The sequence below is a fragment of the Nerophis lumbriciformis genome, linkage group LG19 (genome assembly GCF_033978685.3).
Source record: "Nerophis lumbriciformis linkage group LG19, RoL_Nlum_v2.1, whole genome shotgun sequence".
NCBI classification, from domain to species: Eukaryota; Metazoa; Chordata; class Actinopteri; order Syngnathiformes; family Syngnathidae; genus Nerophis; species Nerophis lumbriciformis.
The window spans coordinates 14,410,014-14,554,192 of NC_084566.2; the positions used below are offsets into that span (position 1 = coordinate 14,410,014).

Genomic DNA, 144,179 nt, shown 5'->3' on the forward strand with positions numbered 1-144,179 from the left:
TGCCAGTGTTTTTACCATAATAAAATGTGGTCCCATAAAATCATCAACCGTGGATTTTACAGTAAAAGAAAAACACACAAAAAAACTGACAGCTCAGTCAACAGAATTTTACTATAAAAAAACTAAAAATGGTAATTTTTTTTTCAAACCTACACCACCGGTAACATGCTATTTAAACCTCCCTAAATTTTACAGTAAAATCTATTGGTCATTTTTATAGTGTACAATTTGATGGATAACTTGCTTTGAAATCATAAGTTAAGCAGATGTTTAAGTATTTATTTGAATTTTGACCAAAAAAGTTAGATAATATATTTGTTGCAATATTGGACACTATTTTTCCCCACTCAAACTAGATTTAAAAAAAACTAATACCTTTAGTAAGAAAATAAGAAAGAAAAGAAAGAAAATATAAGGTATTTTATTGACACATTATTTCCAGGCTTTTGCGGGCCATATAAAATGATGTGGAGGGCCAGATCTGGCCCACAGGCCTTGAGTTTGACACGTGTGGTCTACACAAATGTGTCAGAGTACATGTGACAACAGGACTAAAATCAAATATGGTGAAGATCCAGTAATTGTTGGTTAGTTCAATGGATGTGCTCGTCGTGGTGGTTTGTTTACATGGACACGTCCTCGCAAGACGCGAAGTTGAATCATGAAATGCAACCTCACCCGAGCAAAAACGATGCATATTTATCCGGGAGAGTCCTGATACCAACTTCCTTGACCTAGCCACACACAAACAAGTTGTAGACCGCCATGCTTTTCCAAGTTTCCGTCTGTTTTGTCGTGTAGAAGGACGTCTGCAGCACAAAGTTGTTCAATAAGTCTGGGGAAACTCCACCGACAAATGATCCTTAATATCACTGGACAAATGTTTTTTTTTTTATAAAGTATAAGGATCTATTCCATTGAGTAGTTAGATTTTTTGCTCGTATTTGCTTTTTGCAGGAAGATCTAGGCCCCTTGCGTACTCAGATAGTTCGAGAGCACTGCTTGCTGCACAGTAACCATGCTGGTTTGATTGACCACCGTTTTTTTCCATTTCCGGGAAGTAGTCATGTGACAAAATACAAGCATTTTAAAGGTCTGCACCTAGTGTACCATAGTTAATGTTATGTGGATTCCTACTGTGCTATGTTTGGACCATAGTCAATGGTCTGTGCATGCATACATATTTAATGGTTTGAGCACCTGTAATGTTCTATATTTAATGTTCTACAAACCTCTAATGTACATTACTTGCATCATATCTAATCTATCCACCTCTTGGACTTATTTATTGGTCTGAGCACCTGTAATCGTCCGTGTTTTGACCATATTGATAGTCTGTGCACCTGTGATTCTTTATATTACGACCATTTTTAATGGTGTGTGCACTGTACCATTCTATATAACAACCACATTGAATGGTCTGCTATAACATACTGTGTTTAATGGTTTGAGCACTTGTAATGTTCTATAGTACGACCAAATGAAATGGTCTGGGCACCAGTAACATTCTACAAAACCCAAAACCAGTGAAGTTGGCTTGTTGTGTAAATGGTAAATAAAAACAGAATACAATGATTTGCAAATCCTTTTCAACTTATATTCAGTTGAATAGACTGCAAAGACAAGATATTTAATGTTTGAGCTGAGAAACTTTGTATTTTTTTTGCGAATAATCATTAAATTAGAGTTTAATGGCCGCAACACTTTGCAAAAAAGTTGTCAGTGGCATTTTCACCACTGTGTTACATGGCCTTTCCTTTGAATAACACTCAGTAAACATTTGGGAACGAAGGAAACCAATTTTTGAAGCTTTTCAGGTGGAATTATTTCCCATTCTTGCTTGATGTACAGCTTTAGTTGTTCAACAGTCCAGGGTCTCCGTTGTGATATTTTAGGCTTCATAATGCGCCACACATTTTCAATGGGAGACAGGGCTGGACTACAGGCAGGCCAGTCTAGTACCCACAATCTTTTACTAAGAAGCCATGTTGTTGTAACATGTGCATAATTTGGCTTGGCATTGTCCTGCTGAAATAAGCATGAACAAGAAGTTGCTTGGTTGGCAACGTATGTTGCTCCAAAACCTGTATGTATCTTTCAGCATTAATGGTGCCTTCACAGATGTGTAAGTTACCCATGTCTTGGGCACTAATACACCCCCATACCATCACAGATGCTGGCTTTTCAACTTTGCGCCTATAACAGTCCGGATGGTTCTTTTCCTCTTTGGTCCAGAGGACACGACGTCCACAGTTTCCAAGAACAATTTGAAATGTGAACTCGTCAGACCACAGAACACTTTTCCACTTTGTATCAGTCCATCTTGGATGAGCTCAAGCCCAGCGAAGCCGGCGGCTTTTCTGGGTGTTGTTGATAAACGGTTTTTGCTTTGCATAGTAGAGTTTTACCTTGCACTTACAGATGTAGCGACCATCTGTAGTTACTGACAGTAGTTTCCTGAAGTGTTCCTGAGCCCATGTGGTGATATCCTTTACACACTGATGTCGGTTTTTGATGCAGTACCGCCTGAGGGATCAAAGGTCACGGGCATTCAAAGTTACGTGCAGGGATTTCTCCAGATTCTCTGAACCTTTTGATGATATTACGGACCGTAGATGGTGAAATCCCTAAATTCCTTGCAATAGCTTGTTGAGAAATGTTGTTCATAAACTGTTCGACAATTTGCTCACGCATTTGTTCACAAAGTGGTGTCCCTCACCCCATCCTTGTTTGTGAATGACTGAGCAGTTCATGGAAGCTGCTTTTATACCCAATCATGGCACCCACCTGTTCCCAATTAGCCTGTTCACCTGTGGGATGTTCCAAATAAGTGTTTGATGAGCATTCCTCAACTTTCTCAGTCTTTTTTGCCCCTTGTGCCAGCTTTTTTTAAACATGTTGCAGGCATCAAATTCCATATGAGCTAATATTTGCAAAAAATAACTAAGTTTCTCAGTTCGAACGTTAAGTATCTTGTTTTTGCAGTTAATTCAATTGAATATATGTTGAAAAGGATTTGCAAATCATTGTATTCAGTTTTTATTTACCATTTACACAACGTGCCAACTTCACTGGTTTTGTGTTTTGTACTATATAATGACCATATTGAATGGTCTGTGCACCTTAAGGACATGTTTAAGTGTCGGAGCACCTGTAACTATACTATAATTAGACCATATTTTATGGTCTGTGAATGTCTAAAGCAGTCGTTCTCAAACGTTTTCACCACGTACCACCTTAGAAAAAACTTGGCTCTCCAAGTGCCACCATTATGACCAACATTAAAATACAGTAGCGTAGTTGGTTTATGTTTTCATTAAAAAAAAAAGGCAGAGGTTTCATTTAACAAGTGAATTTAATGTTTTGGGAACTGTCACATTACACACAGATTGAACAGTAACACTGTTTGAATATAGAAAAATAAAACACTGTACTTTAATCAAGTGATTTTTTTGGCGTACTACTAGATTAAGCCACAGTTTGAGAATCACTAGTCTAGACCATATTTAATGTTCTCTGCACCCAGTGTACTATATTTAGACCATATTTAATGTTCTGCAAACCTATAATGGACTATACCTAGATCATATTTAATGATCTGTCCAACTTTAGACAATATTTAATGGTGTTTGCACCTAATGTACTATATTTAGACCACATTTAATGGTGTGTCCATTTTTAGGCCACATTTAGTAGTCTGTACACCTCTAACTCGCTGTAACACAGGTGTGAAACTCAAGGCCCGGGGGCTAGATCTGGCTTGCGAAAGCCTTGAAATACTATGCGTCAAAAAAGTTATCTTTTCTTATTAAATGTATTTGTTCTATTTTGACATATCTTGCATATCTTTTAAACTATTATCTAACAATGCAACAATGTCATTCGTTTCAAACGTTTTTTAATTAAAAAAAAAAAAGTATGATAACAATAAATATCTGCTTGACTTATGATTTCAAAGCAAGTTATTTGTAAAAATGACAATATATTTTATGGTCAAAAACTGGCAGCTCAGTTGCCAGAATTTTACTGTTAAAAAAAAACCCAATAGTACCGATTTTTCATTTACAGTAATGTGGCTCTAAAACCATCGTAAATTATACGGTGAAATTGTGGCAACTGAGCTGCCAGTTTTTTAATTACTGCAAAAAACTGCAGGTTTTTTTTAGTGTATGTAAAAAATAAAAATAAAAAATTAATCAAATGCATAGGCAATTGTATAATAATATCATGAGGCAAATCCTATACATTTATATTCATAAATTATTATTCACGGTTACAAGCGGCCCTTTGATGGCAGCCATAACTGTGATGTGGCCCTCAGTGAAAACGAGTTTGACACTTCTCCTTTACTGGAGTAGACCGGGGGTCGGCAACCCGCATGAGGCTCTCTAGAGCCGCCCTCGTGGCTCCCAGGAGCTTTTTCAAAAATGTATAAAAATGGAAAATAGGGAAAAAGTGTATTTTTAGTTTTAATATGGTTTCTGTAGGAGGACAAACATGACACAAACCTTCCTAACTGAGCGGTATAGCTCGGTTGGTAGAGTGGCCGTGCCAGCAACTTGAGGGTTGCAGGTTCGATCCCCGCTTCCGCCATCCTAGTCACTGCCGTTGTGTCCTTGGGCAAGACACTTTACCCACCTGCTCCCAGTGCCACCCACACTGGTTTAAATGTAACTTAGATATTGGGTTTCACTATGTAAAAGTGCCTTGAGTCACTAGAGAAAAGCGCTATATAAATATAATTCACTTCACTTCACTTCACAACTGTTCCCACTGTTTATATTAAACATGCTTCACTTACCCGGGTATTTGGCAAGTGCCATTTTGTCTTACTAATTTTGGCGGTCCTTGAACTCACCGTAGTTTGTTTACATGTACAACTTTCTCCGACGCTGCCAGAGAAAGACGTGTTTTATGCCACTCCTTCTTTGTCGCATTTTGTCCACCAAACGTTTTATGCTGTGCGTGAACAAACATGAGCTTTGTTGATGTTATTGACTTGTGTGGAGTGCTAATCAGGCATATTTGGTCACTGCATTACTGCAAGTTAATCAATGTTAACATGCTATTTAGGCTAGCTGTATGTACATATTGCATCATTATGCCTCGTTTGTAGGTAAATTTGAGTTCATTTAATTGTCTTTACTTTCAGTATTGTCTCTGTATATTTTATGTATATTTTCATGTCTCATTACACATTATCTTTATGTAATATTGGCTGCATTTCTGATAGTTGTTTGTTTGCCAAGTTGTTCCAGACCACAGCAAACTGTACCCAGCTTGCAAATATTTTAATAAGTCCATTAGAAGAAAACAGCCTGCAGTTTCCTTTAACTTGGACCGACACATCTATTTCTTTTCCAGGAGTTATCTCACCCTCTGAGAAGCCTCCGTTTTACTAATGTTTTCCAATGTTGTAAAAATGTGTAAAATAAATATTAGATTTAAAAATTTCTGTCAGCGAAGATTAGCGTCAGCCTGCGACACATACAGTAAACATTTTGATAGTAGGCTATTAAAGCTGATATAGACACTTAAGTTGCCTTCGTTACAACACTTAAATAAGGCTTTTAATTTGTAAATTTGGTCCAATATGGCTCTTTCAATATTTTGAGTTGCCGACCCCCGAGTTAGACCATATGAAATGGTCTGGATTTTCACTGTAGTTTTGATTTGAAGCGAGTGTTTTTTAAATGTGAGCACTACATTATCAGGGTTGTTTTGTGCAGACATACACATGTATACATCATGGATTAGGTTATTTGAGTGACGTTCACATTGACGAGGCAGATAGCAGAGCTTCATCCACATTTGTAGACATCCCGATTGTATCACTTGTACCATTTGACATTATGTGCCCTGTGATTGACTTATGACCATTTCAGGGTGTAGTCCACCTTTCGCCTGAAGTCAGCTGGGATAGGCTCGAGCTCCCCACAGGATTAGCGGAATAGGACATTGATGGATGATTGGTTGCATGTGGGATTGGGGGAAGCTTAAAGGCTGAGCCAAAAAGGCTTGTCTTAAAGTCCAAGCACTCCGCTCGCTAATCAAAGCGTCCATGCAGCCAAAGCCCGGCAGTAGTAGTGGCCAAAGAAGGGATGAAAATAGTAGCAGGGCTTCCCAACAGCCACTCACACCAACCAATCCATCATCCGTTGGCTCTTGCTGCAGCCGGCACGCGGACGCCTTGTGGCCAAACAACCGCCTGACCCAGGTCAACCGCAGGGCCACGGTCCCTGCTCGCTGCCGCCGTGCCATTCTATTGGTCGCAAGGTCTGCCAACCGTCAGCAACGGTTCCCCCCAAAGCATTTCATCACCCGCAGGAAGAGAAAAACACCAAAAGCTCAGAGAGAGAAAGAGAGAGAGAGGGGAAAACATTCCAACTGTGTGCTCCGGAGGAAGGAAAATATTGGTCGTGGTACTTACATACTCAGGCTCCGGTTTGATCTCCAGGGAGAAGTTCTGTTGGTCTGTCATGAGTGGTCCCGGAACCTCCATTTTAAAGCTTCTCGTTCTCTTTTGCTGCTCCCGCCGGAGGATTTCGGCCTTGGCGGAATGGAGGAAGGGGTGAAGTGGAGGTCTCAGGGGTGCCACCGGTCTGTGGGTCTTCTGGAAGCCGGTGGAGTTACGCTCCTCATCCACAGTCTCAATCATTTCTGTCCGGAACATGTGGTTTGGTCATTGCGTGGCTTTTTCAGGAACATGCTTGCTGGACATGCACAAATATATACAAAGGGTGGAAAATAGATGCATCTCAAATGTTCTATATTTAGATCATATTAAATGGTCCGTGCACCTCTAATGTACCGTATTTAGATCATATTTAATGATCTGGGCTGCACAGTGGTTGCGTGGTTAGCATGTCAGCCTCTCAGTCTGGGGAGCATAACCCTAATGAGGACAAGCAGTATAGAAAATGGATGAATGTTTTCAACAGTCTGTGTACTGTATTTAGACAATATGGAATGGTCTGCACACCTCTAGACCACATTTACCCTCCAATGCAATGTTGGGTTAGATTTATATAGCGCTTTTCTAGACACTCCAAGCACTTTACAGTGACAACTGGGAACCCATCATTTACTCCACATTCACACGTTGATGGTGGTAAGCTACATTTGAAGCCACAGCTGCCCTGGGGTAGACTGACGGAAACGTGGCCGACAATTTGTGCCTACGGCCTCTCCGACCCCCAGCAGACATTCCTTCACGTTCATACACCAGTGTCATGCCCAAAGACACAACGGCAGTGACTAGGATGGCTGAAGCTGGATTCGTACCATCTGAGCTACGCCGCCCACAAATACTGATCATATATATTGATCTGTGCACCTGAAATGTACTACACTTACACCATATTCAAGGGTCTGTATACCTCTAGACCATGTTTTATGGTCCGCTCTCCTCCAGTGTACTACTTTTAGATCATATTTATTGATCCTTGCACCTCTAACGTACTGGATTTCAACAATTTGAATGGTATGTGCCCCTCTAATCATACATTGTGGTCTCACCTCTGATGTACTACAGTTAGATCATATTTATTAATGTGTGTACCTCTGATGTTCTGTATTTAGACCATATTGAATGATCCATACACCTTTTGACCACATGAATTGATCCGTGCGCCTCAATGACCCGTGCGCCTGTAATGTACATTTAGACCATTTTCAGGGTTCTGCACACCTGTAGACCACATTTAATGGTCTCTGCATCTTTAATGTACTACATTTGGATCATATTTATTGATCTTTGCACCTCTAATTTACTGTATTTCAACAATATTGAATTGTCTTGTGTCCCTAATGACGTGTGTGCCTTTAATATCAGGGCATTTAGACCATAATGAATGGCCTGTACACCGATCCGTGTATCTGTACTCTACTGCAATTAGATCATAGTCTAGGGTCTGTGCCTTTCTAGATCATATATAATGGTCTGTGCACCTCTAATGTGCTATATTTCGGTCACATGTATTGATCTGTGCAACTTGGTCTCTGAAATTCTAGACCATATTGAACGGTCCGTATAATGTACCAGATTTAGATCATATTTATTCTTCCTTGCACCTCTAATGAACTTCATTTACATCATATTGATTCTTCTTTGCGCTTCTAATGGACTACATTTAGATCATATTTATTGATTGATCTGTGCACATGTAGTGTACTGTATTTAGATCACATGTATTAATCCATGTGCCTCAATGATCCTTGCGCCTGTAATGTACTACATTTAGAAAATTTTCAGGGTTCTGCACACCTGTAGACCACATTTAATGGTCCGTGCTCCTTTAATGTACTACATTTGGATCATATTTATTGATCTTTGCACCTCTAATTTACTGTATTTCAACAATATTGAATCGTCTGTGTCCTTGATGACGTGTGTACCTCTAATATCAGGGCATTCAGACCATAATGAATGATACACCGATTTGTGCACCTGTACTGTACTGCATTCAGATCATATATGGTCTGTGCCTTTCTAGATCATATGTAGTGGTCTGCGCACCTCTAATGTGCTATATTTCGGTCTCATGTATTGATTTGTGCTACTTGGTCTCTGAAATTCTAGACCATATTGAACGGTCTGTATAATGTACCAGATTTAAAAGTTAAAGTCCCACTGATAGTCACACACACACAAGGTGTGGTACAATTACTCTCTGTATTTGACCCATCCCCTTTAGATCATATTTATTCTTCCTTGCACCTTTAATGGACTACATTTAGATCATATTGATTTTTCCCTGTTCCTCTAATGGACTACATTTAGATCATATTTATTGATTAATCTGTGCACTTGTACTGTACTGTATTTAGATCACATGTAATGATCCGTGCGCCTGTAATTTAGACCATTTTCAGGGTTCTGCACACCTGTGGACCACATTTAACGGTCCGTGCACTTTTAATGTACTATATTTGGATCATATTTATTGATCTTTGCACCTCTAATTTACTGTATTTCAACAATATTGAATCGTCTGTGTCCTTTATGACGTGTGTACCTCTGTCAGGGCATTTAGACCATAATGAATGGCCTGTACACCAATCCATGCATCTGTACTGTACTGCTTTCAGATTGTAGTCTATGGTCTGTGCCTTTCTAGATCATATGTAATGGTCTGTGCACCTCTTATGTGCTATATTTAGGTCACATGTATTGATTTGTGCAACTCTAATGTGGTATACTCGGTATCTGAAATTCTAGACCATATTGAATGGTCTGTATAACGTACCAGATTTAGATCATATTGATTCTTCCTTGCGCCTCTAATGGACTATGTTTAGATCATATTGATTCTTCCTTGCGCATCTAATGGACTATGTTTAGATCATATTGATTGATTGATAGTCTGTGGTCTGTGCCTTTTCTAGATCATATGTAATGGTCTGTGCTCCTTTGATGTGCTATATTTTGGTCGCATGTATTGATTTGTGCAACTTGGTCTCTGAAATTCTAGACCAGGGGTGTCAAACTCATTTTAGATGGAGAAAAATCTACTCCCAAGTGGGCCTGACTGGTAAAGTCACGGCAAGATAACTTAAAAATAAAGACAACTTCAGATTGTTTTCTTTGTTTAAAAATAGAACAAGCACATCCTGAAAATGTACAAATCATAATGTTGTTGGGTTTTTTTTTACGCTTACATGTTGCGGTTAATAGTATTCTATCTGTCGTTATTTATACTTTATGAATAAATTATGTGATCATGTTCATCAGTCAAGACTATAAAAATGGGAGCCATTACCTCCCTGCTTGGCACTCAGCATCAAGGGTTGGAATTGGGGGTTAAATCACCAAAAATGATTCCCGGGCGCAGCCACCGCTGCTACCCACTGCTCCCCTCACCTACCAGGGGATGATCAAGGGTAATGGGTCAAATGCAGAGAATAATTTCGCCACACCTAGTGTGTGTGAGACAATCATTGGTATTTTAACTTTAACTTTAACTCATTGGTGTTAATTTTCAATCTATCAAGATACAAAGAATAATATCAAAATCAAATTACATGATGTCATTTATGTAGTTTGCTAATTTTCCTCGACTGGTGCACTAACACGTGGTTTATTTATTTACATATGTAGGATCATCTACAAAGATACAAATAATTGCTATTGCGACATTTAGTGTACACATTTGGAACAGCAGTTTCTTTCATTCAAAAATGTCTGCTTATTATTATACTTAAAAATGTAGGCACCAAGGGCCTTATGTTTGACACCCCTGTTCTAGACCATATTGAACGGTCTGTATAATGCAGTGTTTTTCAACCTTTTCTGAGCCAAGGCACATATTTTGCATTGAAAAAATCCGGAGGCACACCACCAGCAGAAATCATTGAAAAACGAAACGCAGTTGACAGTAAAAAGTCGTTGTCGCAATTGTTGGATATGACTTTAAACCATAACCAAGCATGCATCACTATAGCTCTTGTCTCAAAATAGGTGTACTGTCACCACCTGCTTTTTGCTGTTTTAGTTATTGTCTTTGCCTCCTATTCTGATGGCTTTTTCTCTTTTTTTGGTATTTTCCTGTAGCAGTTTCATGTCTTCCTTTGAGCGATATTTCCTGCACCTACAATCAAGGATATTTTAGTTGTTTTTATCCTTCTTTGTGAAGACATTGTTGATTGTCACGTCATATATGGATGTACATTGAGGACGCCCGTCTTTGCATCACACTAAGGCTTTGCTGTCGTCCAGCATTCTGTTTTTGTTTACTTTGTAGCCAGTTCAGTTTTAGTTTCGTTCTGCTTAGCCTTCTCTAAGTTTCAATGCCTTTTCTGAGGGGCACTCACCTTTTGTTTATTTTTGGTTTAAGCATTAGATACCTTTTTACCTGCACTCTGCCTCCCGCTGTTTCCGACATCTACAAAGCAATTAGCTACCTGCTGCCACCTACTGATATGGAAGAGTATTACACGGTTACTCTGCCAAGCTCTAGACAGCACAGAAAGCAAATTACACACAAAGCAAAGCAAACACACAAAGCAATTAGCTAGCTGCTGCCACCTACTGATATGGAAGAGTATTACATGGTTACGAACTCTAGACAACACCGACACTCGACAACACATCATTTGCAGACTATAATTACTGTGTTTGCAAAAAATATTTTTAACCCAAATAGGTGAAGTTAGATAATCTCACTAGTGTGCCGCGGCACAGTGGTTGAAAAACACTGGTATAATGTACCCGATTTAGATGATATTTATTCTTCCTTGCACCATTAATGGACTACATTTAGATCATATTGATTCTTCCCTGCGCCTCTAATGGACTACATTTAGATCATGTTTATTGATTGGTCTGTGCACATGGAATGTACTGTGCTGTATTTAGCTCACCTTTAATGGTCAGTGCTGCACTATATTTCGATCATACGTAATGGCCGGTGCACATCAACACCATATTTACTGGTTTGTGTTTATTTCGATCATATTCAGTGGTCCGCGCACCTCTAATGAATTATATTTAGAAGATATTTGTGAAGACCCTCCTACCTCCAACACTCAATTAGAAGCTTATAAAGGTCCACTATGAGCCATAAAGACAACTCTGTGCTCATTTGTGTGCAGTTCCACAGCCCTCAATGCAGTCTACTGTGTGGATCACGCATGCAAATTCCAGGTGCACACATCACCTATTGCATACCTGGAAGGTCATTGACAGGGGGCGATTGTCTCTCCGCGAGTCTTTTGCTCGTCGTCGTCGTTGTCGTCGTCGTGGCGTTCGCGCAAATCCCGCGTCCCTCCAGCAGAGCCTGCAGCGGTCTCGTCTCGCCGGGCTGATGCTGGCAGGAGAGCCGGGAGCCGCATCTGCCGGTGTATACGCCGCACGGCTGGCCGAAGCTGAGCGCGCACGTCAGGCAGCAGCCGCAGCCCGGCTCGCGAACCTTCTCGGCGCAGTCCTTGGGCAAAGGCTTGCAGGACAGGCGCGCGCCGTCGTCGCAGGGCTCGCACCTGATCACCGGACCCAGCGCACCTGACCCGCGGCTGAACGACGCCAGGACAAAAGTCATGCAAAGTGCGCGGAAGATCGAATCCATGACGGCGTGTAATAATCCTGCGCTGTGGGGACTTCTTCTTCTTCTTCTCTCATTCACGTAAAGCCACCGGACAAAACATGTGAATATATAGACCCTGTGACTTAGTCACTCCCCTCGCACTACTTGTGCTCCACTGATGAATGACCTCCACTCTCACACCACGCCACACTACACTTTATCACCACATTCAACTCGTGTTGTCCCCATACCAATATTTTGGTACCTGTATCAACACTTTTCTGTAAAAAAAAAAAAAAAGGCTTTATTTTAACAAAAAATCTTAGGGTACATTTAAACATATGTTTCTCATTGCATTTTAGTCCTTAAATAAAATAGTGACCATACTATCCCTGGGCGTGGCCACCGCTGCTGCTCACTGCCAGTGTTGGGTTAGTTACTAAAAACAGTTACTTTATTTCAAAAGTAACTCAGTTACTAACTCATTTACTTACACCAAAAAGTAATGCGTTACTGTGAAAAGGAACTATTTAGTTCAGTGGTTCTTAACCTTGTTGGAGGTACCGGACCCCACCAGTTTCATATGCGCATTCACCGAACCTTTCTTTAGTGAAAAATAAAATGTTTATTTTTTTCAAATTCAAGACAAAGTTATATGTTTTAGGTAACACTTTAGTATGGGGAACATATTCTAAGTAACAAAGACTTCATTTAGAGTTATTTGGTTAGGGTTAGAGCAGTGGTTCTTAACCTTGTTGGAGGTACCGAACCCCACCAGTTTCATATGCGCATTCACCAAACCCTTCTTTAGTGAAAATTAAAATGTTTATTTTTTTTTCAAATTCAAGAGAAAGTTATGTTTTTGGTAACACTTTAGTATGGGGAACATATTCTAAGTAACAAAGACTTAATTTAGAGTTATTTGGTTAGGGTTAGGGTTAGAGGGTTAGGGTTATAATAAGGCCATGCCAAATAAGCCATTAATAAGTACTTAATAATGACTAGTTAAGAGCCAATATGTTACTAATTTGCATGTTAATAAGCAACTAATTAATGGTGAATATGTTACCCATACTAAAGTGTTACCTTTTATTACTGGTGCACAGAATGAACCGTGCATGAACATCACCTTGTTCAAAGAACAAAACCAACACAGTGCATGAACTCACAACAAATTACACACCTACAAATCAGTCCGACTTCTGCTGTTGCCTTATCCGTAATACGCCGATAGGGAGAAGTTTTTATTTACACGATGAGTCGGGTGTGTTTTGACCTCCGCCGAACCCCTGAGGCCAACTCACCGAACCCCTAGAGTTTGATCGAACCCAGGTTAAGAACCACTGGGTTAGAGGGTTAGGGTTATAATAAGGCCATGCCCAATAAGGCATTTATAAGTACTTAATAATGACTAGTTACGAGCCAATATGTTACTAATTTGCATGTTAATAAGCAACTAATTAATGGTGAATATGTTACCCATACAAAAGTGTTACCTTTTATTACTGGTGCACAGAATGAACCGTGCATGAACATCACCTTGTTCAAAGAACAAAACCAACACAGTACATAAACTCACAACAAATGACACACCTGCAAATCAGTGTGACTTCTGCTGTTGTCGTATCCATAATACGCCGATAGGGGGAAGTTCTTATTTACACGATGAATCGGGTGTGTCTTGACCTCCGCCGAACCCCTGAGCCCGACTCACCGAACCCCTAGAGTTTGATCGAACCCAGGTTAAGAACCACTGATTTAGTTACTTTTTCTTCTTCTTCTTTTTTTTTTTTAAAGCTCCCATTAATGCCCTTTTAGCCTTCATTTCAGTACTGTTATTGCACTGGAGAATAATACAATCTGTTGATCAACTTGACATGCATTTGCATCACTGAACTCTGCTAAGCAATGTGGTTTACATACAACACACAAAGACAAAGATATGTTTCAAAGGTATGATTTGTTTCAGGCCAGAAAAAATTGACAAAGCTATTTTAAATAGCTGCAACATAAATAAATGATAAATGGGTTGTACTTGTATAGCGCTTTTCTACCTTCAAGGTACTCAAAGCGCTTTGACACTACTTCCACATTTACCCATTCACACACACATTCACACACTGATGGAGGGAGCTGCCATGCAAGGCGCTAACCAGCACCCATCAGGAGCAAGGGTGAAGTGTCTTGCTCAGGACACAACGGACATGACGAGGTTGGTACTAGGTGGGGATTGAACCAGGGACCCTCGGGTCGCGCACGGCCACTCTTCCACTGCGCCACGCCGTCCCATAACATAACATACATACATACATACATACATAACATACATAAGTAACAAACAGCATGATAACAACATAGCCGTAAACCAAGGAAGGCCCACACTACATACACAAAGCCTAACCGTGTGTTTTCTTCTCAAGGAATTCTGAAACAAAATCATGTCTGAAGCCCAGAACACTCTACACATTTCCCCAGTTTTAATTTAGAGAAAAGGGGAGATTGGCCTGGCCCACTAGCATCCCTCTTTATGTTTGTGAACTTTATAGTCCATACATTTAGAGTGATGCGATAATCAAACACTCTAGAAGTCTAGAATGAAAGAGTCTATAGGAGAATTGACAGAGTGTGTGTACCTTCAGTGCTGAATGATGAGCAGAGGCAGAGTTAATCCTTAAGTGGTGGTGGTGGAGGGGAAGTGGCAGCGGAGTCTGTTTCTCTCTTTACTAGCTTCGTCGAAGCATGTTGCTTTTGTAGCTGTTTCAACAGATTTGAATTGCTGTTTTGGGCAGTAGATGGGATCTTTGATCCAAGACACAACTTACATTTGTCACAACTGGGTGAAGTCTTGTCTGGGTTTCGTCTGTTGTCATGTTGTCTTGCCATTTCCTGTTTTATTTTGAAAGGTTAACTCTCCCTCTCGTTTCAGGTCACTTGCCCTTCCTCCTGTTTCACTGGTCTGATGTCTCTCCTGATTGCCTGATTGTTCCCACCTGTGTCACACTCCCTCTTGTGTATAAATGTCTCGTCCTCCTCTTGTCTTGTGCCAGAGTGTCTCGTTACTTCATGTGCGTACCTCCAGCGTTCCCTTGCCATAGCATTGTCCACAGCCACAGCCACGTTTCTTGTATCTTTTTTGGATCCATGGGAGTATTTTGATTTGTAAGTTTTCTCAGGTAAGATTAGCTTCCTAGCATCACCTCCATTGGAGCGGTTTTTGTTATACTTAGTAGTTTTTTGTTCATAGCCCCTTTTTCCCTCCGTAGACGGAGCGTTTTTGAGTTATTGATATTTTTGTTAGTTTAGAGCTCAGGTCAGTTGTGTTTTTATAGCCTGTTTATTTCTCCTGTTTTGGACCCTTTCCCTTGTGCAAATAAATATATTGTCTTAAAATCCTGCATCTGTGTTCAGAGTCCTGTTCTGGTCGTGACAGTACACTCTGGCCAGTATGGACACAGCAGGATCGAAGCAGTGGGCCGCGACCCTTCATGCGCAGGAATCCCGCCTCTCCGCTCATGAGGAGCAGGTGGCAGTCTTGGGCCAGGTAATCCAGGGGATCGCCCGAATCCAAGAGAACTTTCAGACCGCTGTTACCTTCCAGGTGGGCCAACTTGCGGAACAGGTGCAACTTTTGCTCACCCAAATGACCAAGCCTGGTCCCGCACCCCCTGTGCCTGAGCCGCAGCCAGCCCCCATGACTCAGGTACTCCCCACCATTCATAGTGGGGTGGGAGCCCGATTGGCCCCTCCAGAACGCTTTGCGGGCGAACCCGGACAATGCAAAGAATTCATTATAAACTGTGAGATGCATTTGGAGCTCTCGCCCCACGCCTTTCCCACCGATCGTGCTAAGGTGTCTTTTATGATCTCTTATCTGGCGGGGAGAGCAAGGAAATGGGCCATGGCTGAGTGGTCCAGGGGCTCTCACATATGCAGCTCACTCCAAGACTTCACAGAGACTCTCCAAAAGACTTTTGATCCTGTCTCAACTGAGCGCGAAAGGGCCAGAGAGCTAAGTAGGATTTGTCAGGGGAAAGAATCAGCTTCTGATTATGCCATTCGTTTTCGAACACTGGCCGCAGACAGCTGATGGAACACTACAGCACTCTATGACGTCTTCCTCAAGGGGCTGGCCGGCCCGCTTCTGGAGCGACTTCTACCCAGAGACCTACCCGCGAACCTGGACGACCTCATCACCCTCGCCATCAGGACAGACCAACGACTACAGGAGTTCAAGTTTCTCCAAGGAGGCCGTCCGACGGATCCAGACCACCAGCCGCAGTTTTCCCTCACCGCCAGTTCTACTCCAGGTCCTCAACCAACAGTACGGCTTCCCTATTCCCTGCCGGAGAGGGGAGAGGAGCCCATGCAGTTGGGCCGGGCAAGACTCCCTCTGGCAGAGCGCCAACGTCGCCTCAAGGAGGGGCGATGTTTCTATTGTGGGGAGGTGGGGCATCTCGTGGCCGCCTGCCCTTCCAAGTCGACCCAGGTGAGGGATCAGAATCCTGCCTCAAGTGCTACCGTGCGTACCTTGACACCCATTAAGGTAACCAATGACTCTATTAGTGTGGTTATGCATGTTTTAATTGACTCTGGGGCCGATGAGAGCTTGATGGACTGGGGTTTAGCCAAGAAATTGGGAGTAAAAACAAGGGCCATCACACCCCCCCTTAAGGCTAGTGCCCTTAATGGTAGCGCTTTATTCACGATCACCCATGTCACAGAACCCGTAGCCATAGACATTGATAATCACCACGAACTATTGAACTTTTTTTTGTTTCACTCACCAGCACGCACCCTGGTATTGGGACATCCATGGCTCGTTTACCACAACCCCCACATAGACTGGCCCACAGGCAAAATCAGGGGCTGGGGAAGGAACTGCGTGGGGAAGTGTATGAGGGTTAGTGCCCCAGCAAGAACCACCACGAATATAAACTCTGTTTCTTCTCACTTTACCATAGAACCACAGCACCCAGATTTGACGTCAGTACCTCCTTGCTATCACCACCTGAAGGAGGTCTTTAATAAGGTAAAAGCTACATCGCTCCCACCACATCGTCCTTACGATTGTGCTATAGACCTCATTCCCGGATCTACCATCGCCAAGGGGCGCCTATATTCGGTATCAGGTCCCGAAAAACATGCTATGAAAGACTACGTACAATCCTCACTTAAAACGGGACTCATCCGTCCCTCATCGTCACCTGCTGGAGCAGGGTTTTTCTTTGTATCCAAGAAAGACGGCACCCTGCGACCATGTATAGACTATAGTCCCCTCAACGACATAACAATAAAGAATCGGTACCCTCTGCCATTAATGTCATCAGTTTTCGATCAGCTCCAACAGGCCAAAGTTTTTACCAAGCTTGACCTACGCAATGCTTATCACCTCATTCGCATTAGGGAAGGTGATGAGTGGAAAACCGGATTTAACACCCCTAGTGGCCACTACGAATATTTAGTAATGCCTTTTGGTCTCACTAATGCCCCTGCCGTTTTTCAGGCTATGATTAATGATGTGCTGAGAGACTTTTTGGACAATTTTGTTTTCGTCTATCTTGATGACATACTAATTTATTCTGACAATCTGGACATTCACAGACACCATGTCAGCCAGGTTTTGCAACGGCTCCGGGAAAACCACCTGTACGTAAAAGCTGAAAAGTGCAAATTCCATGCCGACACCATCTCCTTCCTGGGCTTCATTGTAGCCCCTGGAAGTGTACAGATGGATCCGGCTAAAGTTAGCGCAGTCGCCAAGTGGCCAACACCTGATAGTCGTAAGAAGGTTCAGCAATTCCTCGGTTTTGCGAACTTCTACAGACGATTTATCAGAGGCTTTAGCGCAATAGCTTCCCCTCTCCATGCTTTGACTTCTCCACAGGTGCGCTTCCACTGGTCTCCGGAGGCAGAGAGGGCGTTCCAGGATCTCAAGCGCCGCTTCACGACTGCACCCATCCTCACGCTACCAGATCCACAACGCCAATTTGTGGTCGAGGTGGACGCGTCGAACGAGGGAGTTGGGGCGGTCTTATCCCAAAGACTGGAGGCAGATGGCAAGACCCACCCCTGTGCTTTTCTGTCTCGCCGGTTGAGCCCTGCAGAACGTAACTATGATGTTGGCAACAGGGAACTTCTGGCGGTCAAGGTAGCGCTGGAAGAGTGGCGACATTGGTTAGAGGGGGCACAACATCCTTTCATAGTTTGGACTGACCACAAGAACTTGGAATATATTCGAAACGCCAAGAGACTGAATTCACGTCAGGCCAGGTGGGCATTGTTTTTCAATCGTTTTAACTTCACGTTGTCTTACAGGCCGGGGTCCCGCAACGTCAAGTCAGACGCTTTGTCACGCCTCTACGACCCCGAGCCTGCTGCCAAGGTACCAGAACCCATTATTCCACTGAACTGTGTGGTTGGAGCGGTCACTTGGCAGATAGAACGAGAGGTAAGGCACGCTAATGGTGAGACTCCTCCACCTAGTGGGTGCCCAGAGAATCGCCTGTTTGTCCCGGTCAGTCTGCGCCCACAGGTGATCCATTGGGCTCACACCTTGCTGCTTACCTGCCATCCGGGGGTCCGGAGAACTATGTTTATGATCTCACAGTGGTTCTGGTGGCCATCCATGGAGGCGGGGGTCCGGGAGTACATCGAGGCGTGTCCGGTCTGCGCTCGTAACAAAACATCCTCTGGGCCACGTGTTGGACTTTTACAGCCGCTGCCTATCCCTTCCAGACCGTGGTCTAACATCTCTATGGACTTCGTCACTGGCCTCCCGGTCTCAAGAGGTAACACCACGGTGCTCACCGTGGTCGATCGATTTTCAAAGATGACACATTTTATTGCCTTGCCAAAGTTGCCCACAGCCAAGGAGACTGCTCAGATATTGATACAACACGATTTTAGAATTCATGGATTTCCCACAGACATTGTATCAGACCGCGGGCCCCAATTCATCTCACGGTTCTGGAAGGAGTTCTGCAAGCTCATCGGGGCTACAGCCAGCCTGACATCAGGATACCACCCGGAGGCAAACGGCCAGACCGAACGCCTCAATCAACAACTGGAAACCGGCCTCCGATGCCTCGTGTCCCAGAACCCAACAACGTAGAGTTCCCACCTGGTCTGGGTGGAATATGCCCATAACTCCTTGCCTACCTCTGCCACTGGTTTCTCCCCCTTCAAGTGTGTCTACGGCTACCAACCGCCAGTGTTCCCAGACTCAGAACCAGAAGTTTCCGTGCCCTCCGCCCACGCCCTGGTGCGCCGATGCCGTCGTATTTGGCTTGCGGCCCGACAAGTGCTCGCTCGCCAAGGAGATCGGGTCAAGAAAGCAGCCGACCGGAAGCGGCGCCCAGCACCTGATTACCGGCCAGGACAGAGAGTATGGCTATCCGCCAAAGACCTGCACCTCAAGGTTCCCTCCAAGAAATTAGCGCCCAGATTCGTGGGTCCCTTCCCCATCACCAAGGTCATCAATCCAGCAGCAGTACGCCTCCGCCTACCCAGGTCGCTCCGCGGCCACCCTACTTTCCATGTCAGCCAAGTCAAGCCTGCCAAAGAAAGCCCCATGGTCCCAGCCACCAAACCCCCCCCCACCGCCGCTGGAAGCTGTAGACGGAGGACTTCTGTACCGGGTCAAGAAACTTTTAGCGGTACGCAAAAGAGGTTGAGGTAGACAGTTCTTGGTGGATTGGGAGGGGTACGGTCCAGAAGAGAGACAGTGGATTCCCCAACGGAACATTGATGACCCCTCCCTGATCCGGGACTTCTATAGACTCCACCCTGAGGTCCCTGGGCCGTCAGGAGTCGGCCCTAGAAGGGGGGGTTCTGTCACACCTGGGTGAAGTCTTGTCTGGGTTTCGTCTATTGTCATGTTGTCTTGCCATTTCCTGTTTTATTTTGAAAGGTTAACTCTCCCTCTCGTTTCAGGTCACTTGCCCTTCCTCCTGTTTCACTGGTCTGATGTCTCTCCTGATTGCCTGATTGTTCCCACCTGTGTCACACTCCCTCATGTGTATAAATGTCTCGTCCTCCTCTTGTCTTGTGCCAGAGTGTCTCGTTACTTCATGTGCGTACCTCCAGCGTTCCCTTGCCATAGCATTGTCCACAGCCACAGCCACGTTTCTTGTATCTTTTTTGGATCCATGGGAGTATTTTGATTTGTAAGTTTTCTCAGGTAAGATTAGCTTCCTAGCATCACCTCCATTGGAGCGGTTTTTGTTATACTTAGTAGTTTTTTGTTCATAGCCCCTTTTTCCCTCCGTAGACGGAGCGTTTTTGAGTTATTGATATTTTTGTTAGTTTAGAGCTCAGGTCAGTTGTGTTTTTATAGCCTGTTTATTTCTCCTGTTTTGGACTCCTTCCCTTGTGCAAATAAATATATTGTCTTAAAATCCTGCATCTGTGTTCAGAGTCCTGTTCTGGTCGTGACAACATTTAACTAAAATGTTATTTTCTTTGTGCTCGACAAAAGAAAAGTAGTGAGAATATCTACATATTCGACAAACTCCACGCAGCTACGCCATTATCAGACACGCCCCCTACCCTCCCTCCCCACACCCACACCCAGACACACACAGAGTGCGTGTCTCTCTCCGGCTTGTGACGGAGGAAGATTCAGAAGGACGACACTGCAACGCTGCAATAAAACACACTCAGATTTTCTGTTTGTAACCGATACTACACAAAAAAAAACGTAAAATAACGCAGTAACGCATCATGTAGTAACGGTAACTGAGTTGCTGAATATAAAAAATAACGCGTTAGATTACTAGTTACCGCCGAAACTAACGGCGTTACAGTAACGCGTTACTTTGTTCGTCCCAACACTGCTCACTGCTCCCCTCACCTCCGAGGGGGTGATCAAGGGTGATTTTTTATTTAGCCTTTATTTAACCAGGTAAAATCCCATTGAGATCAAAAATCTCTTTTCCAAGGGAGACCTGGCCAAGAGGGCAGCAGCAAGGTTACATTAAAAACAGTAAACAACACATAAAACATCAAATTTACGACATTAAAACTTGCTCACATAACACATGTGCATACAGACAAGGTAGACTGCAGTCCTTTCACAGAAGCTTTAAAATCATTCAACGTAACAAGGGTGTGAAGTTGAATATTCCATTGTAGATTATTCCAAGCCTTCGGTGGGTCAAATGCAGAGAATAATTTTGCCGCACCTTGTGTGTGTGTGTGTGACAATCATTGGCACTTTAACTAGACAACTTGTCTTTTAGTAGTAAGTAAGCAAACAAAGGCTCCTAATTAGTCTGCTGACATATGCAGTAACATATTGTGTCATTTATCATTCTAATATTGTGTGAACATTATTAAGGACAAGTGGTAGAAAATTGATTATTAATCTACTTGTTCATTTACTGTTTTTTTTTCCGGGCCGGAGCAGGAGGGGATAGAAAGAGAAAAAAAAAGAAGACAGAGGGGGAAATTGTGGGGACAAGAGGGGGATTAGACAGAGAGACAAAAACAACAACAGCAAACAACAACAACAACAACAGAGCAACATCAGCAAATATGACATGTACAAATATGATGGTAAAAGTAATAGCAAATAAGCAGTTAGCGAAAAATAAAAAATAATACAGAAATGACAATGAGCTAACTACAAATGGATCAATACAAATACCAATAGAAATAGCGCTATTGATAATGAACAATACCAATAATTTACCTTTATTATCAACAATACAGTTGTTTAAATGCAACAATACATATACGTAATGATAACTTGAGATACGAAAGAATGCAGAAAAATGGAGGGGGAGAAAGAGAGGCAACCTACATTAACCTTGTAGATTGTTATAGTCACAATAGGTTAAGCTTTGTCAGTGTGCCATGTGTTACACCCAGTTTACCCTAGGGCAACAACGTTAATATATGTTTGATGAAACGTGATTATGTGCATGAGTGTAAGTATGCATATGTACTTGTATATGTACAGAATGTGTATATGTGTTTGTACAATGAATGTATATGTACAGAATGTGTATATGTGTTTGAACAGTGAATGTATATGTACAGTATGTGTATGTGTATGTTTGTATATTGAATGTGCGTGTGGATGTACGAACATTAGGTAGGTAAATATGTACTGTATTTGTGTATGTATGTGGGAGCGTAGGTACCTATGTACGTATGTGAGCATATGTGAATTTGCATGTACAATACATTCGACTCCCAGAGTGCGTGGGAGCCAGAGCACGGCCCTATCACCCCCGAGAGCCCGACCCACAAACAGGAGGCGTGGTGCCCAGGGAACCAGGGACCACCGCCCCACGCAGCCAAGCCGGCCAGCGACAGGAACCCCAGAGCCCGACCCACCGTACCGCCCACAAGGGCCAGCAGCAGGCCGCAGACAGACGCACCCGGCAGAGGACAGGGCACGAGAAAAGCAGGGGACAGCCAGACCCCAAGCCAGCGAGAGACCACACCCCACACGGGCAGAAAGGCGAGACGCCCCGCCCGAGGGACCCAGAGACTCCCCGCAACCGGACGGGAAGACCGCCCCCGCCCCACCGGCAACCGGACCCCCACAAGCCCACCCCCCACCCCCGGAGAGCGCGGCGAGGCCAGCCCCCGGCCACCCCACCCAAATCGGCCGCCGCAGGACCACCCAGGCACAGGGCCACGGGAACCACCCACCCCACCCGCAGGGACCCCAACGATGGAGATGGAACAACCAGCAACCGCCCCGCCGAGCCCCCCCCCCTGAGGGAGGGGAAAAATTAAAAAATAATATTAATAAAATATATTAAAAAATAAATTAATTAATTAATTTAAAAAAAGAATTAAAAGAAGATCACAGACATGCTGACAGACAAGGTCACTACCCCAGCAACTGTCCGACTCGCAGCACCTCGGAATACCTTGCAGCACCAAGCTACCACAACAGACGCAGGGACTAGGCCCAACAGGCCCCAACCAAGACGGGCACCCGGAAGGGATGGACAGCGGGACCCAGGAGCTCCAGACACGCAGTTCGGATGCAGTAGCCTGAGGCGTCGACCCCCGTCTGACAGGCAGGCCCAGGGCGTACCCCCAGAAATATACATACATACATACATATATACATACACATACATACATGTATACATACCCACACATACACATATATACATATACATACACATATGTACACATACACATATATATATACATACATACATACACACACATATACATACATATACACAGTTCGTCAGCCCCGACAGCCATCACGCGCGCGCGCTGCCACCAGTCACAACATCAGCCACACCCCTGCACCAGACCCAGCAGCCACGGGCGCCCACACCACAAACAAACGGCAGCAGAAACAGCAGCCGCAATAACCCCAGACAGCCAGCACCAGCCAATCAAATCAAAGCGATAAAAAAAAACTGCGACCAGCAACCACACGCCACCAGGACCACGGAGACCAGCCGGCGCCAGCCCGCCAGTCAGCCCGAACGCCAACACGCAAACAAGAGACACCAACACCCCCCCCCCAACCAAAAGGCCCCCCACCCCAACCCAAACCCGCACAAACACACCACCGCCCAAACAACCGAGATTGTTCATTTACTGTTAATATCTGCTTACTTTCTGTTTCAACATGTTCTATCTACACTTCTGTTAAAATGTAGTAATCACTTATTCTTCTGTTGTTTGATACTTTACATTAGTTTTGGATGATACCACACATTTAGGTATTTCCTGCTTGCTTCCCTCTGTTGCAAGATGTATGTTGTAATATGTATATGTGCTTTGCTATGGAGGTTTTTTCCTACTCCAGACTGTGCCTCCTTAGGAGCCCAGTCTAGATTGTATTTTTTTACTCATCCTTCCCCAGCGTTTACCTTTTTCCCATCTTTTACAGCGACCCATCAGCGTTCCTGTTCTGTAACCCTGTACACTGTTTGTCTAGTCTTGAACGGGTTTGTGCTGAAAACAAAGTTTCGTTGTACTTATGCAATGACAATAAATACCTACCTACATACCTACCTATCAATCCGATACCAAGTGGTTACAGGATCATACATTGGTCATTTTCAAAGTTCTCATGTGTCCAGGGACATATTTCCTGAGTTTATAAACATAATATGCATTTTAAAAAAACGAAAGATGTTGTGATGCCAAAAAATATCGACATAATCATAGTAGTATCGAGTAGATACGTGCCTGTACTTGGTATCATTACAGTGGATGTCAGGTGTAGATCCACCCATGGCATTTGTTTACATTGTGACGCCGGTGAGCTATTGTATCCTCCTACGGTGTGTAGTGAAGCATGTTTAGCTATTCCTCGTCCTGCAGGGATGATACTTGTAAGAAACGCACTTTATTTGTCGCCATGAAGACGAGGATTAGTGATTTAGAAGTAGCTAAAACACTGCCGACTGTGGATGGATGTTAGCCGCTAGCTAGCTAGCCATGTCTTAAAGCACCTCTTCCTGAGGGCGTTTCGGTGATATAACTTCACATTTATCGTTAGTTTTTAAGTTAAAATGCGTCTGTTCTCCCTTTTCTGTCTACACTAGAGATGCGCGGATAGGCAATTATTTCATCCGCAACCGCATCAGAAAGTCGTCAACCTTCCGCCATCCACCCGATGTAACATTTGATCAGAACCGCACCCGCCCGCACCCGCCCGTTGTTATATATCTAATATAGACGATGCAAGGCATAAGTAAGGTTATAAAGCTTTTGCCTGTTAAAAAAAGGAGACTGATCCAATGCAGCACAGACATTCGCGTGCCACGCTGTCACGACCCAGACGCACACCAGTGCGCAATCATATGGGAGCCGCGCTGAGCGCACCTCCAAGCGCATCTCGCTGCCGGCGACGGCCGGGTATGGGCCCGCCGCTCCAGCGCCATCCATTTTCAGGGCTAGTTGATTCGGCAGGTGGGTTGTTACACACTCCTTAGCGGGTTCCGACTTCCATGGCCACCGTCCTGCTGTCTATATCAACCAGGGTGAGCCCCACCCCTTTCGTGAGCGCACTGCGCGCGGAGTGACCCCTGTTACGCGCCCCCGGCAACAGGGGTGGCGGGCAGGTAAGCTGCGCGGGCGGAGCGCGCGGAGTGACCCCTGTTACGAGCCCCCGGCCACGGGGGTGGCGGGCAGGTAAGCTGCTTACCTGCTGCGCGTGACGCCGGCCGCGGCGAAGGCGGACGAGGCGGGGTGTCGGTGCGGTGGGCGCGGTGGTGACCCTGGACGTGCGTCTGGCCCTTCTCGCGGATCACCTCAGCTACGGCTCCCGGTGGGGCCCTCTCGGGGGAAGGGGCCTCGGTCCCGGACCCCGGCGAGGCATCCCTTCTCCGCTCCGTAAAAGTGTCCATCTCTTTTTTTTTTTTTCTTCTGTTGTGGCATATGCAGCAGGTGCCTGCTCGTTTTTCGTATGTGGGTAACAACATTTAACTATGTATATATATTTCCGAATTGGTTTAACTGCCACCCGCCTGAATCTATTTAAAATCTTTTTTTTTTTTATTTCAACCGCCCGACCCGACCCGACCCGACCCGCAGATAAAATCTAATTTTTTTAAATTTCATCCGCCCGATCCGCGGATAATCCGCGGACTCCGCGGTTGTGCCCGCAAACCGCGCATCTCTAGTCTACGCACTGTGTCTGCTTGTAAGTACTCCGTGATTGTGCGCTGCCAAACATGCTCCTCTGCTCGTAAAACCAGCAAAGTCATGATGTGACGACGACGCGGTCGGGGGGGGGGGGGACCGATATGTTTCAAAGGCGGTATAGTACCGAAACTGATTCATTAGTATCGCGGTACTGGACTAATACCGGTATACCGTACAACCCTACATTAAACTCGTATTTGATAATTTCCAATGATTTCAATCTACTTGGACTCCACCTATCATGAAATGAGTTATTTTTGCAGCACACTTGTGTCGACTAAGTGTTAAAGATCACGTCATCAAGATAATTTCCCTGAAAAAACACAACACAAATAGTTTAAAAACAGAGGTGTCAAAGTCGTTTTCACAGAGGACCACATCGCAGTTATGTTGGCCCCAAAGGGCCGCTTCTAACAGTGGATACTATTATTACACAATTTTTTTAAATGCATTGTATTAGTAGATTTTTTTTAAACTAAAATGTAAAAAAATATGGTAAGTTCGAAATTTAGTGTACAGTCGTGGTCAAAAGTTTACATACACTTGTAAAGAACAATGTCATGGCTGTCTTGAGTTTCCAATCATTTGTACAACTCTTATTTTTTTGTGATAGAGTAATTGGAGCACATACTTGTTGGTCACAAAAAACATTCATGAAGTTTGGTTCTTTTATGAATTTATTATGGGTCTACTGAAAATGTGACCAAATCTGCTGGGTCAAAAGTATACATACAGCAATGTTAATATTTGGTTACATGTCCCTTGGCAAGTTTCACTGCAATAAGGTGCTTTTGGTAGCCATCCACAAGCTTCTGGTTGAATTTTTGACCACTCTTCTTGACAAAATTGGTGCAGTTCAGCTAAATGTGTTGGTTTTCTGACATGGACTTGTTTCTTCAGCATTGTCCACACATTTAAGTCAGGAATTTGGGAAGGCCATTCTAAAACCTTAATTCTAGCCTGATTTAGCCATTCCTTTACCACTTTTGGCGTGTGTTTGTGGTCATTGTCCTGTTGTAACACCCAACTGTGCCCAAGACCCAACCTCCGGGCTGATGATTTTAGGTTGTCCTGAAGAATTTGGAGGTAATCCTCCTTTTTCATTGTTCCATTTACTCTCTGTAAAGCACCAGTTCCATTGGCAGCAAAACAGGCCCAGAGCATAATACTACCACCACCATGCTTGACGGTAGGAATTGGTGTTCCTGGGATTAAAGGCCTCACCTATTCTCCTCCAAACATATTGCTTGGTATTGTGGCCAAACAGCTCAAGTTTTGTTTCATCTGACCACAGAACGTTCCTCCAGAAGGTTTTATCTTTGTCCATGTGATGTCAGATGAAACAAAAATATTTGCCATCGAATTGATAATTATTGGGAACTCAAGACAGCCATGACATTAGGTTATTTACAAGTGTATGTACACTTTTAACCACGACTGTATGTACACATAACACATGTTTTAAACCACAGGTGTCAAACTCAAGGCCCGGGGGCCAGATGTGGCCCTCTATTTCATTTTATTTGGCACTGGAAAGCCTGGAAATATGTACTGTAACTTTTCTTACTAAATGTATTCTTTCTTTCTATTTTAGGAGAAAATACATATATGTACTCCATGTCATCACAAATGATGTTAACTTAAATGTTGTCTAATTATGCAAAAATATATTATCAAACATTCAAGCCATTTTTTGAATATAAATTAATACTAGTAATAATGATTTCAAAGCACGTTATCCATCAAATTGTGCAATGTTAAAGTAGCAATAGATTTCATTGTAAACTTGTGAAATTTACCGTGGTTTTTACTGCATTTTTCTATAAATGAAAAAAACAGTACTTTTTTTTTTACTGTAATAAACTGTGATGCCGTTTTAGCACCTGAGCTGCCAGTTTTTTTTGTTTGTTTTTTTACCGCAAATCAACAACTGTAGATTTTTCGGTGTATTACTGTAAATGCCAAAACGGCACCACAGTTTATTACAAAAAAGTACTGTTTTTTTTTTCTTTTGCTGTAAAAACCATAGTCAATTTATGTCATGATCCGTGGCCCAGATCATGTTTTGCTTAGTTATGTTCTGTTAGTTTTGGACTCCCTTAGTTCCTGTTTTGTGCACCTCTGGGTTTGTTTTGGTTTCCATGGGGATTAATGGGGTTCACCTGCCTCTGGTTAGTGGTCGGCACGCTCACCTGCTGTCGACCACTAATCAGAGAGCTATTTATTCACGTTGCTCGCCACACTCGGTTTGGCTTCATTGTTTGCTATATGCAACATGTTACGTTAGTATTTCTTGTCTCCTAGTTTATGCTTCCTGAGCTAAGTGGTTACCTTAGCTTCCCGTGCGATCGGCACGTTTTTCCTTTTGCTTGTTTCCTGTTTTGCAATGATTTATGATAAATAAATCATCTCCTACCTCACGCTTTTGTCCGGAGTCGTTCGTCTGCATCCCGGGAGAACGACCACGCATAAAGATGCGACCCACACGTAACCATTTCACAATTTTACCATGAAATCTATTGCTACTTTTACATTGTACAATTTGATGGATAACTTGCTTTGAAATCATTATTATTAGTATTTATTTCTATTTAAAAAATGGTTTGAATGTTTAATATATTTTTTCATAATTAGACAATAATTAAGTTAACATAATTTGCTATTACATCCAGTACATATATTTGTTTTCTCCCATAATAGAAACAAGTAATACATTTAGTAAGAAAAGTTACAGTCCTTTATTGATACATATTATTTCCAGGCTTTTGAGGGACAAATAAAATGAAGTGGAGGGCCACATCTGGCCCCCGGGCCTTGAGGTTGACACTGTGGTTTTAAAACATGTTATGTGCATATGAGTCGAACACATACACAGGCTATAGCGAAGTTTAACCCATAGAGGGCGCCACATGTATTACTGTATTGAGCAGGAGTGATGAGTTCAATGATTCTTTATTGTTTCTGCAGTGACTCCACCCATCCATCCATACATTTTCTACCGCTTGTCCCTTTTGGGGTGGCGGGGGGTGCTGGAGCCTATCTCAGCTGCATTCGGGCGGAAGGCGGGGTACACCCTGGAAATACTTGCCAACCCTCCCGGATTTTCCGGGAGACTCCCGAAATTCAGCGCCTCTCCCGAAAACCTCCCGGGACAAATTTTCTCCCGAAATTCAGGCGGACCTGAGTGACGTGTCGACAGCCTGTTTTCACGTCCGCTTTCCCACAATACAAACAGCGTGCCTGCCCAATCACGTTATAACTGTAGAATGATCGAGGGCGAGTTCTTGGTTTCTTATGTGGGTTTATTGTTAGGCAGTTTCATTAACGTCCTCCCAGCGTGGTAACAACACACAACAACAGCAGCCACGTTTTCGTCTACCGTAAAGCAGTTTGTCTGCCGTAAACAGCAATGTTGTGACACTCTTAAACAGGACAATACTGCCATCTACTGTACATGCATATGTGACAATAACATCTAGGACTTTTAGAGAGCGCAGTGCACAACTGCGCACACAACAAGGAGACGAAGCAGAATGCATCATCAGAGAGGGTGTTCAGCATGGTTAGAAAAATAGTGACAGAGAATAGAACAAGGATGGACAATTCAACCCTTAACTCAACAATGAGTAGATGAGTGTTATGTGTGTGTATATGTGTAAATAAATGAACACTGAAATTCAAGTATTTCTCTTATTTATATATATATATATATATATATATATATATATATATATATATATATATATATATATATATATATATATATATAAATACATACAATAAATATATATATATATATATAGCTAGAATTCACTGAAAGTCAAGTATTTCTTATATATATATATATGAAATACTTGACTCCTCCCCTCTTAACCACGCCCCCAACCACGCCCCCCACCTCCCGAAATCGGAGGTCTCAAGGTCGGCAAGTATGACCCTGGACCATCCATTAATCACGAAAAATATTGCCTTAATCATGTATATAGGAAGAACCGGTACTTTTTAGAGACGGTATAGTACCGAATATGATTCATTAGTATCGCGGTACTAGACTAGTACAGGTATACCGCAGAACCCTACTTTAAGCAAATAAACGATGTAGTAACATTAAAAAAAATGACATTCCGACAATAAAATTGCATTTGTATCCAAATATTGGGCTCTTTTTAAAGTTTATTTGAGTTATGCAAGTGAGTAGTTACCTCTTATTAATCACGATTAAACCCAATTCAAAAGTGTTGTTAATCTGATTCGACAGCACTACTTTAATTTGAAATTGTCAAACAATATATTATTGCAGCTGTCAAAGTTATCAGTTGGACTCGAATGATTGATCACAAAAAAATGTGGCTTTAATAACGTATATAGGCCGCGGCAGGTTGTTATATGATCAGTTATCAGGTCAATGGCTCGGTTGGTAGAGCAGCCGTGTCAGCAACCCGAGGGGTTCCGGGTTTGATCCCCGCTTCTGCCATCCTAGTCATGTCCGTTGTGTCCTTGAGCAAGACACTTCACCCTTGCTCCAGACGGGTCGTGGTTAGGGCCTCGCATGGCAGCTTCCCGCCATCAGTGTGTCAAAGTGCTTTGTATACTTTGAAGGTAGAAAAGCGCTATACAAGTGTAAGCCATTTTCCATGAGGGTTGGAGACTCAAACTGTTGTGGTCACTTGCAAATGTCCCTCCAAAATAAACCCTGACGGCACTTGAGGTAAAACTGTTAGCAAGTTTTGAAGAAACAGTGCATTCAGGTAAAACCTTTTGGAAAACGTTCCTGTAGGATTCATTTAAATGATGTACTAGGGTTGTACGGTATACCGGTACTATAGTATCGCGGTACTAGTGAATCAAAATCGGCACTATACTCTGTTTGAAAAGTACTGGTTCCCGGGCATGACGGCGCGTCGTCGTCACGTCGTGACATTGCTGGATTTACGAGCAGAGGAGCATGTTCGGCAGCGCACAATCACAAAGTACTTACGGTACAAGCAAACACAGTGTAGACAGAAAAGGGAGAACCGGACGCATTTTGGCTTAAAAACTAACAATAAAGGGGAAGTTATAACACTGAAACGCCCTAAGGAAGAGGTGCTTTAAGACATGGCTAGCTAGCTAGCAGCGAACATCCATCCGCAGTCGGCAGTGTTTTAGCTACTTCTAAATCACTAATCCTCGCCTCCATGGCGACAAATAAAGTAAGTTTCTTACAAGTATCATCCCTGCAGGACGAGGAATAGCTAAACATGCTTCACTACACACCATAGGAGGATACAATAGCTCACTGGCGTCACAATGTAAACAAATGCCATGGGTGGATCTACACCTGACATCCACTGTAATGATACCAAGTACAATAGCGTATCTTGATACTACTATGAATACGTCAATATTTTTTATCGTCACAGAATCTTTTTTCCTTTTTTAAAATTCATATTATGTTTATTAACTCAGGAAATACGTCCCTGGACACACGAGGACTTTGAATATGACCAATGTATGATCCTGTAACTACTTGGTATCGGATCGATACCTAAATTTGTGGTATCATCCAAAACTAATGTAAAGTATCAAACAACAGAAGCATAAGTGATTATTACATTTTAACAGAAGTGTAGACAGAACATGTTAAAAGAGAAAGTAAGCAGATATTAACAGTAAATGAGCAAGTAGATTATTAATCAATTTTTACAGCTTGTCCTTTATAATTTTGACAAAATAATAGAATGATAAATGACACAATATGTTACTGCATACGTCAGTTTGTTTACTTACTACTAAAAGACAATTTGTCTAGTATGTTCACTATTTTATTTAAGGACAAAATTGTTCTTCGATTGTAATAACAAACATATGTTTAATGTACCCTAAGATTTTTTGTTAAAATAAAGCCAATAATGCCATTTTTTGTGGTGCCCTTTATTTAGAAAATTATTCAAAGGTATCGAAATACATTTTGGTACCGGTACCAAAATATTGGTATCGGGACAACCCTATTATGTAGACAAATAATTTACTGCGATTAATCACGATGAATCAAAATGCGAAAGTGCGATTAATTTGATAAAAAAATGCCATCGTTCGACTGCACTAATTATATAATATTGTAATGTAGAAAAATAATTACTCATGTACATTCCAACAATAAATTCAATAAGTAACATTAAAAATCATATGTTTACGTTACTTTTTTTCATCAAAAGATAATGTCATGCACCTACTAAACATACGGTATATTGATTTAAAGGGCGCATATTGCCGCCTTCCGCCCGATTGTAGCTGAGATAGGCTCCAGCGCCCCTCGCGACTCCGAAGGGAATAAGCGGTAGAAAAAGGATGGATAGATATTATGACTTTTTTTTTTTATACATTTAAAACGTTTTTTAACATGTAATAGTGCTTCTTTGGTCAAAATGTTGCATAGATGATGTTTTACAGATCATCTTCAAGACGCTTTCTGACAGTCGCTTCAGGATGCAGCGTTTTGTGGGCGGTCTTATTTACGTGGCTCACCTTCGCCCTGTCAGTCATTTTGTAGTTTTCAGCGCTTCCATATGGAGTCTACTGACAGATATACGTTAGAAGTTAGATAATCACCAGAACCCCTTCAATCCGGCACATCACCCCTGTTCTGCAACAACTCCATTGGCTGCCCATCAAAAATCGTATCCAGTTTAAAATAATTCTCCTCACTTTCAAAGCTATCCACAACCCCTTATCTTTGGAACTCATTACCACCAGACATTCGCAATATAGACTTAATTTCCCTCTTTAAATCAATCCACCTATTCCTGACCGCTTATTCACTGTAAATTGCATCTGTCTTTGTTTTTAATGTTGTTTTTATCCGATTGATTTTATTGTTTTGTTTTTGTACGGTGTCCTTGAGTGCCAAGAAGGGCACCTTACAAGTAAAATGTGTTATTAGAAGTTACTATACGCTACTTTGTATTAGAAATGGCAATAGTGGAGGATTTTATCATGCATGTGCATGTACGACAATTATGAAGCTTATCGACAACAATGGCAAACTCGCGCAAACCTCTTAGGGTAAAATCTTTACCATATATGGAGATATGTCACAAATGGGGAAAATTCCAAACGGCTGCTTGGGAGGAAGTATGAAGGAAGGCAAATTGTTTTTATAAATATCTCTCTATTTTTGGGACTTATGCAGCTCCCAAATTCTCAAAAACAGGTACCAATAAGAAAAGTTGGTTTTCCAATATTTGAATGACACGTCATAAATCTCACAAATGTAGAGTCATCGTTCAATCGTAGGATGATGATTGTCATATAATAAACCTACAAAACCCAAAACCAGTGAAGTTGGCATTTTGTGTAAATGGTAAATAAAAACAGAATACAATGATTTGCAAATCCTTTTCAACTTATATTCAATTGAATAGACTGCAAAGACAAGATATTTCATGTTCGAACTGAGAAACGTATTTCTTTTTGCAAATAATCATTAACTTAGAATTTAATGGCAGCAACACATTGCAAAAAAGTTGACACAGGGGCATTTTTACCACTGTGTTACATGGCCTTTTCTTTTAACAACACTCAGTAAACGTTTGGGAACTGTGGAGACCAATTTTTGAAGCTTTTCAGGTGGAATTCTTTCCCATTCTTGCTTGATGTACAGCTTAAGTTGTTCAACAGTCCGAGGTCTTCGTTGTGGTATTTTAGGCTTCATAATACGCCACACATTTTCAATGGGAGACAGGTCTGGACTACAGGCAAGCCAGTCTAGTACCCGCACTCTTTTACTATGAAGCCACGCTGTTGTAACACATGCAGAATGTTGCTTGGCATTGTCTTGCTGAAATAAGCAGGGGCGTCCATGAAAAAGACGTTGCTTGGATGGCAACATATGTTGCTCCAAAACCTGTATGTACCTTTCAGCATTAATGGTGCCTTCACAGATGTGTAAGTTACCCATGCCTTGGACACTAATGCACCCCCATACCATCACAGATGCTGGCTTTTGAACTTTGCGCCTATAACAGTCCGGATGGTTCTTTTCCTCTTTGGTCCCGAGGACACGACGTCTACAGTTTCCAAAAACAATTTGAAATGTGGATTCGTCAGACCTTAGTACACTTTTCCACTTTGCATCAGTCCATCTTAGATGAGTTCGGGCCCAGCGAAGCCGGCAACGTTTCTGGGTGTTGTTGATGAATGGCTTTGGCTTTGCATAGTAGAGTTTTAACTTGCACTTACAGATGTAGCGACAAACTGTAGTTACTGACAGTGGTTTTCTGAAGTGTTCCTGAGCCCATGTGGTGATATCCTTTACACACTGATGTCGGTTTTTGATGCAGTACCGCCTGAGGGTTCGAAGGTCACGGGTATTTAATGTTCATTTTCGGCCTTGCCGTGATTTTGCCAGATTCTCTGAACCTTTCGATGATATTACGGACTGTAGATGAAGAAATCCCTAAATTCCTTACAATAGCTTGTTGAGAAATGTTGTTCTTAAACTGTTGGACAATTTACTCACGCATTTGTTCACAAAGTGGTGACCCTCGCCCCATCCTTGTTCGTGAATGACTGAGCATTTCATGGAAGCTGCTTTTATACCCAATCATGGCACCCACCTGTCCCCAATTAGACGGTTCACCTGTGAGATGTTCCAAATAAGTCTTTGATGAGCATTCCTCAACTTTCTCAGTCTATTTTTGCCACTTGTGCCAGCTTATTTGAAACATGTTGCAGGCATCAAATTCCAAATGAGCTAATATTTGCAAAAAATAACTAAGTTCACCAGTTCAAACATTAAGTATGTTGTCTTTGCAGTCTATTCAATTGAATATAGGTTGAAAAGGATTTGCAAATCATTGTATTCTGTTTTTGTTTACCATTTACACAACGTGCCAACTTCACTGGTTTTGGGTTTTGTATTCGTCTTCAATGTCATTTATTTAGTAAGATACTTGTTGGCATTTTATGTGAATTTGGATGTTAGATTGGCAACACTCCAACTCCTATTGGGCCTTTTTTGCTCCATGCTTACAGTTGGCAACTTCTTTTTACACTTATAAGAGAGTCAAGAATGCACATACCCAACAGTGAATTCTTGAACTGACTCCATAAGCAGTGTGTGTGTATATATATATATATATGATATATATTTGGGGCTGCGCATACCTAACATGACATACCAGAAACATTCCCACTTAATGACGTCTATGAGTGATTACAGTCGGGGAAAATAAAAGTCACGACAGCACCTCGTCGCTTCTTAACAGCTTATGTTAAACGAAGCCTCCTAACGAGGAGGTTCTGCAGCACGGTTGGAATGCCAGATATTTGTTTCATATTCAGGAAGAGATTTCCCTCAGAGGGGGGTCTTTGAGCCACCTGCACATTTTCAGCATAGCAACTGTAGCCAGTTAGCATCGGGCCACTTCTTGCAGGAATGTCGTCCTGCTGAGCAGCCACTCAATAAAGAGAGTGTGTGGAGATGTTTTGGCGCACAGAAAATGACTGTACATGTGTTTAACATAACCCCGCTGTCAGAGCAGTTGGCACTTTTTAATCTGGAGACATTTTTTGTGTGTGTGTTTTCCGCACTATTTGGCCAGACAAGTAAAGCTAAATACAACCTCGCTATTGGATATGTGCCAGTCTCAATAAACCACAGAGGGCCCTGGGTAATAACACCTTTTTATACAGCATTTAAGTATTGTTTCACCCTAATGACGTGCTAATGACACAGCTGGATTGTGCAAGAGAGAATACACCTCTGTATTATTAATAACTGCAAGCCTAATAACAATGGAGGTCAGCAAAGGCAGGAGGGAAAATTAGTTAATAATAATAATAATATTAACAGTTAATGTGATTTTCTTTCAATGTTGCACATCATTCATTGTTGTTATAGCAACAATTTTAGTTTATACAGTGATAGTTGTAAAGTAAATCTTGCATTTATTCTCCTGTGCCGATAAAAAAGGACAGGTACGAAATGGGTATTTTTATAGGTACTGAGTCACTGACCCAACTTCGGCGAGCCCTCGTCCGTCTCCGCAGACGAGGATTACGCACGCCCTTACCTGGCGTCTTTCTCTCTAACGTCTGCTCACTTCCCAACAAGATGGACGTGCTAGCATTGCTGATGAGAAGGAACAAGGACTTTTCCTCATCTTGTGTTTTGTGCTTCACGGAAACGTGGCTGAGCGCGAGTGTCCCAGACAGGCGGTTCTACTGGAGGGCTTTCATCTTTTCCGCGCGGACCGAGACCCGGGGCTCTCCGGCAAAACAAGAGGCGGTGGAGTCTGCTTCTTCATCAACAACAACTGGCGTACAGGCGTGACGGTGATTACCCAACACTGCTCTCCTGCTCTGGAATACATTTTCATTCACTGTAAGCCCTTTTACTCACCGCGTGAAATCATTTCATTCATACTGGTGGCTGCCTACATACCGCCCGGCGCGGACATGCATGACGCTCAACGCACGCTTGCAGGCCAGATCTTACATGTGGAACGGTCTTTTCTGGACTCTCTTGTTATCGTGCTTGGTAACTTTAACAAGGGAAATTTGAGCCAGGAATTACCCAAGTATAGGCAGTTTTTTAAATGCCTGACCAGAGAGGAGAACACTTTGGATCACTGTTACACCACAATAAGCAAGGCATATCATGCAGTCCCACGCGCTGCTCTCGGACTATCAGATCACGTAATGGTGCACTTAATCCCTTCATACAGACAGAGACTGAAACTGGCTAAACCTGTTATGAACACCATTAAGAAGTACACAACTGAGGCTGTGAGGGAGCTGCGCGCATGTTTGGAGACGACAGACTGGGAGGCAATTGAAGCGGCCACGGACAATCTGGACGAGTATACGGACACTGTGACCTCATACATTCAGTTCAATGAGGCACGCATCATTCCAACGCGTACCAGGGCTTGATATAACAACGACAAGCCCTGGTTCACACCCAAGCTCCGACAGCTGCGCAAGAAGAAGGAGACTTTGACTACAGAGAAGCGAAGTACCACTTCAACAGGGAAGTGGAGAAAGCTAAATCTGTGTACTCCAACCGTCTACAGGAACAGTTCAGCTCCAATGACTCTGCAGCCGTGTGGAGAGGACTAAGGGCCCTTAAGAACTATAAGCCCAAAGACCCCCAGGCCCTGAATGACCTGACTCTCGCTCAGGGCCTCAACACACATTACTGTCGTTACGAACGGCCTTCAGCTCATCAAAGCTCTGCTACCCCCACCATCACCCCTCCACCAACTCCAGCACTTCATTAAAGGACTCCAAGGACATCAAAGGACTCCAAGAACATCACAGGACTTCATCCTCCTCTCCATCCGAGAGGAGGATGTGCGCCGGCAGTTCTTGAAGCTGAACACGCGGAAGGCCCCCGGGCCGGATGGTGTCTCCCCCTCCACTTTGAGACACTGCGTGGATCAGCTGGCTCCAGTCTTCACTGACATTTTTAACACCTCTCTGGAGTTATGCCGCGTGCCGTCCTGCTTCAAGACCTCCACCATCGTCCCTGTCCCCAAGAAAGCACGGATCACAGGACTTAATGACTACAGGCCGGTGACGCTGACGTCTGTGGTCATGAAGTCCTTTGAGCGCTTGGTCCTGCCCCACCTCAAGGACATCACCACCCCCTCCTGGACCCACTGCAGTTCGCCTACAGAGCCAACAGGCCTGTGGATGATGCAGTGAACCTGGCCCTCCACTTCATCCTGGAGCATCTGGACTCCCCAGGAACCGACGCCAGGATCCTATTTGTGTACTTCAGCTCTGCCTTCAACACCATCCTCCCTGGACTGCTACGAGACAAGCTCTACCAGCTCAGCGTACCCGACTCCCTCTGCAGTTGGATCAATGACTTCCTGACGGACCAAAGACAGCACGTGCAGCTGGGGAAGATTGTCTTGGACAGTCGAACCACGAACACTGGTACTCCTCAGGGCTGTGTACTTCCCCCTGGCTCTTCTCCCTATATACTGTACAAACTACTGCACCACCAAGTTTGCAGATGACACTACCCACATCGGGCTCATCTCGGATGGCGACGGATCTGCCTACAGGAGAGAGGTGGACCGGCTGGCGTCCTGGTGCAGCCTCAACAACCTGGAGCTGAACACCCAGAAAACAGTGGAGATGATCTTGGACTTCAGGAAAGTCAAAGCCCCACCATCCCTCCTCACCCTAATTGACTCTCCCACCCTCGTCTCCATTGTGGACTCCATCCGTTTTTTGGGCAGCACCATCACCCAGGACCTCAAGTGGGAGCCGACCATCGGCTCCCTCATCAAGAAGGCCCAGCAGAGGATGTACTTCCTGCGGCAGCTGAAGAAACTTAAGGTGCCGACCGAGATGCTGGTGCAGTTCTACTCAGCCATCATCGAGTCCATCCTCACCTCCTCCATCACCGTGTGGTTCCTCGGCGCCACAGTCCGGGACAAGCATCGACTGCAGCGCATCGTACGTGCTGCTGAGAAGGTGATTGGCTGCAAACTCCCATCCCTCCAGGACCAGTAGGCGTGTGGGTCGGATCACAGCTGACTCTTCTCACCCTGGACACAAACTATTCTCCCCTCTCCCCTGAGGCAGGAGACTACCGTCCATCCAGACCCACACCTCCCGCCACCTGAACAGTTGTCTCCCCTCGGCCATCAGGCACATGAACAATAACAAGATCTGATAGCTCAGTTACAGCTCATGTTATTACCTATTCTGTGTTATATGTGTTTTATTTGCACGATTGCACCAAGTAGAATTCCTAGTTTGTGAACTTGTTCTCAAACAATGGCAATTTAAACTATTCTGATTCGGATTCTGTACAGCCCAAAAGTTTAGACACACCTTCTTCTCATTCAATGTGTTTTCTTTATTTTCATGACTATTTACATTGTAGATTGTCACTGAAGGCATCAAAACTATGAATGAACACATGTGGAGTTATGTACTTAACAAAAAAAGGTGAAATAACTGAAAACATGTTTTATATTCTGGTTTCTTCAAAATAGCCACCCTTTGCTCTGATTACTGCTTTGCACACTTCAAGAGGTAGTCACCTGACGTGGTTTTACTTTACAGGTGCTTGAAGCTCATCGAGAGAATGCCAAGAGTGTGCAAAGCAGTAATCAAAGCAAAGGGTGTCCTAGAACCAATTTTATTTGGTACATGGTGTAATGATAAGTGTGACCAGTAGATGGCAGTCATACATAGGAGATATGTGTAGACTGCAATATGACGCCAGTAGACAATACCAAAACTTGAAATGTTCCATTGAGAATATAGAACATTACACACACCGCTCAAAAATCTGTCAAAATGTTTTTAGTACGACTTCTGTAAGCTATGAAGCCGCACCGCTTGATGGATTGTCGGCGCCTTAAACATACAAGTATTATTATGGTGTGTGTATAAGGACCGCAAAATGGCACTTATTACCTGGCGTTTTGTTTCGCAATATTATGCAAAACCATTTTTTCTTACCTTCTGGTACTTGCTGATGAGTATTTGGGATCTGCATAAGTCCTGAAAATGTGCGCGTGTCTGCAATTGTAGTCTGTGCGCTGTAGTCATAAGCTTCTTCTTTTTCTTTCAACATATGTTGCCATCCAAGCAACGTTACCATGGACGCCCCTGCTTATTTCAGCAAGACAATGCCAAGCCACGTGTTACATCAACGTGGCTTCATAGACTGACCCGCCTGTAGTCCAGACCTGTCTCCCATTGAAAATGTGGGGCGCATTATGAAGCCTAAAATACCACAACAGAGACCCCCGGACTGTTGAACAACTTAAGCTGTACATCAAGCAAGAATGAGAAAGAATTCCACCTGAGAAGCTCAGTTCCCAAACGTTTACTGAGTGTTGTTAAAAGGAAAGGCCATGTAACACAGTGGTGAACATGCCCTTTCCCAACTACTTTGGCACGTGTTGCAGCCATGAAATTCGAAGTTAATTATTATTTGCAAAAAAAAAAAAAGTTTATGAGTTTGAACATCAAATATCTTGTCTTTGTAGTGCATTCAATTGAATATGGGTTGAAAAGGATTTGCAAATCATTGTATTCCATTTATATTCACATCTAACACAATTTCCCAACTCACATGGAAACGGGGTTTGTACAACAAAAAGGGGCAATGGCCACCTTTTAGAGGTCAGTTCAATATGTTCTTGGGTGGGTTGGGGGTTCTGCGCCATTTCTGGCTAGGTGGTCGAAGGCAGAAATTAGGGCTCAGCAAAGTAGTGGACTGAGAGAGACGAACTGGTTGCCTTCGCCAATGACGGATTGCTGAGTGGGCTGCAAGTGGCGCCGCTCGCACCGGGCCTTATACCACCCCAACCAACATCACTTCCTGTGTGTATTTCTCCATCTGGAGCTCTTTTCTAACACGTTTTCACACAAGTATGGACGTACTCCGCCAGTCGCTTGTGCGGCGAAACGCACACAAAGTAGCTCTTTCAGTGCTGCATTTATTAGTACAGTACGTCTGCAGCAACGCTACGCTTGGAAATGTACAGTAAGCGAGTGCGTGTCCGGCATGGTGACAGACACGTCATTAGTCGTGGTGCACAAAGACTAAATGAGACCTTATTATAACGCTGTATTTGTTTTACAAGCGCTGGTGGTCTGTGGTTGTTTAATGTGCTTGTGTGCGGGTGGGGTTATCACTGCTCAACGTCAATAGCAGTCAGTATAAACCTTTTCTACATATCTGTGGCTGCAGTAGACATAAGGGGGTGTGATATCCTGGACAGAATATGTAATATAATACACCACAATATAATATATTAGCAGTTACTACCCCATAGTTCAGGGGTCAGCAACCCAAATTGCTGAAATAGGTATATTGGACAAAAAATACAAAAACAAAATCTGTCTGGAGCCGCAAAAAATTAAAAGCCTTACAGTCGTGGTCAAAAGTTTACATACACTTGTAAAGAACATAATGTCATGGCTGTCATGGTGGTGGTAGTATTATGCTCTGGGCCTGTTTTGCTGCCAATGGAACTGGTGCTTTATAGAGAGTAAATGGGACAATGAAAAAGGAGGATTACCTCCAAATTCTTCAGGACAACCTAAGATCATCAGCCCGGAGGTTGGGTCTTGGGCGCAGTTGGGTGTTCCAACAGGACAATGACCCCAAACACACGTCAAAAGTGGTAAAGGAATGACTAAATCAGGCTAGAATTAAGGTTTTAGAATGGCCTTCCCAAAGTCCTGACTTAAACATGTGGACAATGCTGAAGAAACAAGTCCATGTCAGAAAACCAACAAATTTAGCTGCACCAATTTTGTCAAGAAGAGTGGTCAAAAATTCAACCAGAAGCTTGTGGATGGCTACCAAAAGCGCCTCATTGCAGTGAAACTTGCCAAGGGACATGTAACCAAATATTAACATTGCTGTATGTATACTTTTGACCCAGCAGATTTGGTCACATTTTCAGTAGACCCATAATAAATTCATAAAAGAACCAAACTTCATGAATGTTTTTTGTGACCAACAAGTATGTGCTCCAATCACTCTATCACAAAAAAATAAGAGTTGTAGAAATTATTGGAAACTCAAGACAGCCATTATGTTTTTTACAAGTGTATGTAAACTTTATACCACGACTGTGTATAAGTCTTATAAAGAAGGCAACAGAGGATGCAAGTGTATATTAACTACAATAGCCTACTATCAAAGGCTGACGCAAATCTTTGTTGACAGGAATGTTGTATTTTTATTTTTATTCTACACAGAATGGCCAAAGGTATAGATGTGTGTGTCCAAGTTAAGTTAAATGAAACTGCAGGCTGTCTTCTTCTAATGGATTTATTACAATCTTTGCAAGCTGGGTAACATTTGCTGTGGTCAGGAACAACATGGCACACAAAAAACTATGAGAAATGCAGCCAATATTACACACAGATAATGTGTCAGACATGCAAATATAAATTAAATATACAGAGGACATAAGTAAAGGAAATTAAATTAGCTCAAATATAGCATTGTGGTAAAAGAACATGGGAAATAAATGTTACACAACAGCCACACAAAAAATGGATAATATAGCTTCAAGAGCAGAATTAAAAAAAAATATATATATATATATATATATATATATATATATGTATGTATATATATATATATATATATATATATATATATATATATATATATATATATATATATATATATATACATATACATATATATATATATATATATATATATATAATAGTAAATGTACATTGTAATTGTGTATACAACGTATGCATTTACTATTAAAAAAAAAAGGTTATGGCAAGCAGATTTTAAAAATGTTCCCTAAAATTCACATTTAGGCTATATTGTGTGTTTTATCCAGATTAACTGACCAAATTTATCGTCAGATTACTTGATTACTGAAATATTTAGCTGCAGCCCGAGCTGGGTTAGTGTTTGATGGTGTTTGACACCGAAAGCGATATGTCAGAATACACTAATAAGACGGTTAAACATTTTTTTTGTCAAAACCCACATCAAGTCACCCCTCAGATTAAAGGTTTTGAGGAGACCGTTTTATTTATGTTATTCATTTGTCAACCTGCACTCAATGGGGTGAAGATAAGACCAAAAAACATGTTTTTGTCGGTCACTGTGACAGACTTAGTACTTGCTACATCCATTACTAGGAGGCTTGTGTATATATGTATGTATTTGTATAAATTTATGTGTATATATCTATATTTATATATATATAAATGTATATGTGTATATATGTATATAAATGTGTAAATGTGTAGGTGTATGTGTGTATATACTATATGTATGTATGCGTGTATCTTTATTTATATATATATGAATGTATATGTAAGTGTGTGTATGTATGTGTATATATATATACATATATATATATGAATGTATATGTGTACGTAGATGTGTATGTATATATATATATATATATATATATATATGTATATATATTTGTGTGTGTGTGTGTATATATGTATGTTTGTTAGTATGAGCACATTTTCATGAAAATAAGTGTTTTTCTGCACCGTTTTATTCACGCAAAATGAAATTGCTCATTAGCAACACCCAATCCTCTATTCCCTGTCTCGGCCTGACCCAAACTGCGGACCAAGCCACAATTCCTCCCACGAGTTGCGCCGCTATCCCAGAAGGCATTTGTTTTTATTTTATTGTCCTATCCCCCTTAGGTGGACTCTAACATTAGTTCTGCCTGGGAGGAAATAGATGCCCCCTCTAATTAAAAGTGCAGGAATAAGTTTGCCTCCTATTATCTGCAAACTGGAATTCTGCTATTTATTTGTTCAGTCACAGACTTACTGTACTTCCTTTGCAGTCTAGCCAGGAATGTCAACACGGTATTTAAGACTTGTAAAATAAATCCCTTGTCTATTTGTCTAGCCATTACTGCTCCAGAGTCATTAATCTGCTGGTAAATACACAAACTATGTGATGTATAGTCAAGGCTGACATGTTCTTCTGTAATCTAACAATGTCCTCCGTCTTTCTCCTGACTGTTTTATTTGGAATAACAGAGGAAGGTGAGCGCTACAAGTCGCCACACCTGCAGGCCTTCACTTCCTTCCTTCCTGCCCTCCCCGGGAATTCTTCACTTTCACCACCTGCAGAAGGACACTAGAGAAGAGGTGGAGGAGCTCATTCCACTTCCCCTCCCTATTATCCTCTACTCAGATCATTAAGAGCTGAACCTGCCCAGGCTTGTGCTGAGCAGTTAAGTGCACCTTGTTTATGTCAGCCTCTAGTGGCAACAACCTGAACTGCAGTAAACACAGTCATAAAAATGTACAAAAATAACCAATATGGGGTATAAGTGTTTCTTATTGTTTATTTACAGAACACATTAAAAAAAAAAAAACATTCATTATACAAATAATAAAAGATGACATGCGTGAACACAGGTCCAGTATACATGAGGTACAGATACACATGGCCATTTTTGTTAGCATTGTGGTAAAAGAACATGGCAAATAAATGTTACACAACATCCACACAAAAAATGGATAATATAGCTTCAAGAGCAAGTTTTAATGCATAATATACAAACGAATATGGGAGGAATGGTTCTTTATTTGTGCAATTGCAAGTGTGAGACACGCCTCAACTAGAGGACGCCATATAGGACTAAACAGCTAAAGGGGAAAACATTGACAATTATTTGTTATGAAGTGATTTAAAAGGGCTAGTTCAGAATTTGCCATTAAATATTAAATAAGATTTAATGTTTTTTTAATGTTGCTCACACAAATGTATTTGAATTTATTTTGCAACCAGCTCATGTCAGGGAAGAAATAGACAAATATAATAGTATATATTAAGGGGTTTACTTAAAATATTTATTTTCAGGTTTTTTTGCCCTTTTTTTTTATGTCTCTCGCACTCTTTCTTTAAAAGTGATCACATTCACATACAACTTAATAAAAGGAAGACTTATATGCTCACACATGTGTAAGTATAGGCTTAAAAAAATAGAATTTTATGTTGCATAGATCAAATATGCACGGCGAGTATCCCATGGAAGCAAATTATACACACTTAGCAAGAGGGGAAGTGTTCAGATGAATCAACAACGTGAATGCCTTTGCAGTGTAAATGAAGTCCTACAAGTTCACTGTCAGCAGAATATTCCTGCTATTTCCAGTTCTTTGTCTCTCCAGGTGAGGGAGGGGCCCCTTACTTACTCTTTTGGGAGCCAATCATCACCTTGGACACAAAATTGACGATGGCGCTGGCTGGCTGCTCGGGGTCGTGCTCTGCAAATAGGTGACACACGTTGTCCATGGAAGTGCCGCTTTTCCTGGCCACGAACCCAAAAATCCTGTGTTCAAGCACAGAAACGTGTAAGTAGCAGCTTTGACATTTACGTTTTTCATCATTTTACTTACTTTGCTGATGGACAGCCATCTTTTTTCCACCTATCAATGAAAAAAAGGACAGATATTTTGAATCATGAAGCACACCTGCACTAAGTAATGAATCCAATCTTACTTTATTGGGAAAAGCGTCATGCATCATAGTGAGATGTGTTTGCAATATTTTCCTCATACTTCAATAAAGTAACCATCACTTGCAGTTTTACCCTGCTGAAAAATACTTGACAACTGGAAATGCACCACAAGTTACCTTGGAGAGCGTCTTAGAGATTTCCTCACGCAATCCCAATCAATAGTGTGGAGTAGGATTGTCCCGGTACCAATATTTTGGTACCGGTACCAAAATGTATTTCGATACTTTTCTAAATAAAGGGGACCACAAAAAAATTGCATTATTGACTTTATTTTAACAAAAAAATCTTACGGTACATTAAACATATGTTTCTTATTGCTATTTTGTCCTTAAATAAAATAGTGAACATACTACATACAACTTGTCTTTTATTATTACGAAAGGAAACAAAAGCTCCTAATTTAGCTGCTGGCGTATGCAGTAACATATTGTGTCATTTATCATTCTATTATTTTGTCAACATTATGAGGGACAAGTGGTAGAAAATGTTCTTGTTCGTGTTCATTTACTGTTAATATCTGCTTACTTTCTCTTTCAACATGTTCTATCTACACTTCTGTTAAAATGTAATAATCACTTATTCTTCTGTTGTTTGATACTTTACATTAGTTTTGGATGATACCACAAATTTAGGTATTGATCCGATACCAAGTAGTTACAGGATCATACAATGGTCATAATTTAAGTCCTCATGTGTCCAGAGACGTATTTCCTGAGTTTATAAACATAGTATACATTTTCAAAAAAAAGAAAAAATATTTTGTGACGATAAAAAATATCGACATAATCATAGTGGTATCAACTAGATACGCTCCTGTACTTGGTATTATTACAGTGGATGTCAGGTGTAGATCCACCCATGCAATTGTTTACATTGTGACGCCGGTGAGCTATTGTATCCTCCTACGGTGTGTAGTGAAGCATGTTTAGCTATTCCTCGTCCTGCAGGGATGATACTTGTAAGAAACGTACTTTATTTGTCGCCATGGAGGCGAGGATTAGTGATTTAGAAGTAGCTAAAACACTGCCGACTGCGGCTGGACTTAAGCCACGAGCTAGCTAGCCATTCCTTAAAGCACCTCTTCTTGAGGGCGTTTCAGTGTTATAACTTCACCTTTATCATTAGTTTTTAGGCCAAAATGCGTCCATTCTCCATTTTCTGTCTACACACTGTGTCTGCTTGTAAGTACTCTGTGATTGTGCGCTGCCGAAAATGGTCCTCTGCTCGTAAAACCAACAATGACACAATGTGGCGACGACGGGGAGTGGGGGACAGGTACTTTTTAGAGGCGGTATAGTACCGAATATGATTCATTAATATTGCGGTACTATACCAATACCGGTATACCGTACAACCCTATCCTGGACAAGTCGCCACCTCATCCAGTGTTTCCCCCTGAAAATTTGTTAGTTAAGGTGGTGTCTCTCCAGGGGGAAGGGGGTGGGTGGGTGTAAGGAACAGCATAACTCGACCTGTGGCCATCACGTCTCCATCTCATTGCTGCCACCACAGCCTGGGGGGGCATTAAACTACAAACTGTGGTGACGTATGTCGGCTTCGTCGCGTGAGGAAGCCTACAATTTTTGGTTGTGTTTTCCGCTCCATATGCTGAATGCCGATATACTATATATATCTCGATATTTTTTCCGTAAAGTAAAAACAATACACAAAACAGTCCTAGTTACCTGAGATACTAAGTATGTCATTATTATGACTTAGTAAGTCAATATTTTGACTTACTAATTTACTAAATCAAAATAATGGCTTACTAAGTCAAAATAATGACTTACTGTGAGTAAGCGTTTGAAAAAAAGAGTTAAAAATGCTTAATTTATTACAGCATTTGGGAAACCTGTAGTTGATTTTTATTATGTAAATGTTATATTTTTATCCACATGTGATAGCAGGGACCCTGCCATTCAAAACTAGGCTGCTACATTACTAATGATTAATGTAACTATAGCTGAAAAAATAGTACAATAGCAATAGGAGAGACTATTTATCCCTGAAAACCATGGAGTTCATGTAGGCTCTATGATGCTGTTACATTATTATATCAACTATCAGAGACAGCTTCAGGAAACTCTTCATTTAACATAATGTCCTTTTTTGCCGCTTCAACACAGCTCAATAAACACAGAAAAAGGTCAAGAGAAATAACTTAGTTGTTAAGTGTAGGTCAATAATGCTTGTCTTTCTCTCAGACAGGGCTTTGCTGTCCGTAACACACACACACACACACACACACACACACACACACACACACACACACACACACACACACACACACACACACACCGCAAAAAGAGCTAACGTTACGTTAAAAGCTAATTAGCCTTCACCTCAAGGACTGCGAGCGAGCTGAGCTGCCGCTTATGTTTCTAGAACGTGATGTTACTAGTAGTTGACTGGGAGGTGTTTATTATAATTTGAGTCCGCTGCCTTACGCTCACCTGCTAAACAACTTTCTGCTCACCACACCGCAGGAGCACTGACTCTATGCGCTCTGAATACATACTGCTGATTGGCTGTTACATGCGCTCTGAATACGCACTGCTGATTGGCTGTTACATGCGCTCTGAATACGCACTGCTGATTGGCTGTTACCGCTCTGCGTGTAACCAATCAGATGGTTCTGTGGGTGGGACAATGCTGGGTGCTGCAGAGACTACTGACAGAGGCAGAGGCAGAACTAAGCGGAGCAGCTTGTTAAGACTTTAGTTTAGGCGGTGGCTCTTTGTTGTTAAGGCGGCCGCCTTAACAACAAAGCGCTGCGGGAAACCCTGTCATCGCAGGGCCACACTCACATTCACACACTATTCTTTGAAAGTGGGAGGAAGCGGGTGAGGACCCACGCAGTCACAATACAAACTCTACACAGAAAGACCCAGAGCCCGGGAATCGAACCTAGTACCTTCTTATTATGAGGCACAAGCACTAACCGCTGTTCCACCATAAAATATTGTGCCTTATAAATAATACATTATTTCTTAATATCTAGTTATAAATGGCTTGACCTGCATTTTTGTCGGTTGTGTCCTTTGTGCACACATTGAGGCTCCCGTAGCCAGATGTGCTTCTTGTCACCAAGAGTAATACAACAAACCCTCGATTATCGCTGTTAATTACTTACAGGGCTGTCCGTGAAGTTTGAATGATTAATTATAACTGTAATATTTGTATAGTTGGAGCATAACAATGACTTTCTAAATACGGTTTTCAACATTACTAGAGCCGTCTAGACATGAAGTAACACCCACATAGTCCCCTTTACAAGCCACAGACTTCAAAGCGCGATGTGGCGTGATTGTATTATAAAAGTCACTAGTTCTAGCGTGTTACACGAGTAATAATAAAGACCAAAAAGGGGCCACCAACAATCTTCCACAAAAAGCCTAGTCCTTACAACATTATTGTATTGACTCTCATTGTATTGTGCAGTGATTTGTTTGACTTTGTGCTTACTTTCTATCTTGAGGGTCCAAAGCGCAAAATATGACAGTGTTGACGTTGTAATGCCTCCTGAAGAAAAGTCTAGAAAGCAGACAAAAGATGTTAGGTGCTGTAAAAAGGATTGTTTTGTGTGTGCATGACACCTACTTCCTCTGGTTGTCAGTGAGGGTGATTCCCTGTGAGGACACCTTGAAATGGACCACCGTGGAAGTTGGAGGGGGGTTGGAGCCCAAGGTCATACCGGTGGCCTTCTGCACCGCCTGGACCCCCGTCAGGGACTCCATGTCCACCGAGCCCAGGTACCACACGTTACAAGCTGCGCGCACAGACACAATAGTTGTTTACATCTCCTTCACATGCAGTCACTGAATCCAAGTGTCTTAGAACATCTGTTACCTGCTCCTTGTTTGAGCAGCTCTGCAGCAGAGTTGGTGACTGATTGCGGCGTGTTCTCCACAACGTCCTCTAGAGGGTCTAAAGCAGCCATTTCAAACAAGTCAGACAGGAATAATCAACAGTTGAAGCTAAAAAAAAACAAAAACTAAAACAATTTAAAATTTTCAAGTTGTTACCTCTGTCTGGAATGATGAGTTTACAAGGTAGAGCCAAGGGAGTAATTGAATGTTGGCAAACTAGCGCAGTTAAACTTCCTGTTAAAAACAACAACAACAGCATTTTGCTTAGAAAATACATTGAGTTTTTTTATTTATAACTCAAGCTACAATAATCTCTTTTCGTCATGTATTGTATCAATTACCGTATTTTCTGGACCATAGGACGCACCGGATTAAAAGGCACACTGCAATGAGTAGGTCTATTCAGGTTTTTTTTCCATACAAAAGGCGCACCGGGTTATAAGGCGCATTAAAGGGGTCATATTATGATTTTTTTCTAAATTGAAAACATTTCTTTGTGGTCTACATAACATGTAATGGTGGTTCTTTGGTCAAAATATTGCATAGATTATGTTTTACAGATCATCTTCAAGCCGCTTTCAGACAGTCGCTTCAAGATGCGCCGTTTTGTGGGCGGTCTTATTTACGTGGCTCACCTTCGACAGCGTCTTCTCCCCGTCATCTTTGTTGTAGTGGTGTAGCGTGCAAGGACGGGAGTGGAAGAAGTCTCAAAAGATGGAGCTAACTGTTTTAATGACATTCAGGCTTTACTTAAATCAATAACGGAGCAGCATCTTCTCATCCGTGGCTCACAATTGCAATAACGCCGGAAATGTGTTCTGTGAAAAAACATCCGACCGGAACTCGTAATAATGTAAACTCACTACACCGGTATGTTTTAGCACTTCCATAGCGAGATATAAGTTAGAACTTTACGCTACTTTATACTAGAAATGGCAACAGCAGAGGATGAATGTCCCATAACAAGAAGATAGTGAAAAAGAAGCTTATCGACTACGGTATCGGCACAAACTACAGTGGCTGACGTGCGCAAATTTTCAGGATTTATGCAGATGTCAAATACACATCAGCAGGTACCAGAAGGTAAGAAAAGTTGGTTTTGCATAATATAGTGAAACAAAACCAATAAAATAAAACACTTCCTTTGCAATAAAATATGATTGGCCCAAATTGAGTATCTGGGTAATTTTAAATTCATGCTTTCTCAGCAAATACCTTTTTAATTAATGTTTGTTTATAATTTGTTGCAGTCTTAGGCCATATTATTTTAACACTACTTAAAAAACATGAAACTAGAATGTCACTGAGAAGTACGTAGACCTCCGCTGAGACAGTACAAAAAAGACAGTTGTAATGTACAGTATTTATGTTTGTTTGGTAGTTGGCAGGCTACTTACTGGTTAATGGTGGATGACAGACAGGTGTGCTACTATGGAAATAATTTCCTGTACCGTACTTCTATCCATTCTCTTATCAAACTGTATTTGGTTCTTCATTGGCCGTTAAACCACTCCTCTACAAAGTCGGTCAGAATAGTTTTCGTATTTCTTATGTAATCGGGCAAATTGTGTATGTGCGCTTCTGTTAACTCTTTTACAATGTCTAAATGCCTGCTGTTTGTCATTGATGTTGCAGTACATGAGAACAAATATTTCTTATTTGGGTTTTGAGAAATGTTTGGGTGGTTGTAAGAGTTACTCAAGACCAAAAGAGGGCAGTATTGCGCATGAAGTCCTTAGTTTGAATCCCAAATGACGTCACTGTTTAAGCCACTCACCAAAATAGGGCTCATTGGGGCAACCCTTCAAGCGAACCCCCTTCTGCGTGCACTCAATCAGGAAGTGGCGTACTAGCTCATTAGAAAGATCTCCGCCTGTCACACAAACACAAAAACAAAGATAATTAATTCATCAACAATAGTCAGCGGTCTGTTTTAGAAGAACTGGCCCATTCAACGTAGCCATTTGCAGTAAAAACAGATGCTCTGAGCAGACCGCCCGCGTAAATTTCCCGGCCTTGAGAGACACTGAAAGTTATTCCCGCTCGTGAGATGAATGAGATTATGATTCCACTGAGGCGCCTTGGAGAGGGGAGGGAGGAGCTGAGGAATGTCTCGACACAAAGGTTTAGAGAAAGACCCGCTCCTTAAGATGGGTTGGGTTTCACACTATTAAGGAACCACAATGGGCTAAGCTGAAAGTGCGGAGGGGGGAGACCGTGTCATGATGTCACCACAGGTGCCTTTGGACCGCCAAAGGATGGAGGCAACAAAGGGACAGGTGTGGTGGGGTTCAAATGAGCGGTTGCCAAAAAGTATGTCGGTTCATTTTGCGCTTGTATGTGCTGTTAGGAATGAAGCTTGCAAAAAGGTCATGCGCATTCCTGGTGACCCCACAAAGGTGCAAACATGTACAGCACCCAGTCCTTTGTTTAGCATTAGAACATTTCCAGAGAATCTTTGACTCAATGTCTTTCATTCCAAAAATAACCCCTCTCAACAATAACAATCAGCCTTCTATAATCCCTCTCTATGTGGGACAGGGAGCTTCCCAGGAGAAGGCCTTGGCATGGGAGCAGACCTTGGACTCAGCACATCCTTTGTTTAAAGGTTTAAACATGAGCTGTTCTTCTTAGACTATCGGGCAAAAGTGGTCTGTTCGACTTCCTTGCAATGACAAGAAGAGACGTACAGTGTGAGAAAGCCAGACTCTCAGGTTGCAGTGTGCAGCTGAGTAAAGTGGACTGTAACATTAAATGAGGCAAGGGGAGTGATTCCCAGGATTGCCCTGCGACCAGGAGACTGAGCAGAGGTAACTTAATTGGGAGTTTACAAGGCACACCACTTGTTTGCTTGTTTAGAGAAATATAATTTTTTTAGGGGCAGGGTGTCAAATGTGGGAGCTTAACCTAGTTCACGTTTAAAACTAGAAACTGTGAGAAACCCTTTAACAACTGACCAGCTCCAAAACGGACCCTCCAAAGCTGATTTACTACCTCAGTCTGCTAGAAGGATCAGAGAGAGTCCATTCTATCAGGGGGATTGTGCTCTCTTGGAATGGCATGGAAGCTCCATTTAATAAGTCACAGGGTGAAAAGCGCAGCAAAAAAGTAGCGGTTTATAGTCCGGAATTTACTTTACAATCTGTAGCTGACCATCCCAAACTGAGCCAACCCCCAGTCCAGAATTTCCAGGCTCCAAGCTAGCTTGGCTAAGCGAACAACCTCACCCAGACACAAAACACAAGAGTATATATGTGCTGGAAATCCCGAAGAACCTGAACAATAGGGCTTTCCTGCTGCATTCCATACCTTTCTTGGTCTGCTGGAGAACTGAAGGTGGAGGTGTGGCCACCTTCATTGCTAGCCCGTAGGCCCCCCTGAAGGAATGGCTGTCCCGCACAATGAAGCAGCCTGGCTCCTTGTCCTTTAGGACTGAAATGGCTGTGGGAAAGAAACATGATGATTTTGAGTTTGCTTGGACGAACAAACCTGACTCAGACTTATAATGAGCTTACCTTGGTCTCTTGATATGTCAGGCTTGTACCAGAATTTGGATGTGTCCTGGACAAATTTAACAGTAACCTGCTTGCTGGTAAGTACATCTGCAAGACAAATGAGCCAATTGTGAATTTAGAGTGCTGGTCAAGCCATGGTACCTCCTTAAGGCAATTAGTTCAAGATCTCACCTGGCAGAAGTGAGCCTGTTCCTTGCAAATGAGCAGACAGATCTGGCAAGATGTTAGGGAAGGGGATACTCAGCGAGCTCCCACTGTGCGGACTTGAGAACCCACTCAGCGCCGGAGAGGCTGTTCGCAGCGAATGCTCCCCGTCGGAAGCTCTCTTCTTTTCAGGCAGATGTGGGGTTTGCGACTGGAGGAGCTGCGAGTGATTCCCATCCAAAGAGTTGAGTATATCCCTTTCCATACCACCGTTTCCCAGCAGAGACAAGGTGGCAGCCAGACAATCCGAACCATAACCTCGACCAGTGTCCTCTTGCTCTTCAAAACTTTGGGCTGGACTGCGGCTCAAGGCATAGCGATCCATACGGCTTTGCTGGCTGCTACGAGGCGAACTATGGGCATTAGGCGCCGGGTGGACATGATGGTGGCCATATTCCAGTGATGCAGAGCGCTGCGGGGATTGTTTGGAGGAAGAGACGTTGCTCAGCGAGGTCTGATGGTCACCCTGACAGGCCTGGTTAACTAATGGACTTCAAATAGACAAGATCCGGTTAATCCCTCTGATTACCCACATACATATCTTTACAAACTGGACTGGATGGAATTCTACCTGTCTGTCCTCTGATGGGAGACAACAACGGAGGCAGAGTGTGCAGCATTTAGTGTCCTGTGGCAGTTGATAGTGGAATTTGACACATTAACTCCAGAGTGATTTATCATCTCTGGATATCCCCGCAATTCTGTGAAAGGGACAAGCAAATTATAAAAAAATACAACAAAATAGCCATATAATTTGAAAATACTGCAGTGAGAGAAGAGTTGTGGATTGAGTCCAATCAATATTGTGGTTTAAATGAAACCACAGGTCATTAATCTTCATCAAAGCAGCTACCAATTACTCCGGTCACAAATCAGATACAATTGAGCTGTCTGACATCATTAGATAGGAGCTAAAGTGTTCTAAGCATCTAAAGCATTTGATTTTCTTGTTGAGACGCTGGTTTCTTCTTGTTCCTATTTCCCACTGTGTACACAGCCACTTTGAAGAGGGGGGCAAAAACGTTGTTCTTTGTGTCACGCTTCCTGGCCCACAGTAACCATGGTGATGAGTCAGGACTGAATGTAGCCGAGATTCTAGCCTGGATGCCTGGTTTTAAGAGGCACAGCGGGGGTACAATCGGTTCCCAGGCCTTACGAAGCTAAGGAGGAACAGCTATAGGCCGCAAATGGCAACGAGTCAACCATGCGGGGAAGTTGAGTCAAATTGAAAAACAAGTTGGATTTATAGCAATATCATCTGTCTGTTTGTGGCTACTTGTAGATTTATGATGTTGCTGTGACGAGTGCACTGGCAGACAGTCTCTAAAACACGATCAAGGGATTATCTTTGAAGTCCACATATGCGTGTGTCTCTCTTCCTATCTCTGAGAATAATCTGGTAAAGCAGAGTGTCTTGCACCACAACAACCAAAAGGATATATTGAAATAATCACACTTGTATAGTCTGAAGAGGTTTTCAAATTAAGCCGACGTTCACTAAAACCCAAACGTAGGACGCAAAGATCGGTCTGTAGATCTTGCAAGTTTATATTTTTGTTTTGTTTTCAGTCATTCTCACTCTCTTAAAACCATAATTGTAAATGACCTCCTTGTAAAAACTCGTCTGAGGAAATGGTGGAGCACAACGTGTCGTCACAGAGCAGACATAACAGATAAAATCATGCAATAATCAAGAGTACAACAGTCGAACTTACCATGGTCTCTTCTGTCCGCTCCAAAAGACTGCATGCGAAGACATGGTGTTTGCTGGAAGGCATGAGTGAATTCCGACATATTTTTCACTAAAAAACAAACAAAACAAAGCACGTTTAACAAATTACCTAACTATACATGCAGCGGAAACTACAGAACATATTTACTAGGGGTGCAAATGTTAATCAGTACAAACCGATAACCGATTTTTACTTTAGAGATATGAATGCATCGTTTTGCGAGCCTCTGGATCGATCTATTATTAGTATGCATCAGTCGTTTTCCAGTTGGAAAGTCATGAATCGGTTGGTTGTAGATCAAATATGGCCGCTGTAATCTTGCGAGATTTCTGTGATGACATAATACGAGAACAACATTCTCATTTGCGACTGACGACAGAGCAACATGTCAGACAGCACCGAAAGAGTTTAAAAACAATGCACCCCTCAATATCAAAACTAAAGTGTGGTTAAAGTTGGGGAAAAAAAGAATGGTCAGTTGGAATAAAGTATGGCCATATGTAACGTTTGGAAAATGGCAGCGATTAAGTAGCGGCAGCACGACTTATTGTGACACCCACCTGTTGTGATGGCATGGAGACACTCAAGCTGGCAATGAGGGAGCTAGTGATGCTAATGCTAGTAGAGCTACCAACTGGCAAGACAAATACGCTGATTTGAAAGACTTTTAGCCCTAACTTAGCCACAACTCTGCGAGGTTAGTACTATTAGTACTAGTTTCTAATTGGGTCGGTCCTCCTGGACCGTGAACATTCTGGGCGAATGATACTATAGCGGTATTTTTTGACCGTCATAATTATGACACGCGATCACATTGGGTTCGGCTGCCGCTGCATACACATAACAAATCAGCTTAGATTAATTACAAATAAGAAGCAACGTAACACACAAGTTTGTAGCACAACAATTCATCCTTAAAAGTCCCTCAAAGTCACGCACGCTAACAAGAGTTTCAAGTGAACGCCAATTCAAGGGGAACTGCACTTTTTGGGGGAATTTTGCCCATCGTTCACAATCATTATGAAAGACATGACGGCGGATGTATGTTTTTTAATGCATTCGAAATAGTAAATAAAGTGTTTGAGCTTCTACACTGAAGCTGCTGTTTAGTTTACATCAGGGGTGTCAAACCCATTTTAGATCGTGGGCCACATGGAGAAAAATCTACTCCCAAGTGGGCCGGACTGGTAAAATCACGGCACGATAACTTACAAATAAAGACAACTTCAGATTTTCTTTGTTTAAAAATTAATGTTGTTGTAGTTTTTTTTACACTTACATGCAATAGTATTGTATCTTTATTTGTCTATATTTATACTTTCTGAATAATATATGCGATAATGTTCATCAGTCAACTCACTGGTCTTAATTTTCAATCCATCAAGATAAAAAAATAATATCAAAATCAAATTGCAGGATGTAGGCTCCGGCACCCCCCGCAAACCTAAAAGGGACAAGCGGTAGAAAATGGATGGATGGAAATTGCAGGATGTTATTTATGTAGTTTGCTCATTTTCCTCGACTGGTGCACGAACATCATGTGATTTATTGTTTTTTACATATGTAGCATCATCTACAAAGATACAAAGAATTGCTATTTCGACATCTAGTGGACACATTTAAAACAGCAGTTTCTTTCATTCAAAAATTTCGGCTCATTATTATATTTAGCAAACTCATCACGCGGGCCGGATAAAACCTGTTCGCGTGTCTGATGCGGCCTACGTTTGACACCCCTGCTTTACATGGTGGCGCCTAATTGTATCTTGCACTTGTGTTACTGTGGTGTTATAACATCTACTTGCTTGATTGCATTTTTCTGTATTTAATTGTTGCTACTTGAGCAAACAACAATAAATACCTGGTGGCTTTTCCAAAAGTGTTTTATTTACATTCTCTTTTCTTTAAGTTTATGGATTACAATGCCCTGAAGTTGATACTTCTATGATTTGCTCATAATTAATGCAGACACCACCTGTTTTGTATGTGTCTATTTAAAATATAAACACATGACATTGTTCTGACACGATACATTTCATTTTCTTTTCACCATGCAAAGCTTCCATCTGCTTCGAATTGCATCTTATCGCATTGAATCATAATGTTTTAAAAAATATTGTTAGTGAATCATATCATAACCCATGTATTGAGATTCATATAAAATCGCCATTTGAGGTAGAGATGCGCACTTCTAATATTTACACATCAATTAATAATTTCGATTTTGGTTCTGATACAAATGTGGATCAAGAGAAACCAAGTACATCTGTTATGATAGACTTCTTGGTAGGGTGTTTCTGGCAAGTCCAGTTGACATAGGCTCTACACTGGAATTCTGGCCCCCCTAGGTGTATGGATGGACTAAATTGACTCTCCTATCTGGGCTTTAACTCCTAATCATTCTTAACAAACCAAACCAACAGGGAGAAGTTCCACTGGTTGGTTTGTCAGAAGCATGTGGGTATGTCCCTACCTCCAATCTACACCATTCTTGTATTATCAAAGCAGTCTTTTTGACTGTCTTTTACACACAAGAACAGTCAATCGCGGCTCACCATACGGTGTAGGTGGAGATATAGGGAAGGCTGGTGTTGGTGGAGTGACGTCACACCCGGCTTCAACCCCGCTGTCCGTGTCTGGGCCCTGTCCCTTGTAGTCAATACTGTCGTTCCTGCACAACATTGTAAGCTGCAAAAAAAAAAACGAGACACATTGTTTGGAACCGCAAAGAACAGGGTGAGATGCAAAGATATGGTGTTAAGTTTACCTGAGACTGTGGCACACAGGGGGAGTACACCCTCTGGCTACTGTACTCTGGTGCCACCCAACCTGAGCTACAGAAGCTTGGGAGATCCGTGACATCACTTCCTTGACGGCTGAGAGATCGTGTGACCTCCCCATGACCTTCAATGGACTGGACAGCTAGGCATAAACAAGTGGAAATAAGCGGCGAGGACCAACCATTTAATGAAGCCTTAATCCTTCATCAAATATGGTTGAGCAGTACAGTGACAGAAAATCCGATACTCTTCGCAAATGAGTAAACGGGCCTTGAGATTGATGATTTGCAGGTTGGTTTCTCAAAGATCGTTGTCATGTTCTGAGAGGACAGCTGAGGAATGCTGGGGATCTACCTGGTGGTCCAGGGAGTGCAGAGTTTTTGTGTGTGGGGGGAGGGGGAACGCTAAGTGTCAGTGTAACTACCCTGAAGAGTGCCACCACTCAGCACCAGGGTGCTAATTTGAGCCCTCCCAGTGGGCTACGGACCTTCTCAACCCTGTAGAATGCTAATGATGCTGTAGCGCTAATACTAGGGATCATTAATCACGCTGTTTGCTGTCATTCGTACCAGATGGTGGTCACTTGGTCCTTTCGTAGCTGGTTAGAGGTTTTTTTTTCTTTGTTATTCTTTGTTTCCCTCTTAATTGTAATACAATGTAATGGTATAAAGTTGACCAGCCTAGGGCATACTCAGCCTCTCGCCCGAAGTCAGCTGTGATAGGCTCAAGCTTACCCAAGACTCTAGTGAGGCTAAACGGCAGAAAAATGGATCGATGGATAGTATAAAGTTGTGTTTTGAATTGTGTGCCCTACATGGCTGCAACAAACTGTCGTTGATGAAAATGAGCAACTATGCTTTAATCTGGTTCATTTACAGTCTGTGCAGCAGATGTTTTGTAGATTTATTCAGGACAGTGCACATTAACGAACAAACTAGCGAGGGACTATTTCCACAAAGATATCAGCTAATTAATTTGCTCACTGTGAGGGCATGGAAACAGGAGTTCATAACATCCAGATATATATTCTACCATTCCTTGAAGTGATTATAGTGACTTTACCCAAGTTAGCACTCAGGCCATGAAGTTATCATGTCAGTATCTGCATTATTAGGGCAACACAAAAACATCTGTGGGAAAAGTCATTAAATGTCCAATGAAGGTTTGATTGCTATACACTAACAGCCATATACATCAATCAATCAATCAATCAATCAATCAATCTTTATTTATATAGCCCTAAATCACAAGTGTCTCAAAGGGCTGCACAAGCCACAACGACATCCTCGGTACAAAGCCCACATACGGGCAAGGAAAAACTCACCCCAGTGGGACGTCGATGTGAACGACTATGAGAAACCTTGGAGAGGACCGCATATGTGGGTAACCCCCCCCCTCTAGGGGAGACCGAAAGCAATGGATGTCGAGTGGGTCTGACATAATATTGTGAGAGTCCAGTCCATAGTGGATCCAACATAATAGTAAGAGTCCAGTCCATAGTGGGGCCAGCAGGACACCATCCCGAGCGGAGACGGGTCAGCAGCGTAGAGATGTTCCCAGCCGATGCACAGGCGAGCGGTCCACCCCGGGTCCCGACTCTGGACAGCCAGCACTTCATCCATGGCCACCGGACCTGTGCCCCCCCCCCCCCCCCCTCAAGGAAAAGGGGAGCAGAGGAGAAAAGAAAAGAAACGGCAGATCAACTGGTCTAACAGGGGGGCTATTTAAAGGCTAGAGTATACAAATGAGTTTTAAGATGGGACTTAAATGCTTCTACTGAGGTAGCATCTCTAATTGTTACCGGGAGGGCATTCCATAGTACTGGAGCCCGAATAGAAAACGCTCTATAGCCCGCAGACTTTTTTTGGGCTCTGGGAATCACTAATAAGCCGGAGTTCTTTGAACGCAGATTTCTTGCCGGGACATATGGTACAATGCAATCGACAAGATAGGACGGAGCTAGACCGTGTAGTATTTTATACGTAAGTAGTAAAACCTTAAAGTCACATCTTAAGTGCACAGGAAGCCAGTGCAGGTGAGCCAGTATAGGCGTAATATGATCAAACTTTCTTGTTCTTGTCAAAAGTCTAGCAGCCGCATTTTGTACCAACTGTAATTTTTTAATGCTAGACATAGGGAGACCCGAAAATAATACGTTACAGTAGTCGAGACGAGACGTAACGAACGCATGAATAATGATCTCAGCGTCGCTAGTGGATAAAATAGAACGAATTTTAGCGATATTACGGAGATGAAAGAAGGCCGTTTTAGTAACACTCTTAATGTGTGATTCAAACGAGATAGTTGGGTCGAAGATAATACCCAGATTCTTTACTGATTCGCCTTGTGTAATTGTTTGGTTGTCAAATGTTAAGGTGGTATTATTAAATAAATGTCGGTGTTTAGCAGGACCGATAATCAGCATTTCCGTTTTCTTGGCGTTGAGTTGCAAGAAGTTAGCGGACATCCATTGTTTAATTTCATTAAGACACGCCTCCAGCTGACTACAATCCGGCGTGTTGGTCAGCTTTAGGGGCATGTAGAGTTGGGTGTCATCAGCATAACAATGAAAGCTAACACCGTATTTGCGTATGATGTCGCCTAGCGGCAGCATGTAAATACTAAAGAGTGCAGGGCCAAGAACCGAACCCTGAGGAACTCCGCACGTTACCTTAACATAGTCCGAGGTCACATTATTATGGGAGACGCATTGCATCCTGTCAGTAAGATAAGAGTTAAACCACGACAAAGCTAAGTCTGACATACCAATACGTGTTTTGATACGCTCTAATAAAATATTATGATCGACGGTATCGAAAGCAGCGCTAAGATCAAGAAGCAGCAACATAGATGACGCATCAGAATCCATCGTTAGCAGTAGATCATTAGTCATTTTTGCGAGGGCTGTCTCCGTAGAGTGATTTGCCCTGAAACCGGATTGAAAAGGTTCACAGAGATTGTTAGACACTAAGTGTTCATTTAGCTGCTGTGCGACAATTTTTTCGAGGATTTTCGAAATATATAATATATATATATAATATATATATATATATATAATATATATATATATATATAATATATCCTTGAAGTGATTATAGTGACTTTACCCAAGTTAGCACTCAGGCCATGAAGTTATCATGTCAGTATCTGCATTATTAGGGCAACACAAAAACATCTGTTGGAAAAGTCATTAAATGTCCAATGAAGGTTTGATTGCTATACACTAACAGCCATATACATACATGATACAAGACAACAACAAAACTTCCTAGAGGTTATTTTCGAAATAAGCTTTGGTCTTAAGCCTTTTTCTCCTCAAAGAGAGGCTTTGGTGTAGCTGATATGCACAGACAGGTATGACTTGGAATCAAATGGAAAAATATTTGCCTTCAGGCCCACAGTTCCTGCCTTGGAAATTCCTCAGGCCAACCATCACCCCCGTCCTTGCCAACCACAAATACATAGTGGAGTGTGATTCACACATGACCAGATGGATGACTGCCTTTCTCTCTGCCTCATTAGTCTTCAGCTAAAAACACAGACTGAGTGCTTTGCTGCTGTCAATGACTATTTGCGATGTTAAGAGACTGAAACCCAATAACCCTGATGTTTTTCTAGGTCTTAATGGCCGTAATTTGAAGAAGATGTCATCTGTGATCTTTCTGGCATTGTCAACTTTGCGGGTAACGACATTTCGTCTGGCTGAGAGTTGCTAGCGAAGTCGGACAGACAGTTATGTATGTAGTGTGTTATGCAAATTATGGTGGTTTTGCGATTCAATATAAATCAAACTCCACAGCCATAAGGCGTGACAACAGACAGCAGGAGATTGATGAACGAGGATCAAATTGATGTTGAATACACATCTTGGGAGTTGGAAGTTTGATTTGTATTAGGCCGTTTAAACCGGAGAGAATTTTGAAGAAAGTCTTTCAAAAGATGGCAGAGAAGAAGCTAAAGTACATTGAACATTTTCTTTTCAACTACCTGTATTGGTGTGGCTTAATATTATTACTCTTTAATGTGTAGAATCTGTTTATAAACCCTTTGTTCAAACAGGTCTGCCCCCCTCTCCTCATGTGATGTGCTGATCCTCTTTCAGATAGCTACTAAATACGAACAAGCCTCAACAGCGTGGCAACCTGCGAAACATACTGAAAACATCTGAAAAGCTGGTAACAACCCTGCTATTTCTTCCACTTAAACACACCAGGTGGGGAGACAGAGGGAAGAGAGAAGGCTGCTCACTTTACTTTGCAGTGGAGAAAAATACGCTAATGTTGGGTTGTTGTAAAGTTCAATGAACTGCTACTTCTACCACAGCAACACTTTTCTTGACATGTCTTACCTGTCTGTTGTGTGTTTTTGTCACTGAATCTGACATCGATGCCGTTTGAGCATTTGGAAGTTGAGTCGTTTACGTGGTTGCCACCGTTCCTCTTCATGGACCCGCTTTGGCCGCAGCGAGGCATGAACGCGGGATCCAGGTCCATGATGAGCTGATTGAGTTGGTCTATGGAGTTGTCAATGTCAATCGTCAGAGATTTGAACTCCTCATCCCTTTTGTTATTGTTGTTATTGTTGATCGATGCCTGTTCTTTATGAGGAGTTGTACATCTCAGAGAAGTTGAGTCCTGCCGCTCCATGGACAAGCCGTCTTTAGGTGAACTACTCCCTTTTTTGTTACCTGGGTACCTTTCCGTCTCATTTCCATCCTCAGGCATGTAGATGAGCTGTTGCGCAGCAACCATCTGCTGTTGGCGGACCCATGAATGTGTGGAGTAGCTTCCCTGTCTGTAGACGTGCTGCTTTGGCACGGAAGTGCTACTTGGGTTGGAAGTGATCACCGGGTTGCTCCTAGAGCCAGGATGGACCCTTCTGGCTTCACCATAATGTCTCTCATAGTCCTCTATGGCAGAAGGTACAGGGTGGTGAACATGGGTCTGGCTTTGGCTTTGCTGCTCCTCTCCTCCAGGACTACCAAAGCCATCAGAGAGGAGGGAGTTCTGGCTGCTCTTGTGGCAGGATGATGACAATGTTCCAAAGCTGTCCACACTATGCAGGTCATGCCCTGTAATGACTTCATCGTCCAGGATGTCAGTCTCCCTCTCTTGAGAACGGGGATCACCGTTAATGTGCACTTGCGCTGGGACTATTTGATGGATGGCCACTGGTGGGACTGGATCCTCCATCTCCTCCAGCGAGGGGTCTTCAACTCCAATTCCGCTTAACAGCCGTTTGAGCTGGACTTTCTCCTGCTGGCTGGGACCCTTGTTGGAGCGGATGGTTGCAGAGGTGACAGTAATGGACGAAGGTGTGGGTCTGTCCACCAAAAGGGAGGTGCTTGACAGGCCAGAATCGCTGCTGACCGAAAGGGCGTGGTCGCTGTGGTCAGGACTGGATGTAGCTGAGGTAGTGCAGGCCCCTCGACCCAGCGTTGCCTCTATTCTGTTGGGGTTACTCTTGGTAGACGGTTTATCCTGACTTAGGTTTTGAGAGCGAGGTGCTGTAAACAAAAACAAAAACATAAATCTTAGACATCATCAGAATTGTTGTTTTTGCAAAGATATAATGACAGTATAAATACTCTTGTATATCTTGGTCCATCTGTTTGTTGCAGGATACTTTATAGAAGATGAAATACTCTACATACTGGCAGTACCGATTGAATTAATAGTTACTCAAATGTACCATATCCCAAATCCAACCACATTCTAAGACAAGGTTGAATGGTGATTTGTTTTCGTATTCTAAGCTGCTAATTGTCAACCAAATTCTGTCTTTTTGTAATTACCAGTACAAGTTATTTCCTATTGCATGCTGTCGCCACGACAACTCCTTGCCTCCCATTAGGCATCTAACAGAGTATGCGGCGGGACACACACCGTAATCTTCATGCTCAGGTTATGTAACAGACCTCCAGTGTCTTCTCCTTGTGTGTAGCCGAGGGTCAGACGACTCCGGTCTTTAGAGTTTTGACCCCTACATTCCTCACCCTGCTGTGATCAAGCCACCCTTCTCCCCGCAGACTGCCCCTTGACCCCGGCATATGTCCAAACAACCGCTTTAATCCTGGACCCGCACGGGAAAAGAACCAGAGGTCAGTCGTTTGAGGCCAGCCCGAGTCACATTCATCACGGCGGAGACGATAACCTTGGGTTAAAACCAGAAGAACTATGTTCCAGGTTTCTTTCTGGTTCCCCAGAGGCGTTTCTCGTGCTTTTCTCTAAATCTCCCGCATTAAATTCAAGCCTTTTCACTCACACCCTGACCAGAGGATCTAAATACCAGACACGCATGATAATGTTATCCCTCCTCCTCCTTTGTCTCCTCCTCCTGCTGCTCAAAAAGCTCCTGTATGTATGACTTACCCCCCATTTACACAAACCCACCGGTGGAACGTGCTTCCGGACTTGCCGAGCTGGCTCGGCTCAGGCCTTCCACCCGGAGCGTTCCAGTAAAATCCCCCTCGTAACATTCCTCTCGGCGAGCTAGGTGAAAGCTGCTTTATAGACAGATGTTTCCCCTCCCTGCTGCCCCATCTCTCCCCTGTCATTGCGCTCTCTTCCTCCCATAAACTCCTACCTTTATCGCCACATCCAGGTAAACACACAAGAGAATCCACATCTCCAGGGAAGCCAGGAGGAGCACAGGCCATGCAAAGGCACGCAGGCGGACATGGCTTTTCCCCGCCAGATAACGTTCAGGGTCAAATCACTGGAGATCGAGTGAGTTCTCTCTCTGTTGAGAAGGTGAGAGTGTTTGCACTCCACACAAGGAGTGCAATTGGGGGGGGGGCTTACGATCGCCAAATAAGGGCAGAGGAATGTAAACACGTGAGGCGGAGTTTAGAGGACGGAGGCGGGCTGGGGAAAGGCAGTAACCTGACCTCTTGCCCTGCAATGGGGGACTACCCCACCAGGGAGAAGACGAAGAAAAGAAAGAAGGAAAAAATGTTGCCCAGTAAAGGAACAGAGAATGAAAACAACATTCCTTGCACCTCCAAACTGTTCACTTTTTAGTCAAAAACAATCTTTCTACAACAGCAGCTTAGTTGTTTTCTCTTTCCTCCCAAGTGTCATTCAATCACATTCCTGCCATAGAAACAGATGTGACCAAGCTCAATTACGGGGTTCCATAATCATGTTTTTCCTTAAAGACTGGCTTCAAACAAACCCATGAAAGCATTACAGCAAGTGGTCCAAAGTCTTTGTTGATTGCCGTCATGATGTCGGTCGATGAATAATCTACCAAGGATATTTTATAGCAACCCAGCCCTCAAATTGGAGGCGATCTGGTCATGTACCACTATGCAATTACAAAAAAAAAACATCCTTTAGTTGTAAATTCCTAAAATGCCCACATCCCGTGTGCTAAAATCGTCGCTCGGAAATATAATGGTGCTGTTACTGCTGCCCACTTAGAAAATATGCTCACAAAACAGTGGAACCTAACTCACTCTTAAAGTAGTAAAATTTATATCCAACCAACATTAGGTGGGGAAAAATGTCTGAAATGTAAGCGGTGGCACACACATGTTTGCATAATCTCTTTCAGCATTTTTTGCAGCCCTGGGTAAATGAGGATTGTTTAAAAAATATTCGTAATGGTTTTTTTTTGCTTTATTAAATATGCTTATAGACCTCTCACATTTCTATTCTCGTTGAAATATAATAAATGGGGGAGCTTAATGTTTTCTAACACTACGCAAAAATATGTTTATATACCATATTTTCCAGACCATAGGATGCACCGGATTATAAGGCGCACTGCTGACGAATGGTCTGTTTTCGATCTTTTTTCATATACCAGGCGCACTAGATTATAAGACACATTAAAGGAGTCATATTATTATAATTATTTTTCTAAATGTAAAACACTTCCTTGTGGTCTACATAACATGTAATGTTGGTTATTTGGTCAAAATGTTGCATAGATTATGTTTTACAGATCATCTTCAAGTCGTTTTCTGACAGCCGCTTCAGAATACGCCGTTATGTGGGCGGTCTTATTTACGTGGCTCACCTTCGACAGCATTTTCTCACAGTCATCTTTGTTGTAGCGGTGTAGCGTGCAAGGACGGGAGTGGAAGAAGTGTCAAAAGATGGAGCTAACTATTTTAATGACATTCCGACTTTACTTCAATCAATAACGGTGCAGCATCTCCTCATCCGGAAACAACAACAACGCCGGAAATGTGCCCCGTGAAAAAACGTCAGACCGGAACTCTCTAATAACTAAAGTTCCTTGGGTGAATAATGTAAAGTCACTACACCGGTATGTTTTCGCGCATTCATGGCGAGTTTACTGACAGATATAATAAAGAACTTTACACTACTTTATATTAGAAATGGCAACAACGGAGGATGAATGTCCCATAACAAGGTAGAGAAAAAGAAGAAGCGTATCGACTACGGTGTCTCCACGGACTACAAAGGCGGACACGCGCAAATTTTCAGGATTTATGCAAATCCCAAATACAAATCAGCAGGTACCAGAAGGTAAGCAAAGTTGCTTTTGCCTATTATTGCAAAACAAAACACCAGATAATGTCTTACCTTATACACACACCGTAATAATATTCGTATGTTTAATGCGCCGACAATCCATCAAGCGGTGCGGCGCCATAGCTTACCAAAGTCATACTAAAACATTTCGATAAATTTATGAGCCCCGTGTGTAATGTTCTATATTTTCAATGAAACATATAACATTTTGGTGTTGTTTACTTGAGTCATATTGCCATCATAGTGTAGTCTACACGCACGCTTATGTTTGACTACTCTGGTCACACTTATCACATAACATGTACCAAATAAAATTGATTCGAGGTCGTCTGTAAGCAAAACCAGAATTATTCCGTACATTAGGCGCACCGGGTTATAAGGCGCACTGTCGAGTTTTGAGGAAAAAAAAATATTTTAAGTGCGCCTTATAGTCCGGAAAATACAGTACTTATCATTGGAAACAAGTATTTGATCATCTCAACTCCTATGCGGTTATAATATATGTTTTGTACACTTTTGAGGGGATCAATGCCCAGTAGTGTGCAAGTGTGTTTCTGTATAGTATCTCCAGCCATGTGGTGACATAAATTACGGTATTTTGAGAGGTGAAGTCGGACTAAGTAGGACATCACGGAAGGCCTAGGTGAGAAATGCACGGCCCGCCACTGTTATACAGTATGTCATGATTTAGTGCTCAAATTGGCCATAGTTGATATAAACTTGTTACCTACCGGTAATCACCATTATTATTGTCACATGCTTCCAATTGTGTCTATACACACTAGGGTATAGATAGGGTTTTTGTTTGATTGATTGAAACTTTTATTAGTAGATTGCACAGTACAGTACATATTCTGTATAAATGACCACTAAATGGTAACACCCCAATAAGTTTTTCAACTTGTTTAAGTCGGGGTCCACGTAAATCAATTCATGGTACTATACCGCCTCTAAAAAGTACCGGTCCCCCTCTCCCCGCACCCCAGTCGTCGTCATGTCATAACATTGCTGGTTTTACAAGCAGAGGAGCATGTTCGGCAGCGCAAAATCACGTAGTACTTACAAGCAGACACAGTGTGTAGACAGAAAAGGGAGAATGGACGCATTTTGGCTTAAAAACTAACGATAAAGGTGAAGTTATAACACTGAAACACCCTCAGGAAGAGGTGTTGTATGTTTTTGACTATGTAACAATGGGCACTACATTTGTTTTAAGTTGCATGAAAAAGCGTTTAATTAGATTTGCTGCTACCTGCAGAAACTATGTTATATGACAAATCTGTATGGTTATCCAGTAACTGATAAGGGAGAGAAAAAATGCACTTATTAAGTATTTCTCCTTTAATAACCAACTTCCAAACGTTTCCAGCTGTTCTCTACAAAGGTAGTGGTTTGTCTATTTACACCAGGGGTCCCCAAACTACGGTCCGCGGGCCGGATACGGGCCCCCAGCGTCCAAAATCCGGCCCGTGGGAATTCCCAAGTAAAAAAAAATATTGAAATTGTATTTATTTATTTTATTTTTTATTTATTTTTTGTTTGTTTTTAATTTGTCCTTACTAGTCCATTTTCTACCGTCTCCTAGCCACTCAGGCAAATCATATTGTCTAAAAATGCATATTACCATCGATAACGTGACATGCAGCAAGTGCGCTCTTTAAGTCAATTAGTGCGCGAGGAATATATATAGGAATATATATGAATGAATATATATGAATGAATATATATATATATATATATATATATATATATATATATATATATATATATATATACATATACACATACAAACACATATATACACATATACATATAGACACATATATACATATATATATATATACATATATACACATATACATATATATATACATGGACATATACATATATACACACACATATATACACATTTACATATACATATACACGCACACACACACACACACACACACATTTACATATAATATATATATATATACACACACACACACACACACACATATATATATATATATATATATATATATATATATATATATATATATATATATATATACACACATATACATATATATATACATGGACATGTACATATACATATATACACACACATATATACACATTTACATATTAGATTAGATTTAGATTTAGATTTATTGGTCCCCTTGGGGAAATTCATTGTCACTGGCGTACATTTAAACAATAGACATTACACATCACAAAAAAAATAAAATAACAAAAAGACATCATACATGACCAACACACATTTACAGGCTTGTCAGACAGGTCGGCCGGGCCTGCTGTTAAGGGCGGCATATACATATACATATACATATACATATACATATATACACACACACACACACACACACACACACACATTTACATACAGTATAATATATATATATATATATATACACACACACATATATATATATATATATATATATATATATATATATAGCGTGGCCCACGCCAAATTGTTTTACCCCAATGCGGCCCCGGAGTCAAAAAGTTTGGGGACCCCTGGTTTACACCCTTTTTTTGGTCTGCCTTTAAATCCTACTCTTATTTCACACATAGGGATAAACACACACTGCCACTGATTGGTCGGGGGGAATTCATTGAAGTAAATTAGTTTTTTCCCCCCTCCCTACACACAGCATCTTAGCACTTTTGTGGCAAACGTTTTTTAGGCTTCCTCGGGTCGACCGGCTTATGGGGAAGAAGGGTTTCGCTGCGTCTACCAGGCTGGTGGGAAGAAGATGCAGAATTCCCACAAAGCTCCACTCGGATGTCGTGTTTACATGAGAACGCAGGGTTGTAAATATCCCACAAGAATGCTTCGGAATCAAGCAGACGGAGAAAAATCGCATCTTTGCATTAAGGAGTTCCCTTTTTTATTTATTTTAAATGTTTAAGTGAAAGCTACGTCAAAGCAGAATAGCTCACTTTCATAAAAAACATCCTGAAGAATCATGGGAAAGGGCGGATCTATGTGAGCGGCTCTATTCTGGGAGGCCGTTGTGAATTGCACGGTTGCGCGGAGAGCGGTGACCACAGCGAGGACAGCACGCCGCCGCCAATGGCGCTCACGAGGGGGGCATGATGGTTCAAGCGCACCTATTCATTTGCTGCAATAAGAAATTCCCTGAGAACCAAGCACTAGTCTATAACAGTGCAAACCAAGGAGGATCATTTGAGCTCATTTTTATTTTCCCACCATAGTAAAAGTCATGCGATTATTTAAGTAATGCATAGGTACAAAACACAAAACCAGTGAAGTTGGCACGTTGTGTGAAGCGTAAATAAAAACAGAATACAATGATTTGCAAAATATTTTCAACCTATATTCAATTGAATAGACTGCAAAGACAAGATATTTAACGTTCCAACTGGAAAACGTTCTTATTTTTTGCAAATATTAGCTCATTTGGAATTTGATGCCTGCAAAATGTTTTTAAAAAGCTGGAACATGTGGCAAAAAAGACTGATAAAGTTGAGGAATGCTCATCAAACACTTATTTGGAACATCCCACAGTGAACAGGCTAATTGGGAACAGGTGGGTGCCATGATTGGGTATAAAAGCAGCTTCCATGAAATGCTCAGTCATTCACAAACAAGGATGGGGCGAGGGTCACCGATTTGTGAACAAATGCGTGAGCAAATTGTCCAACAGTTTAAGAACAACATTTCTCAACGAGCTATTGCAAGGAATTTAGGGATTTCACCATCTACGGTCTGTAATATCATCAAAAGGTTCAGAGAATCTGGAGAAATCACTGCACGTAAGCAGCAAGGCTGAAAACCCTCAGGCGGTACAGCATCAAAAGCCTACATCAGTGTGTAAAGGATATCACCACATGGGCTCAAGAACACTTCAGAAAACCACTGTCAGTAACTAGAGTTTGTCGCTACATCTGTAAGTGCAAGTTAAAACTCTACTATGCAAAGCGAAAGCCATTTATCAACAACACCCAGAAACGCCGCTGGCTTCGCTGAGCCCAAGCTTATCTAAGATGGACTGATGCAAAGTGTAAAAGTGTTCTGTGGTCTGACGAGTCCACACTTCAAATTGTTTTTGGAAACTGTGGACGTCGTGTCTTCCGGAACAAAGAGGAAAAGAACCATCCGGATTGTTATAGGCGCAAAGTTCAAAAGCCAGCATCTGTGATGGTATGGGGGTGTATTAGTGCCCAAAACATGGGTAACTTACACATCTGTGAAGGCACCATTAATTACATACCGGTTTTGGAGCAACATATGTTGCCATCCAAGCAACGTTATCATGGATGCCCCTGCTTATTTCAGCAAGACAATGCCAAGCCACGTGTTACAACAGCATGGCTTCGTAGTAAAAGAGTGCGGGTACTAGACTGGCCTGCCTGTAGTCCAGACCTGTCTCCCATTGAAAATGTGGGGGGCAATATGAAGCGTAAAATACCACAACAGAGACCCTCGAACAACTTAAGCTGTACATCATGTAACAATGGGAAATAATTCCACCTGAAAAGCTTCTAAAATTGGTCTCCTCAGTTCCCAAACATTTACTGAGTGTTGTTAAAAGGAAAGACATGTACCGGTAACACAGTGGTAAAAATGCCCCTGTGACAACTTTTTTGCAATGTGTTGCTGCCATTAAATTCTCGGTTAATGATTATTTGCAAAAAAATTAAATTTCTCAGTTCGAACATGAAATATCTTGTCTTTGCAGTCTATTCAATTGAATATAAGTTGAAAAGGATTTGCAAATCATTGTATTCCGTTTTTATTTACGAATTACACAGTGCTAACCTCTTTGGTTTTGGGGTTTTTAATTTGCAATTCGCATAGTTATATTGAAACAACAATGGCATTTGAAAACCTAATTCGTTAGATAGTAGTGGATAAATACAGTATATTACATGTTTTATGTTGCGGAAAACCTTTATAAGACATAATATATAATAACATTACAGTTTTACCTTTTACGATGAAGACTTCTCCCAACATGTTGACCCTCAGAGGCTGCTAAACGAGGGACGAGTCGAATAAGCTCATAGTGATTAGTTCGCTAGTCACTATTAGCTTTGAAGCTTAGAGGAACAAATAAACATTTTAATATTGTAACTGATTTGTGTACTAAAACTACATATTTAATTTGATATGAAGGACCTGCATGAGTGGTGAAGAATGATTATATTGCCAAAGGGCTGAAAAGCTACAAGACAATGTACTATTACGATACATTCGGGGACTCAGCAATTAATGCACTATATTGATACTAACTGTCCAATTTAGACATGAAAAATATGAAATAACCACTAGATTTATTGAGTTCTAATGTGACAATGTTAGAAATAAATGATAAATAAGTGTTATTGTGGAGGGTGCTGGGATTATATTAGCCCATTGTTATTTATGTAATTGCATCACAATTTTAACCGGAACTGTAAGGTAAGAATCTGCAATTCAAAATCTTCTGAAAAAATATGCTACTGTAAGTATTGAAAATAGTAAACATAGTAAGCTGAAAAGATGATGAATATGTCAAGGCAGTGTGGTTTGCTGCTAACGCTAGATACTAGCCTCTAGTTAGCTAGTGACTCATCAAATTCTATGCAATTGTTTGTTTTTTTTCACTGCTGTACAGGTAAATATTTGTGTTGTTTATATTTGTTTTTATATTTGTAACGTTTGTATGTGTTTAACCTTTTTTTTTCTTTTTTTTTTTTACATTTGTGACAGTTAATGTTAAAAAAAAAAAGTTCCGTCTGCGACAAAACTTATATTAGATATGTTTAACACACAAATATGTTGTTTGTATACAATAGTTGGCTTTACTGCAGCAGAATACACATTACTTGTATGGTTTTTTACACAAATGCTAAAAATGTTGCTTGTAAACGTTGCCTAAACCAGGGGTGTCAAACGTAAGGCACGAGGGCCGGATCAGGCCCGCGAACAGGTTTTATCCGGCCTGCGGGATGAGTTTGCTAAGTATAAAAATGAGCCGAAATTTTTGAATGAAAGAAACTGCTGTTCTAAATGTGTCCACTAGATGTCGTAATAGCAATTATTTGTATCTATGTAGATCAGGGGTGCTCACACTTTTTCTGCAGGCGAGCTACTTTTCAATTGATCAAGTCGTGGGGATTTACCTCATTCATATATATAATTTATATTTACTTATTTATGAAATATATGTTTTTGTTAATAAGTTAAAGGTGTTTAATGATAATGCAAGCATGTTTAACACATATAGTTAATATTGTTAATAAATTAAAGGTGTTTAATGATAATGCAATCATGTTTAACACATAGTTAATATTGTTAATAAATTAAAGGTGTTTAATGATAATACAAGAATGTTTAATACATATAGTTAATATTGTTAATAAATTAAAGGTGTTTAATGATAATACAAGTATGTTTAATACATATAGTTAATATTGTTAACAAGTTAAAGGTGTTTAAAGATAATGCAAGCATGTTTAATACATATAATTAATATTGTTAACAAGTTAAAGGTGTTTAATGATAATACAAGCATGTTTAATACATATAGTTAATATTATTAATAAGTTAAAGGTGTTTAAAGATAATACAAGCATGTTTAACACATATAGTTAATATTGTTAACAAGTTAAAGGTGTTTAATGATAATACAAGCATGTTTAACACATATAGTTAATATTGTTAATAAGTTAAAGGTGTTTAAAGATAATGCAGGCATGTTTAACACATATAGTTAATATTGTTAACAAGTTAAAGGTGTTTAATGATAATACAAGCATGTTTAATACATATAGTTAATATTATTAATAAGTTAAAGGTGTTTAAAGATAATACAAGCATGTTTAACACATATAGTTAATATTGTTAACAAGTTAAAGGTGTTTAATGATAATACAAGCATGTTTAACACATATAGTTAATATTGTTAATAAGTTAAAGGTGTTTAAAGATAATGCAGGCATGTTTAACACATATAGTTAATATTGTTAACAAGTTAAGGTGTTTAAAGATAATACAAGCATGTTTAACACATATAGTTAATATTGTTGTTTAGTTAAAGGTGTTTAAAGATAATGCAAGCATGTTTAATACATATAATTAATATTGTTAACAAGTTAAAGGTGTTTAATGATAATACAAGCATGTTTAATACATATAGTTAATATTACTAATAAGTTAAAGGTGTTTAAAGATAATACAAGCATGTTTAACACATATAGTTAATATTGTTAACAAGTTAAAGGTGTTTAATGATAATACAAGCATGTTTAACACATATAGTTAATATTGTTAATAAGTTAAAGGTGTTTAAAGATAATGCAGGCATGTTTAACACATATAGTTAATATTGTTAACAAGTTAAAGGTGTTTAATGATAATACAAGCATGTTTAATACATATAGTTAATATTATTAATAAGTTAAAGGTGTTTAAAGATAATACAAGCATGTTTAACACATATAGTTAATATTGTTAACAAGTTAAGGTGTTTAAAGATAATACAAGCATGTTTAACACATATAGATTCCTTTCTTTCATGAAGACAAGAATATAAGTTGGTGTATTACCTGATTCTGATGACTTGCATTGATAGGAATCAGACAGTGGTGCTAAAAACGTCCGCATTTTCGAATGGAGGAGAAAAAAGTCCTCCTTTCTGTCCAATACCACATGAAAGTGGTTGGTTTTTGGCATCTTATTTGTCCAGCTTCCGTACTCCTTTGTATACACTTTACAAGAAATACATTGTCGGCAAACTCCGTAGCTTGCTAGCTTGTGCACGCCAGCTTTCTGAGACTCGTTTTGTTAGCGCAACTGTGCAACTGTGCAGTCGGTCTTTGGAGTTTTGACGACAGGTACGGCGCCAGAGTCTGTTGAAATAAAGTGTTTCTCGCCTTCCAGTCGGTAATTTTAATGAGCTGGCAGCAGCCAGCGTCATCTCAGAAGACCCTCGGGTGCCGTGAATGTCAATCAAGTGACGAAAGTGACGTCATAGTGAAGATTTATGATCGCTCATTTTTAGGACTATTTTTTTAATGCCTGGCTGGTGATCGACTGACACACCCTCCGAGATCGACCGGTAGCTCGCGATCGACGTAATGAGCACCCCTGATGTAGATGCTACATATGTAAAAAAAAAAAAAAAAAACACATGTTAGGAAATCAGTTGAGGAAAATGAGCAAGCTACATAACATCCTGTAATTTGATTTTGATATTTTTTTTATCTTGATAGATTGAAAATTAACTAAAGTATAAATAACGACAAATAAAGATAGAATACTATTAACCGCAACATGTAAGTGTAAAAAAAACCCATTATGATTTGTACATTTTCAGAATGTGCTTGTTCTTTTTTAAACAAAGGAAACAATCTGAAGTTGTCTTTATTTTTAAGTTATCGTGCCGTGACTTTATCAGTCCGGCCCACTTGGGAGTACATTTTTCTCCATGTGGCCCCCGATTTAAAATGAGTTGGACACCCCTGGCCTAAACAGTTAATATATGTTTCATGATTGCGAAACATTGACCCTGGAGTGGATGAATGACATTTCCATTATTTTTAATATGGGGAAATTGTTTTCATAACACACTTAATGCAGTTTATATAGAACAGTACCTTCAACATCACACATGTTCTGGTAAGAGTCCCAGCGGGTGAGCGGGTCAGCGGTGTTGTAGTCCACAGTAACATCCACGCCATTCTGCCATCTGTCAGCACCTGAGCCCAAAAGAAACATCAACTTTAACATTGAGCGCTTTTTAGTAGAAGTCGGAGGAAGGCAACAAAATACTGTACAGTAATAACTTCCGAAATGTCTCAATGGGGGCGTATGAATGTAAAAGTCATCATATCCAACTGTGTTCATATTTAATATCCATACATCCAGCTCTCATGTCTTAGGGATATATCTCAGACATCTATATGAGAAATGTGCATTTCTCATTTGCTTGGAGCCAGACAACCTGGTTCCTTGGACATGTAACGGCAGCCTATATTTACCCTGCTGACATGCACACGCATAAATCTCGTCATCTAACGCACTGTGTAGAAGGAACGGGACTCACGCTATGTTCTAAAACCTTGTGCTATTAGTTTGAATTCAGTCTCAGCTAAGAATTAGGCAGCAAGAATTGAATGTAGAACAGTGTCGCTTGTCAATATGCTTCGAATGACACGGTATAGCCTGACAGAGCACAACATTAGGCACGCCTTCACCATCTAATTAGGTACAATTCAAAATAACGTAATTATTAATATTTGTGGTGTGTATTTAAAGACATACTGTATTTTTCAGACTATAAGGCGCACTTAAAATCCTTTCATTTTCTCACAAAATAGACAGTGCGCCTTATAACCCGGTGCGCCTAATGTACGGAATAATTCTGGTTGTGCTTACCGACCTCGAAGCAACTTTATTTGGTACATGGTGTAATGATAAGTTTGACCAGTAGATGGCAGTCACACATAAAAGATACGTGTAGACTGCAATATGATGCCAGTAAACAACACCAAAACTTTAAATGTTCCATTGAGAATATAGAACAATACACACAGCACTCAAAAATCTTTCAAAATTTTTTAGTACGACTTTGAAGCCGCACCGCTTGATGGATTGTCAGATCATTACGGCTACCGTAGTCAGAGATACAAGTATTACTATGGTGTGTCTATAATATGTGTGGAACATTTCCCTTGTGGATCATAACATTTGTCTAAGTCTAAATCTAAGGACCGCAAAATGGCACCCATTAGCGGACACATTATCTGGCGTTTTGTTATGCAAAAGTATGCAAAACCAACTTTTCTTACCTTCTGGTAACTGCTGATCTGTTTTTGGGATCTGTGTAAAAAATTTGCACACGTCCGCCATTGTAGTCCGTGACGACAATGTAGTCGATTTTCTCTATCTTCTTGTTGTGTGGCATTTCTAATATGAAGTAGCGTAAAGTTCTAACTTACATCTGTCAGTAGACTCGCTATGAAAGCGCCAAAACATACCGGTGTAGTGAGTTTACATTATTCAACCAAGGAACTTTAGTTATTAGAGAGTTCCAGTCGGACGTTTTTTACAGGACACATTTCCGGCATTGTTGTTGCACTAGTGAGCCACGGATGAGGAGATGCAGCTCCGTTATTGATTGAAGTAAAGTCTGAATGTCATTAAAACAGTTAGCGCCATCTTTTGACACTTCTTCCACCCCCGTCCTTGCACGCTACACCGCTACAACAAAGATGACGGGGAGAAGACGCTATCGAAGGTGAGCCACATAAATAAGACCGCCCACAAAACGGCGCATCATGAAGAGACAGTCAGAAAGCGACTTGAAGATGATCTGTAAAACATAATCTATGCAACATTTTGACCAAAGAACCATCATTACATGTTATGTAGACCACAAGGAAGTGTTTTACACAAAAAATCCCCCTTTAATGCGCCTTATAATCCGGTGCGCCTTATGCATGAAAATAGCCCTGAATAGACCCGCTCATCAGCAGTGCGCCTTATAATCCGGTGCGCCATACGGTCCGGAAAATACGATAATAAAGATGAGCAAGTCTCTCGGTATGATAAAGATATAAAACTAACACAAATGTCAGATTACAATGGCACTCGATAAGTGTGCAAATCTCCAAAAAAAACCTACTTGGATCAATCAGTTCTATTTGTTGAGTCGTCTTTTCACAATCGCCAATATTCATTAATGACATTAATAATACGGTAAATTGGGTTTTTCGTTGTTGATGGGTTCCAGACATAACCTCACTGAAAATCAATTAAATTAAAATAAATAATACAAAAATACAATATTTTTTCAACATTTGGAGACCCCTCTGGACATAAAATGACACTCTTTAGTCACCTTTACACGTTGTAGTCCAATATAGTGATGCTGCCTGAGGCCGGGCCAATCAATGACCACAATACTGAACAGCACGCTCTGATTGGTTTGGCCTTCTCTAAAGGCCAATACTACTTTATTGTTGATGTTTTTAGCCATTTTATGCTTGAAAATGCTTAATTTAGGACCAAAAATATTATAGAATATGAGTTAAAGAAAATCCCCTAAAAATCTGCAATCTGTTGAAGCCGCAAATTTGTATATATTATATTATAACCAATAATAATTTAATATTAAAATGTTAAAAGTAAAAATAAAACTACACATTAATAAATTACATTATTAATATAAAAATTAATTGGCATAAGTCAATTACATAAAGTTAAAGATGTCTGATAAACATGTAAAGTGCATGCATATACAATATAATTCCTTCTTTCTTTGCTCACACAAAATTAAACTCGATTAATATAGAATAATATAGATTAGGTAGGGTGTATCTAAATGTGATTATTTTTAAATTAAATTAAAATCCACAGAATTCCTGTTTTTTAATCTGATTAAATATTGTAATCATTTGACAACAATAATTTCAATCAATAATAATATGTAATTGAAAATAAAATCTAAAAAAGTAGACCTATATGCCAGCATTTTTAGTCTTACTAATACACAAGCACAAATCAAAACCTTTTTGACAAATGTAATAGCTGATACAACATATCCTAAACCTTAATACAACTCCTGTTATGGCTCTGATTGAATTGTGCAGGTGTGCCTAATATTGTGGCCAGAATGTAAACAACACAACACAAGCGCACTAATACAGTTTCCTGCTATCAAGGCCCTGGGAAAGCACATGCTGAGCTTTTTTACCTCTGTCAGCACACACTTCCCACATTTGCCTCCCATATCATCCCACATCCTGTCTTTCCCATGGGAGGCGAAAGGTGGGACAACAATATGGCACGAGGGGAAAAATCTGGGGTGGAAAAAAGTGCCTGCTTTCCTCACGATACTCACAAGTACAATGAGGAGTTGAAGCTAATCGATGTGGAAATATATTCTTTTTTTTTCACTTTTTAGGATTCCATTAAAGATGACAAGGATATACCTAGAAGTGGTTATAATTGCGGAATCTTTGGCTACTTGGTTCAATATGAGCAATATAATGAATCAAATATGAATTACATACGTACCTTGTTAATTTTATAACTCTCTAGCCCTGATTTACTAAGATCCAAATATGTCGCACTAAACAGCGTGTGCAATCTATCAAATAGCGTGTAGTGGGCGTGTTGTGTGCAATCTTCTGACAATGCGTGTGCAATTGAAAACTGCTGCACAGCGTCCTATTTAAATGAGGATTTTGCATCTACTATACGGGGCATCGTGCCGGGGACACTTTCATTTACTGCACATTCATGTTATCATGCTCCTACCTACTTATGGCATTTTGTAATCAAATAAAAAGGAGACATCTACCACTTACGGGAATTTTAAACATAGCCCAAAGTGCATCCACAACGAAAGCCACTTTTTTATTTTTTTTAAATCACTGAAGGTGCATTAGAGCAGTGCTTCTCAAACAGTGGGGCGAGCCCCCCTGGGGGGGCGTGGTGCGATGCCAGGGGGGGTGCGTGCCCTACTAGAATGTGATGAAGCGCTTCACTGTAACCACGGTGGGGGACGAGGAAAGACCCGTGTGTGGTTTCCTTTAATGGTAATAAGCTTACAATGTTATGCAGAGGTATAGTTATAACAATTTTATAGACAAATTATGCTATTTATAGTCACAGTGGCGAGTGTTGGGGGGGGGGCACAAAATATTTTATTCTTCCTTGGGGGGGCGTGACAGAAAATAATTGAGAAGCACTACATTAGAGGGAGGCTGAACTACTGTGCTCAAGACGCAAAAAAAAATGCATACTTCTGTGAGGTTTTATTATATAAATATAATAGAGGTTAGTAATATATATTCTGTGTGAAAAAACGAAAGTCATAAAAAAAATACTAAATGACACCAAAACCTATTGGAATTGTTTTAACCAGCCCCTTCAGTCATCCAGCAGCTATGAAATTATAAAAGGATGTTGCTTTCTGACTGTCTAAATATGTTAAAACATGCATTTATTAATTATTGTTATTTATTGTTTTGTTTTTGTTTTTTTTAATATATATTTTTTAATTTAAAAAAATCCAGCAATATATTTAAAACATACATTGGTGACTGTATTGCTCTGCAAACACCTTCCTGTAGTTTTAATTTATATTAGTTTTACTGTTAACAGTTAACTTTCACTAGGATAGTGAAAGGAGTCATATATATATTTTTAACACCTTATTTTGGTTTATATAACATGTAACAATGTTTTTTTTTTTGCATGGATTTTGCTGTAAAGACCTCAAGACTTCCTAAAATGCTGCCTGTTGCTGGTTTGTACCTGGAATTTTCTCTGGTCCCTCGGAGAAAACCAGCTCTACTTTGCCATAATCTGGAAATCTGTGATCTGAAATACAGTACAAGAGCAACATGAGCATGCTAAAAGATACAGAATGTTCTGTTATGGAAAACGAGATCATTGCTTTCAAAGTGCCACAAAGCCTAAATTAAGTTCTCCTGGCGTAAGCAGCAAGAAGAGCAGACGTCTTAATGCAAACGAGTTAGGACCTGTACTCTCCTGTTTTTTCTACCTTTGTTGGCGGCCTCCATGTCCTCTTTATCGAACATCAAGTTGTAGCCTCGCACTGCTCCTGTGTGGAACTGCAGCTGGAAAATAACCTCACGCTCGGAAGAAACCTCACTCTTGTGGTAACATTTAATCTAAAACGAGAATGAAACAAAAACAGAGTGAAGCTGAAAGTCAATACTGATGTCATTCTGTTTATTTTCCCTACCATAATGTCCCCTTTGAGAAGCTGGGCCGGCTCCAGGGTGACACAGATCCGTCCCCTGTGGCCTGGACCGATGTGACTGTCATGCAGAAGTTTATAAAGTGAGTTTTCATTCTAACTAAAAACTCTGAATAAACATAAACAGAAAGTGATGGTGCTACTTACTAAATTCCGGATGAATACACCATGTGCATTGCCTGGTAGACCTTGACGTATGGTCGGCATGCTGGAAAAAAAACATTGTAATATTTGTAATTTTTTCAATAAATGGATGCATTTACAAAACCCAAAACCAGTGAAGTTGGCACGTTGTGTAAATGGTAAATAAAAACAGAATACAGTGATTTGCAAATCCTTTTCAACTTATATTCAATTGCATAGACTGCAAAGACAAGATATTTAATGTTGGAACTGAGAAACTTAATTTTCTTTTGCAAATAATCATTAACTTAGAATGTAATGGCAGCAACACATTGCAAAAAAGTTGTCACAGGGGCATTTTTACCACTGTGTTACATGGCCTTTCCTTTTAACAACACTCAGTAAACGTTTGTGAACTGAGGAGACCAATTTTTGAAGCTTTTCAGGTGGAATTCTTTCCTATTCTTGCTTGATGTACAGCTTAAGTTGTTCAACCGTCCGGGGTTTCCGTTGTTGTATTTTAGGAAGACAAGTCTAGACTGCAGGCAGGCCAGTCTAGTACCTGCACTCTTTTACTATGAAGCCACGCTGTTGTAACACGTGGCTTGGAATTGTCTTGCTGAAATAAGCAGGGGCGTCCATGATAACGTTGCTTGGATGGCAACATATGTTGCTCCAAAACCTGTATGTACCTTTCAGCATTAATGGTGCCTTCACAGATGTGTAAGTTACCAATGCCTTTGGCACTAATACACCCCCATACCATCACAGATGCTGGCTTTTAAACTTTGCACCTGTAAGAGTCCGGATGGTTCTTTTCCTCTTTGGTACGGAGGACACAACGTCGACAGTTTCCAAAACCAATTTGAAATGTGGACTCGTCAGACTACAGAACCCTTTTCCACTTTGCATCAGCCCATCTTAGATGAGCTCGGCCCCAGCGAAGCCGGCGGCGTTTCTGGGTGTTGTTGATAAATGGCTTTCGCTTTGCAGAGTTTTAACTTGCACTTACAGATGTAGCGACAAACTGTAGTTACTGACAGTGGTTTTCTGAAGTGTTCCTGAGCCCATGTGGTGAAATCCTTTACACACTGATGTCGCTTTTTGATGCAGTACCGCCTGAGGGATTAAAGGTCCGTAATGTCAATAATTACGTGCAGTGATTTCTCCAGATTCTCTGAACCTTTTGATAATATTACGGACCGTAGATGGTGAAATCCCTAAACTCCTTGCAATAGCTCGTTGAGAAATGTTGTTTTTAAACTGTTCAACAATTTGCTCATGCATTTGTTCACAAAGTGGTGACCCTCGCCCCATCCTTGTTTGTGAATGACTGAGCATTTCATGGAATCTACTTTTATACCCAATCATGGCACCCACCTGTTCCCAATTAGCCTGTTCACCTGTGGGATGTTCCAAATAAGTGTTTGATGAGCATTCCTCAACTTTCTCAGTCTTTTTTGCCACATGTGCCAGCTTTTTAAAAACATTTTTGCAAGCATCAAATTCCAGACACTAATATTTGCAAAAAATAACAAAGTTTACCAGTTCGAAGTCTATTCAATTGAATAGAGGTTGAAAAGGATTTGCAAATCATTGTATTCTGTTTTTATTTACGCTTTACACAACGTGCCAACTTCACTGGTTTTGGGTTTTGTACTAGGAGTCTTTCATGCAGGTGTACCAGGATAAAATGCTCTTGCTTTAAAGGCCCTAAGAGTGCGCAGATAACGCTTCTTAAGTGCTGTGATGTGGTTGCGTCAAGACTAGAGTAGCTGCAGCTGTGTGTGGAGGTAGTGTAAACAATAATGACTTTGAACCTCCAGACGAGTCAAAGTTGGGGATTCCGTGGAGAATGATGCAGTGCAGGAACAAAGGCGAGGCGTTGATCTTCATGGATCCACTTAGAAGGCTGTTGAGGATCCAAACATACCTAAAAATACCGATAAAACAAAGTAAGTTTGCAAAGATTCATTCCAATTATATGGGCTTTGTGCCTAATAGTTCCCAAAATGACTTGGCAATAAACTGATAATAACAAAAACAGGATTCATCTTAATAGAAATGTAAAGTTTAAAAATCATTTTGGTAAAGTAAGTGTGTTAGCATCATTACTAGTGTTCTTTGATGGTTATGTTGGCGTCAAAATTGACCATTTGGGCAGATGTGTTAATTGTGTTAGCAAAATATTAGCTTCTGTTAACTTAGCTGTTCTGTAAATGACATGAATAATTTTATAAGATAGTCGTTAAAATGTCATTAGTTATGTGGGCTTTATGTGATTGATACTTTATATTTAAGTTGATTTTACAATATTGTCAGCTTGTTTATCAGCTTCCGTTGATAGCAATGTCAGAGTCAATATGCAAACCTTTACGGAAGTAGAGATGCAAAAAAGCAGCTTGTGCTTATGCAGCAACATTTACACGATGTAAAATAAAACAAAACAATTACACAACACAGGAAAAACTAATAAAGAAAAGTAAAATATGTGATTTTTATTTTTTTATTTTATTTTTTTACATTGTATCTTGTGCTAAGTTAGCCTCAAGTATTATAACTATATTTTTAGCGTCCTTAAATTGTTGCGTTAGTTATACTTATGTCACCTTCACTTTATAGTTGTTAATGTTTTTTCACAGCTTTACCTTGAGGTACATTTATTAGTTGTGTTTCCGTATTTGTTTGTTTTATTTGCTAGTTTTGCTGCTAGCTTAGTATGACCCTTTTACAGTTATTAGCATCCTTTATTAACTATATGACTATCAAGTACCATAACTGTAAGTAGCTAAGTTTTAAGCCTCATAGTGAAATATAATGTGTTAGTTATTAGGAGTTGTTTTGTTTTATACGATCATTTTGCTGGTACCACCATGAGCTACATGTGCTCATGTTAGTTGTACTAGCCTATTAACATCCTTTTTAACTATATTGCCATAAAGTATCAACTGTAAGTAGCTTTGTTACCTTCAAATTGGATTAACATATGTTAGTTAATTTGGAAGTTTATTTGTTTTATTTGACAGTTTTGCTGCTAGCTTAGTATGACCCTTTTACAGTTGCGTTAACCTATTAGCATCCTTTATTAACTATATGACCATCAAGTATCATAACTAAGTAGCTAAGCCTCATTGTGAAATATAATGTGTTAGTTATGTTGGGAGTTTATTCATTTGTTTTACTATTTGTTTTTTATCATTTTGCTGGTACCACCATGAGCTCTATGTGTTGATGTTATTAGCCTATTATCATCCTTTTTTAACTATATTGCCATCAAGTACCAACTAAGTAGCTTTGTTACCTTCAAACTAGATTATAATATGTTAGTTAATTCGGGAGTTTATTTGTTTTCTTTATTAACTTGGTTAACTCGCACAGGTTTTAAATTTAGAAACTGACCTCTATATTAACATTTTAATATATACGGAATGCATCTATATATTTTGTGCATCTAGACCGCAAATGGGACAAGCGGTAGAAAATGGATAGATGGATTGGATATGGCGGGGCTCTCCCTTAGAGATAGGGTGAGAAGCTCTGCCATCCGGGGGGAGCTCAAAGTAAAGCCGCTGCTCCTCCACATCGAGAGGAGCCAGATGAGGTGGTTCGGGCATCTGGTCAGGATGCCACCCGAACGCCTCCCTAGGGAGGTGTTTAGGGCACGTCCGACCGGTAGGAGGCCGCGGGGAAGACCCAGGACACGTTGGGAAGACTATGTCTCCCGGCTGGCCTGGGAACGCCTCGGGGTCCCACAGGAAGAGCTGGACGAAGTGGCTGGGGAGAGGGAAGTCTGGGCTTCCCTGCTTAGGTTGCTGCCCCCGCGACCCGACCTCGGATAAGCGGAAGAAGATGGATGGATGGATGGATGGATTGGATATATATATATATATATATATATATATATATATATATATATATATATATTTATATTGTGTGTGTGTGTGTGTGTGTGTGTGTGTGTGTGTGTGTGTGTGTGTGTGTGTGTGTGTGTATATACATGTATGAATTAGGGTTTTCCCCAATACCAATATTTTGGTACCTGTACCAAAATGTATTTTGATCATTTTCTATCCTTTGTTACTTTTCAAAATAAAGGGCACCACAAAATAGGAAGAGCAGTCTGACGATCAACCACCTCTTCTTAAAGGGGAACTGCACTTGTATTTTTTTGGTCATCGTTCACAATCATGATGAAAGACATGACGACGGATGGATTTTTTTTAATGCATTCTAACTTGTAAATAAACGTAAATAAAAGTCCGATAACAGCGGAGCCGATGGGAGGTTCTCTATTTTGCCCATGAAATCCAATAGATAACCATTCAAAAACCACCAACAATACTCCATTTACATGTTACATGTGATATGAATATTAACTAAGTAATAGTGATATTGTTATTGTAAGTGCTAACGCAGACACATTATTTATAGTGGCGCTGTGATCACAAGCCTGTGTACAACATGATCAAAATTGACAAATATTTTGACTCGGGGGCCACATTGAGAGAAAAAAATGTGTCTCGGGGGGCCATGGTGTATGTGTGTATAAATTATATGTACATGTTTAGCTTTAAAGATCTGTTGTACAGTATGTGTGTTTGGGTCCCTTTTTTTCAGGAACACTAATACCAAAAGTCACAATGTCTGATAGAGTTCTAAAAAAGTTATGAAAAAAAAAAAACCGTAATGGAATTTTACAGTTTTTTACTGAATGGGAGACCCAAAATGGACATTAAAATAAAGAAAGTGGGATTTACATTATTAACTATGAACAATATAACATTGAATATTAACAACATATGAACGTCACTCCTCTTTTACTTCTCAGACCAGGCAAAACACAACAAAAATGTAAAAAACAGCAAAATATGAATGCAAAGTGTAATAAACACCTAAAATATGATATAATCACGTAAAAATCTGCATCCACATCTGTTTCTGACACACGCATTTCGGGCTGGCTGCTCTGAAAACAAACCCCGCCCACTCTGCTATGTTCCTGGTCTGAGGTGCTGTGACGTAGATTACCGTAACAACTCGTATAATAAAAGTGCAGATTTCAACCATTGAAATACTTTCTATAGTTCAAGACTTACAGTAATTTAAAAACAGCACTGCACATCATAATGGCGGCGACAGTTTTGATGTTAAAAGTCTAAAAAAATGATGTATAACGTCCAGCAGGCCGGAGTGAAAATCTTAATGGGCCGCATGTGGCCCGTGGGCCGTATTTTGCTCAGGTCTGATCTAGACTGTATATAATGGAGTGGTATACACTAAAGTGTGCATGTGTTTTCTTTTTTTTTTACCGTTTCTGTGAAGGTGTCATCAGAGCAGACACCTTATCGTCGTAGTATTTCCTCATAGCGAAGCGGTCCAATGCCTGATCAGCACTTTAAAGGAAAAAGGTGGGGAAAGATATCAAACATTTCCAGCAATGATGACTCACGGGAGGTAAATTAAACTGCCGTGGTAATCAAAGTGCGTTAACGCTGACTTGTACAAGGCCAACACGGACACACATGCATACGCATGCATAATGGAGAAGAGTGAAAGTAAGCAGAGAGACAAGAGATTCCCGCAGAGAGGAAGAGAATGGCGGCTTTAAGTAAACAGGGAGGCGGGGAGAAGGCCACAGAGAGGCCGTAGTGTGTGCACAACTCGGCCATTCAGGCACCCCTAAAACCAACAAGCGCGGGGGTCTTTTCACCCGGGCCCTCATCGTCCCCCCTGCAAATCTATTCCATTGTAAATCTATTGTGTTCCTATCTCTTCTTCTCTCTTTTTTTTTTTTAGTTCTCTTGTCTTTCACCTTTCCTCAGTGGGATGCAAACACATGAAGGCTTGCGTGTGCTGATGGGACCCACAGAGCCAAAAAAGCCTCCATGGAATACACGTGAGTGAACAAGAAGAAAAGATTTCAGGAAAGTGACACTGTGGCTTGCAGCTATTACAGTCACTACTACTCTCGAGCTGATTCATGAAACTTTACCCGCGGTGATTCATCGCTTAAATTGTGTGGTTGGTCTTTTCCCCCTCTTTGTCAGGCTTTGAAACACCCTGACCTCAAATTACCAGAGGTAAATACACGAGACAAGGTGGAGAGTTGACTTATTTTGCGGTCCTATCGATGAATCACGTCACTTTGTTGTGGTTTGTTCGCCGCAGACAGGGAGTGGGCTAACCATGACAAATGCTGACCAGAACATGCAGCAGACGTTTGCAGATAGACTAGCGCTTACCTGGCGGATACGTAGGTGAAATGGACAAAGGATGAAATGACAACGCCGATTCGACCCTTGCCGCCCTAGGAAACAGGATGTCAGGAGATAATTAATCATACATAATAAGATACTTTCAAATAAACTTGTTTCTACTCGGCAATGCTGGTTGAGGTCCGATTTGTTCCGATTTCCAAGCAATTATTCCCATAGGGGAGGTCAATAAGTCTCTAAACCATGCCTGGGCAATTATTTTGACTCGGGAGGCCCAATGTAGAGAAAAAAAAGGTTCTGGGGGCCGGTATATCTATTTTTAGGAACACTAATACAAAACCTCACAACAATGTCTGATTGAATGTTAAAAACGTTATGACAGACCGCCTTAAAAAACGGAAAGGAATTTTTAATTTTTTTACTGAATGAGACACCCAGAGTGTACATGAAAATAAAGAATGTGGGATTTACAACTAACAACAATTAACTATGAACGATAAAACACTGAATATTGACAACATAATAACGTCACACCCCCTCTCGATCGACATATTTTACAATGAAGCAAAACGCAACAAAAATGCAACAAACACAGCGAAATATGAACGCGAAGGGTAAAAAAAACAACCCACCTACAATCTGATATATCGATATATCACTAAGCTTTAGAACTTTGTTGTAAAAATCTCCTTCCGTGTCTGTCCTTGACACCCACATTTTAGGCTGGCCGCTCTGGAAACACTCTTTGGAAACGCTCCCTTGGTGCCTCGTCTGAGCTGCTGTGACTTAGATTACCATAGTAACTAATTAGATTACCATAGTAACTAATTAGATTACCATAGTAACTAGTATATTATGCAAAAGCACAGATTCCAACTATTGAAATACTTTGTATAGTTCAAGATTTACGGTCATATGAAAACATCACTACACATCATTAAGGCAGCTTCAGTTTCCATTATAAAGATCTAAAAAAATTATTTGGGAATGTCCGGAGGGCCAGATTGAAACGCTTAACGGGCCTTAATTTTGCCAGGTCTGCTCTAAACGATAAACCCTATAAGTGGCTTGCTTTTTTTTAGTGTATTTTTTCTTTGATGTCACCAAAGAAGGGTATTGGTGATGATAACCATAAAACAGGAAATTACACTTTCTGTGACATTGTGATGGGTCTGGCTGCTCAGTACAAGTGAACAATACAATTAATTAAATGTAAAGTACATACAATTAGGGATGGGTACCAAATTCGGTACGTTATTTTTATCAAATTTTGTCGGTTACCAAGTATCGATTCACCTCCAAATGAAATGATGCCAAATTTCGATACGTTCGTTGCACGTGACGGTTGCAGACTCAAACACTTGGCTGGCAGACATGCACTGAAGCAGCGCTCACAACGGATTCGGCCGGAATGCCACGGGGTAATGTTGTAATTTTCCATGCCAACAAAGCAAGTATGCCTGCTAGAAAGCGCTCGGACATACAGTAAGGCTTCACTTTTAAAAAAACGCTGGCACAATGCTAATTTACATAAGATTTACCACAGACATGCCACTTCTTACCCTTAGCAATTTTACATGGCGTTTTTAACAGCTCTAAATTTGTTCATTAAAACTACAAAATAAGCTGCGCGTTACAATCAACCAGCTGGTGTGTAATAAGAACAATACTTACACTATAAACACTTTTTAGGGTGCATCAAAAGACCATAATTTGCTTAATGGCAAAGGATACCCTTGACACATCATAGCCCATACACTAGCAACTATGTGCGAAGTCTACAATATGATGCTTGCAAATGAGACTCAGAAGTGTAAGAACACAAGAAATAACAACTGGACACTGAAATATGTTACATTAAAAATATGTATTTTATCATTAAACAAATGAACATTTATTAACCTGCGAACAAAAACAGAAGTACAGAAAATTGGTACCGTTGAGTACCGGTATCACTTCCCAGGTACCGGGAATTGGTACCGTATGGATTAATACGTGAAAGGTACCCATTGAATTTACATACATTGTAATTTACCAGGCAAATGTAAATAAGCATGTGTCCCAAAGCAGCAGTACTTAAAACGATAAAACGGCACATACCCTTTGGTTTACGAAGAGCGATTTGGACATTCACCAGTGTCGCAGAATGGTTTTAGTTTGGAGGTTCAACTGACGGGGTTCAAACATTACCTCATCCGTACCAGCATTGTTTTAACTCGTTTACAAGTTCTCACCCTGCAGTGTATAACGACCACGTGAAGCGGGTCAGCGTTGAGCCAGCTCTCCATGGCTTTGCAAATGGTGCAGATCTTATCCAGAGGTGGGGCGTGCAGATCGGGCCAGCCTGTATCCAAAGTCTGAAAAACAACAGTGTGAACCCATTTTTAGTGCATGCAACAGAAGTAAGAAAATAAGACTGAATACTCTAAACCAGGGGTGCCCATTACGTCAATTGCGAGCTACTGGTCGATGGCGGACGGTGTGTCACTCGATCGCCAGCTAGGCATTAAAAAAATAAACCTAAAATTAGCGATCATCAATCTTCACCAAGACGTCACTTTCATCACTTGATTGACATTCACGGCACCTGAGGGTCTTGTGAGATGACGCTGGCTGCTGCCAGCTCATTATTAAGAAAAAATGACCAACAGGAAGGCGAGAAACACTTTAAACAGACTCTCGCGCCGTACCTGCTGTCAAAACTCTAAAGACCAAGTGCCCGTCTTCACAATAAAAGCCCTGCTTCATCCTGCCTGCGCTAACAAAATGAGAATCTCAGAAAGCTAGCGTGCACAAACTAGCAAGCTACAGAGTTTACCGCCAATGTTTTTCTTGTAAAGTGTATAAAAACGAGTATGGAAGCTGGACAAACAAGATGCCAAAAACCAACCTCTTTCATGTGGTATTGGACAGAAAAGAGGACTTTTTTTCTCCTCCATTTGAAAATGTGGACGTTATCATCACTACTGTCTGATTACAATCAATGCAAGTCATCAGAATCAGGTAATACACCAACTTATATTCTTGTCCTCATGAAAGAAAGGAATCTATATGTGTTAAACATGCTTGTATTATCATTAAACACATTTAACTTGTTAACAAAAACATATCTTTCATAAATAAATAAATAGAAATTATATATATGAATGAGGTAGATCCCCTCGACTTGGTCACCCCTGCTCTGAACCTTAAGCCCGCGAATTATCCGTGGCCTTGCAACCCTGTCCAATGCCCGCCAGTTCCCCCGTACATTTTGGCCCATCAGCGTTATTTTCCCCAATCTAATATGTTTCTGAGCGATACTCAAACACGCACGCCAACTGTCTTATTAAAACTTGCTTGTTTTTTGTGTAGACCAGGGATGTTAAACATGCGTAACAGGTTCAATCCGGCCCGCAAGATGAGTTAGCAAAGTGTAAATTTGAGCTGCATTTTTAAATCAAAGAAACTGCTGTTCTGAATGTGTTCACTGGATTTCGCAATAGCAATTCTGTTAGGAAAACAAATAGTTTATACCGAGGCGAGCAACTATACCAGGGGTCGGCAACCCGCGGCTCCGGAGCCGCATGCAACCTGTCGTCGCGTCCGCTTTTTCACCATACTATCTGCGTGCCGGCCCAGTCACATGATAATGCAGCCTCTGCTTACACACGTAAGTGACTGCAAGGCATTCTTGGTCAACAGCCATACAGGTTACACTGAGGATGGCCGTATAAACAACTTTAACACTCTTACTAATATGCGCCACACTGTGAACCCACACCAAACAAGAATGACAAACACATTTCGGGAGAACATCCGCACCGTAACACAACATAAACACAACAGAACAAATACCCAGAATCCCATGCATCCCTAACTCTTCCGGGCTACATTATACACCCCCGCTACCATCAAACCCCGCCCACCTCAACCGACGCATGGAGGAAGAGGGGGGGGGGGAGGCGGGGTTTGGTGGTAGCGGGGGTATATAATGTAGCCCAGAAGAGTTAGGGATGCATGGGATTCTGGGTATTTGTTCTGTTGTGTTTATGTTGTGTTACGGTGCGGATGTTCACCCGAAATGTGTTTGTCATTCTTGTTTGGTGTGGGTTTACAGTGTGGCGCATATTAGAAAGAGTGTTAAAGTTGTTTATACGGCCACCCTCAGTGTGACCTGTATGGCTATTGACCAAGTATGCCTTGCAGTCACTTACGTGTGTCTGCAGAAGCCTCATACAACATGTAACTGGGCTGGCACGCTGTATGTACAGGTTGTAGAGGGCGCTATAGGCAGTGCCATCACGGCACGCCCTTATTATTGTTGTTTGGGTGAAAATCAGCAGACATTCGAGAGAATAGTTGCCCTGAAATTCGAGAGTCTCTCGGAAAAATCGGGAGGGTTGGCAAGTATGACGCTGTCAAGCGCCATTCATATAAAACTCGCGGGCCGCACTAACATTACAGTTTCATATTAAGGTGCGGGCCGCGTGTCTGAGACCGCTGGTTTATACATAGCACAAAGCAAAAAAAAACTTTGTATGCAGTGTTATTTCATTTTAAATTTCAAAAGAGTTTTGTGGCTCCCATTGTTTTCTTTAATTTGTGAAACGGGTCAAAATGGCTTTTTGAGTGGTAAAGGTTGCCGACCCCTGAACTATACCAAGCAAGAGGGGCTGTGACTCATCCCCCCTCGACTCAACGTAAAACAAACAGGAGTAAAATAAACAATTGGTAACTCACTTAAAACGCTGCATGAGACACTGCACATTGATGTAGTTCTGTGGAAATTATTGTCTTCTATGCAAATTTAAAGAAAGTGAACAGTGGAAATGACAAATGAGGTAGTTGATGCATAGAAGAGTTTTTGTTTATGCTTTATTTTGTTTTTTGTTCAATCAAAGATGGGCTGTGACTTAAAGTCTAATTGCTTTGTACAAAACCCAAAACCAGTGAAGTTGGCACGTTGTGTAATTCGTAAATAAAAACAGAATACAATGATTTGCAAATGCTTTTCAACTTATTTTCAATAAAATAGGCTGCAAAGACAAGATATTTAATGTCCGAACTGAGAAACTATTTTTTTGTTGTTGCAAATAATCATTAACTTAGAATTTAATGGCAGCAACACATTGCAAAAAAGCTGGCACAGGGGCATTTTTACCACTGTGTTACATGGCCTTTCCTTTTAACAATACTCAGTAAACGTTTGGGAACTGAGGAGACCAATTTTTTAAGCTTTTCTGGTGGAATTCTTTCCCATTCTTGCTTGATGTACAGCATAAGTTGTTCAACAGTCCGGGGTCTCTGTTGTGGTATTTTACGTTTCATAATGCGCCACACATTTTCATTGGGAGACAGGTCTGGACTACAGGCAGGCCAGTCTAGTACCCGCACTCTTTTACTATGAAGCCACGTTGTTGTAACACGTGGCTTGGCATTGTCTTGCTGAAATAAGCAGGGGCGTCAATGATAACGTTGCTTGAATGGCAACATATTGCCAAAGCGTGTATGTACCTTCAGCATTAATGGTGCCTTCACAGATGTGTAAATTACCCATGCCTTGGGCACTAATACACCCCCATACCATCACAGATGCTGGCTTTTGAACTTTGCGCTTATAACAATCCGAATTGGTTATTTTCTTCTTTGTTCCGGAGGATACAACGTCCAAAGTTTCCAAAAACAATTTGAAATGTGGACTCGTCAGACCACAGAACACTTTTCCACTTTGTATCAGTCCATCTTAGAGGAGCTCGGGCCCAGCGAAGCCGGCGGCGCTTCTGGGTGTTGTTGATAAATGGCTTTCGCTTTGCAGTGTTTTGTCAAAGAGGATTATTTGTGAATTCTACATTTTCAGAATGTGCTTTTTCCTAACTTGGCTGGAAGTAAAACAAAGAAAACACTCTGAAGTTGTCGTAGTTGTGTTTTTAAGTTATGCCATGATTTTACCCGTCCGGCCCATGTGGGAGTAGATTTTTTTTCTCCATGCGGCCTCTGAGCTAAAATTAGTTTGACAAGCCTGGTGTAGACAAAGCAGGAACAGCAACATGTAACGAAATATCAACTTTTCATTGCTCAAACAGCACATTCGTCATCCTCCCAACTACTGTAGCTCAGACCCACTTCTTGTTCCCGTCTACAGCCTTCTGGGTGATGTATTATATAAACATTTAGCAACACACCAACATCACCACTTCCTAGTTTACCATATTTTCCAGACTATAAGACGCACCGGTTTCGAAGCCAAACCCACTAAATTGTAGAAAAAAAGCCGCAGATATATACTGGTACGTTGTGAATGAGATTTTTAAATAGAACGATTTTGTAAATGTTTATTTGCATATCTTAATTGTTTACAAACAGTGCCTGTAACACGGCAGTAAAACAGCTGATCAAACAAAACAGAAAAGTCATTGATGTTTTTTTTTTATCCTTTATGAGATGGATAAGATGTTCTCCTTTATTTTCAAGATGTTTATCAGGATTTTTTATCAGGATTCTTCTTAAAGTGGATCATTTTATTACATTGTTTTGTTTATTTGCTTAATCCATTCCATATTTTAGCAGTTAGCAATGGAAAATTCATAGATTAGCCGCACCTTTGTATAAAGCTTGGGAAAAAAGCGGCGGCTTATAGCACAGAATAAAACGGTATATGTATCTATATGTGTATTTAATCTTTATTTATCCAAGTTAAGGCTATTAAGAACCAATTTTAATTTTCAATGCTGACCTAGCAGAGGCAACATTTGCATGACAGAGATATTGACGTCTATTATTTCCCAGCAACAATTAGCATTATACAGGTAAAAGCCAGTAAATTAGAATATTTTGAAAAACTTGATTTATTTCAGTAATTGCATTCAAAAGGTGTAACTTGTACATTATATTTATTCATTGCACACAGACTGATGCATTCAAATGTTTATTTCATTTAATTTTGATGATTTGAAGTGGCAACAAATGAAAATCCAAAATTCCGTGTGTCACAAAATTAGAATATTACTTAAGGCTAATACAAAAAAGGGATTTTTAGAAATGTTGGCCAACTGAAAAGTATGAAAATGAAAAATATGAGCATGTACAATACTCAATACTTGGTTGGAGCTCCTTTTGCCTCAATTACTGCGTTAATGCGGCGTGGCATGGAGTCGATGAGTTTCTGGCACTGCTCAGGTGTTATGAGAGCCCAGGTTGCTCTGATAGTGGCCTTCAACTCTTCTGCGTTTTTGGGTCTGGCATTCTGCATCTTCCTTTTTACAATACCCCACAGATTTTCTATGGGGCTAAGGTCAGGGGAGTTGGCGAGCCAATTTAGAACAGAAATACCATGGTCCGTAAACCAGGCACGGGTAGATTTTGCGCTGTGTGCAGGCGCCAAGTCCTGTTGGAACTTGAAATCTCCATCTCCATAGAGCAGGTCAGCAGCAGGAAGCATGAAGTGCTCTAAAACTTGCTGGTAGACGGCTGCGTTGACCCTGGATCTCAGGAAACAGAGTGGACCGACACCAGCAGATGACATGGCACCCCAAACCATCACCCAACCATGCAAATTTTGCATTTCCTTTGGAAATCGAGGTCCCAGAGTCTGGAGGAAGACAGGAGAGGCACAGGATCCACGTTGCCTGAAGTCTAGTGTAAAGTTTCCACCATCAGTGATGGTTTGGGGTGCCATGTCATCTGCTGGTGTCGGTCCACTCTGTTTCCTGAGATCCAGGGTCAACGCAGCCGTCTACCAGCAAGTTTTAGAGCACTTCATGCTTCCTGCTGCTGACCTGCTCTATGGAGATGGAGATTTCAAGTTCCAACAGGACTTGGCGCCTGCACACAGCGCAAAATCTACCCGTGCCTGGTTTACGGACCATGGTATTTCTGTTCTAAATTGGCCCGCCAACTCCCCTGACCTTAGCCCCATAGAAAATCTGTGGGGTATTGTGAAAAGGAAGATGCAGAATGCCAGACCCAAAAACGCAGAAGAGTTGAAGGCCACTATCAGAGCAACCTGGGCTCTCATAACACCTGAGCAGTGCCAGAAACTCATCGACTCCATGCCACGTCGCATTAACGCAGTAATTGAGGCAAAAGGAGCTCCAACCAAGTATTGAGTATTGTACATGCTCATATTTTTCATTTTCATACTTTTCAGTTGGCCAACATTTCTAAAAATCCCTTTTTTGTATTAGCCTTAAGTAATATTCTAATTTTGTGACACACGGAATTTTGGATTTTCATTTGTTGCCACTTCAAATCATCAAAATTAAATGAAATAAACATTTGAATGCATCAGTCTGTGTGCAATGAATAAATATAATGTACAACTTACACCTTTTGAATGCAATTACTGAAATAAATCAAGTTTTTCAAAATATTCTAATTTACTGGCTTTTACCTGTAGATTGCTCTCAACAGTTCAGAAATAATCTTAACGTGCGGGGGTAAATGTGTTGAAACATGAATTAATGTTTAACATAAACAAACACTTTTAAAGCATAAAACATACACGGAGAATGTCTGCAACTTGTGGACAACAGAGCAGACAGCAGACGATACGGAAACCTTTAGTGATGTTTTTTTCTGTAATTATAATGAATTATTAATATTATTATAATTACAGTAGTTATAATAAATCAAAACAGTACAGCAATTTGACAAAGAGCTCTGATTGTGTGCTTTTACTGCCATTTAACGAGTACAACATCAATATAGTATTTGTTATTACATTTTTGTTGAAATTGGCTGCTTTTTGAGGTTAAGGTCATAAGGAACACTGAAAACATTGATAACAAATTAATAAACTATGTGCTGTGTTAAGACAGAGACAAGACCTCCGTGTTTGGACACTATGTACTTATACGCTGCTCATTAGTGATAGTAATGTTACAAAATTTCATTGGTTTGAGTTTTTTCTTGCCCTGATGTGGGATCTGAGCCGAGGATGTCATTGTGGCTTGTGCAGCCCTTTGAGACACTTGTGATTTAGGGCTATAAGAATAAACTTTGATTGCTTTGATTGATTGAAAATGTGGACTGTTACGTTCATGCCTTGATTGTCAAAGATGTTGTTAATGCAACCTGTGACATTTATATTTAAAAAACATGCTTTTGATAATCTGTACATTTCGTGTTGTACTTATGACTGCATGGGAACACATGTTCTGGACACATATAAATATGCTGAAATTATTTGTATCCCCTTCTAACTTCATGTGTGATCAATGAAATTAGTCCCAATTCCCAGGTTTGGTTGTAGATTATGCTACATGTGTACAGAATAAACCACATGATGTTAGTAGATCAGTTGAGATGAATGAGTAAATTACATTAATAACATCCTGTCATTGGATTTTGATACTATTATTCATTTCATCTTTTGATAGATTAAAAATGAATACTACCGGGAGCATTTTAAAACTCAATTCCACCTATGAACAATATCACATAATTTATTCAGAAAGTATACATAATGACAAATGAAGATATAATACTATTAACATCAACATGTAAGTGTAAAAAACCATGATTTTTTTTTCACCTTTTCAGAATGTGCTTGGTCTATTTTTAAACAAAGAAAACAATCTGATGTTGTCTTTATTTTTAAGTTATCATGCCATGATTTTACCAGTCCGGCCCACTTGGGAATAGATTTTCCTCCATGTGGTCCCTGAGCTGAAATGTTTTTGACAAATGTTTGACAATCCTGGACTAGAGAAAGGAAACCGAGGGGTAACATGCTTCAGAATATCACAATGTGTTGGCTGCGCTCATACACCACCAACACCAAGCTTGACTGTAGGCAAGACAATTATCTTGCTACTATCTACTAATTACTAATAGAGGGTTGAACAAACCGTCATTATTAATCTTTATTGCTATACAAGCTGTACAGCGATTACTCTTAAATGTATCCAAATGTACTCTTTGTGGTATTGTCCTTGGAAGAGATGTACTGCTGTAACCCGCGAGCTATCAACCCGATAGCCAGCACTATTGAAATTTTCAGGAAGTGAGGTTTACCAACGTACACATGGCCCAGCTACACCGGCTTGCCACTGTTACACTCAACCCCCTAAACCTCAGTCACATCCGGGTCACGACACCACAGTAACCCCAATCTGGGTCGCCGGCCACGCAGGTTAGAGTGGTGCCGTGACCCGGATGAGACGGAGATTTAGGAGGGTGAGTGTAACGTGGAACAGAAAAAGCAGGGACTGAACCATGCAGGTTACACAATAGTGAATTGCTACATTGCAAAGGGTGTAACTGTGGAATACTATAACCTTTGTGAAGAAACAAAAACATACCTTCGGATTCATTTTTGACAGGTCGTGTCTTTTCTCTGACAGGTTGATAATCTGAGGAAAACAAGAAGTCAATTTGGCATTGATTCTGGATAACTAGCTAAAGTTACAGGTAAGGTCAGCCATGCCAAAAATCAATACTGCCAACATCCATGCAACAATGACATCAATAGTGTCTGCACTTTGACGCCAGGCTACAGCAACAAAACGTCAACATCACTCACCAGGTAATTGTCTGCATGCTTGGACTTGAGCATTCGAGTAACATCCTTCAGGTTGTGAGCGTAGATCTCTTCCAGGCATCCCCGGGGGAAGGACACGGCAATGATGCGCTCTGTAATATAAGTCAGGTCCAGCTCGTATCCCTCCTCCATGTTGAATCTGGGTCCCTCCTGTGGAAAAAGAGGAAATATACTCGTGAGTCACAAACCTTTCGCTTCACACCATCGCCACTTGCGACAGGTGACTTGGCTCGAGTAAATATTTGACGGTCAAAGTCCTGCTCCCTTGTCATTGTGTCCCAAGTTTCCCGCCGATATCTTTGGAAGAATGACCTCAATTCCAGATTGTGTCGTAGTGGCTGTGGTGTTTGCATAGAAACGGTCGACCGTTTAGAAAAACGAATAAGCAATGTATCAACATGTTTGTTTGGAGAGATTATAACCCCTATCTCTGCTGGAAAAACACACACTGAATTAGCGGCACAAGTTAGCAACAGTGTAGAAAAAAGGAGTTCCAGTTGATAAAAACCATATGGTTAGAAAATAGAATACCCAGAGAAAACCCAAGCACACATGCAAACTCCATGTTCCAACAAAGATACTAACTCTAGATATTTCATTCATTCATTTTGCTTTGTTTAACCAGGTAACAAAAACAGGTTTTATAAATACATAGAACAACAACAAAAAACAGTAGCACATTATATATATATATATATATATATATATATATATATATATATATATATATATATGTGTGTACAGTACAGGCCAAAAGTTTGAACATACCTTCTCATTCAATGCGTTTTCTTTATTTTCATGACAATTTACATTGTAGATTGTCACTGAAGGCATCAAAACTATGAATGAACACATGTGGAGTTATGTACTTAACAAAAAAAGGTGAAATAACTGAAAACATGTTTTATATTCTATTTTCTTCAAAATAGCCAGCCTTTGCTCTGATTACTGTTTTGCACACTCTTGGCATTCTCTCGATGAGCTTCAGGAGGTAGTCACCTGAAAGGGTTTTCACTTCACAGGTGTCATAGTTTTCATGCCTTCAGTGACCATCTACAATGTAAATAGTCATGAAAATAAAGAAAACGCATTCAAATGAGAAGGTGTGTCCAAAGTTTCGCCTGTACTGTATGTGTATATATATATATATATATATATATATATATATATATATATATATATATATATATATATATATATATAAAACACATTATAGTTAAAAGTACAAATTACTTACATCAACATAACAACACGCAATAGGTAAAACAATTAAAATGTTTCAATAAAAAAAAGTACAGTGCCCAATAGGACTAGTTTCCCTATCCTTTAAAATGGACTGAAATTTCCCCAAACTGGTCAGCTCAGGTAGCCTCAGGTCATTTTATAATCTGAAGACTTTTTTTTTTTTTTTTTACCAAGACTCATGTTGGCTCTAGGAATCAACACGCCAAAGAGTCCTGTGACCACAAACTGTAGCGCCTGGAGTCTCTACACATAAAATAATATAAATAGGTGGGAACCAGCCCAAGAAAGTATTTATAGAACAAAACCATCCATCAAGAAAATCTGCAAACAGACAAAGATGGACAGTTTGCCGTTGCATACAACGAGTCTATTTTGACGAAACAGTACTGTGTAAAATATCTGAAAGACAAACAATCACTGGTGTGATGGCTCAGATGGCCGGGCGGCCATCCAGAAACTTGAGGGTTCCTGAGATGAAGCTAGCTAGTCACTGCAGTTGTGTCCTTGGACAAGACACTTAACCCACTTTGCTCCCACCACCGCTCACACAGGTTAATAATACTAACTTTAAGTCCTTTGTAACCTTACAAATGTTGTTCATAGAAAGATTGAACAATTTTGGTCCCAGTATTGATCCCTGGGGTTCACCGCAAGATATCTCTAGCTCTGTTGATATATTTTCACATATTGCTTCCTGTTGGTTAAGTAGCTTCTAATCCAGTTTAAGACATTATTATTTGAATTATATTATTATAGACCATCTTATTTGATTAAAGTGCAACCAACACTTTAGGATAAATTAACTAGAGGAAACCTTTTCTGCTCACATTTTGAACATTTAAGCAATTTTCAGTAAACGTACACTAACCAATATTTTAACAGTAGATTTACCTGCTAATTAAAGTTCCCCAACCTGGCCATGTGTTCTCTGTCCTGGGGTCGCCGCTGAAGGACAATGCCCAAGTGTGTGGAAGTATGTATGCCCTCTCATCCCTGTTGATGGTGTTGATCCCTTGCTTCCTAATTTCCAAAGCCTCCTCGATCCATAGCTTGTATTTCCTTCTTTCTCATGAAATGACTTTTCCTTGACTGCCACTTGTTGTCGCCTCATGTATTGTTTCGGGTGTCAGTACCTTGCTCTGCTGTCACTTCCATAGTGTCAGCCGCGTCCATTGTGGCTTAAAATTGTGTTGTGGCATTATAATTTTGCGCCGTGTCGTTTGTCTGTGTTGTGGCTTTTGCACTCGTGCTGTAGCTGAAAGTTTTTGTGTTGTAATTTATGATATTGTCTTGTGGCGTTTCTTATGAACTTCCTCGACCGCCGAAGCTATCCGCCATTTTTGTTTTGATGACACCACAGACGGCAGACAGACTTGAACAACGATGAACGTCCTTTTTGGTAAAAGTGCCAAACTTCATCTTTGCAGTTATTAAATCCAACGTTTTCCTTTTTCTGAAATAAATCAAATCGACCGATTTCCTTTTAAAACGATCTTGGATCGATACCTATCTTCTGGAAGGCAAACTTGCCGAGCGCAGATTTACAATTACTTATGATTATTTACGTAATTTGAGGAATATATACTGTGTACATCGATACATCAATTACTCGTTACACCCCTAACATTCTGGTTGATATTGTTCTTCTTCAGACTGCAAACAACTTGATACTGAACCAACAGCACCTCTGCTGGTTGCGGCCAAGTAATGTGCTCAGTTGTTTCAAGATGTGATTATTCAAAATATCCACATTATTAATGCAGAAATGCAGAAAATTGGTGTGAGACAATCCAACTGAAAAATCTTGCTCAACCCTTCAAATATTGTACCTCCAATTGTGCCAAGAAATAGAGCGGCTGTCGGCATCGTAGTAAAACGTTACGACTAACAATAAATCATGAATTATTTGGAGTCAGGAAGATTTTTTGACACATGGTAGGGATTGTGTCGAAACAAAAAGTGCACAAACAGTTTTCCCGAATGAAGGCCAAAAGATATAATCATCCTTCACAAGTGCTCCTAAATTTTTTGCTGTGATTGAACTATTGAGAGTCAAGAATGTTTCTGACAGTTGATTCTGAAATGACTGCAGGCTGCAGCCCAGCACTTTGAAGAGGAGGCGGGAGAGCCATAAAGCGGGAACGTTTCAGCCGAGGCTTAAACTGAGCCTCCCAGCGGAATGAAAGAGGCCATGTGTCTGAAGAGGTCGTCACTCGGGGAAAACAGAGCTGGGTGTTTGGTAAGTGTGTGTGTGTGTGTGTGTGGAAGCCTGGCCAAGAGGTCCTTAGGGATTGTTGAAACTAATGGTGGGGTTAGCTTATTTCCCTTGAGACTCCCAAGAAAAAACTGTTGACTAATGGGAAATTAATGAACAGGTTGGCCAGTACTTGGGGTCTGCGTATCTCCAGGGCAGGGATGAGAAACGGGGGCTTTGTACTGTTTCGAATGTGTCAAAGTGCTTTGCTAACCAAAGATTAGATGGAAATCTAAGCAACACTTAACCTCTATGTGACCTAGTGTTGTGAAAGTCTTAGTTTATTTGATGTTCCAATCAGAAAGGAGAAAAAATGCTTCACGTAGGAGTAAATCATGACTTAGCTTGAGTAGAAAGGTGACAAGTACACCATCCAAATTGTAAACTTTCGCACGTATTGTTTACTGAGAAATGTCGGGGTGAGGGAAAAAAAGCATTTACTTTGATCTGTCCACATAATTAAATTTGGTTTTTTTCCATGTACCAATGCTGCACAAAGTAGTTTTTGTGTAATCCTGCATTCCAGGGATAGACATTAATTCCTTAAGTGGTACCTCAACTTAAGAGTGTTTTTTAGATAAGAGCTGTCTCTCAGTCAATTGTTGTTCAATTGCAAGCAGAAATGTTTGGTTACAAGCATCGCCGCCATTAGTTGGCGTTGCAAACGTTACAATGAACCCCGTAAGATCCGACTAAAACATTCAGTCTTACATGTCAGCATTAGCTTCTCGCTAGAGATCAATGGAACTTTGTTTTCCAACCGTGGTAAGGAAGAAAGTGAGTGTAAAGGACAGTGCTGTGAACGAGTAGATGATATATATTGATATTGGCTGTTCGTCTGCACCATACTGAAGCAGAAGAAGTCTAACGTCAGCCAAAATGTTAAAATGATATCTAAATGGCAGACATTTTTCCATGAAAATAATGAGAAGCTGCTGATGGTGTGTGTGATGGAGCAGCAGCTCACAGGAAATACCGCAGAAGTATTATATTACTTTGTAAAGGTTATTTGTATTATTTGTAGTACATTCTATTATATTGTGTTTGTAGAATGTGTCTTATTTAAAAGTTTGTTTTTCTTTTTAAAAGGCATGTCACATGTTAAAATTATTCTGTCTTGGAGGGGCTAAGATCAATTATATTCAATACATTTCAATGGGTGGCATTGATTTGAAATATGCGTATTTTGAATCAAGAGCTTTGTCACTGAACCAATTAAGCTTGTAAGTTGAGTTGGAAAGACGCATCGGTTAATTTCTAATGTTTTAATGCAATAGGAGAATCACTTTTGGAATATTCTAAACTCCTGTGGTCCGTGAAAGAGTTGTGCATAGCTCAACGTCCCGAAGCAAATGTCTGGCTGTGATGTTTCAAACTACCGGAAACTGAATCAACAAGGAGTGTACTGCCAATCAAAAAATGTTGAAACTATGTACACAACATTCCAAAACCTCCTTAGTTTATCACAGACATGTTAAAAATACATTTCCAACAGAAGTGACTACCGGTAATCTGCCAATTACTGATATAAAAAACTAAGCCATACATTTGCATGTTTTAACTGGTGGCCTAACACTGATTTAAACCCCAGCCTTATCCGAGACCCCCTACTCCCATCCATCATTAGATTAGACATGAACAACTTGCCCCAGCACGCACTAGAAAAGAATTGCCCTTTAATTTGCTTTGACTGCTTTTGTTTTGGTATGAGGCACAACATTATCTCACAAAGGCAGAAGAAGCCGTGTGCCAAGCAGCTAGAAAATCCCGAGGCCACCCATGGCACTTGTGGCGAGAGTTAGGATGGCGGAGGGTCGAGGACAGGCAGAACAAAGACAACTCGAGATCAGGTCTGCCGAGAACAAGCTCTGACAGGTTTATTAAGGCCAGGATGTTTGGGGGATTAGGGTGTGTCTGCACCCCCCCACCAAATACCCCTGCAGGCAAGAGTTTGACTAGGCTGCATGGGTGCACGACATGGCCCCCAAAAAGTTATATTTATAGGTAAAACTTCCAGGAAGGGACATATATAAAAGGTTTTAGTGTAGACATACCTCTACTAAGAGGAGCCACTCCCTTCACCTGGCCACTAACGTTATGGAATATTCCATACAAACAGCTTCATGATCTAAAACAGGGATGTCAAACTCGTTTTCATTGAGGCCCACATGACAGTTATGGCTGCCATCAGAGGGCCGCTTGTAACAGCGAATAATGTATGAATTTGCCTCTGGATTTCATTATTAATTATATAAATTGTTTTAAGTAGACTGTCGATTTTACAGTAAAATCTTTACATTTACAAAATGTTACTGTAAAATATAGTGTTTTTTTAAATTTTTTACAATATTTTACGGTAAATGGAAAAACTGTTTTTTGGGGGGGTTTACGGAAAAAGCTGGCAGCTTAGTTGCCAGAATTTCCGTGTTAAATGTACATTGTTTTTTACAACATTATATTGTGAATGGAAAAACAGTACGAGTTATTTTTTTCATTCTGGCATCTTAGCTACCAGTTGTTGTACCCTAAAAACAAATGTACTGTCTTTCCATTTACAGTAATACTCTGTTAAAAACAACAACCGTAGATTTTACAGTCAAAAACTGGCAGATCAGTCAACAGAATTTTATTGAAACATTTTTTTTTTGTTCTTTTCAATTTACAGTAATATGCTGTAAAAAACTAAGTTTGATGGATAGTTTGCTGTAAAGTTAAGTATTTTTATTTAGACAAAAACATGTTTGGAAAGTATGATAATATACTGTGATATTTGTTGCAATATTGGATACTTTTAAAGTTTAAAATGTATGCAATTTCAAGCAGTACATGTATTTTTCTGTCAAAATGAAAAAAATCAATTACATTTAGTGAGAAAATATTAAACACTTTATCGACACATATCATTTACAGGCGTTTGCGGGCCAGATACAATGATGTCGCGGGCCAGATCTGGCCCCCGGGCCTTGAGTTTGACACTAGTGATCTAAAAGTTCCAATTCCACATCTTCGGAGATAACGTTCAAATCCAGGCCTGATCGTATGGACGTTGGTCCCGCGGCTGTTTTTATTTTTGGAGTTCATTGTGGTGACAAGAGTTGGCAGAAACCTTGCATACTTGTCAAAGAAAGGCTCTCCGCATAATGGGTTGAACCGCGGGTATGTTTGTTTGTGTCTGAGTCTGCCGGTTGCTACACGTCAGGCTGTGTTTTCCATCGGCGATGTCAGCGTGGTCATCATCATCATCATCGTGCAGATTGATCGTACATTTTTGTGAAAATGACTCACGGAAACAGAAAAGACAAACTTAAGGAAGCAAGAAATTGTTGTTCTACATAATGTATGCCTGGTATTGACTTTGTTTTGACCATTAAAGAAGCAATTTTGGGCTTAGATCGGGGGTGGGCAAACAACACTAAACGTTGGTCGCTTTACTCCGGCCCGCCAGATATTAAAACAGAATTGAGCAAAGATCTGTTTTGAGAATTGCCATAACAAAACTGATACTAAACTTCGACGCACTGGAAAAAATGGGTGGTCAACAACACTGCTCCCACTAAAAGAGATCGTAAGTGTTAACCATTTAATACTATTTGCACACTGAAAAAAGCCTCATACCCAAAAATGTGTTGCTCTTTAAAAAATGACTCCAAAATTAAACTCAACACTAGCCACCCATAAATGAGTTACTCATTGAAAAACAACCCAAAAATGGTGCGTAATTCTGAAAACCCAGAAACTGAGTTAAAATAATACCTTTATAACCCAAAAAATGTGTTGCTCTTTATAAAAATAATTCCAAAATTTAACTCAACACTAACAACCCAAAAATGAGTTACTCATTGAAAAACAACCCAAAAATGGTGCGTAGTTTTGAAAACCCAGACATTGAGTTAAAATAATACCCTTATAACCCCAAAAATGTGTTTCTCTTTATAGAAAATAACACCAGCAACCCATAAACTGGGTTACCAAAATAACCGAGCATTTGTTTAGTGTGCATGTATCTTTGATGATATATTGTTGAAAATAGATGTATTATGATGAAAATAGCCCATGTTAAAGAAGCCTTAGTTCCAACAGATATGATAGGCTTTGTGTGCTCGCCCGGCCCCTCTGTCAAATTTCAAAAGCCAATGTGGCCCCTGAGCCAAAACGTTGGCCCACTCCTGGCTTAGATAGTCGAGTGTTAATGTCACACTGCGAGTTCCCAATGCCTAACCTGAAACGATGCAATTACTATGGTAACTTCCTCTTTGTTCGTAATCTGTTCAGGTCAGACGAAGATCAAATCGACAGAAAACTGAATCCATTTTAATAATGAAAAACACCTAAAAATATAACACATTTTTTGAGAATAATCATAGTTCTACATGCTGAAAAAAAACACAAAGTACAGTACAGGCCAAAAGTTTGGACACAACTTCTCATTCAATGCGTTTTCTTTATTTTCATGACTATTTACATTGTAGATTGTCACTGAAGGCATCAAAACTATGAATGAACACATGTGGAGTTATGTACTTAACAAAAAAAGGTGAATAACTGAAAACATGTTTTATATTCTAGTTTCTTCAAAATAGCCACCCTTTGCTCTGATTTCTGCTTTGCACACTCTTGGCATTCTCTCGATGAGCTTCAAGATATCAAAATCAAATTACAGGATGTTATGGACCACACAGCTGCTGTGCCCTTCACTTCACAGGTGTGCTTGAAGCTCATCAAGAGAATGCCAAGAGTGTGTAAAACAGTAATCAGAGCAAAGGGTGGCTATTTCGAAGAGACTAGAATATAAAACATGTTTTCAGTTATTTCACCTTTTTTTGTTAAGTACATAACTCCACATGTGTTCATTCATAGTTTTGATGCCTTCAGTGACAATCTACAATGTAAATAGTCATGAAAATAAAGAAAACACATTGAATGAGGTGTGTACAAACCTTTGGCCTGTACTGTATATTCAAACTATATTCAAATGACAATGACATGGATACATTAATATTAGAGCTGTCAAACGATTACATTTTTAAAATCATATTTATCATAGTTAATTTGTGTGCATAATTTACATTAACTTTTTAAAAAAAGACCCAATCATTTGACACGGATGCAAATTTTGCCCGAATATCATCGATGGATATTTTCTAAATGTTTTACTTCAATGCCCTACGTTGATTTGTTAAAATCTTGCTAAAATGTTTATCTTAAGTTTAGACAGGGTGTATTTTGAGGTGAAATTTGCCAGTGAGCACACTAGTTGGGGTCTCCTCACTCATCTTTGCTAGGCTGCTAGTCTGCACCATACTGAAGCAGAATATGTGTAAAACCAGCCAAGGATGTTAAAATAATTTCTAAATGGCGTAAAAATTTTTCCATGAAAATATGGAGAAGCTGCTGATTGTGTGTTTGACGGAGAAGCAGCTCAAAAGAGATAAATGCCGTGTATTATTATTACTTACCAGAATTACTGTAGTTGTCTATTATATTGTTTTACATACTGAATTTCTTATCTAAAAAAATGTTTTTTTAAAAGCATGTCACATGTTGAAATCGTGGTGTTTTAGGGGGCCAAGCATGGAATAAATTGATTTCAATCGACCACGCTGTACCGGAATACAAGATTTTCTGCGTAGAACCAATTAAAATTGTATCCAGAGATCAATAAGTTCTTAAGGAAGAAGTTTTTAAATTGTTTTTTTGGTGTTTGTTTCTCAAGCCCATTGGGCGATGTGAGACATTTTAAGTCAATCCTACTTATGGGGTCAAACATTGAGGTGTATTAAAATACGTAACATACTAAAACACAATAAATCAGGCAAATAGTTTAGTATTTAGAGAATTTAGAAAAGTGTGTTAAAATTAACGTTAGTGTACTGCAGAAAGTGTTGATCTTACAACCAAAACAGCCAATCCTAAAAAACACAGGAAGTCTGCACTAAATTTAGACAGCGTCATGTCATTGTTCTACGAGCAGTGCTTGACCTTCTGGCTTTAGATTCCTGCTGGCACAGGAGTTCAAAACTAATAGCCACCTTTACAACTGTGATGCCACCTTCCCGCGTCTCTAATAGTCCAACAGAGGGGTCGGCAACCCAAAATATTGAAAGAGCCATATTGGACCGACAAAATTAAAAGCCTTATTTAAGTGTTGTAATGACGTGTCTATATTAGCTTTAATAGCCTACTATCAAAATGTGTACTGTATGTGTCGCAGGCTGACGCTAATCTTCGTTGACAGAAATGTTGAAATTTAATAATTATTCTATATATTTTTACAAAATTGGAAAACATTAGTAAATCAGAGGCTTCTCAGAAGGTAAGATCACTCCTCTAAATTACTGTCTTAGAATGGCCAAATGTATAGATGTGTGTGTCCAAGATAAAGGAAACTGCAGGCTTTCTTCTTCTAATGGACTTATTAAAATATTTGCAAGCTGGGTACAGTTTGCGGTGGTCTGGAACAACATGGCACACAAACAACTATCAGAAATGCAGCCACTATTCCATACAGATAATGTGTCATGAGACATGCAAATATAAATTAAATATACAGAGGACATACTGTAGGTAAAGGAAAGTCAATTAACTCAAATTTACCTACAAACGAGGCATAATGATGCAATATTTACCTACAGCTAGCCTAAATAGCAACTTAGCATCGATTAACTTGCAGCAATGCAGTGACCAAATATGCCTGATTAGCAGTCCACACAAGTCAATAACATCAACAAAGCTCACCTTTGTTCATTCAGGCACAGCATAAAAAATTGGGTGGACAAAATGAGACAAAGAAGGAGTGGCATAAAACACGTCTTTCTCTCGCAGCACCAGAGAAAGTTATACATGTAAACAAACTACAGTGAGTTCAAGGACCGCCAAAATTAGTAAGACAAAACGGCACTAGTGAAGCATGTTTCCTGCAAGCTGAACAACTGACATAAACAAAACCATAACAAGCAGAAAAGCCCACTAATTGGGTGACTTGGTATTTTGTTGACATGCTAACGCTGGAAGGCTAACATGTAGTTTTTGCTAATGTTAGAACTCTAGCATACTTACATTAACATGCTAACTTTTTAGTTGAATTTACGTTTTTTTTTTAAATTAGACAGCCATACACCTTACAGTCATATAAGTTAGTATGTGACACTTGTCAACGGTTAGCATGCTAGCACGCTAACTTAAAGTGCTAACTTTTTTTGCAAATTTTAAAAAAATTTCTATAATTCCACAGCCATACACTTTATGGTCATATAACTTGGTATGTGAAACATGCTAACTGTTAACATGTTTACGTTATCATGCTAGCATGCTAACATGAATGTGCTAGCTTTTTGAGCTAATTTTGCAACCGTTTACCCTCGAGTAATATAACTCTGTATGTGACACTTGTTAACTGTTAGTGTGCTAATGTTAGCACGCTTGCATTAAAGTGCTACCTTTTTTTGCACTTTTTACACTATTTACTCTAATTTCGCAGCCATAAACCTAACAGTCATATAACTTGGTATGTGACTCATGTTACCTGTTAGCATGCTAACATTTACAGAAAGTGTTGGCCTTACAACCAACATAGCCAATCCTAAAAAACACAGGAAGTCTGCACTAAATTCCCTAATAGTCCAACATGTGCCCTCCAGACTGCAGCGAAACACGTGCAAAGTGACATAACAAGAGAGGGACAAGGCCAGAGTTTGGTCCGGCCTTTCCCGGTCGTGTCCTCATGGCTCTCATACTCGTGGCTGTAACGCCCTTTTCCTGCAAGCTGAACAACAGACATCAACAAAACCATAAAAACTAAAGCAGAAAAGGCCACTAATTGGGTGACTTGGTATTTTTAGAAAGTTTATATGCTAACGCTGGAAGGCTAACAAGTAGTTTTTACAATTTTTATGAAGGGGGGGATGAAAAATAAATCAGCAACTCCTAAAGTACTCCGCTATTTCCCTTCTGTATCCTAAGGTCATGGTGGAATGTGTCTCAAAATGGATTACATTCCAACTCTCAATCCATGTTACTTTAATCGCTTACACATGTCAGCCAGGATTGTGCTGTTGTTACATTGTTAGACACAGTTCTTGGCCCAAGGGGGACATACAGTGCATCCGGAAAGTATTCACAGCGCTTCACATTTTGTTATGTTACAGCCTTATTCCAAAGTGGAATATAATCATATTTGCCCTCAAAATTCTAGGCACAATACACCATAATGACAATGTGAAAAGTTTTGGGGTTTTTTAATTTGCAAATGTAATTAATATTTACAGCCTTTGCTCAATACTTATTGCAGCAATTACAGCTTCAAGTATTTTAGAATGTGATGCCACAAGATTGGCCCACCTATCTTTGGGCAGTTTCGTCCATTCCTTTTTGCAACACCATCAGACTGGATGAAAAGTGCTGTTTTTTATCTGGGAAGTCTCTGTACATTGCTGCATTCATCTTTCCCTCTATCCTGACTCGTCTGAAAAAACATCCCCACACCTTAATGATGACACCACCATGCTTCACTGTAGGGATGGTATCGGCCTGGTGATTAGCGGTGCCTGGTTTCCTCCAAACATGACACCTGGTATTCACGCCAAAGAGTTCAATGTTTGTCTCATCAGACCAGAGAGTCTTTCAGGTGCATTTTGGCAAACTTTTTACGAAGAAATGGCTTCCGTCTCCACTTTACTATACAGACCAGATTGGTGGATTGCTCCAGAGATGGCTGTCCTTCTGGAAGGTTATCCTCTCTCCACAGAGGAATGCTGTAGATCTGACAGAGTGATAGCCTACTATCAAAATGACTATGTGTCGCAGGCTGAAGCAAATCTTCGTTGACAGAAATGTTGAAATATAATATTTATTCTACGCATTTTTACAACATTAGAAACCATTAGTAAATCAGAGGCTACTCAGAAGGTGAGCGAACTCTTGGAAATGAAATTTTAATGGCCAAAGGTATAGATGTGTGTGTCCAAGTTAAAGGACACGGCAGGCTGTCTTCTTTTAATATATTTATTATAATCTTTGGCAAGCTAGGTAATGTTTGTTGTGGTTTGGAACAACATGGCACACAAACAACTATCTGAAATGCAACCAATATTACATACAGCTAATGTGTCATGAAACATGCAAAGCTGAACTATATACAAACTAAAAATTAACTAACTAAAAAATGTACTAAAAAATAAACAAAATGATATACAAAGAGGATAACAGTTAAGGATATTAAATAAGCTCAAATATACCTACAAATGTGGCATAATGATGCAATATGTACATACAGCTAGCCTAAATAGCATGTTAGCATTGATTAGCTTGCAGTCATGCACTGACCAAATATGCCTGATTAGCACTCCAACAAGTCAATAACATCAACAAAGTGCACCTTTGTGCATTCACGCACAGCATAAAACGTTTGGTGGACAAAATGAGACAAAGAAGGAGTGGAAGATTTTACATGTAAACAAACTGTTGCATCACAGTCCACACTATGGTGAGATCAAGATCATTTGCAAAAAACAACAACATTTTTACATTGTCATTAGGGGGTATTGTCTGGAGAATTTTGAGAACAAAAATGAACTTATTCCATTTTGGAATAGGACCGTAACATAAAAAAATGTGGATACTTTCCGGATGCACTTTATATTGTTCATAGTCCTCTGACTTCTAAAATAGAAGCAACAAAAGCCAGTAATTGACAGTTGAAAAATATGTTTCCTGTCTGGCTTGGTCTTTAATTATGGAGAATGTTTAAAGCAGGGGTGTCAAACGTAAGGCCCGAGGGCTGGATCAGGCCCGCGAACAGGTTTTATCCGGCCCGCGAGATGAGTTTGGTAAGTATAAATATGAGCCAAATTTTTGAAATGAAAGAAACTGCTGTTCTAAATGTGTCCGCTAGATGTCGCGATAGCAATTATTTGTATCTTTGTAGATGATGCTACATCATGATACTAGTACATCAGTCGAGGAAAATGAGCAAACTATATATACAACATACTATAATTTGATTTTGATATTATTTTTCTATCTTAATAGATTGAAAATTAACACCAATGAGTTGACAGGCGGTAGAAAATGGATGGGTGGATGGAGTTGACTGATGAACATTATCACATAATTTATTCAGAAAGTATAAACAACAACAAATAAAGGTAGAATACTATTAACCGCCACATGTGTAAAAAAAACAAAAAAAACATTATGATTTGTACATTTTCAGAATGTGCGCGTTTCATTTTTTAAACAAAGAAAACAATCTGAAGTTGTCTTGATTTTTAAGTTATCGTGCCGTGATTTTACCAGTCCGGCCCACTTGGGAGTAGATTTTTCTTCATGTGGCCCCCGATCTAAAATGAGTTTGACACCCCTAAACTACATAAATAACATCCTGTAATTTGATTTTGGTATTTTTTTTATCTTGATAGATTGAAACTTAACACCAATGAGTTGACTGATGAACATTATCACATAATTTATTTAGAAAGTATAAATAACAACAAATAAAGGTAGAATACTTTTAACCGCAACATGTAGAGTAAGTGTAAAAAAACAAAAAAAACATTATGATTTGTACATTTTCAGAATATGCGCGTTTCATTTTTTAAACAAAGAAAACAATCTGAAGTTATTTTTAAGTTATCGTGCCGTGATTTTACCAGTTTGGCCCACTTGGGAGTATATTTTTCTCCATGTGGCCCCCGATCTAAAATGAGTTTGACACCCCTGAACTACATAAATAACATCCTGTAATATGATTTTGATATTTATTTTTTTTATATCTTGATAGATTGAAACTTAACACCAATGAGTTGACTGATGAACATTATCACATAATTTATTCAGAAAGTATAAATAACGACAAATAAAGGTTGAATGCTATTAACCGCAACATGTACAGTAAGTGTAAAAAAAAACAACAACATTATTATTTGTACATTTTCAGAATGTGTGTGTTCCATTTTTTAAACAAAGAAAACAATCTGAAGTTGTCTTTATTTTTAAGTTATCTTGTATGGTTTTTTACACGTGCAGATACATGACAAATGTTAAAACTGTTGCTTGTAAACGTTGCTTAAACCAGCGGTGTCAAACGTAAGGCACGAGGGCCGGATCAGGCCCGCGAACAGGTTTTATCCGGCCCGCGGGATGAGTTTGCTAAGTATAAAAATGAGCCGAAGTTTTTGAATGAAAGAAACTGCTGTTCTAAATGTGTCCACTAGATGTCGTAATAGCAATTCTTTGTATCTATGTAGATGCTACATATGTAAAAAAAAATAAACCACATGTTAGTAAATCAGTTGAGGAAAATGAGCAAACTACATAACATCCTGTAATTTGATTTTGATATTTTTTTATCTTGATGGATTGAAAATTAACATAAGTATACATAACGACAAATAAAGGTAGAATACTATTAACCGCAACATGTATGTGTAAAAAAACAACAAACATTACGATTTGTACATTTTCAGAATGTGCTTGTTCTTTTTTAAACAAAGAAAACAATCCGAAGTTGTCTTTATTTTTAAGTTATCGTGCCGGGATTTTACCAGTCCGACCCACTTGAGAGTAGATTTGTCTTCATGTGGCCCCCGATCTAAAATGAGTTTGACACCCCTGGTTTAAAGGGAGCAGTTTGCTCAAAAACTGACCGAAAGCAGACCGTTACGTGTCATTGAAGTGATGACCACCCTCGAACGCAACACAGCAGCTGTGTGCTCCATAAAAAGGTCCACCACCAGTAAATCAAACCAAAAGTCCCCCCAAAAAGAGAGCCCTTGTTGCCACTTAAAGTTGTCCACAATAATGGCAGCATATGTTTCACATTATGAGCAAGGAAGTGAGTCACAGAATGTTCAATAACCAGAATAAAAAACGTTGAAAGACTGCTGTGTCCTGGAAGAACACACCTTAGTGAGACACTGCCAAGGTAAACACTGAGACCCGAGGAAGGACCCAAGAAAAGACTCCACTGTGCTCACTTGTTGTGTGGAGTTCTCCTGCGGGTAATGATTGACTGTGTGGGGGAAACAAGGAGGAAAGTTCAGCCTTACCTTGGCGGACAGCATGGAAGCAACTTGCTTGGCCGTCCTTTGTCAGTCAGGAGGTCAAAGAGCCCTCAGCTCGTCAGTCAACTCGCTCATCCCAGCCCCTTTTTTTTGCACGAGCAAGATGGACCCCGAAGACCTCTTGAGTTTTCTTGCACAGAAGCGCCACTGCAGCACACTTCTTTCAGCAGTCGGAGCTGCGCGCTGCAGCCGCCACAAGTCCGGGCTTGGATGGTCCTCCCACCGGCTGTACCTCCTCCCCCCTTCACCCAGCAGCCGGCCTCCTCTCTCCGGTTGTTCACACGCACACTTCCTCCAGACACCCCCACAGGACGAGCCTCCCGCCCCCATGCCCCACGCGTAGACCTCAACGTGCATGGATTCACGGCAGTGCGCCCTCTAGCGCAGTCCTGCAGCATTGCATTCAGTCGTATTTGTTTTTATTAGCCTATATCAGGAGTCGCCAACCCAAAAGAGCCATATTGGACCAAAAATACAACAACAAAAATCTGTCTGGAGCTGCAAAAAATTGAAAGTCTTATATAAGTGTTATGATGAAGGCAACACATGACGTAAGTGTCTATATTAGTTCAATCAATCAATCAATCAATCTTTATTTATATAGCCCTAAATCACAAGTGTCTCAAAGGGCTGCACAAGCCACAACGACATCCTCGGTACAAAGCCCACATACGGGCAAGGAAAAACTCACCCCAGTGGGACGTCGATGTGAATGACTATGAGAAACCTTGGAGAGGACCGCATATGTGGGTAACCCCCCCCCCCCTCTAGGGGAGACCGAAAGCAATGGATGTCGAGTGGGTCTGACATAATATTGTGAGAGTCCAGTCCATAGTGGATCCAACATAATAGTAAGAGTCCAGTCCATAGTGGGGCCAGCAGGACACCATCCCGAGCGGAGACGGGTCAGCAGCGTAGAGATGTTCCCAGCCGATGCACAGGCGAGCGGTCCACCCCGGGTCCCGACTCTGGACAGCCAGCACTTCATCCATGGCCACCGGACCTGTGCCCCCCCCCCCCCCCTCAAGGAAAAGGGGAGCAGAGGAGAAAAGAAAAGAAACGGCAGATCAACTGGTCTAACAGGGGGGCTATTTAAAGGCTAGAGTATACAAATGAGTTTTAAGATGGGACTTAAATGCTTCTACTGAGGTAGCATCTCTAATTGTTACCGGGAGGGCATTCCATAGTACTGGAGCCCGAATAGAAAACGCTCTATAGCCCGCAGACTTTTTTTGGGCTCTGGGAATCACTAATAAGCCGGAGTTCTTTGAACGCAGATTTCTTGCCGGGACATATGGTACAATGCAATCGACAAGATAGGACGGAGCTAGACCGTGTAGTATTTTATACGTAAGTAGTAAAACCTTAAAGTCACATCTTAAGTGCACAGGAAGCCAGTGCAGGTGAGCCAGTATAGGCGTAATATGATCAAACTTTCTTGTTCTTGTCAAAAGTCTAGCAGCCGCATTTTGTACCAACTGTAATTTTTTAATGCTAGACATAGGGAGACCCGAAAATAATACGTTACAGTAGTCGAGACGAGACGTAACGAACGCATGAATAATGATCTCAGCGTCGCTAGTGGATAAAATAGAACGAATTTTAGCGATATTACGGAGATGAAAGAAGGCCGTTTTAGTAACACTCTTAATGTGTGATTCAAACGAGAGAGTTGGGTGGAAGATAATACCCAGATTCTTTACTGATTCGCCTTGTGTAATTGTTTGGTTGTCAAATGTTAAGGTGGTATTATTAAATAAATGTCGGTGTTTAGCAGGACCGATAATCAGCATTTCCGTTTTCTTGGCGTTGAGTTGCAAGAAGTTAGCGGACATCCATTGTTTAATTTCATTAAGACACGCCTCCAGCTGACTACAATCCGGCGTGTTGGTCAGCTTTAGGGGCATGTAGAGTTGGGTGTCATCAGCATAACAATGAAAGCTAACACCGTATTTGCGTATGATGTCGCCTAGTGGCAGCATGTAAATACTAAAGAGTGGCAGGGCCAAGAACCGAACCCTGAGGAACTCCGCACGTTACCTTAACATAGTCCGAGGTCACATTATTATGGGAGACGCATTGCATCCTGTCAGTAAGATAAGAGTTAAACCACGACAAAGCTAAGTCTGACATACCAATACGTGTTTTGATACGCTCTAATAAAATATTATGATCGACGGTATCGAAAGCAGCGCTAAGATCAAGAAGCAGCAACATAGATGACGCATCAGAATCCATCGTTAGCAGTAGATCATTAGTCATTTTTGCGAGTTTAGTTATATTAGCCTACTATCAAAATGACTTTAAAAGACTTAGACTTAGACAAACTTTAATGATCCATCTATCCATTTTCTACCGCTTATTCCCTTCGGGGTCGCGGGGGGTGCTGGAGCCTATCTCAGCTACAATCGGGCGGAAGGCGGGGGTACACCCTGGACAAGTCACCACCTCATCACAGGGCCAACACAGATAGACAGACAACATTCACACTCACATTCACACACTAGGGCCAATTTAGTGTTGCCAATCAACCTATCCCCAGGTGCATGTCTTTGGAGGTGGGAGGAAGCCGGAGTACCCGGAGGGAACCCACGCAGTCACGGGGGAGAACATGCAAACTCCACACAGAAAGATCCCGAGCCCAGGATTGAACCCAGGACTACTCAGGACCTTCGTATTGTGAGGCAGACGCACTAACCCCTCCTCCACCGTGCTGCCCACTTTAATGATCCACAAGGGAAATTGTTCAACACAGTAGCTCAGTTAGAATGATGGAAAGTGTAAAGATGGAAAGGACAATGCAGGTCTAAATAGACTAAATGTAGTGATATAAAATATAACATATATACGTAATATTTACATAATATATGTACAGTATATTATACATGCTGATGTATTATATTATGTCTATAACATATATACAATATAAAACAATTACCTTGTACAATATTACAGTATATGTGACAGCTGCAGCATAAAATAGAGAGTAAATCCAGTAGAAAATAAACATTAAAAACAAAGAGAAATAGCTAACACAGAAGGTGTCAAGTAATAGACAGATATCATCTATTGCTGTATAGAAGCCTTATATAAGTGTTATGACGGCAACACATGACGTGTCTATATTAGCTACATTAGCCTATTATCAAAATGACTTTAAAAGTCTTATATAAGTGTTATAATGAAGACAACACATGACATAAGTGTCTATATTAGTTATATTAGCCTACTATCACAGTGACTTTAAAAGTCTTATATATGAGTGTTATAATGAAGGCAACACATGACGTCTATATTAGTTATATTAGCCTCCTATCAACATGACTGTAAAAGTCTTATAGAAGTGTTATAATGAAGACAACACATGATGTAAGTGTCTATATTGGCCTACTATCAAAATGACTTTAAAAGTCTTATATAAGTGTTATAATGAAGGCAACACATGACGTAAGTGTCTATATTAGCTACATTAGCCTACTATCAAAATGACTTTAAAAGTCTTATTTAAGTGTTATAATGAAGACAACACATGATGTAAGTGTCTATATTAGTTATATTGGCCTACTATCAAATGACTTTAAAAGTCTTATACAAGTGTTATAATGAAGGCAACACATGACGTGTCTATATTAGTTATATTAGCCTACTATCAAAATTACTTTAAAAGTCTTATATAAGTGTTATAATGAAGACAACACTGTCACGACCAGAACAGGACTCTGAACACAGATGCAGGATTTGAAGACAATATATTTATTTGGACAAGGGAAGGGGTCCAAAACAGGAGAAACAAACAGGCTATAAAAACACAACTGACCTGAGCTCTAAACTAACAAAAATATCAATAACTCAAAAACGCTCCGTCTACGGAGGGAAAAAGGGGCTATGAACAAAAAACTACTAAGTATAACAAAAGCCGCTCCAATGGAGGTGATGCTAGGAAGCTATTCTTACCTGAGAAAACTTACAAATCAAAATACTCCCATGGATCCAAAAGAGATACAAGAAACGTGGCTGTGGCTGTGGACAATGCTATGGCAAGGGAACGCTGGAGGTACGCACATGGAAGTAACGAGACACTCTAGCACAAGACAAGAGGAGGACAAGACATTTATACACATGAGGGAGTGTGACACAGGTGGGAACAATCAGGCAATCAGGAGAGACATCAGACCAGTGAAACAGGAGGAAAGCAAGTGACCTGAAACGAGAGGGAGAGTTAACCTTTCAAAATAAAACAGGAAATGGCAAGACAACATGACAACAGATGAAACCCAGACAAGACTTCACCCAGGTGTGACAAACACATGACGTAAGTGTCTATATTAGCTACATTAGCCTACTATCAAAATGACTTTAAAAGTCTTATATAAGTGTTATAATGAAGGCAACACATGACGTAAGTGTCTATATTCGTTATATTGGCCTACTATCAAAATTACTTTAAAAGTCTTATATAAGTGTTATAATGAAGGCAACACATGACGTGTCTGTATTAGTTGTATTAGCCTACTATCAAAATGACTTTAAAAGTTTATATAAGTGTTATAATGAAGACAACACATGATGTAAGTGTCTATATTAGCTATATTGGCCTACTATCAAAATGACTTTAAAAGTCTTATACAAGTGTTATAATGAAGACAACACATGATGTAAGTGTCTATATTAGCTATATTAGCCTACTATCAAAGGCTGACGCAAATCTTTGTTGACAGACATGTTATATTTTAATTTTTATTCTACACATTTTTGCAACATTGGAAATTAGTAGTTTAAATGGAGGCTTCTCATAGGATGAGATGACTCCTGGAAATTACTGTCTCAGAATGGTCAAAGGTATAGATCTGTGTGTCCAAGTTAAAGGAAACGGCAGGCTGTCTTCTTCTAATGGATTTATTACAATCTTTGCAAGCTGGGTAACGTTTGCTGTGGTCTGGAACAACATGGCACACAAACAACTATGAGAAATGCAGCAAATATTACATACAGAGGCAACTTGTCCAGGGTGTACCCCGCCTTCCGCCCGATTGTAGCTGAGATAGGCTCCAGCGCCCCCCGCGACCCCAAAAGGGAATAAGCGGTAGAAAATGGATGGATGGATGGATAATGTGTCATGTGACATGTAAATATAAATTAAATACACATTGGACATAAGTAAAGGAAATTAAATGAGATCAAATATATCTACAAATGAGGCATAATGATGCAATATGTACATACAGCTAGCCTAAATAGCATGTTAGCATCGATTAGCACTCCACACAAGTAAATAAAATCAACAAAGCTCACATTAGTGCATTCATGCACATCATACAACGTTTGGTTGACAAAATGAGATAAAGGAGTGGCATAAAACATGTCTTTCTGTGGCAGCATCGGAGAAAGTTGTACATGTAAACAAACTACGATGAGTTCAAGGATTGCTGAAATTAGTAGGACAAAACGGTGCGTACCAAATACTCTCATCAGTGAAGCATGTTTAATATAAACAGTGGGATTTCTAACAATTAGGAAGGTTTGTGTCATGTTTGTTCTCCTACAGAAAATATATTAAAACAAAAAAAAAAATTTTTCTTCATCTTTTTCCATTTTCACACATCTCTGAAAGAGGTCCAGGGAGCCACTTGGGCGGCGCTAAAGAGCCACATGCGGCTCTAGAGCCGCGGGTTGCTGAAGCCAGGCCTATATTGAATTATTAATACGGCCATCAAAATACGAGTTTACTTTGTCTATGATGATAAAAAAAATTATGCATTATATTATCATTATTATTTTTTATAATAAATATTTTTTAAATGCTTGTAGTGCCCCAATTGTACTTATTTGTTTATTTTTATTAACCAGTCTAACAAAATAATACAATGATAATACAATTCCAATTCCAAAACCAATTAGTCCAGCAACATTCAGAATAGCAATCAACAGAGTAATTGAGAGGACACACAAACATGACTTTTTGAAAATGCTCCAGGGAGCCACTAGGGCGGCACTAAAAAGCCGCATGTGGCTCTGAAGCCACGGGTTGCTGACCCCGATCTATTTATTTTTTATACATTACTTGATCAAGTAAAAACTGTATACTAATGATCTCAAAGTTTTTATCACCAGGTACCGCCTCAGGAAAAACCTGGCTCTCCAACTACCACCACAATGACCAACATTAAAATACAGTAGCATAGTAGGCCCAAGTATTCATTAAAACAAGGCAGAGGTTTTACTTAACAAGTTTATTTACAATTTTTGGTCGCTGTAACATTACACACAGTCTGAACAGTAACACTGTGTTTGAATATAGGAAAAGAAAACACCGTACTTAAATAACGAATCAAATCTTTGGCGTACTACAAAGAGGAGCCCACGTACCACTATAGTACCAAAGTTTGACAATTACTGGTTTAGAGCACAAGTGTCAAACTCAAGGCCCAGGGGCCAGGTCTGGCCTGCCACATCGTTTCATGTGGCTCGTGAAAACCTGTATATAATCGATAAAGTGCTTCATCTAATCCCTACTAAATGTATTTGTTCTTTTAATTTGAACATCCATCCATCCATTTTCTACCGCTTGTCCCTTTTGGGGTTGCGGGGGGTGCTAGAGCCTATCTCAGCTGCATTCGGGGGGAAGGCGGGGTACATGTCTTTTAAAATAAAATATCTGATCATGCAAAAAACATCATGGCAACATATGTTGCTTCAAAACCTGTATGTACCTTTCAGCATTAATGGTGCCTTCACAGATGTGTAAGTTACCCATGCCTTGGGCACTAATACACCCCCATACCATCACAGATGCTGGCGTATAGCTCGGTTGGTAGAGTGGTCGTGCCAGCAACTTGAGGGTTCCAGGTTCAATCCCCGCTTCCGCCATCTTTGTCACTGCCGTTGTGTCCTTGGGCAAGACACTTTACCCACCTGCTCCCAGTGCCACCTACACTGGTTTAAATATGTAGCTTGGATATTGGGTTTTCACAATGTAAAGCGCTTTGAGTCACGAGAGAAAAGCGCTATATAAATATAATTCACTTCACTTCACTTTTGAACTTTGCGCCTATAACAGTCCCGATGGTTCTCTTCCTCTTTGGTCCGGAGGACACAACGTCCACAGTTTCCAAAAACAATTTGAAATGTTGACTTGTCAGACCACAGAACACTTTTCCACTTTGCATCAGTCCATCTTGGATGAGCTCGGGCCCAGCAAAACCGGCGGCGTTTCTGGGTGTTGTTGATAAATGGCTTTCGCTATGCATAATATATAGTTTTAACTTGCACTTAGAGATGTAGCGACAAACTGTAGTTATTGACAGTGGTTTTCTGAAGTGTTCCTGAGCCCATGTGGTGATATCCTTTACACACTGATGTCGGTTTTTAATGCAGTACCGCCTGAGGGATCCAAGGTCACGGGCATTGCCGCTTACGTGCAGTGATTTCTCCAGATTCTCTGAACCTTTTGATGATATTACAGACCGTAGATGGTGAAATCCCTAAATTCCTTGCAATAGCTCGTTGAGAAATGTTGTTTTTCAACTGTTCGACAATTTGCTCACGCATTTGTTGACAAATCCTTGTTTGTGAATAACTGAGCATTTCATGGAAGCTGCTTTTTTTACCCAATCATGGCACCCACCTGTTCCCAATTAGCCTGTTCACCTGTGGGATGTTCCAAATAAGTGTTAGATGATCATTCCTCAACTTTCTCAGTCTTTTTTGCCACTTGTGCCAGCTTTTTTTAAACATGTTGCAGGCATCAAATTCCAAATGAGCTAATATTTGCAAAAAATAAAAAAGTTTACCAGTTCGAACGTTAAGTAGCTTGTCTTTGCAGTCTATTCAATTTAATATAGGTTGAAAAGGATTTCGAAATAATTGTATTCTGCTTTTATTTACCATTTACACAACGTGCCAACTTCACTGGTTTTGGGTTTTGTATTATGTAATAAGTACTAATCAAATGCAATTATGTAATAATATCATAATTCATATACATATCAATCAATCATTCAACCATGGAGGGGGGGGGGGGGGGGGTATCCACTCAATGGACGTCGAGTGGAGAGCATAATAGTGTGAGAGTCCAGTCCATAGTGGATATAGCATAATAGTGTGAGAGTCCAGTCCATAGTGGCTCTAGCATAATAGTGTGAGAGTCCAGTCCATAGTGGGGCCAGCAGGAGATCATCTTGAGTGGAGACAGGTCAGCAGCGCAGAGACGTCCCCAACTGATGCACAGATGACTGGTCCACCCTGGGTCCCAACTTTGGACAGCTAGCGAATCATCTGTGGTCACTGAATCTGTGCCCCCCCCCCCCCCCCTCTCCACGAAGGAGAGGCAGAGCAGAAAAGAAACGGCAGATCAACTGGTCTAAAAGGGGGGTCTATTTAAAGGCCAGAGTATACAAATGAGTTTTAAGATGGGATTTAAATGCTTCTACTGAGGTAGCATCTCTAACTGTTACTGGGCGGGCATTCCATAGTACTGGAGCCCCAATAGAAAACGCTCTATAGCCCGCAGACTTTTTTGGGGCTCTGAGAATCACTAATAAGCCGGAATTCTTTGAACGCAGATTTCTTGCCAAGACATATGATACAATACAATCAGCAAGATAGGATGGAGGTAGACCGTGTAGTATTTTATACGTAAGTAGTAAAACCTTAAAGTCACATCTTAAGTGCACAGGAAGCCAGTGCAGGTGAGCAGTATTATATATAGGTATATATGTATATATAGTATAGGTGTAATATGATCAAACTTTCTTGTTCTTGTCAAAAGTCTAGCAGCCGCATTTTGTACCAAATGTAATCTTTTAATGCTAGACATAGGGAGACCCGAAAATAATACGTTACAGTAATCGAGACGAGACGTATCGAACGCATGAATAATGATCTCAGCGTCGCTAGTGGACAAAATGAAACAAATTTTAGCGATATTACGCAGATGAAAGAAGGCCGTTTTAGTAACACTCTTAATGTGTGACTCAAACGAGAGAGTTGGGTCGAAGATAATACCCAAATTCTTTACCGAGTCGCCTTGTGTAATTGTTTGGTTGTCAAATGTTAAGGTGGTATTATTAAATAAATGTCGGTGTCTAGCAGGACCGATAATCAGCATTTCCGTTTTCTTAGCGTTGAGTTGCAAATGTTAGCGGACATCCATTGTTTAATTTCATTAAGACACGCCTCCAGCTGACTACAATCCGGCGTGTTGGTCAGCTTTAGGGGCATGTAGAGTTGGGTGTCATCAGCATAACAGTGAAAGCTGACACCATATTTGCTTTTCATGTCGCCGAGCGGCAGCATGTAGATACTATAGAGTGCAGGGCCAAGAACCGAACCCTGTGGAACTCCACAAGTTACCTTAACCTAGTCCGAGGTCACATTGTTATGGGAGACGCACTGCATCCTGTCAGTAAGGTAGGAGTTAAACCAAGACACGCTCTAATAAAATATTATGATCTACGGTATCGAAAGCAGCGCTAAGATCAAGAAGCAGCAACATAGATGACGCATCAGAATCCATCGTTAGCAGTAGATCATTAGTCATTTTTGCGAGGGCTGTCTCCGTAGAGTGATTTGCCCTGAAACCGGATTGAAAAGGTTCACAGAGATTGTTAGACACTAAGTGTTCATTTAGCTGCTGTGCAACAATTTTTTCGAGGATTTTCGAAATAAAGGGAAGGTGGGACACTGGTCGGTAGTTTACCATGAGGTCAGGATCAAGGTTAGGTCTTTTGAGCAGAGGATGAATAACCGCTGTTTTGAATGCTAGGGGAACAGTGCCAGAGGAAAGTGATAAGTTTATAATATTTAGCACTGATGGACCTAATATTACAAACAGTTCCTTGACAAGTTTCCCAGGAAGTGGTTCGAGTAAACATGTTGTTTGTTTTATCCCATTTACACGCCTTAACAATTCCTCTAATGTTATTTCATCAAAAAGAGAGAAACTATTTTGTATTGCAGTAACTATTTTGGAGGGCAATATCGGTCGTATATACAGTCGTAACTGTGTTAATAGAACCCAGTTGTAGCTGGGATGCGTTGTCTTTAATCTCCTTTCTAATGAGTTCAATTTTCTTATTAAATAAATTCATAAAGTCATCTGCCGAGTGGGTGGAGCTACTGGGAGAAGTCCCTTGTTGGGTTAGCGATGCTCCTGTAATGAACAAATATTTAGGATCGTTTTTGTTGAGGCGGATTAGATTTGAGTAGTATTTAGCTTTAGCTAAGGTAAGCATGCATTTCTAAGTTATTAAACTATCACTCCATGCTTGATGGAAATTCTCAAGTTTAGTCGCACGCCATTTGTGTTCCAGCTTTCTACATGATGGTTTAAGAGCTCTAGTTTCTTCTGTAAACCATGGGGTTTATGCTGTCCTATAAACCATATGGCATTCATATACATATATATACTGTTAAAAGCAGCCCTCTTAGGGTAGCCATAATTGCTATGTGGCCCTCAGTTAAAACGAATTTCACACCCCTGGTTTATAGGAACGTGAAATTTACGATTCAATTCCAATGGGATGACAATTCAACCCAGAATCGAGTCTCCATTCAGCACGATTCACGATTCAAACCAGTGACGTGCGGTCACTAGAGGCAGGTGAGGCCCCGCCTCACCTGCCATCATGGAAAGAAAAAAAATGTAAAAAGAAAAAAATAATAATTAAACGGCGTGGCGCAGTGGGAGAGTGGCCGTGCGCGACCCGAGGGTCCCTGGTTCAATCCCCACCTAGTACCAACCTCGTCATGTCCGTTGTGTCCTGAGCAAGACACTTCACCCTTGCTCCTGATGGGTGCTGGTTAGCGCCTTGCATGGCAGCTCCCTCCATCAGTGTGTGAATGTGTGTGTGAATGGGTAAATGTGGAAGTAGTGTCAAAGCGCTTTGAGTACCTTGAAGGTAGAAAAGCGCTATACAAGTACAACCCATTTATCATTTATCATTTATCATTTGTTATATGTGTCCAGTGATTATACTATAACGTTATTTTCCATTTAACTTCACCAGTTTTGGATTATTTGTATTCAAAATCGCAGAATTTTCACATTTGCCGTTCAAATACTGAGAAGAGACGGTGCGGTGATCAGCAGCCAGTTGAGGCACGTCACTGACTTGAGCCCCATCATGGATTGCGCAATGACTCGGCTAACTGCTGGCCTGCTGTGCAGTGAGACCGTATTGCTATATGAATTATATTATACATTTCCATAGTTTAGTTAGCTGAGGTATATAATGTACAGTGTATTTTGTCAACAACTGTATGTGTGTAAAGTATTTCTTGTGCTGAGCAATCATAAAACTGCTGCGAAGACGCACTGTGTGAGGCTCGCGTAATCCCGCCTCCTGGTGCCGGTTAACGCACCTCCGCCGCAGACTGCACCCCCGGACGGGAGCGCCACACCAACCAAAGCCCACATCCAAACCCTCCACGTGCAAGACCGAATCCAGCCAAAAAAAGTCACTTAACAAGAAGCCAAAAAGTGCAAAAACAACAATGCTCGCGCCGGAGGAGCCGTGAACGACTGCAGGGACACAACATTAGGTACACCTACAGACTGCAGCACGGATTTCATATTTCATTCATTCACAACTCCTCCAACACGAACACCACTGTTCCCGCACTTATAAGTAAAGGAAATACCATAATAACGTTTTTTTTTTATTAAATGTGCTTTTTTGTGTGCTACAGTTTGTATGTGTAAAGTTAAAGTTAAGTTAAAGTACCAATGATTGTCACACACACTGGGTGTGGTGAAATTTGTCCTCTGCATTTGACCCATCCCCTTGCTCACCCCCTGGGATGTGAGGGGAGCAGTGGGCAGCAGCGGCGCCGCGCCCGGGAATTATTGTTGGTGATTTAACCCCCAATTCCAACCCTTGATGCTGAGTGTCAAGCAGGGAAGAATGTTGGTTTGAGCTTTTAAACATAACCCGTTAACTGCTGCCAATCAAATGGTGAATAAGATACTCTTTAGGGTTCATATGTTTGTAAATCTGACTGTGATGAAGTCAGTGCCTCACCAGTCATGAACCTCACCGCACGTCACTGATTCAAACCCATTCTCGCACTAAACTATTTGGTGTAACAAATATAATAAAACCTTGTTAAAACATGTTACAAAAGCTCCTCTTGGTTGCTGACAAATATGTGCAGCTAGTAAGCTGAAGATTGAATTCTTAAAAATGTATTCTTAAAAAAAATACAAATTAAATGTAAAATCAATTAAAGAAAAATTATGAATCAATATGAATCGGGAAAAATTGAGAATCGGGATTCGGCTGTGAAACAATATTTTTTCAGCACCCCGAATGGTTTAAGCTAAAATAAAAAATTACATATATTTTTTAAATATTTACATTTTTATTGACCTGCTAGAACTAGCGGATTAGAACTGACATAAACAAAACCACAAAAACTAAAGCAGAAAAGGCCACTAATTGAGTGACTTAGTATTTTAGCAGGTTTATATGGTAATGCTGGAAGGCTAACATGAAGTTGTCACAATTGTTTATGAAGGGGGAATGAAAAATATCAGCAAAGGCCTACAGCGTACATTTTTTTTTTTTTAGGAAATTATGAATTTATTTTGAATCGTAAAAAATGAGAATGGGAAATTAGATTTTTTTTCAGCACCAATAATAGTTTAACATTGTATATATATATATATATATATATATATATATATATATATATATATATATATGTATGTATGTATGTATATATGTATATAATATAACAATGTTTTCTTATTCGAAATGTTTATTTAAATAATTATTTGCCATCCATTTTCTATACTGCTTGTCGTCTTTAGTGTCACTGTCAGCTGGAGGGGTCACCTATCATAGTAATATTTGCAAATATTGGATTGAATTTTTTAACAACAATATTATCTTTTTAACGACAATAACTATAACTACTTTTCAGTCTGTAATTTGCATTCATTGGCAATTCTAAAACTGAGAATTAGCACTATCTAGAGGTGAAAATGTATGTTGTCCTGTAAATGTGTACTTTTTAAATCTAATTTATGAATTTAATGATGATCAATTTTTAATCACAATAAATGAGAATGGTGCTTTAGTTGTGATTTAATTTTGTTAAAAAATATATATTGCACACTTCTAAAAATATGTTTGAAATATATGATTTTTATTGACCCGTTATAACTATCTGAATAAGTTAATTTTATTGTATTTTTAATGGTTATTCAAATCATCACTATCATCCATTATCAATACCGCTTGTACTCCTTCGGTCACAGTCAGCTCCAGACTGATATTAATATTTGCTCATTTTGAATTCAATGAATTAATGACAGTGATAATAGCTTTTTGACAACAACGTACTCCAACCAGTTTTCAGCCTGTAATTTATTGGCAAAGTTGTTTGCAGTGTCAATTCTAAAACTGGAAGTTAGTGCCATCGAGACGTTACAATTGATGTTGTTCTATAGTTTTTTGCTTCCCCTTCCCAAACTGCAAGTAAATGAATCCAAGAATCAAAATGGTAACAAAGCCTTTATTTTTCCATCACTTTTATTTAGTATTTAATAGCAGGGGCGTTTCTTTGTTTTCTTACTGATCAACACTTTTAGGTCGATCATGTATCTTTTTTTTGCTGAAGGATAAAACACATCAAGAGTCAAACTACAACAAACTGTTATCACAAAATTAGCAAGAAGTACATGAACACACCTTGTCTAATATAATGCTGTACTCTTTTTTTATTTTTAAAGCCATATATTAAAATGAGCTATTAGAAATATATTCTTTTCTGCAAGTTGGTGAATTACAGTGTAGTAAGCATACGTTTAATATATAAAAAAAACACCAGATCAAAACACTCATCAGAATACAGAACGCATTCAGTTCTTGAACATCCCAAATTTTGTATATACCAGATAAACCTTTAAAAAAGCAAAATGTTAAAGTTGTAAATGCAAATCTAAAACTAGTACTGAAGAGTCAAGCACTTCGTGCACTAAGATTGAGAATTGGCGGTGTTGGATGAATAGCTGTAGCTGTAAGTAGATGAATAATCCACACTGCCTCTTCTGGATCCACTTCTGGAACCAGCTCTGGATCCAGGTTTAGATCCTGGGTTAGACACATTGTAAGGGCTGCTGATTCCCTTTGAGGACACCGAAGAGGCCTGCATCATCTTCATACCGTTGCTCTCTTCTACCATGCTGTTATCCATGGCTTCTTTGTATGAGATTTTCAGTTTGGTCTTGGGGCAAGTCAAATTCTTCTGGTAGTTGCGTATATCCTGAAGCTTCTGGGCTCCAAGACCATCCAGCCAACTTTTGCGAATGGCCTCTTCTATGGTAAGGCGTTTTCCAGTGTGAGGGTCTATCAGGCCTCCTGTCAGGTACTGGAACTCCAGAAACCTCTGTCCAGCCTCATAAGGCAGCCACGTCTCCTTCACTGCCTCTGCTGCCGACATCTTTCTCTTCGTCTTCACATCCTCAAAACCACAATAGGCTTTCTGTGCAGCCTTCAGCTTGTTAGCCATGGCTTCATCAATTATGCAATGATGGACAGCCTCTTTTAGGGTTAGTCTCTGGCCAGTTGAAGGGTTGATGATTCCTCCAGTGCACGCCTGGGCCTCCAGGAGCCTCTGTGCTGTGAGGTTATCCACTATTCCTCTTCTAACCGCTTCTGGAATGGTTATCTTCTCTAAAGTCTCTGTGTCAAATATGGCTGCCACTGGGCTCTGGTCGTCAAACATCTCCGGGGGAGAGACTGTGATAGAAATACTGTTGAAGCGTCTACGAACGGTTGGAGAGGACGGAGCAGCCTGGGTGGGACTGCTGCAGGTAACCATGTCGTCAACATTGCTGGCTGCGATTGTCATCTCGCTGCCGCTGCTTTTGCTGCTAATATGGTCAGCAAACTGCGTCAAGGTTAGCTTTCCAGATCGATACTGATCCAGGGAACTTTGGTCAATGACACCACGTTCCAGGCAGTTTTGAATGTCATACTGGATTCCTGTCTTCCTGTCGACTATCACCAAGCGTGTAGAGCCATCCGACCCCTTGATTGTGATTTCCTCCCACTCGCACTCCTGTTCTGACAAGTCTAGAAAAGTGTCATAGTCGATTAGCTCCTTATGATAAGCCTCCCTCACGGACATCTCAAGATTGGTGTCTGGGTCAACGATTACGACCCGCCTCTTACGGAGGACATTGCTTCGGGTTTCTGATTTCTGAAGTTTGCTCTTGTCTTTAAGAGGCAAAAGTATAAGGCCGGTCTTGGGATCAGTTATGCACCTTTCCTTTAGCTGAATATATGTCAAGTTATCCTTAGTGTTAGGGTCAAAGAAGCCTTTCGTGTCATCGCCTTCATAGCTAAGGATCTCATTCATCTCCTGATCAAAATATCCCCTTTTATAAGCAACATCAACATCAATACGGTGACTTTCCTTGGGGTCAATAATGCCACCACTGGCAATTTGGGCCTCAAGGAGACGGATTCCATGGCCTCTCTCAATGAGATCTTTCTCAATGGCTTGGAAAAGCGAGATTATCTTTCCTGTGTTTGGGTCTTTGTATCCAGTCACTGCCTTTTCTGCAGATAGCAACTTATTCTTAAACTCTTTTCCTACTAGGCCTCTCCTCGTGGCCTCCTCTACTGTCAAGAACAGATTGTTGACCGGGTCCACAATGAATCCTGATGCAGCTTGGGCTTCAAGGAGCTCCAATGTGGTTCCCCTCATCAACAGACCTTCCTGCATTGCCTGATAAAAGGGCCATATTCTGTCATTGGTCTCATCGTAGATGCCTGCAATACAGGTGGATCCGTACAGGTAAGACTTCAGCTTTTCCTCAATTTCACTGGTACTCAGCTGTCCCTGTTTAAGCTTTTGCAAATCAGTTTCATCAAGCAATTTAGATTCGATAAGCTCTGTCACAGAGACTTGCCCACGAATACCCTTTACTGTCATTGGTTTCTCTGGGCCATGGAGCAGAAGTAAACCAGAAACAGGCTCCACCGTACACTTCCTCCTAAGGTTACCATAACTTATCTTCTCATCTGTTTCTGGATCCAGGTAGCAGGTGGGTTTCCGGTTCAAAGACCTGTAGAGGTCCTCATCAATAAGATTACGATCCAAAGCTAGATCTTTTGGCAGGAACACACTCAGAACAGGGTCCAATATACCGCCAACAGACTCCTGAGCCTGCAGCAAGCGGAGCGCTGTTTCCTTGTCAATGCGACCTTGTTTACAAGCCTGGCCCACTGATAACACTTTACCCGTGTAAGGATCTTTGAAACCAACGCTTGCTGCTTCAGCTTTTACCAAGGCATCCCTGTCTTCTGTGTCCACGAGTCCCCTGGAGCAAGCGGTGTCCACGGGCATCTTGTCATTAAAAGCTGGGTCTGTTATGTAGCCTGTTGCTGCCTGAGCCTCCAGGAGCATGAGTGAACTCTCTGGGGGGACAAGGTTCTTGTTTTTGGCTTCAGTGAATGACATTTTCCCTTGAGAGCCTGTCATCATGCCCGCAATAATGCCTGTGCCCTTTAGGTTAACCTGGATGTCAACAGCTACCTCGTCCACTGTCTTTTTCCCCTGTAACAGCAGCTCTAGAGTCGCCTTGCTGATAATACCGCAGTCGCAAAGTTGGTGGGCTGTGACTTTGCGGCGCACCCCATCAAAAACAAGCTTAGAGGGGTCGATTGTTGCCACCTTCATATCCGTCTGTGTCTGTCTACTCAACGTGCTCGGCCTTTTCTGCAACCTCTCTACCTCCCTCTGCAGTGCATCTCTCTTAAGAGCTAGCTCTGTTGCCTCCCTCTCAGAGATCAACAGCTTGCTCTTGTAGCGTTCCTCCACACTTCGAAGCTCTATCATCAACCTGTCAATTTCTTTCTTTAAATTCATCCTATCATGATCAGTCTTGGACCTGTCTGTCTCCCATTGCCTGAGGTGGGTCTCCTTTATCTCATATTGGCTCTTTAGGAGGGTGAAATCTTTGAGAACGCTGTTTTTCTCATCAACCAAGCGCTGTTTGTTGCGTAGCTCTGTCTCCAGAGAGTGTTTGATACGGGCAAGCTCATCCTCAAGGCGCTTCAGGCGGTGTTTGTCTTGGTCCAGCAGTTTAAGCTTGGATAGCAAATCATCCCTCTGCAGCAGCAGCTCGCTGTATTTGCTTTGGGACTCGTGCACCATAACGGATGTCTGTGGAGAATAGAGAAAGCACACAAAAGTATGTAAATACTGTATGCAAATGAAAGGTCCTTTTTACAAAACTATCTACAGTGGACCCATGGAACTTGACCATATAACAAAACGGAATTAAAAAATATCAGGCATCGTTCAAGTATAGTATTTAAATGTTGGCAGAAGTTTGACTCCTAGAATTGATTAATTCATCATTCTCTGTCAAAATCATTTAAAATCTGAACAAATTCACATTGTACAACCTACTAAAGTTCCATAGGTGCACTGTAATTACAGTAAATTGTGTACAATTCAAATTAGTAACACAGGTTGCGAAATGACAGATGTAGTTCAGAGCACATGCAGATCTGAGTAGTAGCCTTGACAAGAAAGTGAATTTTGAACAAAATGTGAGGTTGTTTTTACATGAATAGGCTGCTTTGAAACAAAGTTCAGTCTTAAACCTTTTAATGATTCATGCAAAAGTAGACCAAATGTAGTATAAAAAATGAGTGGAATCAAGCAGAGGGCGATCCTTCTGTTCAATCAAAAATACCTCATAGGACTGCTTTTGGAATTTGTCTATTTCCACATTTAGTTTTTCTCTCTCCCTGGTCAGGTCGTTGATGAGAGCCTGGAGCTCCGCTGTCCTCTTGTTGCTATTCTGAAGCTGGACATGTAAGGCTGCGATTTGAGAGGCATTTTCTCCATCAACTTCATCTCTGTTAAGCAGCAGGCCATCTCTTTCCTGCCTAAGGGCCCTCAACTCCTCTTCTAGCCTCAGCCTTTCCTTTGTCATGTTCTGTGTCAGCGTTTTCAGACGTTCTATTTCAATGGTGCATTCGTTAAGCTGGCGACTTTTATCCTCAATTGTTTCGTACAGACTTTCATTGCGCTGGTTGAGCTCCAGAATCTGGACTTGATATTGCTGGAGTTTCTGTTTCAATGATTTCAGCTCAGCTGTCACAGACGCCAACTCATCTTTGGTGTGTTTGTGATCCCTTAGGCTCTTATCTAGAGCCTCCTGAAAGCCTCTGAGTTCTTTCTCATACTTCCTTCCAGAGTTTGAAGCTTCCACCTGAATGGATTTCAGGCTGGTAATGGTGGTGGTGTGTTCTCTGCAGGTGTGCGTTATCCTCTCTAGCTCGGACTCCAGTCTCTTTCTGCGTGTGAACTCCTCTTGGTTCACCCTTTTCTGCTTCTCCAGCTCAGTTTCCATTGCATCCAGAGAGCACTGGAGGTCATGGATACGGCTCTGAAGCCGCACAGAACTCTGCTCAACCTTCATTTTCTCACTGGTCTGTTTCTCCAGCTCCACCCGGGTGATGCGGATCTCCTTTTCTGACATTTTAAGCGTCTTAATAGTCTCCATAAAGGAGGCGTTCTTTGCCTTTAGCTCTGCTTCAGATTGCTTCAGGTTATTAATTTGCAATTCCAGAGCCCTCCTCTTCTTCTCTTCTTCATCAAGATCATGTGTAAGCATGCTGATTTGCCTCCCTTTTTCCTGAATATTTTTGTTGGCTTCCTTTAGTTTCAGCTCATCCTCTTCTCTCTGCTCAGTAAACATCCTAATTTTCAACTCCAGTTCATTCCGCATCCTTGTCTCTTGAGTCAATGACGTCTTCTGCTGGTTTGATTCCATCTCTGCTCTGTTTTTCTGCTCTTCAGTGTGAGAAATAGACAATTTCAGTCTTCGCAGTTCATCTTCGAGCTTTCTCTTCTCACCGATAAGCTTGTCATACTGCCGCCTTAGCTCTGTTGAGTCCTGTTCTTTCTGTTGCGAGGCTTTTAGGATAGTAGTCTTGGTGACTTGGATGTTGGTCTCGTGCGTCTGCTTAAGTTGATTGACCTCCTGGCTACACTGTGTTCTTACCTTTGAAATATCTGACTCTGCATTTCGGCGAAGTGCCGCCTCCTCCTCCAGCAGTATCTTCAGCCTCTCAAGCTCACGTTCCTTGTCCTTCACCGTCTTTTCTAAGTCAATCTTTGCCCAATTAAGCTCTTCCAGTTCTTTCTGTCTACGCCGAACAGCCGCCTCATACTCTTCTTGTTGGCTTGTGTAGCGCTCTTCAGCCAGCCTTTTTTTTCTCTTTTCTTCTTCCAATTGATACTTAATGCGGTTGAGCTGCTCAGTAAGCTCTTGAATCTGCAACTGGGAACTGTCCAAGCTGCCCTTGGTCGACGTTACTTGAATGGCAGTGGTTCTCGTCACTTCCTCCATAGAAAGGAGTTGGTCTTTTGACTGGCCGAGCTCCAGTTTGAGACGGGCCATGGCATCTTCCAGAGCACCGTTTTTCTGGTTGCGATCCTGAAGGTCACCCTTGAGGCGCCTCAGTTCTTCCTCTAACATCTCGATTCTGGTGTTCCGAATCTGTGGAGAGACAACTATTTTAGATCTATTTAACCCTATGCCTTGTATATGCAATAGTACTGTAGATGAACGTTACCTTCAGTTCTTCCATGTTCTTCAACAACTCTCCAAGAAACTTGTAGTAATCACCTGAGCGTGTCAGTAGCTCAATGTACTGGGACTGGAGGTCAGAAGACTGATGGAAAAAAACTTAATTAGTGCTGCTTTTGTAGTATTATAATATACTACAACGAACCAAAACATAAGATATAGCGTTACCAGGCACAAAATGATCATTAATCATGTTTATACATCCAGCAAATTACTAAAATTTTCTCAGGAGTTTATGCGACCGCAGCATCTTTCCTAGTTTGTCTGTGCAAACAGCGCACCTCTCTCTCTTTTTCTCTCTGCTGCTCACTCGACACACTTTGCCCCTCCCTTTCTCTACTCTACTGCCTTTATTTTTCACAAATTTCTGCCGACAATGGAAGTAATTTTTATTGACTTTACATTGTTGATATGTATGGTATTTGGCAAACAATACTTATTTCTTGTGTGTATTGTGTGGAGTAGTTAAATGTAATAAGGGAATTGTTTAAATAAATTACTGTACATTGTTTTATACTGTTGCATTTAATTATAAACATTTTTTTTTAAATGCAAAATATGTATACTGTGTTATAATAATCATAATCGACTAACTAAAACAAAATTATATACTGATCATGACATTTTATTTAAAAAATACCCTGGTCTGTATTTTCTTGGTGTTGGTTCGCGATCAAAATACCCAGTATCACCTACCCCCGATACACTGGCATAATCTGAAATCCAATATAGCATGACAATTAACAGAATGGCTTTCAGTGTGAGCTCCAACCACAATCATAAGCATAGTGTTAAAATACTACTTTTATGACCTTTGATATCTTTTCTAAAGCCATATTGTACCGTATTTTTCAGACTATAAGGCGCACTTAAAATCCTTTCATTTTCTCAAAAATCGACAGTGCGCCTTATAACCCGGTGCGCCTAATAATTCTTGTTGTGCTTACCGACCTCGAAGCAATTTTATTTGGTACATGGTGAAATGATAAGTGTGACCAGTAGATGGCAGTCATACATAACAGATACGTGTAGACTGCAATATGATGGCAGTAAACAGCACCAAAACTTAAAATGTTCCATTGAGAATCTAGAACATTACACATGGCACTCAAAAATCTGACAAAATGTTTTTAGTATGACTTCGGTAAGCTATGAATCCGCACTGCTTGATGGATTGTCGGCGCTTTGAACATACGAGTATTATTATGGTGCGTGTATAAGGACCGTAAAATAGCACTTATTAGCAGACATATTACCTGGCGTTTTGTTTCGCAATATTATCGAAAACCAACTTTTCTTACCTGATGTGTATTTGTGATCTGAAATGTGTCGCGTCCGCCATTGTAGTCCGTGACGACACCGTAGTCATAAGCTTCTTTTTTTTCTCTACCTTCTTATGTAGCATTCATCTTCCGCTGTTGCCATTTATAATATAAAGTAACGTAAAGTTCTCACTTATATCCGTCAGTAGACTAGCTATCAAAGTGATAAAAACTGTAGTGAGTTTACATAATTCACCCAAGGAACTTTAGTTATTAGAGGGTTCCGGTCGGATGTTTTTTCACGGGACACACTTCTGGCGTTGATGTTGCACTAGTGAGCCACGGATGAGAAGATGCTGCTCCGTTATTGATTTAAGTAAAGTCTGAATGTCATTAAAACAGTTAGCTCCATCTTTTGACACTTCTTCCACTCCCGTCCTTGCACGCTACACCTCTACAACAAAGATGACGGGGAGAAGACGCTGTCGAAGGTGAGCCACGTAAATAAGACCGCCCACAAAATGGCGTATCCTGAAGAGACACTCAGAAAGCTACTTGAAGATAATCTGTAAAACATAATCTATGCAACACTTTCACCAAAGAACCACCATCACATGTTATGTAGACCACAAGATAGTGTTTTAAATAAAAATAGAAAATCATAATATGACCCCTTTAATGTGCCTTATAATCTGGTGCGCCTTTTGTATGAAAAAAGACCTGAATAGACCCGCTCATCGGCAGTGCGCTTTATAATCCTGTGCGCCGTATGGTCCGAAAAATACGGTACATTTCTTGTATTGGATCTCATTTGATTGTGCAGGTGTGTCCAGTGAGTAATTTTTCCTACCTCCTGTCTGACAACAGAAGCAGGGGACTGCAGCATGGTTCTCTTAATAGGAATATTCAGGAGCGTTTCCAGGCCGGAACTGTATGAAGCCAGCTGCAGCTCATAGTCCTGAAAACACAGTCAGGAGGAGGAAGTCAATAATTTTTTTCATTTACTTTTAAAAAACAACACACACATATGAAGGCCGACCAACCTTTATGCAGGCAGCACAGGTGTCCGCATCTTTGTGGACATTCTCAACTTTCTCCTTCTTTCCTTTAATTTCACCGTAAAGCGTCTATGTCATAAATAACATGCGATTAATTTTTCTATTCATGTACATTTTTGTCCTCACATTGATTGAAAAGGAAGGGTTGACAATGGATGTAAACATGCCTTCTGTTGGTTAAGGTGGTCAATGACAGTCTGGATGTCACTGAGCTTAACACTCTGCAGGCCATCCTGGCGCTTCCGGGCATTGTGTATCCACTGTTCCAAGGAAGTGCTGTTATGCTGGTAATGTTGCAGGTGCTTGTCATGCTTCTCCAGATCGAACAATCTGAAGAGGAAAGAGTGGGAGAAGGAAGGAAGAAGGTTTTTTTTTTTGTCTTAGTAGAAGCAAAACAAAAAAAGTAGCAGGACTATCCAACCTGTTGTCAATTTGGGTTTGTATGCGGCGCCAGCGGTCTGAGAGCTGAGACACTAGCTCTGCGTATTTGGACAAGTTCACATCGCACTTGTGGAAGGACTCAGAGATCTGACCGTTCCATTGAATTGCTTTGGCCAGCTCGGACTCCATAGTAGTCAGCAGGTCTCTTTTTTGGTCCAGTTCGATCTTCGATTGCTTTAGTGGAGAAAATAATAACAGGATATGTTCAAATAATTCAGTTTTGTATTTTTCGGACATTATATTGTACAACGTTACCTCAAATTACAGCTCTTTTGAGATACGAGCTCGTCTTTTTGTGATACTTTAAGTTGCCAGCATAAAATTTGAGTTATGGGCTTTTATGTCACTAGATGGCGTCATGAAAGCCACAATAAACCCTGTAAGATCCCCCCCCAAAAACACCCTGTCTTACTCGCTAGTATTAGTTTATGGCTTGAGATCAAAATAACTTAGGGCCTGATTCACTAAGATCCTAATACCCCGGGATAAACAGCGTGGGCAATCTATAAAATAGCATATACGTACTATTATTAAGTGTGTTGCGTGTGATCTACTAACGCTAAAAAGTGGTGCATTCGTGTTACTATGCTTGTATACCTGCGGCGTTTTATTATGTTTTCAAACAATCAGCAGGCATGAGGCAGTCCTGCGATGCACCTACAATAAAACCACTTTTTTTTTTTTTTTTTTTTTTTTACAGCTGAAGGTGCGCTCATTGGAGAGAAGCCGCACTTACTCCGCTCAAAATGCCCAAAAATGCATACTTAAATACGTTTTTTTCATATAGGAAATATCTTAATAATATAAATTGTATGTAAAAAATACAACATGACACCAAAACGCAACAATTGAATTTGTTTTATGAGCCCCTTGAGTCCTCTAGCAGCTATAGAATTATGAAATGATGTTGCTGAATAGACGATATGTCTAATATTTTTTATTTTTGACCGTCCAAAATGTTGATACACATATGACAGAGAATTTTCATCTGTTGCTGAATAAAACCCCAAAATAGTGCTTGCTAAACAGTGATTAGTGTTGATAAATCACATTGCGTGTGCTAAATAATTATATTTGCATCTTCTCCTCCGAGTGTTGTGGGCGTTTATGATCAGCATATATTTAGCATGTTAATGAAGACAGAGACGCAAAATGGATTGCACGCCTTATTCTGCTCACTTAAAAGACGCAATCCACTATACGCACGCTTAACAGATCAGCTTTGCACCTGTTTTAGTAACCCTTTGGTAAATCAGGCCCTTTGTTTTCCTGCCAGCACCGGTTAAATTACTCTAATTCATTTCTGTGGGTGGGGCTGTTTTGAGATACAAAAGTTTTGAGTTATGAGCTCAGTCACCTAACTTGAGGTACTACTGTATCTTTACACTTATGTAAAGTTTTACTGGAAATAAGTTTGGTACGGAGTGTGTAAAAACCTTCAGTGTGCTCTGATATTTCTCCACTTCTCGTGGATCCAGTGAAGTGGTCTCCTTCTCCATCAGCCGGGCCTCATGGACTTTCACGATGTCCTCCGCTTGGAGCAGACTCTGAAGTAAGGCCTTCAGCGCTGACAATCTGTTGAGCGTCGGTTTGAATGGAACAGATGTGAGTTTGTATGATGCTTTTTCGTTGTAGACAAAATAATAAGTACCGTTCGATGTAGGCTGTGTAGAGACCCTGCAGACCTCCCAGTTTTTGGCTGATGATATCCAGCTCGGAGCGGAGGAACCTGGCTTGCTCAGAGTCGGGAGGGATGCCTTCCAGTTGCTTTAGAATCCTTTCTCTTAGGCGCAGGTACTCGTCGTGAATGGAATCCAGATCTTGGTGCACATCCTAGACATCGATATTATACAGCAAATTTAATCCAAAACCTTCAGATTTTATTTGTCTGCACTTTAATATTGAAGTTGTACAATGGTAAGTGACATACTTGCAGATTTTGGATGTACACTAAGCATTCTTGCAGACTGTTTTCACCCGGGCAAAGATGTAGATGGCTTGTGAGTCCAGACTCAGCGAGCTCCAGCCTCCGTCTGACCTCCTGCAGGCTGCTAAGCAGTGAGATGTTGAGGGTGGGCAATTTGGGAGGTGCGGGTTTGCTTGGCTCCTGTTTGGTTTCAGCTTTATTAATGAAACAAGAAGAAAATCACTCAATGGTTGAAATAAGCATTGGGTAAATTATGGTTCTTTGATTGGACACTCACGTGGAGTAGTCATCTGGATAACCATGGTATCATAATGGTTCTGGGCTCTATCAAAGTAACTCTGGATGGTGATCATATCTTCTTCCCCGAAAAGGTCAGAACCTTGACTGTTGCGCAAGAACTCTTGGTAGTGGGTCTCCAGCCTTTTGATGATACTGCGGTACTCCTCAGGACGCATCTTAGACAGCTGCCCGACATTAAAGACACACGAGGTGAGTGAACTGCAAACTGTTACTCGCTGTTGCATATTTCAAAGTCATACGTTACCATAGACAAGGTGAGAGAGTTGATGTAGTTCATGTCTTTCAGGCAGTACTGCCATGAGATGAGACTCTTGATGTTGATGTAGAGCTGATTCCAGATCGCCAAGATAGCTTCATAATACTTCTCATTCCTGTAGAGTAGCACAAGTCGCGATAGATGAGACACTTCATAAGCTTGAAGCATAAGAACAGAATAATTAATTCACTTGTGCATTGACAGTTTTGCTGACAAAACACAAGGGGTGTCCAGCCTGGTCCACCAAGTTAAAACACCCTCAAAAAAAGGATATGATATGGATATGATAGACATGATAATCTACTTCAGGGGTGTCAAACGTATTTTTATTGAGGGCCACATCACAATTATGGCTGTCCTCACAGGGGCCACATTTAACAGTGAATATATATGAACACAACGTGTGATGTTTGTAGGAGTGTTCTCATGCGTACTTGCTATGGTAATGTAATGAAGATAGGGTCACTAGCAATAGCTATTATACTAACACATTAACAAGTGTCTGTGTTAGTATTATTAACTTACAATGGTATTGTGTTTGTAATGTTTCAGTTTTGTACATTCACCAAAATGAAATTGAGTCTGTTTAGCTGATCAGAGAGCTAGCTTCCACAGCTAATGGGTCCATGACGATGACTTCTGTTTTGTTTGATCCACCGTTTCACTGCCGTGTTACATACACCGATTGGAAAGAATTAGGTTATACTGTATAACTAAATATTTACAAAATCTTTCTGTGTAATTAAATCATTTCACAACTTCTATATCTGCAGCTAACTGTCCGGTGCGGCTAATATATGGAAATATTTATTTATTTTTTCTAAAATTTGGTGGGTGCGCTCTATACTCCGGAAAATGCTGTAAGTCCTGTCTTAAATTTATTTTATATACCCTAGACTTTAATTAAACCCCTTTTTAGACCAGTTGACCTGCCGCTCTTCCTTTCTGTTCTGTCCCCCCTGCTCCTGCATGAAAAGGATACCAAGTGGACACGGATAATCTCTGGGGAGGTACCAGTCTGGAAGAGGCCCTCACTGTGCCAAGTTGTAAACCGGTGGAGACTACTCTTCTATGCATCAGTTGGTGACGTCTCACGACTTGTCCACACAAAAGAAGACTCTCTTTGGCTTCCTGATAGACAGGACTTCATTATCATGAAGGTAATACTTAAATATCTGCACCCACTCGGCATCCATTGCAGCCGGTCAACCAGGTGGGGGGTCCCCACATCTGCGGCCCCTTCCAATGTGCCAGTCTTTTCTTTTGTCAAGCTCTAAACATTTTTAAAACTGTAAATATTGTACTTATTACCAGCAAAGCAGCGTTCATCAAAGCTACACGCTACAAAGAGAGAAAATGGACTGCAAATGCAGGCTAGTAAAATCAACCAGAATGTAAAAGGGTGTCTTCCATTTTAGGAGGGCTTCCAAAATAAAACCTTGCACTTCATAAACATAATAATTTGATTAATGGTTTGCTGTTTGTTTTTTTGTTTGTTTGTTTGTTTGAATAACCATGTTTCTTCCAGGGTAAATTAATTTATCAGTACTCGTATTTAATTGACATCGTTTTTAAAATTTTATAAACGTTGTGTTTTGTTCTGGCTAACTTGACAGTGCACAGCTTTGGGAAAGATAGGTAGAAAAGTTTCGTAGGGTTCCAGTACTGGCACAAAAATATGTTCACTTTTATTGAGTTCCGTTCATGTAAAGATGGAGTTTGTTAATGTCTCTTTTGTGACACAAATGTTTTGCACTTTTCCTTTGTGGTTTCTGTTGAAACAGTAATTTAGCCTGTGCTGAAAAGTTTTGATTACAATAGAGTATGTACTTTAATGTTTATTTAATATAAGTAATATTGTTTCACTGCCTATAATTTGATTTAAGTGTTTCCCCCCCCTTATTTTGTACAAGGTAGCGAAAGTTAAAAGGAATGTTAAAATGTTAAAAAGCCGGTTTGTGTTTATTATTATAAACAATTAAACTGAGCATTTTTTCTCTCCCTATTTGTTTGGTGGAAAGATGAACATTAATTTGAGATCAATAGAGCGGATTCTGATTCTAATTCCGACAATTCTATTTTTAGTGTTGATGTAGCAAGCTACTTTTGCCGTGTAGCTTGAAGTGTAGCCTGCTACAGTTCTCGGGAGATAGCTCCCTCGTTAGCTGAGCTACATTTAATCGAGAGGAACTCGTACTTTAGTTTTCTACATTTTTCAAGTGGCTTGCCCATCACTACGTATTACACACCAGCTGTTTGATTGTAACGAGCATCTTAGTTGGAGTTTTGATTACCAAATTTGGATGTGTAAAATCGCTAATGCTAACCTTTAGCATATCCATTGTAAATCCAATGTAAATTAGCATCGAGCTAGAGCATTTTGAAAAGTGGAGCCTTACTGTACTTTTGTGCTTTGATGGCATAGACAATTGTAACATTACCTAAAGGCAATCCATCTCAGTCCGCTCTGAGTGTTTGTGTTAAGTGCTTCAGCCGGTGCCGGTTTGCAATCGCACAAGATGTCACATGCAACAAAGTTTTTGAAATATGGAATTGTTTGATTTTACGTGAATCGGTACTGTGAGAATGATATATTTTTAATCCATATTCCTGTTTAAATCAGCTAGTATTTTCCCATGTAGTGTGTCTTCTCGTGACCTCCTTGGTTTTATCTTATGTCCACTAGTAAACTCTTTGTTTTGTCTTAAGGGCTCCTGTTTGTCGGCTCACAGAGCCGTTTTGGCCAGTATCTTATCTGTTTTGAAGAAGCAGCCACGCTCCTTTCTGGGCGAGAGGGGCTGTTTTCGCTCTACATAAGCTGACTGTTTTTGTTTGGGGTTAGACCTCGCTTGCTGATGCTATGGTTGCATTGTAAGGGCTGGTCTCCTGAAGCTATAGTAAAACTTGGTAATGTACCATTTTGTCTCCGGTGTCCTTTTTACTCAACATATATGTCATCCAAAATAATTTTGGATTGACCAGTGTGTTTTATTCCCTGAGAGGACACGGGCAACAGTACCCGGTAGTACCGACGAACTTTGGTCAGTACCTATAAAAGTACCGAATTTGGTACCTATCCCTAGTTGTTATACATAATGTTCAATTTAAATGACGGTATTGGACACAATATGTAGAATGGTAAGGCAACAATAACTGAAACATTCTTCTTACTTGTTGGCAAGCTCGATGCTGAGGGGGTTTGGTGGGGGTATCAGCAAACACACTGAGGGAATCATCATGTCCAGTCCTCCTGGCCCGGTCACAAGCCACTTGCTGCGCTGCGTGTTGTCCTTCAGTATGCCCTCGTTGCCTTTCAAAATCCCTTTCTGTAACACAGCATGAAGCCCTTAGAAGGCAGTCACTTGAAATATTATACACTAAAGTGCTTGTGTGGGGTAAAGCACTCAACAGAACCCACCTGGTCCTGCTTGAAGTCACACAAGGCCTCCACCATGATAGGATTGTTCACTGCTGTGGGTTCCTCTGGGTTGCGGGGCTTCAGTCGAACAATAGTCTTGGACTTGTTAACCAGACTTTGGACTTGTCTTTTATTGTCCATGATTCGTTCTTTCTCTTTCTAAAACACAAATACAGTCCAATTAATCGTTTTTTTCCCTGAATGCAAAAACACCACACCTTGCAAAACTGGTCGAACCAGACAAGCAGACATGTGAACTGTGTACAAAATCTTTCAAGCATCAAATTTGTCCTAAATCCGCAAGGGAATTCCATATTAGCGTAACAATACCTCCAGGAGTTTCAGGAGCTCTAGCAGATTTTCCATCGGGGTGTTCTTGTTGCAGGTGAACTTGGTCCGGATGCTCTCGTGGTCCTTTTTCAGCTTTTCGTTGGTCTCGTTGGCCTCCTTAAAAAACTGCACAGAAAATTGAAGATTTGATTAAACTATAAACCATATGGGTTGCTTTTCCAGAAGCAGGAGAGGAAAATTACTTGGCTGTAGGCCGCATTCTCCTTCAAATGAACGTGAATACACTTGGTGATCTGGAGAAGCCAACTCCACTGCGTCTGTAAGGTGTCCATGTAGGCCTGAGGACATAGACATACACATGAATATAGCAGCAGATTGTCCCAGCAGGATAGTGGTTATGTGCGCTAAATGCTCAGAAAATGACAACACCATTTTGAAACTAAACCACAAATATAATACAATATATTACAATTAAAAGAAACAAATATAATTAGATTAATGCATTATTATTATTATTATTATTATATTATACTGTATATTATTGTATACTTTTTTTTTTTAATTACAGTAAATTTGTCTTTAATTTTAAAAATTATTAATTTTTTATTTACAATAATACTTCATTAATATTACAAACTACTAAACCAAACAGACAACAAATATACAATACCCTTGAGAAATATAAATAAAACACAGATAAAATACAATCTATTACAATAAAAACAATAAACATAATTATATGGATGCCTTTTAGAAAAGCTTACAGATCACATTAATCTATAAATCGTGTAATATTTTTAACACATTTTTGTCACTTTTATTTGTTTTGTATGTCTTTTAATATGTAGCACTTTAATATTTGTTGTCAAATTAAAAGTGCATTATAAATAAAAGTTTTTGTTATTATTATTATTATATTATATTCTTAGTATACTGTATTTTTCAAATCTAACAAATAAAATTGTCTTTTAAAACTTTTTAAACATCAAACTATTAAGCCCAATGACAAAAATAGACAGTGATTCAGACCAAAGGTGGAAATAGGACTTGAATAATGTCATCTGTTAAAGTTAAAGTACCAATGATTGTCACACACACACTAGGTGTGGCGAGAGTATTCTCTGCATTTGACCCATCACCCTTGATCACCCCCTGGGAGGTGAGGGGAGCAGTGAGCAGCAGCAGTGGCCGCACCCGGGAATCATTTATGGTGCTTTAACCCCCAATTCCAACCCTTGATGCTGAGTGCCAAGCAGGGAGGTAATGGGTCCCATTTTTATAGTCTTTGGTATGACTCGTAAATATTGACTTAAGTACACATCTAAAAAAGTATCAGTAAAAAAAAAGCAGGTGTACTATTTGAGTGGCTACTGTTGCTATACAGAATTGGTGCCAAAGTAAAAGCCCGGTTATAAAACATTGTTGCACTGCCACACAGAACAGAGAAAAGACAGGGAGAACCGGAAGACAAGAAATTACTCCAAAAGCAGACTTATAACTTGGGGGTGTTACGATCTGATATTGATATCTGTCAGCAAAAAACAGATATCAGATGATATATGCTTTCATTTAAAATGTCCAATTTAAGCTCCGATCCAAGCAGTCGTGCAGCGTGTTTACTTATGTAAAGCTGGACAGCCATTTAAGATTTAAATGTCCTCCAATAAGCATACCAGGTTGGTCTTTTATTGTATCTTAGTGGAGTAATTTACAAAAGGTTAACATGATAAGCTTTTACTGTTGGCTATTGTTACACAATAGCTAAGTACATAATAGCAAACATGCTGGACATATTTTAACAATATTGCCATTTAAAACACGACATTTGCCAATATAAACAATTATCTACTTTTAGTTGCATATTAAAGTTTGAATCATTCAACTTTCTGAGTCATGAACTTAATGTAATGAACTATTGTGACCACTAGGTGCGGCCAAAAACAAATTACTAATCCACTTCAACAACATACAGTGCATCCGGAAAGTACTCACATCGCTTCACTTTTGCCACATTTTGTTAAAATACAGCCTTACTCCAAAATGGAATCAATCATTTTTCCCCTCAACATTCTACACACAATACCCCTTAAGGATTATGTGACCTTTTTTTTTTTTTTCAAAAAATCTTAAAAAATGAAAATATTACATGTACCTAGGTATTCACAGGCTTTGCGCAATACTTTGTTGATGCACCTTTGGCAGCAATTACAGCCTCAGGTCTTTTTGAATACGATGCCACAAGCTTGACACACCTATCTTTGCGCATTTTTACCCATTACCCTATACAGAACCTATGAAGCTCTATCAAGTTGGATGGGAAGTTTTGTTTTTCATCCAGAATGTTTCTGTACATTGCTGCATTCATCTTAATCTAGTCACAGAGGTGACCAAAAACCCGATGGTCACTCTATCAGATCTACAACATTCCTCTGTGGAGAGAGGAGAACCTTCCAGAAGGACAACCATCTCTGCAGCAAACCACCGATCAGGCCCATATAGTATAGAGGCCAGATGGAAGCCATTTCTTAGTAAAAAGTTTGCCAAAATGCACGTGAAACACTCTCAGACCATGAGAAACTAAATATTCTGGTCTGATGAGACAATCATTGAACTCTTTGGCGTGAATGCCAGGTGTCATGTTCAGAGGAAACCAGGCGCCGCTAATCACCAGGCCAATACCATCCCTACAGTGAAGCATGGTGGTGGCAGCACCATGCTATGGGGATGTTTTTCAGTGGCAGAACAGGAAAAGTGGTCAGAATAGAGGGAAAGATAAATGCAGCAATGTACAGAGACACCCTGGATGAAAACCAACGCTTCCCATCCAATCTGATGAAGCCTGAGGGGTGCTGCAAAGAGGAATGGGCGAAACCGCCCAAGATAGGTGTGCCAAACTTGTTGCATCGTATTCAAAAAGACTTGAGGCTGTAATTTCTGCCAAAGTTGCGTCAACAAAGTATTGAGCAAAGGCTGTGAATACTTATGTACATGTGATTTTTTGTTTTTTTTGTTTTTTGTAAATGTTTTGAAAAAATTTTTTTTCACATAGTCATTATGGGGTATTGTGTGTAGACTTTTGAGGACAAAAATGAATGTATTCCATTATGGAATAAGGCTGTAACATAACTACATTTGGTAAAAGTGAAGCGATGTGAATACATTCCGGATACACTAATACCAACCATTGTTCTCTGGCTAATGTCACTTGATCATACCTTTTCTAACTTTCCACACTACAAAATATTTAAAGTATGTACTATGATTTGTGTTGATATCGTATAAAAAATAATATAGGGATCGGCCAATACTCGAGGCTCCAATATCGGTATTGTATCATAGTGAAGAAGTTGTATTGGAAAGTAAAGTAATACAATTACCACGCCCTGCAATAAACAAATTATCTTTTTTCACAACAGCACCACCTGCTGGATTCGACAGGCATGTATTTCCCCACTGATAGGAAAACCTACTTCAATCTTATCCGAGGCTGCATGGTTGTTACTCAGGAGACCGTCAGATTTCACCTTGAGCTTGTTCAGCTCTTTCTCCTTCTCCTCCAGGTCTTTCATCAGCCTCTGTGCAAAAAGAAAAAGAAGGTAAAGCACCCAAATGAAATGCGAAACTGAGAAGGAAGAGAAGAGTTCCGTCGTACAGAGTAGCTCTCTTGCTTCTTGGGGATATACTGATCGATGTTTTTGTCTCCCCAGTCAAAGACCAGCTCCTCCTCCTCTCTCTCGTTCACCCACATGATAGCGCGGGAGATCTCCTCGATGATGCTCTGCAGATCACGCAGCTGACTCACGCGGTTGTGGGACATTTTCTGAGAAGGGCACACAGCAGGTGAGTATTTGTTACAAAAAAAGGAGCTCTTTTTAGTTTAAAAAATGGCATCGGTCCTACCTGCAGACTGTCCCATTCTTGGTCCAAGATGTGCATGCTGGACTTATCGCCCCTCATGCCCTGATGAAAAGGATATATTGTATTGGTTTTTAAAATGCCTTCGAATCAATACCTCAATGAACCTCAAAACATTCACAAAAAAATGTTACAGAGACGAGGCTAGAGGATACGTACCAGATCGTCCCTGGCACGGTCTACTTCCTGGCTTCTTTGAATCGAGCTGTGGAATTTGTTGTGGCTCAGGATTTGTTTTTCGA

General features: G+C 40.5%; 3 protein-coding genes across 3 annotated transcripts in view; all 3 read right to left on the bottom strand.

The window, feature by feature from the left end:
• Positions 1–12,231, bottom strand: part of LOC133618809 (insulin-like growth factor-binding protein 3) — a 20,316-nt gene extending 8,085 nt beyond the window's left edge. Inside the window, exons 1-2 of the mRNA XM_061979540.1 lie at positions 11,669–12,231; positions 6,431–6,660 (exon numbers count right to left, since the gene is read on the bottom strand). Of these exons, the coding sequence (XP_061835524.1) occupies positions 6,431–6,660; positions 11,669–12,062 (624 nt within the window). The 5' untranslated portion in view covers positions 12,063–12,231. The remainder of the gene's footprint in view (positions 1–6,430; positions 6,661–11,668) is intronic.
• Positions 12,232–43,475: 31,244 nt separating this feature from the next.
• On the bottom strand, positions 43,476–111,703 carry LOC133618807 (tensin-3-like). Its single transcript, XM_061979539.2, has 27 exons — positions 111,434–111,703; positions 95,873–96,040; positions 95,652–95,702; positions 87,603–87,725; positions 85,396–85,460; positions 84,463–84,546; positions 80,974–81,086; positions 79,178–79,238; positions 79,016–79,091; positions 78,812–78,941; positions 78,562–78,627; positions 73,893–73,994; positions 61,118–62,275; positions 56,757–56,911; positions 56,545–56,677; positions 53,972–54,058; positions 52,828–52,957; positions 52,224–52,747; positions 52,053–52,139; positions 51,847–51,978; positions 50,315–50,410; positions 48,694–48,771; positions 48,518–48,595; positions 48,269–48,437; positions 48,134–48,202; positions 44,547–44,576; positions 43,476–44,479 (listed from the first exon to the last, which is right to left on the bottom strand). Exons 1-27 carry the CDS (start codon positions 111,446–111,448, stop codon positions 44,335–44,337), a joined length of 4,125 nt encoding a protein of 1,374 aa, XP_061835523.1. The 5' UTR covers positions 111,449–111,703; the 3' UTR covers positions 43,476–44,334.
• A 13,249-nt stretch (positions 111,704–124,952) lies between these two features.
• The window catches only part of dspa (desmoplakin a), a 28,804-nt gene continuing 9,577 nt past the window's right edge, over positions 124,953–144,179 (bottom strand). The window contains exons 5-24 of the mRNA XM_061979535.2: positions 144,097–144,179; positions 143,923–143,982; positions 143,675–143,842; positions 143,493–143,597; positions 140,265–140,360; positions 140,062–140,187; positions 139,732–139,890; positions 139,485–139,639; positions 136,302–136,428; positions 136,035–136,221; positions 135,761–135,951; positions 135,482–135,663; positions 135,267–135,405; positions 133,811–134,004; positions 133,557–133,719; positions 133,375–133,458; positions 133,182–133,289; positions 131,056–131,154; positions 129,165–130,979; positions 124,953–128,626 (exon numbers count right to left, since the gene is read on the bottom strand). The exon at positions 144,097–144,179 is cut by the window's right edge and continues 43 nt beyond it. Of these exons, the coding sequence (XP_061835519.1) occupies positions 125,429–128,626; positions 129,165–130,979; positions 131,056–131,154; positions 133,182–133,289; positions 133,375–133,458; positions 133,557–133,719; positions 133,811–134,004; positions 135,267–135,405; positions 135,482–135,663; positions 135,761–135,951; positions 136,035–136,221; positions 136,302–136,428; positions 139,485–139,639; positions 139,732–139,890; positions 140,062–140,187; positions 140,265–140,360; positions 143,493–143,597; positions 143,675–143,842; positions 143,923–143,982; positions 144,097–144,179 (7,439 nt within the window). The 3' untranslated portion in view covers positions 124,953–125,428. The remainder of the gene's footprint in view (positions 128,627–129,164; positions 130,980–131,055; positions 131,155–133,181; positions 133,290–133,374; positions 133,459–133,556; positions 133,720–133,810; positions 134,005–135,266; positions 135,406–135,481; positions 135,664–135,760; positions 135,952–136,034; positions 136,222–136,301; positions 136,429–139,484; positions 139,640–139,731; positions 139,891–140,061; positions 140,188–140,264; positions 140,361–143,492; positions 143,598–143,674; positions 143,843–143,922; positions 143,983–144,096) is intronic.

Coding starts and splice junctions, on each gene's coding strand:
- LOC133618807 (XM_061979539.2), bottom strand. Junction 73,995..78,561: donor GGGACCAGAGAAAATTCCAG/GTACAAACCAGC, acceptor TTTTGGGCTCAG/GTGCTGACAGATGGCAGAAT. Junction 44,480..44,546: donor GATGGCTGTCCATCAGCAAA/GTAAGTAAAATG, acceptor GCTTGAACACAG/GATTTTTGGGTTCGTGGCCA.